The 115,474-nt window shown below is 38.7% G+C and overlaps 3 protein-coding genes across 3 annotated transcripts; 1 reads left to right on the forward strand and 2 right to left on the reverse strand.

Moving 5' to 3' along the window:
- Positions 1-14,460: 14,460 nt before the first annotated feature.
- On the reverse strand, positions 14,461-50,238 carry scfd1 (sec1 family domain containing 1). The gene is made up of 25 exons (XM_085256951.1): positions 50,122-50,238; positions 48,871-48,941; positions 48,188-48,276; positions 47,517-47,607; positions 46,368-46,490; positions 45,913-46,000; positions 42,397-42,486; positions 41,426-41,481; positions 40,365-40,450; positions 39,843-39,942; positions 37,353-37,489; positions 36,041-36,131; positions 35,586-35,659; positions 33,156-33,237; positions 32,340-32,436; positions 32,067-32,137; positions 22,431-22,510; positions 22,175-22,237; positions 21,137-21,212; positions 18,786-18,839; positions 16,712-16,764; positions 16,573-16,606; positions 15,836-15,901; positions 14,751-14,819; positions 14,461-14,651 (listed from the first exon to the last, which is right to left on the reverse strand). The coding sequence occupies exons 1-25, from the start codon at positions 50,150-50,152 to the stop codon at positions 14,628-14,630; spliced, it is 1,896 nt and encodes a 631-aa protein (XP_085113077.1). The 5' UTR covers positions 50,153-50,238; the 3' UTR covers positions 14,461-14,627.
- Positions 50,239-53,961: 3,723 nt separating this feature from the next.
- On the reverse strand, positions 53,962-67,997 carry g2e3 (G2/M-phase specific E3 ubiquitin protein ligase). The gene is made up of 17 exons (XM_085256306.1): positions 67,856-67,997; positions 66,264-66,338; positions 65,832-65,929; positions 65,303-65,404; positions 64,545-64,669; positions 62,378-62,546; positions 61,458-61,564; positions 61,219-61,335; positions 60,047-60,171; positions 59,770-59,863; positions 59,527-59,697; positions 59,284-59,438; positions 59,003-59,187; positions 58,734-58,906; positions 57,568-57,607; positions 57,151-57,322; positions 53,962-56,959 (listed from the first exon to the last, which is right to left on the reverse strand). Exons 2-17 carry the CDS (start codon positions 66,319-66,321, stop codon positions 56,661-56,663), a joined length of 2,190 nt encoding a protein of 729 aa, XP_085112432.1. The 5' UTR covers positions 66,322-66,338; positions 67,856-67,997; the 3' UTR covers positions 53,962-56,660.
- A 1,854-nt stretch (positions 67,998-69,851) lies between these two features.
- On the forward strand, positions 69,852-106,369 carry ehd4 (EH-domain containing 4). The gene is made up of 8 exons (XM_085256307.1): positions 69,852-70,324; positions 76,131-76,307; positions 79,346-79,443; positions 94,366-94,532; positions 94,626-94,759; positions 95,324-95,435; positions 99,638-99,802; positions 103,120-106,369. Exons 1-8 carry the CDS (start codon positions 70,095-70,097, stop codon positions 103,675-103,677), a joined length of 1,641 nt encoding a protein of 546 aa, XP_085112433.1. The 5' UTR covers positions 69,852-70,094; the 3' UTR covers positions 103,678-106,369.
- Positions 106,370-115,474: the final 9,105 nt, after the last annotated feature.

Genomic DNA, 115,474 nt, shown 5'->3' on the forward strand with positions numbered 1-115,474 from the left:
CTATTAAGTCTTTAACCTCTTGATACCCTTAAGTGGAATATAAGAACCAGTTTTCATTTTAACCAAAGACCAATGAAAGAAATACTGAAAGCAAAGCTAAGGTAACTTTAGAGCTAGCTGGAATGATTAGCTGCTTTCAGTTAGCAGGCTCCGTGTTACAGGGCAATATGCTTTCCTGTCAGGGTACCTGACCAGTGACCCTGGTTTTGGTTTTGTATGTTGTATTCTTTGACTTGGTGTTTCTGTGGTTTGGTTTCTATATTTCTTGCTCCCTAGGTTCTTTATTGTCTCCTGATTTCTATCTTGGGTTTTGTTTGTATGCCTTCCCTGTGTTTAGTGTATTGCCTTTTTTGTGTCTCTGTGTTAGGTTCACGTTGCTGTGTTATGTTTCCTGTTTTACTTTGAAGGTCAATGTCTTATGTGAGTGTGTCTGGTTTTGCGTCCCTAGTCTCATTAGCCCTGATTTCTCCCAGCTGTGTTTCCCTCCTGTCTCCCATTCTTCGATTGCTCCTGTGTGTATATATAAGCCCTGTGTTTCCTTTTGCTTGTTGCTGGTCCTTCTGTGTTGTCTCCCTGTGTTCCTCTATGCTGTCATTCTTCATGTACCTCCAATCTCAGTCTCCTTGTGTTCAGGTTTTTTGTTTAAAACAAAGCATTGCGAAGGCCCACGGTGGGTGTTGACGCGATGTGATTTCTGCCCAGTGGCGGGAGTAACTATGACTCTCTTAAGGTAGCCAAATGCCTCATCATCTAATTAGAGACACGCATGAATGGATGAACGAGATTCCCACTATCCCTAGCTGCTATCTAGCGAAACCAGAGCCAAGGAAACGGGCTTGGCAAAATCAGCAGGGAAAGAAGACCCTGTTGAGCTTGACTCTAGTCTGGCACTGTATTAACTCAATTGATATAAAATCAGACACAAAACATTAAAAAAAACATAACAAGTAAAAAAGGTTATATTTTTTACTGTAACAACCACAAACATGTTTATTGAATCATATTTCATAACTTTAAATGCAAATATAAATTGTCAATTTTAAAATCCTATGTACAAGTTTTGCAAACAAAGTTATTTGCAGCTGTTTACCTTTTTTTTTTTTAAATAACCATTTCAAACTATTTATATAACAATCAGCTGTTCTGCATTCAATAAGATGCCACACAAATTATTTGTGCCACTCCAAAAAAATAATTTCTGTCCACTATAAAGAAGAACATCACAGCCTGATACCTGCATGTCTGACAGCAGCAGGTGTATCACTCATCCTGTTTTCATTCAGCAGTCGCCTCATTGTTCTGACACAACACAAAACTATCCACAACACTACACACTAACTACACAAGACAACACATTAACTACACACTCCAAACACCTTAAACGTCACAAATCTCTCACTTCTCAAAACTCGCTCTCTCTCTTTTTCTGTTGTCTTTCTCTCTCTCTCTCGCCGTCACACCTAAAACTTCCCCGTCTTCCTAAACAACCAAATGTCATGTTGCCATATCTTTTTTTTTTTTTGATTGGCCGACATGGTGCATTTTTTCCACCAACACGAAAGGGCTGTTTTTGTTTTGTTTTTTAATTTTTTTTTGTCATAAGCAGAGAGTGGTTGCTAGCGCTGTCCTTAAATTCAGGAAAAAACAGGTGTATATACTGTTTATCATGACTGGTATATGTCACCTTGTTGCTTTGTCATCTTGAAGTGGTCATGTGATTGGCTTACCACGACTACTTTATTCTTCCTCAGTCAAACAGCAGCACACATGCAATTGTTTTGCCCCCTTAGCCCCAGGTGTTATGCCAAAAAGTGATCGTCTGCCAGAAAATGATTGCCGTCCGCGGGAGCACTTAGCTGCTTAAAGCTGTAGCGCCCGGATTACTTACGTAGACAGCTACTTCCGTGCAACTGATATAAGAAGCGATAAGCTGAAGATAGCTTCAACCGTTTGTTTGTTGAAAAATAGTAATGCGACCGCACCGCATTTTCTTGTTAGTAACGGTAACGGCATTGTAACCATAGGAATAGTAATTAGTTAGATTACTCGTTACTGAAAAAAGTAACGCCGTTAGTAACGCCGTTACTTGTTACGCCGTTATTCCCATCACTGGATATGAACAACCACAACCATTGACCTTTCCTAAATCCAGTAGGGCGGTGCCATCATTCTCTCTCTCTGCAGAGTATCACTTCCTGTTACAACACAAAGTGGCTTTGTGTAGCTTATCTGTATAGCTAATTTAAGCAAGATAACTTACTAAGTGTAATCTCCAAGTGCTTCATCCAAAGCACTCTTTGTTCATTCACTCCCTGTGTCTTTAGGAATTCGCTAGCTTAGCTTAGCTCATAACTGACTCACTAGCAGCATGATTAATGTAATAAATGTAGCCCATTTGCAGCTCTGGACGCCAGGATCACTGAATTGGTGTGTGCACATCAAAAAAATAGGCAGGCCCTTGTAGCTGGTGCAGTCGAAGCTAGACCCCGTTAGCTCTCCCCCGGCAGCCGAGCCAATCTCCAACCTTCCTTTTATCTCAAAAATTCCTGAAAGAGTAGTTGTCAAACAGTTGACAGATCATCTGCAGAGGAATGGCTTGAAGATTTTCAATCAGGTTTCAGAGCTCATTACAGCACAGAAACAGCTTTAGTGACGGTTACAAATGATCTTATGGCCTCTGACAGTGGACTCATGTCTGTGTTTGTCCTGCTAGACTTCAGTGCAGGGTTTAATACTGTTGACCATAATATTCTATTAGAGCGATTAGAGCATGCTGTAGGCTAGGTATTAATGGTACTGCGGTTCAGTGTTTTAAATCATATCCATCTAGACTGCAATTTGTTCATGTAAATGGAGAGTCTTCTTCACACCCTGAGGTTAATTATGGAGTTCCACAGGGTTCCTTTTCAGTCGATTCACTCAGTGTAACACATAAGTATGGGATATCATAGCATCCACAGTCATCCTTCAGTTCTTACACTCCTTACCTGAAAACTTATCTGCTGAGTTGGGCTAGCTACCTACAAACTTGAAGTTAGCTTAACTGCCAGTGGAGCGCTAATTTTTAGTTTTCTTGTGCAGTGTTTTGCTTTGCGTTTTGTAATGGATTTCTCTTTGCAAGACAAGCATGTCTACCTGAGGATTCTACATGCTAGCAGAGCGTTGACGGAGCCCAAAGCTTGTGCATTTTGTCGCCAGCTCCGAAAAGGCAGATGATGATTATGGAGAAAGTGCTGAGACGAACAGCTGTCGCATGGCATGACACTCTCCTCTCTGAGTCTGGGGCCTTGGCTTCATCCGAGTCCGAAGACGAGGAGAATCCCAGCTAATTAGCTGACCACATGTAATATGTTCATGGGTTAACCGAAGATAAGTCAGAACCATGTGGAAAGACAATGACGTGCTGGACATTGGTCTGGAGATCTGTACTTGGTTGGAGGATGAGGAGGAGAACCCATCGTCAGCCCATCATCAGCCTCCATGCTGTTTCACCGTACAGCTGAGAAGCTGCAGGTGGACTGGCCCTCTCTTCTGTCAGCTCAGAAGCTGTCATGGGTTGCAGGATTTTTCCTCCCACTGGAGCCCAGAACGACCAAAAATTGCCTTCCCATGTTCCCAGACTTTGTATCTGAGTTAACTGCATCATGGAGTAAACCACTGTCACTGTGCCCGGCTATGGACAACACATGGAGTTGGACAGCACCGAGGAGACTGGCTTAGCTAACCCACCCCTTATGGAGCCATCCCCGGCTGCTTGTCTGGTGTAGCAAGCTTGGTGTAACTTTCATTAAATTTTATTTGACCTCTGTCTACACTCGTGTTTTGGACTTTTCCATCCGATATAATTAAATATAATAAATAAGAACTTTTAGTGTATATGCTAAGATATAAATGGGTGCTGGAAGATAGTTCTGTTAAGTATAAAACAGGACTAATGCTTGCACTCTTCAGTTTTGATGTATTAGTTAAAACTGACTCGGCCCTGAAAATCTGAGAAATATGGTATCTAACCAGATTCTTACTCTGGATGGCATTACCTTGGCCTCCAGTAACGCTGTGAGGAACCTTGGAGTCATTTTTGACCAGGACATGTCCTTCAATATACATATTAAACAAATACGTAGGACCACTTTCTTCAATTTTAGAAAAATTAGAAATATCCTGTGTCAGAGTGATGCTGAAAAACTAGTTCATGCATTTATTACTTCTAGGCTGGACTACTACTACTACTACTGTAATTCATTATTATCAGGAAGTCCTAAAAACTCCCTGAAAAGCCTTCAGTTAATTCAAAAGGCTGCAGCAAGAGTCCTGACAGGGACTAGAAAGAGAGAACATATTTCTCCTGTATTGGCTTCCCTTCTGTTAAATCCAGAATTCAAAATCCTGCTCCTCACATACAAGGTCTTAAATAATCAGGCCCCATCTTATCTTAATGACCTTGTAGTACCATATCAGTCCATTAGAGCACTTCGCTCTCGCACTGCAGGCTTAGTTGTTGTTCCTAGAGTATTTAAAAGTAGAATGGGAGGGAGAGCCTTCAGTTTTCAGGCCCCTCTTCTGTTGAACCATCTTTCAATTTAGATTCAGGAGACAGACACTATCTCTACATTCACTTTTTATTTTCCTTTTTGCTAAAGCATATAGTTAGGGCTGAATCAGGTGACCCTCAATCCTCCCTTAGTTATGCTGCAATAGGTGCTGCTGGGGGATTCCCATGATGCATTGATCTTCTTCTTTAGTCACCTTTTTCACTCAGTATGTGTTCATACACCTCTCTGCATTAATTATATGCTATTATATATTCCTGTCTCTCTTGCATAGCATGTTTTTGTCCTGTCTTCATCTACTCAACCCCAACCTGTCCCAGCATTTGGCCGACCCCTCCCTGAGCCTGGTTCTGCTGGAGGTTTCATGTTAAAAGGGAGTTTTTCCTTCCCACTATCACCGCAGCACTTGCTCATAGAGGGTTATATGATTGTTGGGCTTTTCTGTTAATGTATTATTGTGGGGTCTACCTTGCAATATAAAGCACCTTGAGGTGACTGCTGTTGTGATTTGGCACTGTATAAATAAAATTGAATTGAATGACACTAAAAGCAGATGTAGTATGACCGTCTCAGACACACACCTCTGACTGTGAGCCCTGATGTTTCAATCTTTTGTTTGTGAGGCGGAAATAATCAGAAGAAAGGTGGTTTAAAGGAAAATAAGCAGCTTGTTTATGATGTGTGAATTTAAAGGCTGCACAAAGGGTCAATAAAGATGAGTTTGAAGTATTAGATACTCAAAGTTCAAGAATATAAACATGGAGGGGATCAGTAATAAAAGGTAAAAGGTTTGTTGTAGCAATGGGCCTTTAGCAACAGGGCAAAATTGCAAAATCACAGAATCCAGAATTTCTGTCATCATAATTTCTGTTTTCAATTAATGTCAGTCTCATTTATCATCTCTGTGGCTGTGGTTATTGTCATGGGGAAAGCAGAGTCCAGAATCATCTAGGTAACAAAAGAGCAGAACTGTGTGTCGGTATACTAGCAGACCAGACAGCAATAGTCAGGAATTCTGTTTGGTTAACTCCCAGCATGCACCTTGTAAAATGAGAAGGGCGAAGGGAGGAAGGTAACTGGAGCAAAGATGAACATTTTCTCGAACTCATGCCGGTTCAGATAGAAAAACAGAAGGGCAGAGAGGTAGCGTATAAAATGTAAAAATGACCACTCCTCTTGTCAAAGTCATCAGATCAGGTCTTTTAAAATATTTCTGATGGAAAATCAATTTCCTGGACTTCACTTTTCTTTTCTTTTTTTAGCTTTTGACTTATTAGTTCTTGTTCATTCACTTTGAGTAGGTTTGTTTTGCATCTCAGGGCCTCATGGGATGAAAGCTTCAGTCAAAACAGTCCTGTTGCCAGGCAGACTTTGAGCTATCAGCAGCATCGTTGTATGAAATCTCCACAGCCTGCCTGCAGCTCACAGGTGCTTTTGTAAAATGATATGAGGCGGTGGTTATTTCTGACAAGCAAGATTAACAGCAAGGCTGAAGTCTTTACCCAGAGTAGAAGAACATTTCATTTTCAAACTGCATGTGCTTTGAATGTCTGGTTTCAAGACTCCACTAACTTTTCTCAGTCAGGTCAAAAATATTTTCACATTGAAATCTGCAAAACAAACAATATTCCTACCAGCTTCAGCTACATTTTGTGTTACTTTTAAGTGAATAATAACATGTAAAATGATGATTGTTATAATGGTGAACATTGAATTGTAAGTGTATCATAAAAGTTTGTTTCTTTATTAGTCCTTCATTTATCCAGGTTAAAAATCTCCTTTCCAAGAGAGACCTAGCATCATGGCAACAAAAGTCAAAATACATGTACCACATAAGTATCTAACATTTTTTGCGCCCTTCCTGTTTTCCTTGTGGTATCCAACACATTTTAATATTAGAAAATGATAACCCGAGTAAATAAAAAATGCAGTTTTTAAATGATGATTTAATTGACCAACTTGACAAAAGAAAACAAAGGAAAGTGTGTGTCCTGTTGCATCTGTCATAAAACTAATACAGCATTTCAGAAAAGGAACATCGTGTCAACAGTAAAATATGTTGGTGGTAGTGTGATGGTCTGGGGCTGTTTTGCTTCCTCATGACCTTGAAGATTTCCTTTGGTAAATGGACCCATGAATTCTGCTGTCTACCAAAACAACCTGAAGGAGAATGTGCACTGAAATGCACTTGGGATCTGCAGCAAGACAATGATACAAAACACACCAGCGAGTCCACCTCCGAATGGCCAAAGTCCTGACCTAAATCCATTTGAGATGATGTGGTATGACCTTAAAAAGATGGTTCACGTCTGGAAACCCTCCAGTGTTGCTGAATTACAACAATTCAGCAAAGATGAGTGGGCCAAAATCCCTCCAAAGCTATAAAAGACTTGTTGCCAGTTATCAAAAATGCTTGATCAGGTTTAGGGGGGCAATCACTTTTCACACAGGGCCATGCAGGTTTGGATTTTTCTTCTTCTAATAATAAACTATTTCATTTAGAAACTGCATTTAGTGCTTACTTGTTTTTATTTTTGTCTAATATTTAAATTTGTTTGATGATCTGAAACATTTTCAGAAAATCAGAAAGTGTTCAAACACTTTTTCACATCATGTTTTGCTTTTGTCCAGTCAAATTTTATCCTCCTGTGAAATGTTCTTGTGCTCATTTTAGTGGATAATTTGATTGATTACACATCCCATCACTCAGTGCTCTCAGAAAGTAATCCCAATCCCTGCTCCAACACACCTGATTCAAACAAAAATAATTTCCTCAGAGATCATTAAAGTACTCTGATTCTGATGACCAACTGGGTATTATGTGCTGCAACTATCTGGTGGTTTTGAGTGGGGAAACTCCTTAAAACCTAAAACAAGAATATAGTCTTTCCTTTAAGACATTTCATCCGAGAAGCTTCTTCAGTTCCAAGAGCAACTGGTGGAGAGTCCCAGATTTTAAACCCTATGGGAGTGTCTCCAATAGGGCCTATTGATCTTCTACCTAATCACACGAGCTAAGGTGTGAAAACAGGTGTTGGTCACAATCAGCCAAGGTTTCGGGTGAACCCACTGTGAAACCTAGCCCCACCCTATCAATACTGCCAGTGACCAATCACAGTCCGTAAAGATGAGCTGCTTCCACAGTTTAATCCAGTACAAATGAAAAACCTCCTCAATACGGAAGCCATGGCTGCTGACTTATTTGAGATGTAGACAGACCTATTAGCTGTGGTTTAATGGGCGGGCATGATGTTATTAGCTTTATACCTGTTCCAGGCCTGGCAGAGTTCAAACAGATCTTAGTTTCTTTGTAAATCTTTTATCAGATGGGCTCCTTGAGAGGAATGTCTGGAGCAGGAATGAGATCTGTGTATATCATCTCCCATAGAGGTCTTGCCAAGCTTGAAGGGGAGGGCCAAAACATGACGAGAGAAAACATACTATGGGACCCTGGCATCACAGGAGATTAATACTGTTTTTCTTCAAGGTTCTTTATTTGTCACATGCATAGTCATACAAGTAGAAAACACAATGAAATGTGTCCTAACCTGTGCAGACATTATAAACAAGAAGTAAATTGAAATTAAAAATCTGGAAATTGAAATTAAAAATCTGGAAATTGAAATTAAAAATCTGAAAATGTGCATTTTGCGAGTGGAATGTTAAAGTGTTTTGTGCCATGTTAGCACAGCAATGCACTGAGAGAAGCTGACTTTAGAATATGCAACAAAACAATAAATAAAATAAAAAACTAAAAAAGAGCACAGTCTGGATGTGGCCGGGCCATCTTACTGCCACTGTCCACATAATTTAAAACTGTTGTAACAGAATAGTCTGGCAATGCAGCTAATCTGCACTTTACCCTACTTGCCTACTGGTGTTGGCCAGAGGGGCCGATGGCGCGATATGGCAGCCTCGCTTCTGTCAGTCTGCCCCAGGGCAGCTGTGGCTACAACTGTAGCTGCCTCCACCAGTGTGTGAATGTGAGAGTGAATGAATAGTGGAATTGTAAAGCGCTTTGAGGTTCTCGAAAAGCGCTATATAAATGCAATCCATTATTATTATTATTATTATTATTATTAATCTGCCAACAAGGAAAAATATCCACGTCCCCAAAGGCTACATGGAGGTTCTGGTGTAACGAGGACATCCAAATAGTAGATGAAAGATATCCAGTTCAAACTTACTGTTCTGTACAACATTCATCTTTTTATAAATTTGGCTAAGAAAAGGTTTTACAGTGATCTCAAATATTTAATAATAATAAATATACCTTAATAAATAAATAAAGTCTCTCCATGAATTTGCTTAATGGCATTCAACTCATATAATAACTGATGAGGACTACAGATGGAAAACAGAAACTTCTGGTCTGGTCTAATTTCTTCAAGTCTGTATACCACCACGAGTCTGCATACCACTAACTACTACTACTGACTAACCAATGCCATAGTTATTACAGACAGCAAACTAGTCACTGGCACTTAATACCATATCTGTTGAGTGAGAAAAGAAAAAGGCACATGTGCGTAACTGTCACAAAAAGAGGACAGGAACTCTGATGCACTTGTGATTTGTGCAGTTAAGAGGTTTTGCCGAGTGTGACTGAATATTTGTTGAGCAAAACTGACAGAAAAGGTAACAGAGATTGGGGACAAGTGTCCTTGAATGCACCACAAAGATTCAGATTTGTTAAAAGAAAATCTAAATGGCTACTTCTTTTCTTTTCTTCTGAAGAAAAGAAGCAAGCTGTCTGAAAGGAAGAAAATTAATCCGCAATCTGGCCAAGTGAAGCAGTTCTTTGTACACCTGGATCATTTTCCTCCTGGATTAGTGTAAGTGTTACACATAACTTCCCCCTTATTTAAAAGCACAGGTCTCCTTTCCATCTGAGAACCAACTATGAGGGAGTGGAAAAGTTGCAGACACCTGATCTATGTGTGTCAGTGTCCTCTGAGAACAAATAGCTCTTTGTATGAGTCTTCCATGTCTCTGTTGCCAAAAACCTTACGGGACCAATGTTACTGTAAGACATCAGATCAGGACGAGTTTGTCAAGTGTCAACATGATTCAAACAAAAGGTCTAATGGACAGCAGTTGCCAAAGCAGGAAGAAGATGGGAACTAATCAGATGCTTGAAAAAATGGATGGAGGTGATAAAAGATGAAAAAGACCACAAGCTGAATCCAAATACAATTTAGCAATTTGAATTTAAACACAACGCATCATTGGAAATACCATGCAAACACAACGAGCAGCAGAAAAATTATTGATTTGTCATAATCAAGACAGACTTTAGTCTGTAGGGGACACTGCTGAGGCTTTTAGTCCACTCTAATCCCAGAACATCCTTTTTACATAACAGTTAAACCCTAATTCAATGTGAGCTGTGGCTGTATTAAAGCATAATTAAAAAGTGCTTAAAGCGCTCTTGGTTGCTTTTGAGGTCCAACAGGCTGGAATAAGAACATTACCGTCGATGTGAGTGTTTCTGGACATTTCCTCATTGACAACAGGCTGCTGACTGTCACGAAGATAATTCCGATAACCGGATAATAAGAGATAACCAGTTCCAGAGCAATGTGATTATGATGAGTTTTTAGGGCCACAAGATGAAGTGCCAAATTATCTGCTAAGATCAGTTAGTCAACTTTGCCTTACCCGGGCTAATTAGTACAAATTAGTGTAAAGGAAATTAAAATGTACGAATTTATTTCACCAAAAGCCTAAAGCAAAATTTTCCACAGGGCAGGGAATATTATTTGTAAATATAAAAGGCTCCAGAAGACACCACAATCATAGTGGAGGGGTTCAGATTAGAAAGTCAAATCAGACAGACTTAAACTACAGATGCCTTTATTAGCACATCTGACTGAGACAAGAAAAAACAAAACAAAAAAACCCTCCACACTGCAGGCTGCAGATACATGAGCTGATATTTGTACACAGGGGAGTCTGCCTACATTTTCCTAGAGCACAACTATAACAACAGTTTTGCTGATTGTTAGTTTAAATCCACTGATAAGACAACACAAAGTTCAAGCGTGAACTTACTCACATTTGTTCTGAATTTGCAAAACAGTGTATATGATATAAGACAGTGACACTGTTAAGAACGAAGAACTTTCTAAACTGACTAGTTGATTTTTCCCTAAATAAAGCTATTATGTGTTGTCTGGGAACAAAATGTTAAAGATCAAGAGAAAAAAATCTGATAATATACAAGATGCAAAATTCTTTCTCTGAACCTCGTGAATTCCTTTTCTGTCTATTTCACGAAAACCTTATTTTCTGTTTCTCCCATTTTCTTTTATTATTCTTATTCTCTTATTCTCTAAGCACTTCTAACCTTTAGGTAGTGTGTGAGGGTGGAAGTCTGCAGCATAAAAAATTAAAACGGAAACGTGTTTTATGGTGTGGTCTGCTGGGGCGGCAGCATCTCTGCTGGGGACAGGAAGAGACTGAACAGGGTGATCCGAAGGGCCAGCTCTGTTCTAGGATGCCCTCTGGACCCAGTGGAGGTGGTGAGTGACAGGAGAACGGCGGCTAAGCTGTCATCCCTGATGGACAACATCTCCCACCCCATGCAGCAGACTGTGACAGCACTGAGCAGCTCCTTCAGTGGGAGACTGCGGCACCCACGGTGTGGGACGGAGAGATTTCGCAGGTCTTTCCTCCCCACTGCTGTCAGACTCCATAATAAAGACTTTAACTGATCAAGCACACACATCCATACATATGCAATAATACTAAGTGCAATAATCCTTTCTGTCATCGTTGTATTTTTACTCAGTTGTATATAGTATTTGTATTTGTATTCTATTTTTATCTTATTGTATATTTATTTTATTTTATTCTACTGTATATAGTATTTTATTTTATTCTATTCTGTACAGCTGTGTACTGTATTTATTCTTATTGTATTCTAATTTTTGCCTCATAACTTTTGCACTGTCCACTTCCTGCTGTGACAAAACAAATTTCCCACGTGTGGGACTAATAAAGGTTATCTTATCTTATCTTACACGATTTTGGTTCAAGCAAATTGGTGAACTATTTGACATACAACATGGGGATCTGTCACATTTCAATAAGGATTCACAGCAAATTTCTAACTGCAGAGTATGGATCAAGTGGTTATTTTGTTCTGGTCAAAAGGATGACAATGCTGTGGCAGAAAGTACTTAATTTCTAATATTATTATTATTTCTGTTATTTTTCATTTGTTTTAGAAGACGTCTCCTACAAAATGTAAACTCTGTTTAATGTTTCATAATTTGTCATTAAAAAGATTGCAGAACTGTGCTTAAACAGCAAAGGTGTTCACTTGTATCAGATATGTAAAAATCCATGACTTAATTTATTCTGTGGTACAAAGTCACTGAGCAGAGCACTTCACCAAAATCAAAACAAACTGCCATGAATAAATACATTAAAAGGAGGCAGTCTGTTGTCTCATTCAGCTGAACATCTGCCTTCATCATAAATTATTGAAATGTTTTAACAAGCTTAATAAATAAAAACACATCTGATAAAAAAAAAAAACCCTGAAAACAACAGTGCGTCTAAATAACAAATTTTTACCTCTGTAGCTTATAGTTGTTCATCTGGATGTAGCGTTTTCAGTGGGAGAAAGATAAGACAAACCTTTATTAGTCCCACACATGGGAAATTTTTTGGTCACGGCAGAAAGAACAAGTTGAAGAGAAGTAAAAGTTAAGAAAAACACATTAGAACAGGACAAGAAAAAAAAATAGAATAACATACTATACAACAAGAATAAAATACTTTATTATGGTAGGAAAAATTGCACTTGGTAATACTGCACATCAGGGAGACAGTTACAATTGTGTATGGGATGTGTGTGTGTGTGTGTGTGTGTCTGTCTGCACATGTGTGGTCATCTGCAAAGACCATGTTGTAGAGTTTGATAACAGTTGGAAGGAAAGACCGGAGACTCTCCGTCCCACATAGCGGGTGCCGCAGCCTGCCACTGAAGGAGCTGCTCAGTGCTGTGAGGGTCTCCTGCATGAGGTGGGAGATGTTGTCCAACAGGGATGACAGCTTGGCCACCATTCTCCTGTCACTCACCACCTCCAATGGGTCCAGAGGGCATCCTAGAACAGAGCTGGCCCTCTGCTGGGGACGGGAAGAGAATGAACAGGCTGATCCAGAGATGCTGCCGCCCAGCAGATCATACTGTAAAAGATGACCACGACAGAGTTCTAGAAGGTCTTCAGGACTGGGCCCTTCACTCCAAAAGATCTGAGTCTTTCCCCAACTCTCTGTGAATGGTACTTATGGCCATGTATCAATTGTCATTAATTAATTAAGTAATAACCTGGTGAGACTGAAGAAGTCACTTGGATAAGTGATGAAACGTTTCTCAAGACATTAAGACAAATAGTTTATAATTAGATACAAGATAATTACTAACTATTAGATATACTGTATGGCCATCTCAGAAATCGGGGGTGTTTTTAGTCATCCATGGAAATTAGAAGTGAAAGATGGAGGTGGAGGGAGTGGAAATATTGTTTGACAAAACCAAATGAAGGCACACTTATTGAAACAATCCCCAGCTCTCTTCGCAGGCCCATACAATAACCTGGTTCAGAAGCTTTCATCGACTTTGACCCCCTAATCCAATGTTGTAAATGTGTTCTTACATAGTTTCAGGAATACACAAACAGCCTCTGATGAAGATAATAATATTTGAAGCCCCCACAACACAAGTATATCTGAATATGACTGAAAGACATTACCTACAAGCAGAAATGAGATTTTAACTGTTTTAGTAAAATGAAGACAGAACATATCATCTTTGAGGTTGCAAAGTGTCCTTGTTTCTAAGCTCTAAAACAAACTGGTCCCCACCTAGCCAATTAAACGAGCACACACACACACACACACACGCAGATTAAAATGCCATGCTGACATAATCCTCAGTGTGAATTCTTTGTATTTGGTGCTGTTACTACATGGGAAAAAAGCCAAAGTAAGAAGTTAAAGTCCACTTTTAATAAATGTCTCCATTAGGGATTTTGGAAATCCCTTCAAAACAGTGGTTTTAAACACACATCTGGGTTTTTCCAACACCACTGGTTATTTTAAAGACACCGATATCACCTGTGACCAGAATCAGTTTAATCAGTGTGTACTTTTTGAGAGCCATCTTCACAAACGACAGAAAGAATCCAAATGCAAAAAATATAAAACAATGTGAGGTAAACACAGAGTAACACAAATAATAATTTTAAAAGAACAAATGAAAAAATAAAATCAGCAAGTGATGACTGTCTCTATTCCTGCAGTATAGATTTGAGGTCTGTTTCCGTTTCAATGCACAATAACTTTTATCACAGAACCAGTGTTACCAGCTTCAACTGAAGGAGACACGTGTAATTATAATTATATAATAAGTATAAAATACAAAAAAGCACTTTATGGGATAATAATGTGAAACGTTCTTAAAGGAAACATCTACATTTCACTTAGTGACGAGTTATAAAACAAATATTTTATGGTCTTCTGTCCACAAATTAACCAAATGTAAGAATTTTGTTTAAAATGCTGCATTTAAACATAATCAATTTCATTTTCATTAATTGCAAGAGGAATTGAAAGTAATGTATCTACTTCTAATTTTCCATATATTTAGCTTTAAAGTAGCTAATACCTTAAAGTATTAGCTACTGATAGTTACAATTGAAACTTAGTGGGGGTTTTAATGCACAAAACCTAAAAAGGAAATTTTTAGGTAGTTGCCCAAATTCACATAGCAGGAGGTTCTTTAAAGATGAGTTAAAGACACACTTGTCTAAAGACGATTTTGTAGTTTTATGTTTATGTATGCAGGAAGTAATGTTTAATGCTCTAAAATATGAAGAAATGCGTGACTCCAGAGACAGTGAGTTGGAACTGTTGAGCTTTATTAGTAGCGCTTAGTATGAGGAACAGAAATTACGGTGAAGACAGAAAATATTTAGTCCATTAACAGAACAGAGCAGATAAAACAAAGTGGAATAAAGATATCGGCAATGAGAGAGGGAGATTCACATGTTGTCAGTGTCCGTGTCACTTTTGGCCAAGTTGGGAGAGCTGTGAAAATGAAGACCACAACAGGTTTTTAAATAGACACAATGAAACGTCTATGGGCTTATTGGCTTATCCCCTCACTGGTGCTGTGTGGTTCCTCACCTGTTTGATGAACTGAGACGCATTGAAGAGCTCACTGCAGCCATAAACAATCTTCTTCCCCTGCTTAGACTGGAAATACAGAAAAATAAAATGACGTTTGCTACTGAACCTATTATTGCAGGGAGAAAGTAACACTTCCACACAAATACTGTTGTTTTTACCAATCTACATGTATTTAACACCTTTGGTGTTAGCTGGTTGTTCGGTGGTAATGTTGCCTCACAAGAATAGAGGTTTTTGGGTTCAAAGCACAGTAGGGCCCCTCTGTTTGGAATAGGTATATTCACCCTGTGCTTGCGTGGTTTTTCCGTGGGAGCTACGGTCTCTCCTACCATCAAAATCACTAGGTTAATGCTGCCTATATCAGGAGGTATTCAAAGCTTTCACTTACTGGTAAAAATAAAGCACTGAACTTTGCAAATAACAAAAATGATATAAAGAGTCTGCATGCCATTTTGTTATGTTAGTGTTAGTATGTGTTGTAAGTTTGGTCCAACAAACTTTGAATATTAGTATCGCAGTTATGACTTGCTCATGTTGGTCACTTTATTTCACACTGTAAACTGTAAAGCTGCTTCATTGGTCATTTTAAACCACTTCAAAGTCCCTTTAAATCTCAACTGTAAATTTTAGACTGTTATTAACCCTTTTTTACTCCAAAGTGTACATTTACTCCCCTTACCTCAGTCTCAAAGTATATATATATATATATATATATATATATATATATATATATATATATATATATATATATATATATGTGTTTATTCTTACTCTTCCTATATTTATTTTTGTTCTTTTGCACTGACTGGAACTGCAGCCTCGTCGTCTCGTCTCTCTATATACTGTACTGTATATAGCAGAAATGATAATAAAGTTTACTTTGACTTTGAGTACATTTTCCCGACTTCTATTTTATATAATGTGACAGTGTTTTCACTGAAGGACCTAAATTGTTTTAGTGTCATTAAACTTTAAGAGTTTTAGTTTGATATTTAACCCATCCCATGTGAAACTACATTGTATTCATCTAAAGAGACATCAGACTAAAATATGGAAAAGAACTTTGAAATGTACTACTGTACCTTGGTGTAGTCCACCAGATTCTGGTACTCGATATAGTTTCCTCCACCCACTACGAAGACGATGGCCTGAAACAGCAGGAGGTAAAAAAATCAAGCTTATATCAGAGGATATGTTGAAGGTGATGGACAGAAAGACTGCAAATGATTAAAAAAAGCTGCTGAAGTGATTTTACAGAATGAATTTCAAGTATAAACACTGCCAAAGACAAATGTTTTATGAACTGAAAGAGGTAGAGGCCTCTAATTGTATGCAGGAAATCAAGTTTTATTCCAATATTCAGGATTTGTAATTATTTACTTCATTACTATACTTATGTATGCATTTAATTTCAGATATGTTTTTACTTGTTCAAGAAATCAATTTTGTGATATTGTATCTTATTTTTTCACATCTATAATTACTTACTATAATAATAGTAATGTAATTACTAGTCCCACAGTTACTGTTTTATGATCTACCACAGACTTGCTCGCATAACTGTTGTTTTACATGTGATTGTGTGGTGACGGGATTAATAAAAGTCCAAATCAAATTCAATCTCATAAAAAAATTCCAGATTTGAAACTCTGCAACTTTCATCACAGCTAAGAAACAGTTAACTGTGCGTTATGAGAGAATCATGTGCGGCAACAGAAATTCCTGTCTGTCTTGTGTTTCCTTTCAACTTTTGTTTATCCTGGAAATAACCTGAACTGAATCTCATCAGTCAAACTTTGGTCCAGATACACAAATTCACCTCCTGAAACGGGTTCTTGTTCCTGGGGATGGAGCTGAAAGAGAAGGAAAGGATGATGAGACATCTTCGAGTGTATTTTACCCACCGAGAAGATGAGCTCTGCCAAGCTACAGATGAGATTTTGGATTTGTTTTCATACCTTTCACTGCCTCGCAGCATCTTTGGGTCAAAGTATCGATAATCATCTGTTTCCTTAAGGATCAGATAGAAAATTTTTTTTAGTCAGACGTACTACACATGACACACTTGTACTCAACAGCCACAAAAATAAACCCTAAATAATGTAGATGGTAGAGGGATATGTAGATTGGTTTGGCTTTTCTGATATTATTAGATGAAGAAGAGCCTCTGATTTGTAACTTAAAAAACAAAACAAAAAACCTGCTGGTGTCAAAATGTAAAACAACAACAACAACAACCAAACAAAAACAGAGTTAACCAAATTGAAAGCACGACAAAGGCAAAAGATTTATTTCACAGGTTGACCTGGTTGTGTTGTCTCTCAGCTCCAAGGACTAAACACAGACAGAATGACACAGCACTGTGTCTTTTGGCTTACTGTCACATGACCTAGATGCAGGTGGGTACAGGTTTAGTTCAAAGTAGTATTTGTACTGGAGAAGGATCGTTTTTGTCAGTGATGTAAAAGCCCAAGCAGACCATGAAAAACAAAGACGAGTCAGATTGATCATATTCATATTTTCCTCATTTTAATGACACAAAGCTCTGCAAATTGTACGTCTCCCACTCCATCCTAAATTAATTACAGGAAATCTCAGTTCTTATGCAGACACTCAAAAACAGCACAACCTATTTATTAGCTCAAACTTAAAAAGTATTTCCTTAACTGCTTTGAGCCGGTGTCTACAATGGCACCAGTAGTTTTTGAGGTCAAAATTAAAACTTGTGCCAGAGCACCTCACAAACGCAGAAAAACAAAGTTAAACTGTGATTTTCTAAAAGTCGTTGGAGACTTTAAAGGCTTTCAGTTTGTCCACATCAAGAGAAAATCGTACAAAAACCTCCACTGTGAACAGCAACATGGTTTTATTACGTGGCTTTATCTGATTAATGTTAGTATTAGTATTAATATTTTATCTAACTAAAAAATGAGTAATAACCTCTATAAACTTCTCCACCATTTTGCTATACTTTAACTAAAACATAACCTCGAAATGCAACAGTTTTACACTGAGGACAATCTGATAGAGGGAGAATGTGCTCCGTTTCTTTTATCTTCATCCCAGACTTCCATCCCCGCTCCACCCTTTCCCTTTTTATTCACAACAACAGGACCTTTGTTGGTAGTCTGTAACTCCAGACGCTGAGAAACCTGCAGGGGGTGTGTGTGTGTTCACTTGCAAGTCTGTCACTACAAGGACCGGTTTAAGCTTTGAGCAGAGACATTTGGGACTTAACTTCAAAAGGAATTTTTGAAAGTTCAGAGTTTGTTTTAGGGTTCACGTTAGATTCAGGTTTTGCTTTGCATGCATATTTGTGCGCATGGTCAAAATGAATACATGGGCTGAGAGTCAGAAACTGCACTTTCAGTTCAATGTGATAAAGTGTGTTTGCTAGTTCACGTGGGTTCAAACGTGAGTAATAGAATATGTACTTTCCTTCCTCTCACACATGGACCACAGCAGTTAATATGAAGCTAATGTAATTTGTGGCATGTGTGTTGGAGCTGTCAATCACAGCTGAAGTGACACAAAAACGTGTCTTTCTTCTGAGTTTCCTCTCACCAATTAAGTTATGTTGAGGCCTACAGATATGTAGGTCTTTCAGAGGAACCTTTCATATTTTCTTTAGCAGAGAAGTTCTACATGTAATATAGAGTACTCTGCAGTTTTGTATTCACACTATACGTACATGGTAAGCTGCTTTTATATCATGTGTCTTTCTGTCGGTCAACTTTACACTTATATTGTATATTAAAGTTCCATTTGAGTAACTTTTCTTTCACATCAAGAGAAAACAACTTAAAATGATTCACGTAAAAATGTGGCTTTTTGGAAAACTTTTCCCAATCTGTACCGCAGAAGTGGACACCAGAGACACATCAGTGGGACTAGAATCCCCCCCCTCTTAATACTCGTATTAAGTGTTTCTATAAAAGGGCTTGGGCTTTTCCCGCTTTTCACAACACTTCCTATATTTTTAACTAATATTGGAAATATGTTTTTTAAATCATGAACAAAAACAAAACTCACAGGATGAGACTTCATCTCCATCAGGTTGTCCAGGATACGGGTAACCGGAAGGTTCTGGAAAAAAAAGAAAAAGAAACAACTTTTAACCTCCTAGGACCTGGCGTCCACATATGTGAACATCACATTTTGGGTTATTTAGACTAAAATATTCAATTTTGCTCTACATGGGCCTGATATCCACTTACGAGGACATTATACTGCTACTGTTCTATCAAAATTTTAAACGAATATCCTCATATGTGGCTCTGATTTTTCTTAAAAAAAATAAAAAAAATAAGGTAAAAGAAAAAAAATCTGCTAATTCTTTGTTTTTACATTCATCGGGCCCCAATCAGCCCAAATATCAGAGAGAAATGAAAAACGCACGTTGTGGAAGAGTTCGGGTCTTAGGAGGTTAAACATAACAAAGAATAATGAATCTCTTACAATAAATTCATTTACTTTTTATGATATTTCATAAGAATCATGAGTTTGTGTTTAGGTTGGACTTTTTTTCTTTTTAGATATTTGGTAAGTAGCTATTTTGGAAAACTGGAGTTGCAAGTGAAGAAAAAAAAACAAAAAACAAGAATAACTTCAAATATCTTCCCTAACAGAGCATCAAAAGATGCATTCAAATCTACTCTCACTGTTAATAATGTTCTGGCAGCGAAGCAGAACAGGTGACTTCAGCGGGTCCAATTTCAGTATGAAGAAAACAGACGCCACCCTCCCAGTGTGTACGTGTGTGTGTGTGTGTGTGTGTGTGTGTGTGTGTGTGTGTGTGATGATTATAAATGACTTTCTTGTCTGTGCCAGTTTTAGTCTGAAACACCCTGTCATCGTCATCGTGCTCATCCATATTCCTGTTGTCTAGGAATGAGAACGTCGTCACATTGTGTGCACTTGATTTAATATTCTGCCAGATGCAAGCAGACGGAGGATGGTGCTTTTGTGCAAAGGCTGTTAAATGCAATGTGCAGATGCAGTTCAAAATTATCTCGTATATATAAATATATATATCTAAATATAAAAATGGGAATGCTGGAGAAGATGTGGATCAGAAGAGCCACATCATTATCATATCTTTTGGGACTGCCCTAACTTAAAAAATTACTGGATGGGAATTCATAAAACTTTGTGTGAGGTTTTTAAGATAAAATTTGACATCAATTTTGTAAATTTGTACTTGGGCTTGGTTGCTGGCTCGGTCCGGGGAGGGGACACAAAACTCTTACAAGCGCTATTAGCGGCCAGCAAAAAATCAATAACCAGAAAGTGGTTAAATCCAATCCGCCAACACTTGAGGAGTGGTTTAATGTGATTTTCTAAATATTTAAAATGGAAAAATTGACATTCTTTTTAAAAATTCTAAAAGACAAATTCTACAAAATATGGAATAAATGGATTAGCTTTGTGTCCCCCATCCGCCCTAAATTTAGGTAAGACCAGCCCTGAATTGGTGTATCTCCCATGTATCGTACAATGTCAGGTTGACCCTCAACTTCATAATATGTACCTAATGTAGTCTTTGTAAATAAGTTAAACATGCTGCATTATGTAACACACTGTCAAGCCAACGAGTTAATTTTATTTTTTTGCTATCAGAATGTAAAACAAAAGGACTAAGAAAAAGGTTTTTTCTTCTTTTTTTGACTAAATAAAGTCAATGCACTTTATTGTAACAAGTCCTTTTTTTTTCTTAAATAAAAATATAATTTAAAAAAAAGAAAATGATCTCGTTTTCAGGTGAAAACATATGCCAAGGAAGTTTCCCAAGTGTTACATGGACAAACATGAACAAAAATGTGAGAAAAGGAAAAAAACAGAAAAAGAAGGAAAAGTGCTGTTGATTACAGCCCTGTCCCTCCAACCTAGCACTTTATTAACTACAATTAAATAAAAAAAATCTTCAGATAATCTTCATATAAATGAGAAAAAATGTGATCTCTGTGACATTTGGGACTATTTTTAAACTAAAATGATTCTTCCTTTTCTTCTTACAAACGAATGCCATTTCTGAGGTGCTAAAAGGTCCTCAAAAACTCTGACACGTGTCACATGTATGAGCATGAGTGATGTAAAACAGCTTTCAAAGTTTCCATAAATACAGCACATTATAATAAATATGTGTAGCTCTGATGATGTAAATATGCAGCAGTTGTGTGGCAGGCTTTAAATGTAGTTTTATCACTTTAATTTGAAGGCTGTAAGGCATCTTTGGTCAGATAAGACTGGGTACTGTTCAGGTTGATGAACTGGACTTTAGACAAGTTCTTAATTACTTTTCTTGTGTTGATTTTGGTAAGAGTAGTTCATTGTTTCAGCTGGTTTTCTGGAATTGAAATGGTAACAGAAGGAGTTTTACTCACATGCTGTTTGAGCACCAGGTTTTTCACACCCTCCATGACAAACTGGGAGCCAGTATTCATCACTCTGGAGAACAGTCTGTGGGGATGGAGTTGGGGGGGTGGGGGTGGTAAGGAGAAATAGATGAAGAAAAGCCAGGACGGGAGGAGAGACAGGATGGAGGAAAGCAAGAGGCGGAGGGCAGGAGGACAGGGTTAGGCTGGTAGTCTAAGAAACTCTAAAGTAAAGGAGAGAGTGGGATGTCCCTGACTTTTTGATTCAAAAAGTCAGTTTACAAAAATAGAGTAATAAAAAACATGACCACAGCCTACACTCAGGAAAACAAACTTTCAGGATTTGTGTTACACTGTGATATCACAATTACACAGCCAAGCACCTAATTAGTCCCACCTGGATCCACCCCCTACTCTACCTCTACTATAGCAAAATCACAACTGCTGTCACACTATGGTACCAGTGTGCCTGCTATCACCATCAACCTTGGTTGTATGCCTACACACAGAGAACCACTTTCTTAGAGGGCTACGAATATAGACGTATATACACAGAGTGAAAAGGTATGACCCACTATTTTATTGTCTCATTTTTCACTAGTGTATCTAATGGCAGAGGCAGGAAAGGAACAGCTCACTACATGAATGAAGCACACACAGCAGCCATTCCTTTGGAGCTTAAATTTGGACATATTAGACTTCAATAACACACGGAAATAGGGTGTAATATGTGACTAACAATAACAGTAGGAGAGTAATCATAGTAGGCTCCAGTTATATTTCACAGCCATTGAGAGGCAATTAAGGCACAGTAATATGTGGTTATGTTGTTTCTAAACAGTTTCTAAAGCTGCTAAATCTCAGTGGAAAAACCTTACAAAATTAATACATAAAGCTGGTCCAGCTGTTTAATTCACTGCTGATTACTCAATGAAAAGAATGTTTAAATTGTCATATAACATCATTTTAGACTTGTCATCTCACTTATTAGTTCATAATTCTAAAACTATGTTAAAAAGGTACAAACTAATAATATTATTTACTTACCCCATAGGTTTGACTCCACTGTTGCCATAATTGGCTGGTGTGGCAGCCATTTTGGTAAAGGCCCTTGAAAGCATGAGAAGAAACCAGAAAGACTTAAGCATACTGACGAATTAGTCAATACCGTGTAAATTAAATGATTTTTAGATAAAGCCTTGATGGAAATTTTGAGTTCAGCATTTATTACAAAATCTGTTGACCATTGGAGGGTCAAAATATGTGGAGTTAAATGATGCTGCTGGGAAAAAACACAACTTACTTCCATTGTTTAATGTAGTTTAGAGGTGAAAGGTCACAGACTGCATCCAACAAAGCCTTCTTATACTGCTCCAAATCAGACTGAAACACAAAAACAAAATCCCACAGTCATCTAATGTTAACACATAAAGACGCCCAAGGCTAGAAAATAGGTGGAAAATAACAACAACAATAATAATAACAGAAAATAATAATAAAATGATAAAAGGTTAAATAATGGGGGGAAAAAAATCAATCGCACAAACCTTCCTCAGCATAAGAGATGTTTCCTAATAGTGCCACCAACATGTAATCAAGATGTTCTTACATCATTGAATAAGGAGTGACTGTTTATATTCAATAAAAAGCTAAACAGACACTGTGAGTATTTTGAAATAGGTGCAGTGTCAGCTTTGCGACTAAAAGGTACTGGCAAAAGTTCTGGGAGGAGAACATTTAAGGAAATAATATAATTATGATTTGAAGCACATAAGTTTGCAGCACACAAATTAACACAAATTGTTTTGAATATTGCAAAACGTACATCTTATTTGCACTTGATGTGATTGTGATAAGTGCTCTTGGGAGTGTTTATTTATTTAGAATTGAGAGGGAGATGCTGTCAAAACAAGTGTGTAACTGACACTGACAAAATGATCAAAGCTGTAGATCGCGTTCCAAAACTTGGCTGTGTCTTGTAACTCTTCATTGAGTCATCACCCTGAATGTTTAGAGTTGAGCACCAAATATATTTGGTCTACAGCAACACTTATATTCATGAAAGAGAGAACTTACATGAACAAGAAAGTCAAGACACTTTTTGCAGCGAATGACTGGTTTGTAGTGTTTTAGATTTTTAGTCCCATTTCTATACAAAAATCTCTGCGTCTTATCTCTCAGCAGTGTGCACACAGTGCTATTATATGCAATACAAGGCAATACTGTATACAAGGATTTCAGGTTTGTGTGCATAAACCCTATGTTCCACCTGACCTGTCAGATTTATTGAATGAACAGCTATCTCAACTATTCTACCGCACACAGTCCCAAACAATTTCTAGCAGAAAAGTTTGCAAATATACGAAAAACATTGATTCTCAATATATTAAAGATTGCTCTTACACTGTATTATGTATATAATGTTACTAACTCCCTTATCAGGTCTGTTCATTTTTGACCCCCAAATTTACTTTCAGCACATATTTGTGATTGCAACATCAAGCTAATTTTCACACACTTAGTAAATCTTACTGTACCGTGGCAGAATATTACACCAGCAGTGTCAAACATAGGTTTGCTGAACTGTGGCAATCCAACCCACTGGAGTTTGTTTTACACTATAAAAATGACAGAGGAACGAGGCATAATCTTTTGACTTTTACTTTATTTTGCACCAGAAACCAATACTTTTCACTTTAAGTGACCAACTGGTCATTATCGTAAGCCTTCTTCTAGAACTGTATGAACAAGTTTCTTTGACTTATGAGTGTGAATGTATAAAAAACTTTAACTGAAATAAATATTTTTCTTAGGACTTCTCAAAAGGTCCACCACCTGTTTCATTCATTAAATACAAAAGGTGTTTTCTTAGGTTATCCAACAGTCCAATCCATTCAAGATCAAATTGCAATGTATGTGGCCCATGAACTAAAATGAGTTTGTCAGCCAAGGCATATCATAATAGGAATGATTGAATTTTGTGCACCAATTTAATTTTGGATAAGCTGGTGCCATTCACAATAGAGCAGAGTAGGTTAATGGAAGAGGAGTGCTCTGTGATGTGTTTTTGTCTGAAAAAAGTCTTAGTTATTGTCAGTTATCACTGATGTACATGTGGGATTTATTTAGCCTGCACTCTTGACTGAAACAAAAATAAATGAAACATCACTTAAGCCACCCCATGTCAAATATTTCATTATGCATTAATCATAACACAGAATTTAGCTGTTCAGAGTCCTGCCAAGTAAAGTAAGACATTAGTGTATATAGTTCAGTTTACTTCAGTGTGAAAGAATATGATGCAGTGTGGATCGTCCACACATAGCTTACTCTGATGAGCAGCTCGTGGAAGCCACCCAGGCATTATTAAAGTGCCAAACCATGTTAGAGGGCGCACAAAAGTGTGCCTGATTGTTTTTGTAGCTATCTGATATTTATCTAATCCACACTAATGAAAATCCAGCAGCAGTTGCAGAAACCTTAAAGCAAATAGAAGAGAGTAAGGAAAAGGGTGAGAGCGAGGTCTGTGAGATATAAAACAGGAGGTAGAGGAAAGAGAGCAAGAGACAAAAAGACATGGACAGAAGGCCAAGAGTTGGTCACAGAGGGAGAGGGATGACCGGAGATGACAGGAAGGAAGAGGGGAAAGAGTGAAAGAGGGGGTGGAGGAGAGGGGGCTGAGAGGGTACTCCCAATGGGGAACATCTCTCAGCTGGATGAAAGATGAAAGCAAGAGTGAGGCTCACATTTTGGCAGAGGGGCGAGCAGTCACACCATCTCACAGCAGAGGAAATGGAGGATGACACTCTGAGAATCACAGAGCTCAAAGTGGAGATCTTAAACAACCATCAAACAGTCTCCTTTCTGTTGTTCACATTTGGGAAACTTTTCGCCGAAAAAGACGATTCAACAGACAACTCCAGACAACCCCTTCACAAACCTGACCAATCACTCCTTGAAATGGGAATGTCTTAGAATTATACTATACTGCATTATCCACAACATACTGGTACATATCATCTCAACAATAAGAATTATACTGGTCCAAACTACTAAAAATGCCAAGAATAACACAGTTTGAGAGACAATATACAGTATTTTTACACTAAAAAGTTTGAATCCCAATAAACTATACCATAGCTCAGCATGGTGTGCAGTGTGTCCTTAAGAAATACAAGTGCCAGGCCTAAAAAACTATCTAGAGCAGACGAACAGTATCTGAAAGTCATGTCTTTAAGAACTGAGACCTGACGGTCACATTTAGCGTCGTCAACAGCCTCATTAATTGCCACCCTTTCATCAGGTGGAATGGTCAGTTGGAAATGTTTACATATTGCCCAACGTTACTACACAAATGACAAAAAAAGACTGCCTGAGAGAATTCTGACTGTGTAAAGAATAAAGGTTTCTTCTCAAATATCGACTTTCAAGCAAAATACAAAGAAATGAAGGGTTGCTCAAGAGTTTTGCTTTATACTCTTCATAGCTGAATCAATGGGCTACTTTCAGTCATTGTGCAAAGGTACTGTTTATAAGGCTGGGGATACCTGCATTCAGCTGAGAGTGAAAAAGTCACTTGGATGAGTTCTCCCACTGAAAACGCTACGTCCAGATGAACAGAATCAAGCTTTTGGGATTTACTTACCTGGATGATTAAGCATGCATCAAGAAAGCCAAATCAGTAATGTGACCTCCCCCAGTGTACTTTAAACTTATCAGGCATTGCGGAAAATGGGATGCTTTCATAAAACAACATCCAAGGGTTGTAAGAAAAAGAAAAAAACATTTCTGTCATCTGGAAATGGTTGTGACGGACAAGATGTGAATCAAAGATCCATTCTTCAAGAATCCAGTGGAGGGAAAATAGGTGTGGATGAGAACAAACAGTGAAGAGAAAAACAAAACAAAACATAACTGAACTTACTCTTGATGCCACTTGAGGCTGGCTCTCCAAATATTCCTATCTTAAAATTGATTTTTGGCTAGGCTTAAAGTTAGGGGCAATGGGACGCTTCAATTGACAGGTAGCTCTTGGTGTCTTCTAATCTAACCAAGTCAGTTTTTTTCTGAGAGAAACTTTGGTTCAGCCATTTGTCAGTGGCTCATAATGAAATGATAAATACGGTACAGCCAAAAAGATGTTTCTCATACAGCACATCCAAAATGTGGCTATCGATCAATATCCTTTGGTTCTGAGAACACAAGAGCGCAACCTACTTCAAGCCATCTGCACAAACCATTTCTATTATTTGCCAAACCACAGCTGGTGTTGCAAGTCTCCTCTGTGCCATTTTTTTGAGCGATGATCTAGAGCACTGTCATCTAAGATGACAAATTAAATTCTGTTGGGTTCAGAAGTCTGAAACAAGATGCTGAGACTAGGCCGGGTTAGCTTCCACTTCAAAACATGGAAGAGACAGCGAGATCACTACGGAAGGAGTTTTATTTAATCAGTGAACTTATAATAGAGTGTTTAACTGAGAGAATAAATCTAGTTAATCTCTTGTTCAATCATAATTGTGATCCTATAAAATAACGCCTACCATTTTTAAAAGTGCCTTTTTGCATAATGAGTAGTCTTATAATTTTTTTTAGTATTTGCTAGCTTTGAATAGAATAGAATAGAATAGCCATAATGTGTACAACCCATAACAGAATATTATTTTGGCTTGTACACTGGCAAAAAGTCAAGAAAGTTGACTCGCTTCTTTGCGAAACAGTTACCCATTACAGAACATTCATTGGATTTTTGCAGTGGCAGTACCACACTACATTTCCTTATGAACAAACATGAAAATTTCGTTATGATCTCACGTGTTAAAAATACTTTGTAATGTCATGTTATTTGTATATGCTGCATTCTATTAACACATCTCTCTCAGAGAAAGGTATTAAGAGCTGAAGTCAAATAGTGGAAACCATCACAGAGAAATAAGCTACTATACCGGCTTTTGATATTCTTGTCTTTCTTTTTCCGAAGTGCAAATTTCACAGCCTCATCAACATTGTATTCCCAAAAGGGCAAAAACGTAAACATCTAGGCAAATTTTAAGGAGCCAGAAAAGATTCTTATTTCCATCTCGATTTTATTTAGGGGTTCTCCTACAGTATCAGTAAAGTACAGTTGGTATCGTTCACCATTTATCTCATAGTGGCACTTCTTGCAGTTCATTACGTGTTTATGAGAAGGTATTTTTAAAATTCCCAATTTCCTTTGCAGAAATATGCGTTTACAATTAAGGCTGCCACTCTGTTCTGAGACCTCCCTGCTCTTCCAAGTGCATATGGACAGCCAGATGTAGTGAGAGTAGCAAAAACAATATCTCTGCCTCTGACAAGTACAGATCAGACAGTGACAAATCAAGAAACAGCATTCAAGACAAATCTGGAATGTCTAGCAATTAGAGGGAAACCAAAACAATTTAAAAGAAGGATCATGTATGAGATTTGGATGTGTAGAAAAGTATAAGCTGATTTGTGCTAGCACTGAATTTGCTGGAATTTTGACTAATCTTGACTTTAATTTTATGTAAAATCTAGTAGATAGTTTAGAATAGCCCATTATTGTTATTGCACATGTACAGGGTGGGCCATTTATATGGATGCACCGTAATAGTACGTTAGTTTATGTGAGGGGGCAAAGGCCTCAAGATGGGTGGTGACAATGGTGGCCATTTAGAAGTCGGCCATCTTGGATACAACTTTTGTTTTTTTCAATAGGAAGAGGGCCATGTGACACATCAAACTTATTGGTAATGTCACAAGAAAAACAATGGTGTGCTTGGTTTCAACGTAACTTTATTCTTTCATGAGTTATTTACAAGTTTCTCTTTGTTCACAGCCATTGACATGTTGAAGAAGTTAACACGTGAGGAGCGGATTGAAATTGTGTTGATATCTGGTGAACGCAGTAACTGGGTCATTGCAGCAGATTTCAATGCAAGACACCCTACGAGACCACCCATCTCCCATGCTACAGTCAGCAACCTGCTTGCTAAGTTTCATGAAACTGGTTCAGTGTTTGATTTGCCAAAATGTGGACGAAGAAAACTGTCACTAATGAAGAAACACTTGTAATTAGCTTCATTCAGCAAGAGCCCACAGCGTAGCACTCGCCGCATGTCACTGGAGAGTGGCATTAGTCGAACATCCCTTCGGCGGATATTAGCTACTCACAAACGGCACCCTTACAAACTCCAGCTACTGCAGCATCTCAACGAGGATGACCCAGATCGGCGCACAGAATTTGCAGAATGGGCAAAACAAAAATTGGAACAGGACCCTCAGTTCACGCAGAAGATTTTGTTCAGTGATGAGGCAAACTTTTATGTGAATGGTGAAGTTAACAAACAAAACCACCACTATTGGTCTGACACTAACCCACATTGGATGGATCCCTCCAAGACTGTTGGACCAACAAAAGTGATGGTTTGGTGTGGTATATGGGGTACAACGATAGTGGGTCCATTCTTCATCAATGGAAACCTCAAGGCCACTGGATATTTGAAATTGCTACATGATGATGTGTTTCCCTCTTTATGCACTGAAGCTGGCACGTTCCCTGAGTTTTTCCAGCAAGATGGTGCACCACCACATTATGGGTGCCAGGTCCGAGCATTCCTAGATGAACAGTTTCCTGGAAAGTGGATTGGTCATCGTGGGCCAGTTGAATGGCCCCCAAGGTCTCCCGATCTGACCCCCTTAGACTTTTATCTTTGGGGTCATCTGAAGGCAATTGTCTATGGTGTGAAGATACGAGATGTGCAGTACCTGAAACTACGGATACTGGATGCCTGTGCTGGCATTTCTCCTGTGGCGTTGCTATCAGAGTGTGAAGAGTGGGAGAAGAGGGTTGCATTGACAATCCAACACAATGAACACATTTTATAAGTGGTCAGAAATTTGTAAATAACTCATGAAAGAATAAAGTTACGTTGAAACCAAGCACACCATTGTTTTTCTTGTGACATTACCAATAAGTTTGATGTGTCACATGGCCCTCTTCCTATTGAAAAAACAAAAGTTGTATCCAAGATGGCCGACTTCTAAATGGCCACCATGGTCACCACCCATCTTGAGGAGTTTGCCCCCTCACATATACTAACGTGCCAGAAACAGGACTTTAACATCACCAACCATTCCAATTTTATTATGGTGTATCCATATAAATGGCCCACCCTGTAGAACAAAATTTTAGGTGCTCTACACTAAATATGCCTGAAAAAAACAAAGAAACAGGAAGAATATATACAAAATAAGAGAGAGGCACACAATAGGAAAGGATCTGTAACAATGGTATGAAGGCTCCAAAAGCCAACTGTAAATCTAGTAAGAAAGAGAATTTCTTCACTTAAAACTGTGTTGAAGACTGAAAATATTTCTCAAATTAACTCAAACAATTTTTGATTTCCTTGCTCAGTTTATTTCTGCATATTTTGGACTTTTAGCATTAAATACTCTTTTTGAGTTTACTCCAGCCTTTTGTGTCTCTGCAACAGCAACAATACAGCACATTATGCCTGTTAAATATTCTGCTCATTACCTGCTTACTGTTGGTAACAATGGTATAAATCACAAGCTAGATATAAACATATTTCTATATATGCTCAATTAATGTGTGTTCATGTTTGAAATATGCTGAAATAGTTCAAAATTGAAGGCACACTGAACCAGCATGGCTACCACAGCATCCTGCAGCATCTTGCCATCCGAACCGGTTTGTGTTTAGTTGGAACATCATTTATTTTTCAACAGGACAATGACAGCAAACACACCGCCAGGCTTTGTAAAGGCTATTTGACCAAGAAGGAGAGTGATGAGCGCTGCAACAGTTGGCCTGGCCTCCACAGTCACCTGACCTAAACCCAATGGAGATGGTTTGGGATGAGATGGACCGCAGAATAAGATGCTCACCATCTCTGGAAAATCCTTCAAGACTTTTGGAAAACCATTTCAGGTGACTACCTCATGAAGCTCATCGAGAGAATGCCAAGAGTGTGCAAAGCAAAGGATGGCTATTTTGAAGAATCTAAAATATAAAACCTGTTTTGAGTTATTCCACACTTTTTTGTTTACTACATAATTCCGCATGTGTTCGTTCATATTTTTGATGCCTTCCGTGAGAATCTACACTGTAAAAGTAAAGGAAAATGAAATGGGAAGGTGTGTCCAAACCTTTGACTGATAGCGTATAAATTGTGTCAATAAATATATTTAAATAAATCTTCTTTATAAATCTTTTTATTATTATTATTATTATCATCATCTATGATCTTAACGAAATCTTAAATAAAGGCAATCATACCATACTGTCGCCAAAGTGTATCCAGTGTTTTCTTTGTTTTCTTTGTATTGTTTTAGGCTCTTTACCTTAAAATATAAAGTGCCTGCAGGCAACTGTTGCTGTGATTTGGCTCTATATAAATAAAACTGATTTGAATGATCCTGATCTAGTCAAGCATTAAGCATTTGCATCTGAACTGAATTCTCTTCTACAGCTGCATCAGGAAAGTTAAGGTTAACGCTTCTGTAAAGCGAGCACTTTTTCCACACCAAACAGATGGATGAATAGCCAACCCTGAGTGTGTTCTTCTGTTGCTGTAGGCTCATCCCTGCTGAGATGTTTATGTTCCTGTTGCCAACTCGGTTATCTTAATAAACCACTACAAGAATAATTGAGATGTTTTGCAGGAAAGATTTGGGGACTTCATGTTGATCATGACTTTGGAACCTTCAAAATGGTCTGTTGACATTTACCAGAATAGAAGTTTGGATTTCTGTTCTGGTAAAAGTTTGGATGGTTTTTGGTGAATAAAAAATAGACCAGAGTAGGGCTGGAGAGAAAAACGTTTTAGACATTGGAAAATATTTAGACTCTGGAAACCAGAGGCCGTTTTTCTCATTGACACTATTAGTTAGACTTGGTGTGCTGGCAAAAAACAAAAACACATTTGCCAATTCACTGAATGTTCCTACAATAAATATGGAAGGAGCTTTTCTAAATCATTTTTCACCTTTAAGATGTTCAAAATACGTATGAGAAAAGTTGGTGTTTGATGACACTTGATTTTCTACCTCACAACATTTAAGCTGCTTTCAAACATGAACTGCAGCTGTTTTCTAGTTATTGCCTGACTGGAGGTTCATGTCAGAGCACAAATGTCAGATAAAGTTGTTTCAGACAAACAGTCTTTAAACTTCTAACCCCTGAGCACAAAGTCCTTGGGAGGCCTACTGACATACTTGTGAGAATAAAGGAGGTGATTACGTGGCGAGTGTGTCGCTGTTGTGCGCGGTCTCCTGAATAAACGATCCTCACTTAAACCACTCAAACGATTTCCAGAAATGAGAATACATCTGTCTGTTCCCACTCTGCATCAATCAAGTTCTTGTAATTCTCTCCGTGTTCAGTCTTGTAATGGCAATTGAAATTGTAATCCTTACAGAAGTCTGCTCGCCACAGTTTATGCATGTGGCTTTACCTCTTCCTTCAGTAAATAAATATTTGGGCGTCTATGTATGTTAATGACTCTATATTCATCTTTCAGTCCTATCAAATTCATATCATCTAATTGACGTTATAACACATTTATAACAAAGCTGCTTCACTTGCACACAAGTACGTATGCAAATAAAAACAAAAAGAAATACCAGTCACCTTTAAAATGAAAGAACACACACTGAAATGGGACAAGCTGCATGACGTTACACCTGAAGCCTAATTTTCCGCTAACCTCATTCAGGCAAGAACAAATAGGCCAGACGTGGCCCACAGGCCACACAACACTCAGGTCTAATCTACTTTAAATAACTTGGTTTTCTGACCTTTACAGCGGCACGTTTTACACACACACCCCCCCCCCCCCCCCTTCCCAACCTTTTAATACTACTAAAGTGTTTACCCTGACATTTTATGAATTAGTGTCGGTGGGTGTGTTACCTCTGAAGGAGCCTGCTGTGCAGTGATGTAGTAGATGAGGAAAAGTCTCATTTTGTCTTCTGGAGTGCCAGCTGACAAACACACACGTTTACACACAGCTTATTCAGTTTATTCTGTCTCTGTAATACATGCTTGCTGAATATAAACAAATACAATTAAAACAACATTTAAAATAACCCTGCAGTTACAGATTTTGCACTTATCCCAGTATGGTATATGATAATTAAGTACCTGCATGTGAGTGTGTTTATGTGTGTGTGTTTGTGTGTGTACCATCTGGGTCACTGATGATGTCCAAAAGGGATTTGTCTAAAGTTGACTTGCTCATCAGTTTCTCTTCAAATTCAAAGTAAACATCCAATTTCCGACTCTGAGGACACAAAGAGCATAAAATCAGTACAACAAACACTATATTCACACTCTGTATTGTATTTTCAGTGCACTGGTACTGCTGTAAACCATCCAGTAAACACTTCTTATCTTTATACATATTAGTGCACTGTTTTGTAATGGTAACATGTTTCCAATGCTAGCAGGCCTAGCCTGTAAAGTGAAGTAACTGTAATTTGAGGAGAAACTTCAGTGATACTGGGTCCACCTAACAAGCAACCCGTATTACAAAGGGTGGATGACTTTTAGCAAAGGTATGATGTCACTGTGCTTTATGTTTGACTTTTAATGGAGAATAGGTTATGTTCAAGATAACAAGAAACACAAATACTCCACCTTCTGACTATTCACCATTCCTATATGATCCAGCAGAGGTTCTCAAATTTCTAGAGCCCTTTGTTTTTAAATATTATCTAAAAGAACATTTTTCCTTGCTTCATTATATTCTTGCTAGTAACTAACTTGCTAGTGATTGGTTAGCTCCAGTAATTGACCCAGCCACGTCTGCAATCTGTCATCTGGTGACAACAGTGCTCCCATTTGTTTAAACAAGCCAAGCAATCAGTTTTTCAACTCAACTGAACTGTCAACCTTCAAGTCCAATGTAATATTAGAGTTTTATAAACTCATTTTATAGTACATAGTCTTTGGGTGTGTGGCACTTCAATTGAATCTCAGTTTCTGGAAACTACTGTATACCTTGATGTGGTCAAGCACTGCTGTGGCAACATTGGTGTGCAGATCAATCAGTCTTTTCTTTTCCAACAGCTCTGGCAGAGAGCTGCAGAAGGTACAAAAAATGTCAAAAACAAGACAAATAAAACTCAGTCTGCATTTTATTACCTATCATATGGTCAAAACTCTTATTGTACCCAAGTCTGTAAAGAATTTGCAACTACAAGGCTGTTTTAGACAGTGTGACACACACACACACACACACACACACACGCACACGCACACACACACACACACACACAGAGCTTTATTTTATGGAAATCTCACAAACCAAAACTTAAATCAGATGTTCCCTGCATCAGTACTCATCTGTCCTCTTAAGTTCATGGAAATAATTTCTTTGTTGTTGAGAAACAGACTGACGCAAAACCAAAGACATTCAGTGAAAGGGGTTAAATAAAAAGCTCTGTGTTCACTTTTGAACCATTTAACCATAATTTCACCTCATTCACTGAGTGCATGACTCAGGGACAACCTGCACTGTGGTGTAAACTTTTCTTCCACTCAGAACTATGGAGCCAGTATGACGATGATTTTTTTTTTAGGCCATAAAATATCAGCCTGTCTGTCTGAGCAATAAAACACTGGGACACCTTAAACCCAAAGAACCATTGTAAATACAAATATTTTTTGTTTCGTTTTTATGATGAGGAACGTCATTCATGTAAGGTTTATATTTGAAAGGGCTGATTTTAAAATGACCTATGCTTGTTTTGATGCAGTTCAGAGGGAGAGTCGTTTTGCATACATTGTGTATATACAGTGGGGCAAAAAAGTATTTAGTCAGCCACCGATTGTGCAAGTTCCCCCACTTAAAATGATGACAGAGGTCAGTAATTTGCACCAGAGGTACACTTCAACTGTGAGAGACAGAATGTGAAAAAAAAAATCCATGAATCCACATGGTAGGATTTGTAAAGAATTTATTCGTAAATCAGGGTGTAAAATAAGTATTTGGTCACCTCAAACAAGGAAAATCTCTGGCTCTCACAGACCTGTAACGTCTTCTGTAAGAAGCTTTTCTGTCTCCCACTCGTTACCTGTATGAATGGCACCTGTTTGAACTCATCATCTGTATAAAAGACACCTGTCCACAGCCTCAAACAGTCAGACTCCAAACTCCGCCATGGCCAAGACCAAAGAGCTTTCGAAGGACACCAGGAAAAGTATTGTAGACCTGCACCAGACTGGGAAGAGTGAATCTACAATAGGCAAGCAGCTTGGTGTGAAAAAATCAACTGTGGGAGCAATCATCAGAAAATGGAAGACATACAAGACCACTGATAATCTCCCTCGATCTGGGGCTCCACGCAAGATCTCATCCCGTGGGGTCGAAATGATCATGAGAACGGTGAGCAAAGATCCCAGAACCACACGGGGGGACCTGGTGAATGACCTGCAGAGAGCTGGGACCAAAGTAACAAAGGTCACCATCAGTAACACACTACAACGGCAGGGAATCAAATCCCGCAGTGCCAGACGTGTTCCGCTGCTGAAGCCAGTGCATGTCCAGGCCCGTCTGAAGTTTGCCAGAGAGCACATGGATGATACAGCAGAGGATTGGGAGAATGTCATGTGGTCAGATGAAACCAAAGTAGAACTTTTTGGTATAAACTCAACTCGTCGTGTTTGGAGGAAGAAGAATACTGAGTTGCATCCCAAGAACACCATACCTACTGTGAAGCATGGGGGTGGAAACATCATGCTATGGAGCTGTTTTTCTGCCAAGGGGACAGGACGACTGATCCGTGTTAAGGACAGAATGAATGGGGCCATGTATCGTGAGATTTTGAGCCAAAACCTCCTTCCATCAGTGAGAACTTTGAAGATGAAACGAGGCTGGGTCTTCCAACATGACAATGATCCAAAACACACCACCCGGGCAACAAAGGAGTGGCTCCGTAAGAAGCATTTGAAAGTCCTGGAGTGGCCTAGCCAGTCTCCAGACCTCAACCCCATAGAAAATCTGTGGCGGGAGTTGAAAGTCCGTGTTGCTCGGCGACAGCCCCAAAACATCACTGCTCTCGAGAAGATCTGCATGGAGGAATGGGCCAAAATACCAGCTACTGTGTGTGCAAACCTGGTAAAGACCTATAGTAAACGTTTGACCTCTGTTATTGCCAACAAAGGTTATGTTACAAAGTATTGAGTTGTATTTTTGTTATTGACCAAATACTTATTTTCCACCCTGATTTACGAATAAATTCTTTACAAATCCTACCATGTGGATTCATGGATTTTTTTTTCACATTCTGTCTCTCACAGTTGAAGTGTACCTCTGGTGCAAATTACTGACCTCTGTCATCATTTTAAGTGGGGGAACTTGCACAATCGGTGGCTGACTAAATACTTTTTTGCCCCACTGTATTTAAATTACCCTGTGTTGTTCATTACCTGACAGCAGAGGTTAGCTTCGCTGTGTTGTCTGAAAGCATGCTGATGGCTCCTTCATCTTCCCCCTCTAAGCCCTGCAGTCAGAACAGACATCACAAGAAGTAGCATGCAAAATCATGCTGTAGTGTTTACAACCGCCTTAAATAGGACTGCATCAGGACTAATCTGCCATATAGTCTTCATGTAAGGTATTGTGATTATAACCTTGATTGCCATGCAATATCATCTTAAATTTCTTGAAGTACAACAGCAGATGGTTAGACATGGGATCTGGAAATTCTCTTGAAAACTTGGGACATAAACTTGGACATATCACCTTAGACTTGAAACTCAAAACTGATGTGACTGACCTCTGAATATGACTTAACTTTGTGACTCAGACAAAGCCTCAAACACTGTGAAACTGGAGCTGGATTGTACCATACTGAGTCTCATGCTGTATATGTGAGTCTTACCATGATACTTTTCAACCGTTTGACTTCATCCTCCTGCGCTCTATACGTGTCCAGCTCCTCCTGAACTGACTCTGCAACCTCTGGGAATGGACTGTAACAAACAACCAATTATAATAACCATATTATAATGATATTCAGTATAATAAAAAGAAAAGAAAAAGGCACTAAAGAAGATGAAGTGTTAGTCAGATAAACTCAGACATCATCAGCATAGAGACCAATGTTATAATGTTCTGATACACACACATCCATACACCCTATTACTGTTTGGCACCTAATAAAGCACTTCCTCAATACAAATTTAAATAGCAAAATGTTTGAACATTGTTGTAGTTATTCCAGTGTGACTCCAGAAATAGTAACACAAAGGTTTTTGCTGTCGTCTGTTTAAATTAAATACAGATTTTAGAAAAGTAAAAATGGGACATAAAGCGTTGGGAATATTAACCTTCCCAACGCTACTGAAAATTTATCAACTTTCCTTAAAAGTCATGTCTGTACTGGAAAACCAGGAGATTAAAATGAACACTATCAATACGGTCAAGAAGTGTGGCATCCTGGCCTTAAACATGTCAGGAATGGTATGCCTAGTCCAAATAATATTTAGCCCCAAATCCCACATTTCTGTGCCAAGTTAAGATCAATTGTAGGGCTGTTAATGTTAACTCGCATTAATCCGTCACCTTAAAATTTTTTATGCAATAAACCAATCAGGTGTGCAGAATGACTCAAAATCCTTGAAATGTCTCTGTCAATGCATTTCGGGCAGTTTGTCTATTCTGCGCTCCAGATGGGTTAATTGCGTTAAAAACTTAAAGCGTGTTAATCGTGATGGTGGATTAGCACACGTTAACGCAGTCATCTGTCCATTCAATATTTGGTCAATGCCCTAGCTTTTATTGTTCAGTAAAAAGCACTTTCAGCGGTTACTGAGCTTTAATACCAGGACTATAAGGATGCATTCAATTATATCTTACACATATTAGTTGCACTTAAACTTGCAAAATCTGAAAAGAGGCTTTCACATGTTCACAGATGAATGAACAACTAATATATGGGAAACAACATGTAATTTAATTCTATGATTATTCTGCTGATTATTCTGTTAAAAGATTTCAAAACAGGTGCCAGAAAACAGCCAAAAAGATTTTCTAAAATAAAAATGTCATAAAAGTCAAAGATATTTCATTTAACATCATACAAAACAAAGAAGTCCTCTTAAGAATGAAGTTTAATTTAGAGTTGTTAGCATTTTTACTCTAAATGATGATGATCTAGACTGAAACAAAACACCACCTCTTTGGGAACTGACCTGCCCTTGTGTTTCTGCCAGAACTTGTCAGCGGCAGTCAAGTCATAGGTCTTCCTGCTCTTCTTCTTTGGTCTAGCACCAGCTGATGGCTCTGCCCCCATACCCTCCTCCATCACCACCCTGTTCAGATGGAAGTCCTGGTGGACACAGGAAAACATTTTTTTTTTTAAGTATTGTTGGCTAATATTTTGTCCAAGTGCTATGATTATTGCTGTTAGTCGGTTATTTTGGTATGTTAGAGCTCATCACAGAACTAAAACTAATCCAGTTTTCTGGAATATATTTTTTTATTATAAAACCTGATCAAGAATCCAGGAAAGCTATTCCGAGAAGAAGTATTGGTGTGCTAAAGAAAATTGGAATGAGCTACAGAGCAAAGACAATCTTTCCTACAGCACATCGTTGCTAATTCCAGTACACTAAATGGCGCCAAACGCTGAGAAGAACCATAATATTATTGTTACCATGAAAACAGAGGAGGCATAGTAACAAACACTTGGTGTTACAATCCAGTCTCCTGTTGGGGGGGCGTGGTCACGTTTACAGGAAATAGAGACGGAGATGTGGAGTCGGCAATGCTGCCATCTGGACTGATGCAGCACTTACTGGCAAAACAAGGCCACAAACAGAAATCCATCCTAAAGCAGGCTGACACTTTTTCTTTTTATCTTCCAACAAAAAATCAGTATGTTCAAAAGTTATAGTAAAGTGTCTGATTCAGACTTCTTTCAAGATGCTAATTTCAAAATAACTCCCACACAAACTAAGCTAAAATTGACTAATAACATCCATAAGTCAGGCAGGCTAGATGAGATAACTTCTGACGCTACTTTTATCATTTATATACACTTTTTATTTGTATTGTCTAGCAGCTTTCATAGACGCCTACACTATCCAGCAATGAGGTCTGCCTTACCCATATTAATCAGATCAGATCTAGAAGTTTATTTGTGCTATATTAACCAGATATGTAAAAATCTGACTTTCTAAAAATCTTAACACACTTTCTGAAGAGAAAGTGATAAAGAATAAATATGAGACCAAATGACTCCTTAAGAGTGATGGTTTATGGGCTTTATTAGCAAAAGCTGAACTTTTATGAGAGCAAGCACATTTGTGTGTGTGTGTGTTGATTACATAATACATCATTCACCTCTACATTCCAGTGCTGTCAGTATTAACCTCAACACCTCACTAGTTGACAGCACTCTGGCAAGAATTAGTGTGAGAATTTGTGTGCATTGTGGGAACATGGGGATATGTGTTTCTGACAGTCATATAAATGTGACTATGATTCAGTAAGCCCCCATAATGTGCGTACAGTCATCTGAAAAACAAAATACACCCTCCTTCAGTTCTAAGGTTTTATATATTAGGACATTAATAAAAACATCCAGTCCTTAGCAGTTCTTAAAATCAGCTAAATACAGCCACTGAAAAATACAACACACTACACCTGTTTATTATTTAACAAAAATTAAGCCAAGATGCCAAAGTAGTATATTAGAAATTAGGTACACCGTTTCTGCTTCCATAGAAATTAAAGGGGTAAATAATAGTCAGGGGCAGATAATCAAGTGCACTTAATATGAAAAAAATGAAATGTTTTTTTAATGCTAATCTTTTTTCTTTTTTTTTTTTAACAGTTTCAATTTTTTTCGGCTACAAATTAGATTTTTGTCAGTTTCAGACTTTGTGTTGTGGGCTTGTATCAAGGAGGAGGGACAGAGCATAGGAAAAATGATGGTAGGTCGCTAACCCATGGGAGCTATGAGCGCAGTAGAGAAATCTAAGAATCGTCCATTCATTTCTCCGTACTATATGGAAATTAGAATTCCCAAACTTAACACAACTTTAATCTTCTTTTGTAACAGAATCTTTTGACATGCTGCACTGAGTAGCATCAAAACTCAAATGACCATTGAGAACTGAAAGCAAAACGGCTCCATTTTTATTTTCCCTAATTGTGAAGCATTTGTCAGAGACCAAGCAGAGACTGAAAAATGAGGCCAGTGACATGCTAAAAGTTACTGTTTCTCTAAAAGTCAATTGAGTTTGACTCCAGAAGCGATTTAATCCCCACAGACCCCAATCCCCATCTTAAAATGTCCAAATTTAGGACAAAAAACAGAATGTTTTCAGCCCAGTACTTGTTAAAGGTTTTGGTCTCTATAGATAGTTTCCCACTTAAAAATTGAATAATGGATAACTGCTTTCTTTTTTAAAAAACTCATCCAATGGAATATTGGAAAGTTTAAAGTTATGGCAGTGGCTTCTTTGATTGACAGGTGTGCTAACAAAAGAGGCTGTAGCTGTTTGTAGTCTGCTAGGAATCGCCTTCACTGAATCCAGCCAATGAAATGGACTCTACTGTGTTTGTGATGGTGATGGCACCATGAAATTTGTTGTGTACCACATGGTTTTGCAGCTTCAAAGACAAAAGGAAAAGCAGAAGTATTTCTGGTCATTCTCAGACAGGTGACTTCTTACCAGCACATCATGAATCAGCGCCTGGTAGGTCCAGGTGTGATGGAGGGGCGTGGCCATGTCCACATTACGATCTACCAGGACAAACAGGGGTCTCTGAAAGCTAGAGGGGAGAGTATAATACTGCTGAGCGTGGTTAAACACAGGGCCAATATTTAAACTGGCAGAGAAAAAATATTGCATGATGGGAGATAGAGTCTCACATGGACTCAAAAACTAAAGTAAACCATACTGATTACCTTTTATTCAGTGGATATCTAAAGCAATATTGTCAATGTTAACATTAATGTTAACATGTTGAAAGTCGATCTAGATCTTCCTCTAATATAAATACATACAGTATATACTGTGTGTTTTTCTACCATTTAACTCCTCATGCTAATGCTAGTTGAGCAACACTACAGAATGAGAATGGTACAGACTAAAATAATAACTGAAACAAAGAAGAAAAAATGGCATCACCTGATTTATATTCCCAATATTTATAATTTTGCAGAAACTAACATATTCGTTAAGAATGCTGACCTGAACTGTCCAGCAGTCATGCTGTCTCCTGTGAACAGACTGTTTCTGGCATCACGCAGGTTCTCACGGAGCTTTTTGTCCAGTTTCTACACAAACAAGTACACAATTCAACACAAAGCATTCCTATTTCCACAAAATTATAATGACTAAAGTGAATGCCTTTAATATTTTTCTGTCCAATGTGTTATTTTTGTTGGAAATCTTGGATGCTTGTATTCATAGGGATGATTTTTTTTAAAACAAACTATTCACCTAAATGTTGTTCCAGTTCACAAAAACAACAAAACAAAACAACCAGATTTGGGTTTCTGAGCAACCTCTTGTTGGAGCTAGGCCCAGGGGGATCAACGTGCATATAGTGATTGGGTGTTAGCCCTTGGGGCCTGGAAGGGCTCAGCCTAAATAAGCCATATGGGCCACCCCTTCTATGGACCCACCACCTGTAGAAGGGGTAATAGAGATCCAGTGGAATGTGGATTTGGTAACATTTGAAGCCAGAGACCATGGTCCGATCCCCAGTTGCTGAAACTCTGCTTTGGGTAACTGGAATAGGTAGCTAGTGGAGGAGGAGTCTGGGCTAGTACTTGAGGCCACTGAATCTGAGTGGAACATGTTCTGTACTTCCATTGCTGACATGGCTGTACGGAGCAGCGGCTGCAAGGGGGATGGTGCCTGTTGTGGTGGTAACTCCCAAACCAGATGGTAGACACTGGAGGTGAAGAGAGCTTTCAAGCTAAAGGAGTCGTCCTATTAAACATGGTTAACTTGAGGGACTCCGGAGGATACTGACAGGTACCGGCAAGCTAAGCGGAGCGCAGCCAAGGCAGCAGCCAAGGCAAAAACTGGGGTGTGGGAAGAGTTCGTTGAGGTCACAGAGCAAGACTTTTGGTCGGCCTTGAAATGTTTCTGGCAAACGACTCAGGAGAGGAAGAGCAGGTTCCCATCAACATGCAATATAGTGGGGATGGGACTCTGCTAGTCTCAACTGAGGTCATAGGTGGGCAGTGGAAGGAATACTTTGAGATACAATGAGCAGTTTTTACATGTTAGAGTGGACTCACCACAGCAACCATTTCTGCTGCGTTTCCTCTAGGACAGCGGATGATCGGAACCGCACCTGGTCAACAACAATACACTTTAATGAAGTCTCATTAAACTTAACAACAACAAAAAAAATAATAATGCCAATTGCCAAAGAGATACACATCTTTATCAACAGAATCCCTAAATTAGAAGGTTAAAATGGTTTACAGACAAATAGAATTCAGAGAGATGTTTTCTTCCAATGAAGCATCACTACTTGGTTCAATGTTGAGCCACTATTTAATAAGAATGATGTGCAAATAGTGAGTTACAGGTAACTTAAGGTTGTCAAAAAAACCTTCAAATACTATACTGACTATTGTGGTCTAAAAATGTTGAGACCAGTTTTACAAAGAAAAATTGACTCTAAAAGGTCAGTTTTACTGACAGAGTCAGAGAGTTAGTCTAACTTTCTAACTGAACTTTCAGATCGACCCAGTGAATAGCTGTCCCAACCTACAGACCAACACACAATCCCCAGAAAATTCTGACAAAAGAGTTCACCATTACATGAAAAGCTTATTCATTCTTCTTTGGCTGGTTTTCACTGATCTAAATTGCCATGTGTGAAACAATATTACTGTATATACTACATTAGTGAAGAGGACTGATTGCATTTGTGATTATAAATCGTTAACAGAAAACTAAGAGATTTCCACTCCCATCTACATACTTTGGCCACTGTGGTATTGTGCCAATTTGTCCTTACTGTAAACTAGCAAAGCTACTGTGGTTTTGACAGAGTCGAGGGAGTTTGACAAGTTGAGGAGTTTTTACCCCGATAATAAAAAAAGATTGTATTACCATCTAGTGGACTGTAACAGTAACACACCCAACTGAAAAAAAAATGCTTCAGCTAAAAAAATAAACATTGTGAAATCCAGGTGAATTTGTAAGCACACAGATATCAGATATTTGCCTTGGCTGTCATTCTATGAGCCACACTCACCAAGAGTGACGAAGAAACAGAAAAGACTGTCTACAATGGTGTCCATGATGGCCTCCATGTCTGTGTCCTGGATGTCTGCCCTGTTGATGGCTGCACAGGAGTGAAAAAACAGGCAAAGCAGAAACACTTACTCTGTGTTTATTTAAGTAGAAAAGGTGGCAGCTAAAACAACATGTCTCTTCTAGTCATTATATTACGTCTAGTATAGGAAGCTATGCTCACTATATATATAAGTGTGTTTGTGTTGGTCATTCAAGTTTCAGTGACTAAAGCTGTCTGTATGTCATACTATTTCCTTTGAATTTAATAAATGTCAGTACACATGTCAGACAAACTGTCAGTACAGTTTGTCTGAGATTAAAGTTATAGTTTTTACACAGCTGAATAAACGTCAAGCAGACAACTGATTATCAGAAGTGTGAGATGCTCCAGAATATACTCCAGTGTCCTGTTATATTTTAGATGGCAAGGAGTTTATTAAACTTCACTGAAACAATCTGCAAATTTCATTAAAATTTAATAAACTATCATCTTGTCTTTATTTTTAGTTAGCACAGACCTTAAACACTTAAAGCTGTAAGCTAATGATAGTTATATAAGAGCAGATGCTGCTGGTGCAATAAGCTGTAGTTTTACGTCTAATGGATGATGATCTGATTAGTCGACTAATCGCAAAAATAATCGGTGACTAGTCGACTATCAAAATAATCGTTTGTGGCAGCCCTAGTGCCAAGCAGGTGATGTATATGCCATGAAGTGAACACAGCGGTCCAGGTTCTAATGTGCTCCGGGTTATTTGTAGTATTTGCCCTTACCCTGCTCTGTTCTACTTTGCTGTCATCTCCTGGCTGCTTTTATCATAATAACTCAAAAAAACAAGACCCACAAAAATGATGACCAAAAAAAGGTCCTGTCAGAATTTCCTAAAGCAACACGTTGTGTTTTGTACTTTAATTCCATGTATTTCCATACATATGTTTCCGCTTGAGAGGGCAAAAGATTTTAGAAGAACAGTATAAATGAATCGCACAAACCCAATTTACTAAGGTTTGCGGTCTGCAATTTGCTGCAAACTGTGCTGGAGAAAAAGCAATTGCTGTGGCTGTGACATCTGCTACTGACAGTGCTCACTGGTTTGGAAAGGGAGGGGAAAAATTATGTTGTCAAAACATCTTGTCCTCAGGCTGTGGGTGCTGTACTGGAGCTCTCTGGTTTCTGTAAATGTATATTTGGATGAAATAATGCCACCACGTGGGGGGTGAGGAGCATTAAATTGTTCATTAAAACACAGGTAAGTGCTACATAGCTAGATTAAACAAACTGCCACACGTAAATCTTACATTTTGTTGATTTGGACTTTCAGAAAAAAAGTTCCTATAGTATTCATTTATCTCATAAATGCTGTGTCATAACAGTAAAGCTGAGTGAGTATTTTTCCAGGTCAGGTAAACCCGTAGGAAAGGGTTAGGAGATGTATGCTCACATGTTGGTGCCATACTCTACGCCCCTCTGACAGTTATAAATACATAGTGAGTAGTGCATTCAATAGCACAGTAACTATCTGGCATTTTTAAACTCAAAGATATTCAAAGGAGGGCTGGAGAATAAAGAACTGCTGAACTGTTTTGCCCACCAAGTCTGGCATGACAACTATGGATTGCCAAGTACTTTTGAAGGACTTCTTCGTGTATGTACATCACTATCATATACTTTTATCTCTTATATTGTCACTTGATTTTCTGATCTTCCTATTTAGCTTCTTCCGTGAAGCACTTTGAAACGTGACTCAATAAAATGTTTCAAATAAATTATTTTATTAGAAAACAATAATATACATCTAAAAACCTCACAACATCAAAATGCTGTTTGAAGCTTCAGATTTGGTTTTAAGCTTCAACTTACAGTTGTGGTCAAAAGTTTACATGCACTTGTAAAGAACATAATATCAAGGCTCTCTTGAGTTTCCTGTTATTTCTACAACTCTGATTTTCCTCTGATAGAGTGATTGGAACAGATACTTCTTTATCACAAAAAACATTCATGAAGTTTGGTTCTCTTATGACTTTATTATGGGTTAACAGAAAAAAGTGATCACATCTGCTGGGTCAAAAATATACATACAGCAGTGCTAATGTTTGGTTACATGTCCCTTAGCCATTTTCACTTCAATTAGGTGCTTTTGGTAGCCATCCACAAGCTTCTGGTTGAATATTTGACCACTCCTCTTGACAGAATTGGTGCAGTTCAGTTAAATTTGATGGCTTTCTGACATGGACTTGTTTCTTCAGCATTGTCCCCATGTTTTTAATGAGCTTTAAGTCAGGACTTTGGGAAGGCCATTCTAAAACCCTTATTCTAGCCTGATTTAGCCATCCCTTTACCACTTCTGATGTGTTTGGGGTCACTGTCCTGTTGGAACACCCAACTGCGCCCAAGACCCAACCTTCGGGCTGATGATTTTAGGTTATGTTGAAGAATTTGAAGGTAATCCTCCTTCTTCATTATCCCATTTACTCTCTGTAAAGCACCAGTTCCATTGGCAGCAAAACAGCCCCACAGGATCAAACTACCACCACCATGCTTGATTGTAGGCATGGTGTTCTTGGGGTTAAAGGCCTCACCTTTTCTCCTCCAAACATATTGCTGGGCATTGTGGCCAAAAAGCTAGATTTTTGTTTCGTCTGACCATAGAACTTTCCTCCAGAAGGTCTTACCTTTGTCCATGTGATCAGCAGCAAACTTCAGTCGAGCCTTAAGGTGCTGCTTTTGGAGCAAGGGCTTCCTTCTTGCACGGCAGCCTCTCAGTCCATGGAGATGCAAAACACGTTTGACTGTGGACAATGACACCTGTGTTCCAGCAGCTTCTAATTCTTGGCAGATATGCTTTTTGGTGATTCTCGGTTGACTCTTCACCCTCCAGACCATTTTTCCCTCAGCAGCAGATGACAGCTTGCGTTTTTTTTCTGATCGTGGCAGTGACAAAACAGTGCCATGCACTTTATACTTACAAACAATTGTTTGCACTGTTGCTTTTGGGACCTGCAGCTGCTTTGAAATGGCCCCAAGTGACTTTCCTGACTTGTTCAAGTCAATAATTTGCTTTTTCAGGTCCATGCTGAGCTCCTTTGACTGTCCCCATTGTAGCGTTTGTATCCAATGAGCCCTATTTAACTGGCCTCAGAGAAGTCACCAGCTGTAGTCACTCATAATCACTCACAAGAAGTTAAGAGGCTATGCTATGAAGCTCATTTCACTGACAACTTTCTAAGTCACCAAAATTGTTAATTCATGTTGCTGTATGTATATTTTTGACCCAGCAGATGTGATCACTTTTTTCTGTTAACCCATAATAAAGTCATAAGAGAACCAAACTTCATGAATGTTTTTTGTGACAAAAGAGTATCTGTTCCAATCACTCTGTCAGAGGAAAATCAGAGTTGTAGAAATAACGGGAAACTGTAGATTTAGATCACAAAGACAGAAAGGTGTGTGTGTGTGTGTGTGTCTTTGTTTTACCATGGTAGGAAATGAGCTCCTTATTTTGATGGCAGAGGATGAACATATCATCTTCCAAAGTGATAAAGTTTAGATACTGATCAAACACCTGAAACACAAACAGATATCAGCCTGATTAATTAGTGCTGGACACAATAATGTTACACCTGCTCGGTGAATCTATTACAAAACCTGTGTTACTGAGCTGATATAAATTATCCCGCAAGGTTGCAAAGAGAAGGAAGCAAAAATAATGACCACAATCTAGCAATAATAATAATAATAATGATAGTAATAAAAGCAAAAGTAAAAAAATCAAATAAACCTTTTAATATTTACATTTGTCAAATGTTGCTAATTTTTTTGTTATTTAATAAATTGTCATTGCCTTATTGAAATATTTTTGCATTTTAAACATTTATTTAGTTGTCACTGCACCAAAAAGGAGTGCTTCATAAACACAGAAAGAACGTAACCTTGGTGACTTGGGTAACAGCGTTAGCAGCCAATGCGGCACTGGCAATGTCCTCCAATTTACTTCTACTGATGGCAGAGATGAAGTTCAGATAGTATGACTCATACAGCTGGTTCCTCAAGTCCTACACACACACACACACACACACACACACACACACACACACACACACACACACACACACACACACACACACACACACACACACACACACAATGATGAGATTGCGAATATGATGAACACTGCATTTCTAAAAATTAGTGCGTAGTAGGCCAAAATATCTCAGTCTGACAAGTACTGATTATTGGATCGTTAAATAATCAACAAAAATGTTTCCAGAGCTCAAGATCATCCCTAAGTGTCCACACTATATGTGCCACAATTTTAAAAAAATGACATGACACAACAGAACCAAGACATCCTTTAAGAATCGGGATCAATTCATCAAGTTCTGTTTTCCCTCCACACCAAGCAGCAGTACTTGGTTCTTTATTGCAAGCAAGTTCTGTATTAGAGTATTCTGACAACAAAAATCCAGAAAATATTCCAGTGTGGGATGCTGAGTATCATCAGTTGCTAAAAGATGATAAATGATAATAACAATATTTTGCTGCTGCATTTTTAACCTCTAAGAACCTGTCGTCCACATATGTGGACATCACATTTTGGGATGTCTAGACCACAATATTAAATTTTGCACAATCAACCCAAATAGCAAAGAGAAATTAAAGATTCATGCAATTAAAGAGTTCAAGAGTTAAAGAGGCATTAGGAGGTTAATGAACTCATCAAATCACAAAAACACAGAAACTTGGGCTTAAATTTAAGAAGGAAAGCCGTGAGCTTTCCTCACAGATGACACAAACACAGAAAAATGATAAATCATTTCTCAATAAAAAGGAAAGGTCAAGCTCCAGAAAGGCGGACGAATAAACGAATAAAGCTGGGATTGTCAATGTTTTTACCAAACTTTAATGACAGATGAAAATTAAACGGGATAACTGAAAAATGATTTGAGCTTTTAGCGTCTTTTAGCTCATGGTTTTGGTCCTGCAACTTCTGAAAGGAACTCTTCTGTAATTCCCAGAGTAGATAAACGCACTCAGGCAAAGAGCTGAGTGCAGCTTAATGAGTTACTGTGTGCGATCACCTGACAAATCCTGTCGATGTTCTCCTCTGTGGGCATGACGAAATAAATAGCAGGAACATCTGGAATAGGATCTCTGTCTGAATGAAGCAGCCTGAACACACACACACGCACACACGCACACACACACACACACACACACGCACACACACACACACACAAACAAACACAAAATTTTTTCTCTGTTAAAAACTGCAAAACGAAACAAAAGTAAAATTTGGGAAACAGCTGCCCCATAATCAACTGCTACAATGTTGTGCAAAACTCTTGTTTCTTTATATTTTGCTAGGAAAATGAAACATTTTTAGCAATTATTATTTTCACAGATTCAACTGAAGAAATGTATTAATTCATTCATATTTTGAATCTATTTATGAATTTCTATAATGATTATATAACAGCAAGTTTTTTGTTATACACAACTGATTTCAGAAAAAGTGTGTGAAAGTTTTGGTGCCAAAACCACAGCATATTTAAACCGAGGTAAACAGCTGAGGTGACTCTCCAGTGCCTTCTCTGAGAGGAGCATGTGACCAGCTGGCTTTGTGGTGATTACCGATGATTATGATTATTTTTGATTATGTAATATTTTGTTTTGCTGTTCTCTTAAAACAGCTCTGTGTGTGTGTGTGTGTGTGTGTGTGTGTGTGTGTGTGTGTGTGTGTGTGTCCTACAGATGCAGAGTGATGCCCATGTCTCGGAGCTCTTTGACAGACAGCAGTGGGGAGATGATGTCTTGGCCAAACCGGTCATATATTAACACCTGCAGAAAAGGCAGAGATCAAAAGACTTTTTCTGACCCAGGCAGAAATCACAAATACAAAGTCTTACTGATAAACCACACAACACTTATTTATGCGACTGCTTTCACTGTGTGAAAAGTCTGGCATGTGAAAGCAGTGATTGCTAGTGGAATGCAGATCTGAGGGTGAACTACTGATACATACATACACTGATTAACAGCATGAAAGATTGAGTTGGGGATGTGGGCTGGCACTGACATCAGCTGATTTGCCAGCATTGTGGCTTAGGTTGACTACATGGCCTATGTGAACTATAGAATTATTATGTATTTATTTATTAAACTTTGAGTTCACCTTGAAAAGCATGACATTCTTCATTACACAGTAAGCACGTACACTGTCCCTTCAACTCCTCTTAGAAACACAGGATGTGGATTTTAAGAGGCTGAGTTAATCCTAAATAAGATTTAACACACAATGCAGCACACTGCATTTTCTGAAGACATTGAGCATTTATGCACGGCGAGTATGAGTCTCAGTATTTAAGTCATGATTTCAGGCTGGATGTTTTTCCTTGACGCCTGTTGAGTTACTGCACTGTCAAAGTGACTTACCTTCCATACTGGCTCAGCTGCAGTGTTCTTCAGAGGAGGTGCATTGAAGTTCAACATTCGCTTCAAAGCGACTGCAGAAATGCAACACAGAAACTTTTATGTTAGGGCACACACAACCAGATCAGTATCCACATGGCTAATAAATACTGCTCCATTAATACTAGCTTAACTGAGAAGCAGTTGTTTCTGTAATCAAAATGTTGTTTTAGACATCTCAACAAATACTCTTCTGAAATATGTCAAGGGTTTAACATGCTTTTTTTTTTAATAGTGAAACGAGCCTGGGGATATGGCATGCCATATGACAAAATAAAGCCTAAAATCTTTGCATTTTAGGCTTTATTTGTCACATTTGTTTCTTAAAAATATCAATAATGACTATCTGCTATGATAATCATAATTGATTAACTGTTGCACTTTTGACTAAAAACGAAATTCTGTAGGATGTGATTTTAGTGTGTGGAAACATTTCTCTGAGCATTTCATAGAGAAAATATTTATTAACTTGAAACTAGACTACTGATGCAGTCCTCTGGGACTGCAGTAAACAGCTAGCTTTATTTTTTGCCAGCTATCGATTTGATAATCCCACTAATCACTGCAGCTCTAGATCACACATTGATAAATCTCTTTATTCACTGACCAGACTGCCCACAAAAATATTCAATAAATGTACTTGAATAAAAAAAAGTATATGCAAGAATAAGACATCCACATTCTCCTGTCCATCCAATATTTAATATTAATAAATAATATTAAAAAGCAATACAACAATAAACTGATCCAAACAACAAAGCTTACTGAAACCATAAGAGTATAATCACATGATGACGAGAGGATTCATCCAGTGTATATGAAGCTAGAAACTAGAAATAGCTTAAGGCTTTCTTCACAGTTAGCAGGAGGCTAGCTATCCGTAGCTATTTCTACCGTAGTAGAGCTAGCAGCACTGATAGCTGACAGGACGACGGGTTAACTTTGGGTAAATAATTTAACAGTGTGGTTGACAAGTTAACGTGTCTGTAAATATAGGAAAAATGAACGAGTTCCGCTATAAATGGTGAAACAGGAACATTAATGAAGTAGCTCAGCCCCTGTTAGTTTAGCGCGTAGTTTAGTTTGTCAGCTATTTAAGAGGGGGAATGGTATCTCAGTCAGACTTCGGGTTGGTGGACCTCTCCACAGACCGTCAGCGCTGCTGTCTTTCGCCTGATATAATGCTAACGAAGGAAAGAAAACATTTTAACAAACCTGTCTGCTTCTCCCGGACAGACGCCGCCATGTTTGATGTTGTTAGTTACGGAGTGACTGATGACGTGGCACCAGCTCGACGTCAGCTCACACGTCAGAGAAGAGTAGAAAGTGAAGAGGTCTCACTCTGGTGCTGTTTAACAGAGAATACAAGAAAGAACGCAGATCATCAAAGTAAAGTTCCGTTTTCCAGTAGACCAATAATGAAATTTTTAACAGCTGTTTTTCAGAGTTATGTGGTCCTCACAAAACAGCCACTACAGGCACTGATTTAATAGAATATGAGGAATTGATTAGGAGTATGAAATATTTGAAATGAGCTCAGCCTTAATTCAATTCAATTCAATTTTATTTATATAGCGCCAAATCACAACAAAAGTCGCCTTCATAGATACAGAGAAAAACCCAACAATCATATGACCCCCTATGAGCAAGCACTTTGGTGACAGTGGGAAGGAAAAACTCCCTTTTAACAGGAAGAAACCTCCGGCAGAACCAGGCTCAGGGAGGGGCGGGGCCATCTGCTGCGACCGGTTGGGGTGAGAGAAGGAAGACAGGATAAAAGACATGCTGTGGAAGAGAGACAGAGGTTAATAACAGATATGATTCAATGCAGAGAGGTCTATTAACACATAGTGAGTGAGAAAGGTGACTGGAAAGGAAAAACTCAATGCATCATGGGAATCCCCCGGCAGCCTACGTCTATTCCAGCATAACTAAGGGAGGATTCAGGGTCACCTGGTCCAGCCCTAACTATATGCTTTAGCAAAAAGGAAAGTTTGAAGCCTAATCTTGAAAGTAGAGATAGTGTCTGTCTCCTGAATCCAAACTGGAAGCTGGTTCCACAGAAGAGGGGCCTGAAAACTGAAGGCTCTCCCTCCCATTCTACTTTTAAATACTCTAGGAACAACAAGTAGGCCTGCAGAGCGAGAGCGAAGTGCTCTAATAGGGTGATATGGTACTACAAGGTCATTAAGATATGATGGGGCCTGATTATTTAAGACCTTGTATGTGAGGAGCAGGATTTTGAATTCAATTCTGGATTTAACAGGAAGCCAATGAAGGGAAGCCAAAACAGGAGAAATATGCTCTCTCTTTCTAGTCCCTTAAGCATCTATAGTAGCAATATCAATCCATATAGCACTAATAGTGAACATTCTTCTCCAGGGGCAGATCTAGAGAAATTTTCTTAGGCTGGTATGAGGGTGGCATGGAAATCGAATGTGGTAGCAAAATCAAAGGCTTTTACACACATGCAGGTGTTACATTCTGTAATATGCATTATATATCGTCAAAATACATCAAATGCAGTAAGTATACACATGGTTCATATAAATATACTCTATAACTTTCTTATTTTCTTTAGCCCATATAATTAAACATTTCAGTTATATAAAACATGCAAATTTGGATTTTATGTACTGTATAGCCTATATAGTAAATAAGTATGTAGTCCAATAAGTATAAAATCCAGAAAGCTACACAACATAGGGTGGTTCATTTAAAAACACAAGTCTAACTTAATTTCAAGACTCAAGACTCAAGAAGTTTATTGTCATTTCGTATGGTGTTACTCAGCCTGAAATGAAATACTGTTTCTCACCTGCCTCTACAGCCTCTACAAGAATAAATACAGTTTTAAAAAAAATAAATACAGTTTAAAAAGAATAAGTTTTTTAAAAAAAGCAACAAAAAAGGCATAAATAGCATGAAAGCATGATTTCAAACTCTTTTTTGTATTAAAAATAACCAAATCGTTACATGCTTAAACTTACACAAAATGAGTGAAATCTGCACTGTCATGAACACATTTTTCACCAACAGCTCAAAAACTATTAAAGATGTGAGTGAGTGAATGGAATAACTGCTATATTAAATAGTTTAAAAGTAATGTTTGAAAAGCGCATGCCAACTGAAAGTGTAAAGAAAAATAACCTTAAATAAATACCGCATTCTTAATGGATTTTAATTTAGTACAAGCAATCACTGCCAGTATGATTGTTTGTGTTATTATGTAATCTGTGTGTTAATGTGTTTTATCATCTGTTACAGGTTTCTTATTCATTTTCAGTTATATTAAATACATAAATTAAAAAACACAGTGAAACAATAAAACTGGTGTTTCTGACATTATTCATCTTTGCTGAGGGTCCACATAACCGGACTGGACCACAGTCCATCTCTTATTGCCCACTTTTTCATGCCAATCTTTGTTACAGTCTCCATTTATATTTCCCCCCCTTCCCTGACCAACATAAAATGAAAACCTCATATGAACAATTTAAAAGTCTGCTAAAATATATTCAGACATCATTTCCGAAGACCATTAGTAGTTCAATGTGTGGATCCAAAATATTCCAGTTGTGTTGATAGTCTGGGACAAAAACCCTTGTCCAAGGGTTTCAAGGGTACACTAAACAGTCTTTCAGTGCTCCCCTGTTTTCTTGAAATCTCTTGTCTGAACTCTTCATTCAAACAGTTCAAACTAGATCTTTTGTTGAGAGACAGTTTCCATCCAGTTCCATCACAATTTTTTGTAAAACCTCAAATGTGTACCTAGGCTTTGTGGGGTAGCTCAAGACCAATGAGTAAATGAGGCTAAATAAAATGGCGAATGCATTTGCAATGTTATGTGGTCATGAAGCACTTTAACACCTTCATGATTCTTCCAACATCTTTAAGGTCATCTGTAGGTTCTGCCCCTTCCTTATTAATGGTGAAGATTCCCAGGGTTACCCACATAGTAAGCAGGTCTGGCCCAGATCTGGTATTAAGCCGGCACTGCTGGCTGACTCTTGGCATGATAAGACGTATGTCATCCAGATATAGGCCAGGCCTGGCATAGATAGCACTCTTTATGTGATGGCATGCCATATCTGGACTGATTGTGGTTTGGTCCATCTGGCCCAAACTCATAGAAAACGGGTATGACCCGGATCTGGCACCAAGCTGGCACTTCTGACTGACTGGTGTCATGGCAGGGTGTATGTCAACCAGATGTGGGCCAGGTCTGGCAATGATGGCACTATTTATATTCCTATTTTCTTTAGAAGACCCAAATGCCATGTTTCAATACTATACTCCTATGGTAGCCAGCGTTTCAAATGCAGGTTTGACAGGTTTGTGAGTGTACACTTTATCCGAAACCTAGTGAGGGTTTACTCATGTTCAACACTGGGTGGCTGTAGCTCAGGAGGTAGAGCAGGGCATCTACTGATCGGAAGGTTAGTGGTTTGACCCCTCTCTCCTCTAGTCAGCGTGTGGAGACTTCAAATGTAGTTAGGAAGCACTCAGTTTAGAAAAAGTGTGTGAATGTGGCATGTTGTATAGAGCACTTTGAGTAATATGTGAGGGTAGAGAAGTGCTATATGAGAATCAGTCCATTCACTGTCTGAACAGAGTTTTGTCATGGTATTTTTGCACTATTATGTATGTTCCAGCACATGTTGTTATTACATGGCTTGATTAAGGACATCTGGGGCCAGAGCTGAAACTGTTCTGGGCCAGCACAGGGCCAGCAGTGTGTCTGCAACTGGCCTTGTGCTGGCCCATGTGTGGGCCACCTCTGGCAAACCAGATCTGGGCCACCAAAGGGCCGTCATTCTTCGCGGTAGGTGGGCCATGTGTAAGCATATTGTGTGGGCCAGATCCGGGCCATACCAATTTTTCTTTGTGGGTATCTGCCACATTACCTCCTGGTGGAGATTCATTACATATCAAACTCAGGACCTGGTGTGGGTCTGACCGCCATCACAGTATTTATTTGCAGACTGGTGAAAGAGTATATGAGTTGAAAAGTTTCATGGAGACTGCAGATTTAGTCACCTTTGTTCACTCGTGTCCGGTTTATTTAAGAAGGCCCTGGTCATACAAGTAGATGTAAGAATGATACACAAGTGCCATTTCTTTTCACCTTGTAATGCTTTTAAACCCTTAAAACCGTATTCCAAAACACGATGCTGTGGGCAGCAATCAGCACTTCAATCAAAATAAACACCCTGAATGATTGCATATGAAAGCAGTTAAAAAATACCTGAAATTTCTAAAACTAACAATAATTCAAAAACTAATATTACTAGTCCAAAACTGCCTTAGAATATTACTGTTGTTCATGCTATGGAAGAATGGCTGCCTAACACCAGTTTAAACTTCAAATGACATTAGCAGCATAAGGACCCAGTTTGAATTTACAGACACAAAAATACGATATCATCAGAATGAATCAACAACAGTTTTTTGAACTCTACAAACAGAAACTGCAGTTTGCCCTCAGCATGACAAACATTTGCCTATACACAAACACTTAAACCAAATGAAATTAACACATTTTACACATCTAAACTATAGCTTACATATTTATGAACTGCCTTGATAAACGAGCAAGTCTTAATCTAACTGTGCGCTGCTTCACCCTCCACAGCAAGTGGAAAACCAAATTTGCTATAAGGACGGCACAATTTATTTCATCACAAAATGCACTGCTGTTGTTGGGTTCGTTTTGAGAAAAACCCAATGTGTTAAGAAGTTGAAGTAAAAAAAATAAATAAAAAAATGCTGCCCTATCACAAAGAGCACCACAACCAGACAGTAAATGCTTTTTATTATGTGTGATAAACAGGACACTAAGGTAAAAAGTTGCAGGAAAGCCACAGTTCTCCTTATTTGGCAAAGCTCCAGCTAACATTTCTTCTTCTGCAGCTTTCTGGGCATCTTATTTAAATGAAAATTAGCTTTTTTTGAAGCTATAGGCCAAAATTATGAATGAAATTGAAATGACAATGTAGTTTCAATTTAATGAGCGTAAAAGTTTGTACATTTCTACTTTCTTCTACAAGTCCTGTTGTAAAGTTACAGCAGTGCAAAATATGCCACTGACAAATGTATTCAGATTCTCATACAGAAATGAAATGTTAAGTGTTATGCTTGATCCTAATCTGCTGCCAACTCTGTTTACATTGCTAGCTTAATAGCTGACACAACACAGAAAAAAAAAAATCTGTTTATCACTGAGAATATTAAATCAGTAAAGTTAATTTCACTTCCGAAACATCATTTGATGTCAACACATAGACCCCTTGTTTGTTTACATTTGGATAAAATATAATGATTACAGAGTTTTTTTTTTATCTTTATATCTGCAAATATGAACAAAGTACAAGGAAAGCAAGGACAGCTCGTTAAAAGAGGTTTTTGAAAAATATGTACAGTAAAGTATGACTGAACTAAAAGTCAAGGTTACAAAATCAGCACCGTATCACAAAAGATGTTGAGATTACATAACAGAAAGTGACGACGGTTGAAGACCTTTTAATGCTAAATGGATTCCAAGGACAATTCCAGGATGAGGGGCTACGTTTTGGCCATCAATGTTTTCTGTCTCTAAAATGCCCCCCTCCCCCCCAAAAAAAATCTCCCCACACTTCCAAACCCAGAAAAACAACACATGAGGCAGGATTAATCATTAGGCAACTACAAACAATATGTACAAAATCCTCAATCACCATAAGCATAAATGTATTTAAGATATACTGGGATACAATCAAAAGAGAGACAAGCTCTATGGAGAGACAAGCATTAAAAATGAACTGAAGCCTATTTGGTCAAATGTGTTATTGTAAAAGAAACATAGATAAAAACAAACAAACAACAACAATAATGCACCACTCTCATGACTCAGAATGTGTTTGCAAGGTTGTAATAACAGAGATACGATAGTAGCTTCACTTCAGGTAACTACAGCCTTCAAGAAGTGTTTTAATATTGAAGTCTAGCTTTTTCGAAAGGACAAAATTTCAATGTACCCAAACACCCGTCGCTGACAGCTTCAAGTCAGGACTGATCCACGGATGCTGCCGTCAAGATCAAACTATTTGTGAGGCGTTTAACAGCTTGGATCCTCAGCAGGAACCTTTGAGCTTGGAGCAGAGCGCCACAAGAAGGAAAGGGTTTGTGGTTCAATTCATATTCCGTGCTTGTTTAAGCAGTTAAGTAAATAGATAAAAGGATGGATATTTGCATCTAGATTTACATCTTCAAAAGAACATACAGAACATTCTTTCTTCTTATCAGCCAACTCCAAGAAGCCTATTGACAGGAATCGCCTAGTGCTTGTGAGTTTGCACTCTTCCGAGCTTGTGAAGGCATGCTGCGCTAGCATTCTACTAAAGAATATTATACATATGTCAGAAAAAAGAAGAGTATTACGTAACACTGTCGGTCCTCTAGGTATACAACACCAGCTAACTCAGTATAAATGATATAGAAAACACTAAGGTCTACACATTAATACCGTGTCATGGTATCTGTAAACAATACCACTCAACCAGCTACGATACTGAAAGTTTTTCTTGCTGAAGCAAATAGTGATTTCTTTAACAAAACATCAAAAAACCTTGTTCATTATGTTTTAAATGCGTACATTGCCCAAATTTCTCTCTGTCAATCACAAAGAAACCCCTTGGAAAAAAACAAAAAAACAATCAGAGTTTATCTTCAAACACAGATCCCAAACCAGACCAGAGCCAACCCCACCTACTTCTTTAACCATCTGAGGGGAGAAGGTGCACATGGTGGCTGATGGCCTGCTCCATGGAGCTTTTAAAAGCCTGGTAGGAGGAAGTGATGGGTAGGAGGAGGTGTTTGGACTCAGGCTCACTCTGAGGGAAGAGTCCCTCATCCCTCCAGTCCACACCTCTCCCTTCTTTGAATCCTAATGGGGAGGGTGTGAGAGGATGGAGGAAGGAGATGGAGGGAGAAGAGACGGCACTGACAGCTTGTTGCTTGGCACTTCCTGTGGCAAAGCGAAGGAGGTCCTGAAGGGAGATGGAGCTCCTTCCAACTGAGGAAAAACAGAAAGGGAGTATAAACATTTTAGAGCATAAATATTATCATCATCATTTCTGTGGGACACTTTGGGAAAACGTATCAACACATAAAACAGAGAGTTAGAAAAGGACCCACTACCACTTTTATCCATCCTAATGCAATATTTTTTATTTATAATAATAAAAAATAGGATTAACATTTCACCTTCACACTCAAGCAGGAAGTGCCTCCAGAAGGTGACAACGGGCGTCTCTTGTTTCAATTTTTCCTCCTGCTCAGAGAAGTTGATGGTGAAGAGCTGACCAATCTTCTGAGCTGTGAGATGATCACCAGCTTCGCAGAAAACTCCACAGAAGACAGATGGGAAGAGCTGAACCTGATCATAGTACAATGTAATTAGAGTTTTTAGCTTCACTTTTCTTCATTTCAACTTCTGAATACTTTATCTTGATGTTTAATAACATTAATTGCTGCTTTTTATATTAATCAGTCCAGTTTAAGTCACTTAGTCTTTGTTTTCCCATCAAATATTCCCATTTGTGTTAACAGGGTTACAAACAGCTCTGAGACATTTTTGAACTGATTTAGAAAAGGGTAAATTTCTTTTCAAACTTCAGTCACCTGATCAAAGACACCCAAAGTCTGTAGACCTTCCCGAAACCTGAGGATGAAAATAAGCAAAGTAAACACTGAAAATACAAGAAAGACCAAGGAAAACAGGAGAGTTATCACCACAATCATTACAATGGAAAAAGCATATCTTAAAAAATACAAAATAAGACACCTAAAGAAGAGAAGCAGGTGCTGTTATAAGGAAGTGTTGTTTAATTTGGTTTCTTTTACTATTAGGACTACAATTAGTAACTAGGATGCACCAATCCAGGCTTTTCCCGTTCTAATATGCTACGATGTCTTGGTTTTATGCATCTGCTGATACCAAGTACTGATCTCATAACTGTGTTAAATTAATAACTGGATTTTCCACTGTGAGGATGAGACTAGTAATCTTTGTGTGTACGGCAACATCAGTTTCCACTTAAGCATTGCTTCCCCAACTCATTTAGTATTTATTCATAAAATAACAAATGACTAAGATCAATAACACTCAGGACCTTCTTGCCTGTGAGTAAAAGTGTGAACTATTGCACCACCATCTGCCCAGAGTTGTATGTAACAAAGTTTAATATATAAATGGAAAATAATATTTGTGTGTTACTGTAGAGATGGATGGATTAGGATTCTCCTTAATGAGAGTAGGTCTGATTGAGGTCACATTCAAAGAATAGGTTTAATTACATTTAATGACTTAAAGCAGTACACCTCTGATGACCATAGTGGTAATATTTTTGTAAATTAGAAAAGGAGAATTATATTTTGACAAGCTTTTGTTGTTTTCTTTGTTTTCTTTATTTATATTCAGTGATGGAGTTTTAGCTGTCCATAAAGAAAACCGGGGTCATTTTATACTCTGCGTCTTATATTCAGAACAACGGTCTAAATAACATAAGCACCAGTTCAAGCCACAGCAGCCCTTTCTCCTCTAGGATAAAGCACACGGGGTCCTGGCATGCTTACGCTGACTTTGCTGGAGAATTACCTTCACTTTTCTTACACGGGAGCGATTAAACATCACACGGGCCATGCACTAGGGTGCTGCTATAACTATTTAAGACTGATTTCATACACATTTATGGGCACCTCTATTAGGTGACATTCAGAAAAGATCAGGACTGCAGTGCATGCAGGAAAACAGCCATCTACTGTACTTCCATGTTTATTTATCTTACCTCTGCAGTGGCAGCTGCATCCTGGTGATTATGGTGAAGCTCACCAAATCCTCCACCAGAGCCTCTCTCTCCTTCAGGCTGCTGATTGGTCGATTACAGCCAGCTAGTTCCAGGTACTCCCAGCTGACTGCCATGACTTCTTTTAGCTCTTCTAAAGACTCTGCCTCTGTGATCTGAAATGATTCGATCTCTATTTTAAAACTACCTATAATTTTATTTTATACGTTTTTAGCCACTGTGCCTTCCATGAAAGTTTGTCTTGTTCTTACCTTGGTGACCTGGTGGGTGAAGTGTGTGTCAGGGGTCATATGTGTGACATTGAGGGGACGGTTGGCTGGGTAGTTGAATAGACACTGATAGAGAGCACGCGAGAAGAAGCCAACAGGTGGACCACCATGGACCAGAGAGAGGGCCAGCAGGCAGCCGACATCAAAATAAAGGTCCTCACGCAGAGCTGAATAACATACACAGTCAGTGTCTTTGTTCAAATTTTTCATTTACATACAACTGCATAATGGCTTTATAACACAAAAATAAGCTTTGGAAGTACCCTCTGAGTCCAGCGCCAAGTTTTTGGATCCATCTGGGCCCTCGAACACTACACACTCCTGTATCTGCTGCATCAGCAGCTTCAGGAAGTACTCCTTGGCTGTGTCACTGTCCCAGAGGTTGTTGGGAAGGGGAGTCTGATCTATGTCTTTGAACCTGGACAAATAACATCCCACAGTAAAGAAGACAAATAGCAAAAAGTCTAAACAACAAGCACAACTCAGGAAAGCTTTTCGCCACTGACCTGACAGACAGGGTTTGTGTGGGGTCAAAATCAGCCCTCCTGACTAAGTCGAGACCAGCTGAAAGAGCCTGGTCCCCGATCACCTCCACCTGGACACTTGGGGGATGAAGCTGAGGGACCAAAGACTGCAGGAGCTCTTCAGGCGATCCAGATCTTTCGGGTAAAGATGGTCTAAGAGACAGAGAGTGACAATTAAGAACAAATCCTGCATCCTCGATGAGGTACTGGCAGGTTAACTTGTACCTTTTACAGCTGATGGAGGAGTGAACTGAAGGCCTGTGGCGTTTGGACAGCAGACTTCTCCTCGGACCTCCCTGAGGAGACCTAACAAGGGAGGCTGGAGAACAAGGTAACACGGTTCAGAGTGTTTAGTCATCTCTCCATCAATTTATAAAGCAAAGAGGAGGCAGAGCTGAGTGACATGTTGTCTCAGACGTTGTCAAATATGAAAAAAAATGGAAAAGGTAGGATTAGCCAGTGTTTTACAAACATGGAACCAGCCATCATTAACCACCCATACCTTTCCCATCTGTCGCTTGTGTGCAGTCAGTGCAGGCCCAGTCTTTAGTGTCCAACTTTAGTCCCGAACATTTCCTGTGAGTCCCTCTAGAGCCACACAGTCGGCAGCGGATCACCTCAAACCATCTGAGAAACACAAAAACAGAATTATAAAGTGATTCCCATAATATTTCCTAATCTCTAGATGACGAAAGCCAGAGAAATATCACTAATGATTATGCTTCACACAGCTGAGGAAACTAAGATCTGCTCCGCTGAGACAACAGCACTGAATTTTTTTATTCCACTCATTTTATTGCTACACTTTGCCAGTCTTGATGCCTTACATAATGTAAAGCACAGCATTAGCACACAAACAGCTGCCCCTGTGCTAATGTGGTTCTGTTGTTTAAAGGATTTTAAGTTTTTTTTTTTAACAGTAACTAATGTCTTTATTTGATAAACAGCAGTTATAAATATAGATCCTTAGACGCAACTTTACTTCTTGACTATTTTTCCTGTTGGCTCTAAACAATTTTACAACATTTTTAATGTTCTATAAGAAATAACGTATGACCTTAAAACAAATACTTTTTTGTACTTAGTTTTTATTCTTTTCTTGTTTCTTAATCTCAGACTGTTAAACACCACTTAAAGGAGCAAATCTGAAACTGTCTCCAATAAGTCTGAACATTAATTGAATGGAAAAACTATTGAAATCTGATGGATTTCAATAGTTTCTCCACTTATGTACTGATATTAACCTTAAGAAACTCTGCTAACTTAAGAGTCTGTATTTCTTTAATTCAAATAGGCCAAACTTTATTAATGTAATAACGCTTGCTGAACAGTGACATTCATAGACACCTCACCCTCATCTACCGGAACTTCAACACTATACAGTCCATTACATACAGTCCATTCATATTGCTATTCCTTTTGCACATTATTCAAACTGCTGACCGCTGTATATTTGACATATATGTATAAACACGCACACACACACACACACACACACACACACACACACACACACACACACACACACACACACACACACACATATATATTTGGAATACATATTAGTAATGTGCATACATTACTAATATACAGAAAATGTTGTTTTTACAAGCATCCTTAGATACGAAAGATACAAATCTGTAAACTAATGAAAGAAAAATATAAATGCCATACCCGCTCTTGGCAGAGTGTGTACAACCATTGTTGCAGAGGCAGGTGAGAGCGTCACAGCGTTTGTAAACCTCCAACAGTTCTGCATATGCATTTGCCTCCAACTCCCACGAGGCATCTCTGCAGGAAGCCCAGACAAAGGGTTCAGGTGGGGGGGCAAAAAACAAAAACAAACCAAAGCAAATAACAGTTTTTCCTGGACAAACAAGTGCTGAAACGCTGCAGATATAATTTAAGGTTACCTCTCTGGGATGTATATTCCCATTCTGAGCATTTCCTCCTGGAAGTTTTCCTTGTTGTTACACAGGGTACATCTAAAGAAGAACAGGCCTGCACTGTGGGCCTGACGCTAACACACAGACACACGCCAATAAAAATACACAGAAATACAAAAAGTTACACATGCATTGTACTTTTTATATACAGTGGTCCCTTGCTATAACGCGGTTCACCTTTCGGGGCCTTGCTGTTTCGCAGATTTTTTTTGAGCAATTTTCCATACAGCGCATTGTGTTCTGCATCCTGATTGGCTGTAGAACATTGTCAATCAATCTTGTGCAGTGTCTCCTGTACAGTACAGAATGCATTCAGCTTGTCAAATTTACACGTCGACGAAACATTTTACACTGTCCAAGGCAGCCGCGGGTGCCTTTGGTTTCATTCTATAATACTGGACTTATTTTTCTACGAGGTTTGAACTTTGAGAGTGTTTAAACAAAAGATACAAGTATGAAAATGTTCATGCCTGTCTGAGAAAAATGTATAAAGCGTGTAGTGAGGGATTTTACAGCCTTAAAACATCTATAATAATTGTAAAAAATTAAGTTTGCTACTTCGTGGATTTCACATTTTTGGAATGTAACTCCCACAATAAACAAGGGACCACTGTAATATGGAGTGTAAAAAATGAATTTAATCTTCTCAAACTGAATGGACACAGTTTGGTGGTAGAACTGCAGATAATCAATTCAGCAGAGTCCAGTATGCAGGACAGCCATATAAACCATTAAAAAAAATGCAGGACCACATATTCAGGGAATATTTCAAAACATTCAGCTCCCATGAAAGCAAAGTCGAGCTGCATTTCCTGTAAACCTTTCTAAATAGTACTAAATAGCCAACCCAACATATAAAATCAGGGCTCTCTGCACACTCATGGTACCTGCACACAGTCTCTGTGGAACCAGCTGGTATGGCAGGATGGACACTTGAGGATGGAGTAAGACAAAACGGGATCAATAGAGTCCAGACAGATGGAGCAGGATCGAGGCAGACTGATGTCTAACCCAGTACACAGAGACTGGGAGGGACTATGATCTGGACAGTAAGATCTGGACACACAGACAGAGGGGCAGTTACTATCTTTTATATTTACAGTATTATAGTTTAGCAGTTTTATGCAGCTGCAGCTTGGAAGAGTTTTGCAATTTCTCTGCAATTTGGTGCATATACTTTTTAAAAGGAACCAACACTATTGAAGCTGAACTTTGACAGCATTTTACAGCAGTTTATTTAAGTTTTAAGAATTTAAGTTTTAAATTCTATGATAGTTTGGACATTTTTGTAATTCAGTTTTCAGTAGAATTAGATTCTTTTTGTGGCAGAAACAGTTTTTTATGGGTTCACAAAGAAGAGGTACATCTACTTCTTAATTTTTTCTTTACAGATACATCACTCCCAAAGTACTTGGTGATAAATGAATAACAGTTTCACCTGCCTCTCTGACAGACTCCACTCTTAAATCACATCTGTGGATCTGCTGCAGCAACAGAGTAAGGATTACCACTTCTAGATGCAGACTGAGATGGTGTAGCTGGAGTAGGTCTAACCATAGAACTGATGAGGCAACAAAGTAATAGGCCAAGAAAATAAATGGTGTGTTCTCCAAAGAAAGATCCACGATGTACTATCAGCTTCAAAGAAATAATAGCACAGGAGGAGACCCACCGAGAGCTGAAACTAAGCAATACTGGAAGAACATTTTGGAGAAAGAGCCAAGTGCCTGGTGGAACTCAGAGCAGACCATAGCTTTCTAGAACAAGAGCCAGTCAACAGCCAGTCAAAGACAGACATCCAACAATGAGTCTCTGGAATGAAGAGCTGTACACCATGAAGACCTGACACGAGCCATGCCTACTGGCTGAAGAAGCTAAATGCACTCCATGACCACCTTGCAACAAAAATAAATGGGCTGCTAACAGCAAATACTCATTCATCCAGCCTCTCCACATCATGACAAGATGAGTAGGCACTGGAAATAACACCAGAAGACATTCCCAGTGTGGTCAAATGGTTTCATAGAGGCGAGGTGATTCGAACTAAAGGGATGGAGCCACCAGAAGTCAGACTAAAAGATATACTGGACAACCAAAGTACCTAGGTGTCCCACAGGGTAAAGGAAAAATGATAAAGATGCCTGAATGTCAACAAGTCAAATACCTTCAGAAGGTAAGACAGGTGCTCCATCATTGAGGCTCTGTGAGCAATGGAAAGAGGAAGGGCAGAGATTAGTGAGTGTCAGACCCACAATCTAAGAAGATGACCCCCGAAGATGAGCTGAGATCAGTAATCAGGAGCATTAAATGGCCTAAATGACCTGTATTTATATAGCGCTTTACTAGTCCCTATGGACCCCAAAGCGCTTTACATTTCCAGTCATCCACCCATTCACACACACATTCACACACTGGTGATGGCAAGCTACATTGTAGCCACAGCCACCCTGGGGCGCACTGACAGAGGCGAGGCTGCCGGACACTGGCGCCACCGGGCCCTCTGACCACCACCATTAGCAGCTATAACCCCAAAACTGGAAGAGTGGCTCCTGCAGATTCCCAGCACAACATCAGATGATTCTGTCCAGAAGAGAGCAGTCCTACAAAATGCTAAGTTACTGCCCAGAACCCTATATGTACCTTAGCACACAAAGTAACTTGCTTTTGGTCAGTTGTTTCTTTGCTGTAACAATGTTTGTTGGCAATAAATTTTATACCACTGGAAAGTCTGTTTATTTTCTCTTAAATGTTGCCACATTTGTAAGCAAAATGCATTTGTGGATTAAGCAGTAGAGATGAGAATGTGGGTTGCATCCATGACAAATCTTAGTATGTTGCCCTAGTACGTTTGTCATACTAGGGCGACATAGAAAGAAACTAACACCCATGCATGTAAAGCCTATGTGTGGCAAACACTGAAAAATCAGCTTGTGTATATCTTTTATGACTACCGTTTGGCCACAGCAGGAGTATTTCATGTTAGCAAACAGTGCTTTATGCCTTTAACCAACCTACAAATACAATTAAAGAATTTAATGTGTTGTCAGCACTCACGGGAAGAGTCCAGTGAACTGGGAGACAAACATTTGCTTCCTCCCACAGGGGAAGTGAACCATCTTCCTACAGCTCCTGACATTACAGCCGACACATGCTCCCTTCTTCTTACAGCCAAAACATGTCTGAGACACATATACAGCACACAAGGAAACAGTAAATACAAACAGGCCCGCACACTTCAATCACAAATCACACCTAGAGGATTTGCTGTTGACCAAATGTAGAAGGGTGTTGGGATCTTATTTGTTGTATTTGCTCTACAGTATCTCACAAATTTTTCAAGGGACAACACTGAAGATATGACACTTTGATATAATATAACAGTATAAATTTGATGTCTAAACTGCTGGCAACAAAGACGAGTACGCCCTTAAATGAAAATGTCCAAATTGTGTCCAACGTGTCAATATTTTTTGTGGCCACCATTTTTTCCCCTGTGCCGGCAGCCCCAAACCGTGACATTCCCACCACCATGCTTGACTGTAGGCAAGACACATCTGTCTTTGTGCTCCTCACCTGGTTGCCACCACACATGCTTAATATCATCTGAACCAAATAAGTTCATCTTGGTCTCATCACACCACAGGACGTAATTCCAGTAGTCCATGTCTTTAGTCTGCTTGTCTTTAGCAAACTGTTTGTGGGCTTTCTTGTGCCATGCAGACCCATTGTATGCAGTGTGAGGGGTGTACTCACTTTTGTGAGATACTGTAGAGCTCTTAATATATGCAAGGTAATAATATTGAACTGCTCACCAGTCGAGCTGACCGGCGGGCCTCCTGTTTGATGTCCTCCACCAGGAAACCGAAGATGCCTTCGTCTTCCTCTCCTCGCTGATAAACTCCACAAGATGTTAGCTGAGACAAACACATGCTTACAATATTATTAAGACACACTCTTAACAAACAGACCCTTTTAAAGCATTTTTAATCTAAGAAAATACATCATTGTCACTTTATTTGTGGGACAGAAAAATACAAACCATGAGCCCTCTTGTTCTGTGGTGACTGTGCTCCCTCCTCTAATATTTACCACCAAATAAATTCACTTAAATCATAATGAGGTCATAGAATAAATCATTTCCTTCTTTGTTTGCTTGTTTTATTTATTTATTTTTATATTCGATTGATTGTGACTTGGTTTGTACAAGTCTTTCAGAAAGAATATTTTTAATGCTATAACTGTTGGTCAGGCACTTGTAAAGCAAGTCTCAATAAAATATGCTTGAAGGCTGAAAAATACATATTCCTGTGAAAACAGAAATACTTGCAGGCGTTGTCTTACCAAGCAGAAGTAGTGGACAGAGAGTTTATGTTCTTTGAGTGTGACTTTCTCCCCAAACATGGCTGGGTCATCATCACTGCACCTACACAAAGCACAGCCTGCAGATACACACAAAATATGCAAACCTTCATTCAACTAAAAAAGCTTTCTCAAGGCCCCAAAAGACATCATCATAAACACTCATTAAGGTTTTAACGTATGTAAGGAGAAATGTGAAGATATAGCTTTAGTTGCTGATTTTCTTTTTTTAACAGTAAGAGCACTATATCTAAAACCACAGCGACAACACAACAGAGCTGAAAAGTCAAGCCTAACACACAACACACAATGGCTGGAATTAGCAGTCAAAAGGTGGTTTAAATACACATTTGTCAACAAAAAAAAACAGCAGCAGGAGATATTGACTTCCAACTGTGTGTGAAAGTCACTCACACTCCTCCTGGACACTGTTTGTGTGTGTCTCCTGCGACCTCCTTGCCTTTTTCTTCATGTTTGTGTGAATCAACCCTGCAGGAAAATGAAAGACCACATTTACTGAGCTTTTACAAACACTGTCATCACAACATGCTCACTACACAACGCAGTGGGTTATTGAACAAATGCTTCCAACCTGACCATATTTGACTTCCCTGAAAAGAATTCCAGGTTGACGATAAACTCCTAAGCTTTCCCATTTTTACTAGTTTTTTCATAAAAATGATTTGGAATGAATCTAGAGACATATTCTAGCCCCAAATACCTGTCACTGTACGGTCATTAAACTGAAAGTGAAGCTAAAGTTCAACATAAAATTTAGAGCTCAAATTTGTTTAAGCTCTAAGAGTAAGGCCTGCACCACTTGCACATATGCAGATATTTCAAGCAAAGTCATTATGATATTACAAAAATTACATTATATAACAAGAACAATTTGACTCATCACAAAATATATTTTTTTAATTAAACAAATAAGAGTAGAAAGTTAAAAGAAAACTCCCCCTCAGCGTAAACTTTAACAATAAAATACATTTAGAATGTCTGAGGATTGAAGAGACAACACTATTTATTTTAACGTAATGTATCCTTTAGCATTCATGGTGCCTTTACGGATGTAATAGCTTAAAAAACAAACAAGCCTCCTTTCAGGTGCTTTCGTGCTCTTTCTTTGTTACCTGGGAGGACATGCCTACAGTTGCTCCTACATTTCCAAAAAATATGTCACGTTTTTATTAGTCAGGCAAAAGGACTGTTTTATCCATTTCACTTCAGCAACCATCCTGGTGTCAACTCCAGGCAATTATTTAGGCAGAAACAATGCTCTTAAATTATTTAGGCAGCCTTTCAGATTAATCTGCATTTTTCATTTTTTATTCAGCCTGTTTGAAGCTTCTTTTTTTTTTTTAAATACATATGGTTAAAATACTAATTGAATTGAACAAGCGTATATTTTTTAGCAAAAATAATATTTTCTTTTGATTTTATTTACATTTTACAAAGAGGTCTCACTTTATTAGAAACAAAGTTGTATACCGGAAGTCACTGACGGCCTCTCATAAGGTTAATCGAGCCTGAAAGTCTTACAGTGATGTCTCGTTTTGTTTTGTTACACACACACACCGAAAAAAAACAAAAACACATAATAATATCAGCTAAATAAAAATAAAAAACAACAACAATAAAAAAGTAATCTTTATGCCTGGAAAGATTCTTCTTTTGATATTTCCTTAACTACAACTAATATTAGCATTTAACTATAAAAGCATTCAAATTATTTTCTGTGGCAGCTCTAAAAGCTTCCGTTGTGCTAAGATCGACAGCTCTCTCTGTTAGACCTACAGTCGACCAAATGTTCCTAACATGATGCCTAACATTGCGTTATAGCTACTCCATTATACTCCTATCTGTAAACATTTAGTCGGAAAAATACATTAAGAGCAAGAAGGAAAATAGGAGTTTGAACACGTTCAGCTGAGACGCTGACATCAAAGAAAGGCTCGGTTTCAAACGCAACCTAAACACTACAAAATGTTTCTCCGGTGACCTACTTTACATTCAGGGGCGAAGAGTGTTAGTTTGCGTCCATTTTCCTGTCGTTTTTTGAAGGCTTACTCCCAATGCTTTTGTTTATTTCCGACTAACACCGTCGAGTTTTTAAATTTCCCTCTTTCAAAACAAAAGAACCTTATTTCCGCTTCCGCCTCTTCTTCGTTTGCTTTAGAGGATTTTTCGCACTAGGTTCTCATTTGCCTACATGCGCGCCCCCTGATGGTTGGTGTTGATAATGCTCTCAATAATATTAAATATCTCAACAGATGGTGAAAAACTAAGATATGTGGAGGAAATAAATCCTGATTAAAAACAGTGTCTCCATAATATATACACAAACTACATTTTTAAGGTAGGTAAAGTTTTCAGAATTTTATTAAAATGAAACTTTGGTAATCATGATACACACTTGGTATTTCAAAATTAACATGAGTTAAAGGTTATGACTTTGACACAGGATCTCATTATTTGGACTTTTGAATAACAACAACAACAACAACAACAACAACAACAACAACAACAATAATAATAATATGGTTCTTAGCAGGCCTTAAAATTAGGTAAATGCAGCCTCAGATGAACTACAAAACATGACATAATACACAGTGTTATTATTTATTAATAAACACTAAGCAAATATGCAGAAACAGTTTGTGAAAAAGCAAGTAAGTTAATAAGATTCAGTAACTTAAGGAACCACCTCTGCCAGTAATAAGTCACTTGAAGGTTGAAGATTTTTTGTCCAATTTTCTCCCACATCACTTGTGGGGGAATTTTAGTCAACTTTTCTTTAAAAAAATGTTGCTTCAATTCATTGATGTTTACAGATATTCCTTTATGAATAGCTCTCTTAATAACTCACTACAGTATTTCAGTCTGGTTGATGTCTGGACTTTCACTGGCTGCAACACCGTGATATTTTTTTCTTTTTAGATTTGCTACTGTGCTTGGTCTAACTTTGCTACTGCATGATCCACTGAAAGGAAAGGTGTACACCCTTTTAAACTATACAATACCAGGAGCATCCAAAAAATAAATATCTCTAAAATGACAATTTCTGTTTTGGCCCTTGGCTATTTTAACTTCCAGCAATTTAATCCTTATAGAACACATATGCTGCGGTGGTTTTTCAATAATAGTGGGTGCTACAGGACAACATCTCCCTATAACAACAGCTCTATTTTCACATTATCATTCAAAAACTGTATTTACACAGTTTATCTTTGTTTATTACCATTATTATTAATAGTAGTAATAGTAGAAGTAATTTATGATCTGAAACATTTAAATGCGACAAATATTTTTAAAAAACTAACAAATCAAGAAGTAGGCAAATATTTTTTCATGGCACTATTTAACATATATTGTTGCACTTGTCTCACTTTCTTCGCTGTCCTAAGTTACTTTCCACCACTAAAGGACAGTTTAGTGGTGGAAAGTAACTTAGTATATTTACTTGATTACTGTCCTTTGAGTTTTTTTACTTCACAATAGTTTGATTGAAGTAACCGTATGTTGGCTTTTGCTACTTATCATTATACTTCTACTAATATATGTTACTGCATTATTACAGATTAAGCTTAAATTCATTAGAACCATCTCCTGTTGCTTTACTAAAGGAATAGAAACATTAATGAATCAGTATTATGATCTAATCGCTACTCTCATTTATATAAGTCTGCATAATGAGCACTTTTAGTTCAAGTTAAACCTTCCGTACTATTCCATCCGTGGCTTAATTAGGCTACAGTTAGTTTTTACTTACTTTCATGTCATACATCTGTATGAGGGCCTAAAAAACTATCCATGTGTTTAATGTCTGCACCGGATTTGTTTGTGAGCAAATATTCAGTTTTGCCGCTAGATGTGGCGAAAGCACTCCCGTGCTGTTGCTGAGCCTCCCGTGGTACCCTGTCAGAACATTCTTGAAACGTCCCCGTATGTGCGTTGTGTGTGTGTGTGTGTGTGTGTGTGTGTGTGAGAGAGAGTCTGTGTCGTCACGGGGCGAAGGGCGGTGCCCCCAGGTAAGCACATCAGCACCCTCCACATCACAAACACACGCCCAGAGCAGCACACAGAGGAGGCACAGTACTGAGAGTAGCCGAGACTCCCTGGAGCCAGACACACACTTCCCTCCGCTCAGGCTAAGGACGGAGCTCACAGAGAAGGAGGCAAAAACAGCCGCAATATTTGGAAACATCGAAACAAGGAAGTTGGATACAGAACACAGCGGGAAGCATGTTCAGCTGGGTCAAACAGGAGCAGGGTGGCAGCAACAAAGAAGGAGAGATGTACCAGACCGTTACGGAGGGACTGCAGACTCTTTACACCAAGAAGCTGCTGCCGCTGGAAGAGACCTATCTCTTCCATGACTTCCACTCCCCGGCCCTAGAGCCTGCTGACTTCCAGAGTAAACCCATGGTACTGCTGGTCGGCCAGTACTCCACTGGGAAAACCACCTTCATCAGGTACTGACCTACAACTGACTAGTGTTCTTGTCTGTGAAGAGGCTGGAAGGGCCGGAAATTGTACTAGATGTAGGGGGAAAAGCCCACCTCTATTTTTGTTTCATCACTTGAATGTTATTTGTTGGGACCTCGTGTCATATCTCGTTAAAATATCACAGTTGAAGACGCGTTTGATTTAATCTCAACTCGAAATATAATTGAAAGACAAACTCCGTGGGGATCCCAAATTTGTGCCGAAGTGACTTTTACTATCCTTTCTTTCTATACTGTGAAAAATATGTGGCATGCTATTGAAAACAACACATCTTAAGGCTCATGGGCATTGGGAGTGAGCTGTGGCATTATGAATGACAGGAAGCACACAAGTTAAATTCACAGCCGTGACTTATGCAAACAGAGTGAGATTTCAACACTACCGTGCCTTCATCAGAGTCAGAGTGGACAAACACACAAGGAAAACACAGCCAACCCTTTGAATCTATTAGATAATGAATCGAAGTTTAAATTATTCTGTTCCACTATTTCAGAAACAGAGAAAAAAAAAATGACATGACCACCTCAGTTAAGTGCGATAGGCCAAAGTAAACATAATTGCTATGTAAGTGGGGTGACATCATATCAGGAACAGAACCAAAAATACAGTCTGCTTTTAAAGGTCATCAGGGTACAAAAATAATCACCAAACAAACCAAAAACCACATATAAGCATGTGTCATGGGCAAAACCTGCAGGAAACATGACAAGTCACCTTTTCATGTGCTATGTCACTGTGTTCAAAGTGAAAAGTCAATATTTCTGTCAGTGGTGCCATGAACTGCACTGCACTGCTGCTAGGAGATGATGGCATTTTTGGATTATCCCTTACCTCTCACTGGTAAAATGAAACAAACAGCAAGAGAAAAAAAAGTGTGCCTCTAAAAGATTTTAGGGAAGGGGAGAAACTAAGTCACCCTTAGAATTCAATTTCAAAATTAGATTTTGATATTTTTTTTTAAACCCTGAAACGATCTGAAATTTGATTTAAAGGTTCATGCAGCTGAGTAGGTAAATACAGGTAATTACACTGCCATCATGTTTATGTTTTGACACTGTGTGTGAATTCTATAACCTGCAATCATGGAATAAGGTAAAAGTTAACTGGAACAGTTCAGGATCCCTGTCAGTTTAGGTTCCTCCTTCAATATTGGACAATTGCTCAATAAATAATTTAGCTGCAAAAGAAATAATATGTAAGGGCCAGATTAAAAGTCTGTAGTTCTTTTCTTTATGGGCAAACTGACAGTAGAATTGTCCTGTTGCATAAACCTTAATAATACATTTTCAGTTTTCTGGTTAAACTTCCAGATGATTAGGTGTGAATAAAAAGGCAGCTTGGAGACCACGTGCTGATGGAGTGATTTTTATTACACTGGAAGGACTTCATGTGAAATTATGTCAATTTAAAGCCCTTCCATGTTCATGAAAAAGGCATGAACATGTATCATAGCAAATTGTAACATGTCAAACAAGTGAATGCAGTCTCAGAGTAAATTCTGGTCACATAAAATCCAATCCAACTAGCAGGTCTATAGTTACAGGTTTAAAAAACATTTAAAAAATGTCTTTACTAAAAGAAGACTACAGTGAGCGCAATTAATATTTATTTTCAGTTAAAGATGCAGGTCAACATTATCAGTGGAGTTTTCACTTCATACAAAGTTTTAATGGCTTTTGGAATTAAACCAAACTTCCTTCTGTGTGTCTTACCTGCTGCACCCCTGATAGCACTAGCTTAAACTAGCCATAGAGGGCCTTATGTGTGAGCTTGCTTTTAATCTTACCATGCCATTAATAAGAGTAGTTTAGTATTGAGCTGTGTGGGGACAATATTCCTTAAAAAAGCTCAGGAACCTGTTCTCTCTGTATGACCCAAGCTTTGCTGAGAATCAGAAACAGTTTCCAAAAGTAGCAGAGTCTCATTTTCCCATAATAGAAATGAATGTTGCAATTACCAAATAGATTGGCCAATTTTCCAAAGGAATTTTGCATTACTTCTTCTCTTTAAGGTTTTGACATATTTAATCTTAATGAGTTAATCACTAAGGTTGTAACAGTCTAACCACCTCTCGGATAAGCTGTTAGATTAGTTTCCATGAATTTGCAGCCGGGCTTCCTGCAGAAGAATTGAAAGTCCAACATGCACCTGCAGATTTTGTCACTGAAGGTCTCATGTGTGAATGTGTCTGAGCCTTTTTCAGAACGTCATTGATGTAATGTAAACAAATAAGGCACATTCATAACTCTGAATAAGTAAGGAGTGAATGATGAGTGAAAACAGTTGTTTTGGCAACAAGGCAGACCAGCAGATTTGACCTGCAATCCCTTCAAGTCTTACACAAGCTGCAGAGAAACTTTGGCAGTTAGTAATGTGTGTGTGTGTGTGTCTGTGGGGTAGGGGGTGGTGAGGGCACAACCGAAGCTCCACCTTGCGCCGGAATGCTCTGAATCATGGGAACATGTTGCCAGTAAATTGCCGAGTCAACATATTTTCTTCTTCTTCTTGTCTCACAAGGGTGAACTGAAACCCTGGCGTAAGCTGTGGCCCAGTGGGCGGCTCGATAGACACGAACAGGTCTTAGTGCATTCTGTTTGGACAGTAGTAGTAATCTGACCAAACCTGCATCTATGTTAATTGATGATAACTATTAGCATATTTTCTATAATGTATAATCCCACTAAAACTCACAATTTCCTAACTGAACACAAATGACCAAACAGTGTAACTGTTACACAGCTATAAGGAAATGCTTGGAGAAATGGGAAGATTATGGGTGGAAGCTCCAAAATCTCTGCATGAATGACAGAAGTAATTATTTCATAGGAAACTAAAGCCTAACAAAATAAGATTATAAACATCTCCAGGTGTCTTTGTGTGAAGAGTTGGGAATGCATTAATATCCATGAATGTTCAACCACTGCTGTAATATATTTGTCCACCTGTCCTTACAAATTAGTGAAGCAGCAGGCAACAATTACTTTTAGCCAAAATATGTCAGCGGTGTGCTAACGTTGGTCCTCGGCATTTTACCTGCCAAGTTTGAAGAACACTGTATGAGCGGTTGTCAAGAAAGGAGAAGAAAAGATATTTCTCACATTTTTCATAAGTTGCACAAAGATAAAAATGCACATAAACAACTACAATCAGAGTGGATCTTCCACAATTTTTCAAACTGCAGCTAGAGGTGGAAATTCTTGTGGATCAGCAGCTGAATGAAAACATGAGGGAAGATTATGACTAAACTGTAAGGCCACGTGACATGTAACATTAAAGGGGCTGTCGTTTCTGACATTTCAGTATAGGGGCATGCACGGTAGTTTTCCATCCTTGGGTCTTGCACACTCTTTGAAGTGTGCACTGTCCACAAAGACAGGAGATGACGAGAAAGAGCCATCTTCCCTCTCTTCCTTCCTTTCTCACTTTTCTTTTATAAGGAAAAGCAAGTGGAAAAGTAGACAAGGTCAGTGTTGAGATGAAAGGAAAGGAAAAAGATTTATTTTCAAAGTCTGTGCAAACACAGCTGTTCCATTACAGAGATCAGAGCCCTGTGTGACTGAACCTCAGAAACTGGCCAATGGCCTGCTTTTGTGACAATAGATCTGGGATTTCCCTTGGCATCAAATTAAAAGTCAAACTGCTGTTTAAGTAATTAAGAATAGCTTTAACGATCAACTTAGCCCTTTTAGTCTCTTTTTTTTAAAGACTAAAAAGGTTAAAATGTGCTGTTTCAGAATCATAAATGTGTGATTATCTATTTCTTGTCTGTAACAAACCTGATCATAAACTGAATATTTTTCTTCTTAAACACCCAGTCAGTGATAATGGGTGAACAGTTTTGGGACAAATTTACATAGTGGTATTGATGTCTGACCGATGTGAAGCTGATTTTCAATAGTTCATAATTAAATGTATCAAACATTGGGTTTCTCCCTGTTAGCCAGTAAACTCTGGCTTATTAATTAACCCAAGACCTAACAGTTTGAAAGCCTGACTATTAGCCTTGGAAAAGTCAAAAAACAGTTTTAGTTGTTACGTTGTTTGTTTTAGCACTTAGTTTCTATCTGATTTCATAGACTTTTCATATGATTTTGTGCTTACAAAGTAATTATTGTAGGTGATTTTAACATGCAGATGTTGAAAATGACAGTCTCATTAGATTCAAGTGGTTGATGAGGTTTAGAAGTATCACTATTATTTTCTACCATGTGCAAACGCAATGCAGAGCAGCTACCTAAACTTTACTCCCACAGAGGTAAATTATTTGATTATTGTGTTACGTCATCACTATATATGACCCTGAATTCTGTGGTTTCTTAAAAAGGAAGGCAACAAGTAAGACATGCTTGACTCCCTGCTATAACTCACAAATGTGCAGCTTAAAGCAGTCATCGTTCAAGGAAAACAGTAACAATCCAGCTTTCTTCTCAGGACTGTAGCCCGACTGACACACAGTCAGAGCTCTGTTGGGCCAACCGTACTTTAACTTTAACTTTCACAAATAAAATGTTAACCATTAAAACAATTTTTTGTCATAGGGTAAACACAGATGTATCATTATATACAGCGACGTCAGTAGCTGCTGATATTTACTTAGACTCTTCTTTCTAGCAATCATTGAGTTCATGGCAAAAAAGTCTTTCTCTAAAACATCATTGTGTCTTTTGGTCTAAAGTCTTGTAGGAATGGGGTCTCCATTCCTACAAGACTGCTAAAAGAAGTCTCATTAATTATTAATGTTTTTATTTAAGGTTGTGGTAATAAACCATTACTTAAAACACCCTTATTTGAGCTGTCAGCTGTCTGAGCTAATTGTAGACTCATTTTTAACCTTTGTTTTATTTAAAAAAGTCTTGTGTTATGCAATCTTTTGGAAGGTGATATTATTGTGTGAACCACATGAGTTGTGTGTTCAACCACATAAAGTTTATGTTAGCCAACATATGCAGGATCTAACATGTGCATTCCATTCTCTTGCCCATGCTTTAGTTTCGGCCTGCACCACCCTAATCTTGCTCAATCCTGTTTTTTATTTTCAGTATAGTTACCTGTTGTATTTAAAAGCAAATTAAGCACTTTTTACATTATTACTCATTAAGAGCAGGATAATGTGCTGTGTTAATGTTACTGTTGTGACATAACATCCATAAAAGTCCAGGTCCCTTGTATCCTAATGTACTATCCAATTGTTAATTAACGATGGAACAACCTTTTTTCTGGGTCGAAGTTTTCAACTTTTTAATTCTTCCTTGTTTTTTAAGCCTCCAAAAACTTTTAGAGCCTTGATGTTTATAGATAAATACCTTTATTTTAATGTTTGAAAACTTAACAGAAACACCTCAGTGTACTCAATAAAACTTCAGAAAGTATTTCAGTTTGGACATTAGGCATGGTTTTGGCAAGGCACTGCTGACCCTAGTAGAATATTCTTATTGTAACACTGCTTTCTATTCACCCTTTTTTATGAAGCCTAAAACGGTGGGGGTACCCAGACTCTACTGAATGAAGGTGTCAAACAGAGCACGTCCAAGAAAAGTAAACCATTTGTGTGACTTGTGTATTTCATTTATTTTTCCATCTTATTGGACCTGTTTTTGGACCTGGATTTTCAACAATGATTTGACCGAGACATTCTAACAGATGTAGAACTTGATTGCAAATTTCTGGACTACACTAAAACAAAGTTTTTTTCGAACACTCTTATTGTTGTAAGTATAGTAAGATCCTGAAAGTCGTTAAAGTTGAACTACATATATTCTGTCTTTGGCTCAGGTATCTACTGGAACAAGATTTCCCTGGGATGCGGATCGGTCCTGAGCCAACCACTGATGGCTTTATAGCAGTGATGCATGGTGAAAATGAGGGGGTTGTCCCAGGCAATGCTCTAGTCGTCGACCCCAAGAAACCCTTCAGGAAACTCAACGCGTTTGGAAACTCCTTCCTCAACAGGTAAAGGCATGCGCACATTAAAGAAGGAAAAACACAGCTTAAACAACCCTCAGTGTCCATCTAGATATGTTTATAAACCTGGAATTCAAAGAGGGTTTTAATATTTGATGTACAGTATTTTATGAGAAAATCGGGTTCCCTCAGATATAATTTTTATTTACCCCTCAGAGATCCAAGTCATTAAGGGCGGCAACCCAAACCTTAACCCTACCCTAAGACTAGGCCAGAACAGAACTATTATGTCAAGATGTGAATAGTTTTTTATGTGTGTTTTGTTGTTTTCAAACTGTTTAAGCAAAACACCAACTATATATTCTGATTGCCTAGGGTTAGATTTAGGTTTGGGGTCATGATAGAGTAGACCTCAGAGGATTAAAAATCTCCATTTTTGGTGTCAGACCACAGACTGCGCAATATTACCCCATAAAACCAAAACACAGTGTACAAAAAACAGACTTTCGACATCCTACCTTACTATAAAATGATAAAAATGTAAGTTTTTAAGAAAACAAAATAAAACGTCGATGCACCCTTGCTGGTAAAGACTAGCTAGTTGGATCGTTAGCCAAGGCCATTTTTTTGTTTCTTTTCAATTTTGAAATTCTGTTTTGGTTCTCTGTTTGAGTGAAATTTGTTACAATAATTAAAAGCAAAATTTAATCATGAGAAAATTATGATTTATTTATTAAAGAGAATATGATGGAGAAACCCTTGTTGGCAAGCGGTGCGGTAAGCCCTTTAGTTTAGTTGGTCACCAGGTTTGTTCATATTTCAGGAGGGATTTTGGACCACTCCTCTTCTTGGTCTGATGGAGACCAAAACAAAGAATCAAGCAAAGCCAATCAAATAAAATGTAACTCAGACTGACTGATCTATAATAGCAACACACAAATCGACCAGTGGATCAGTCCATATACTGAAGAGCTCTCAGGATGTTTGCCTGCTGATCTCCAGAACCATTAATCATTTTAATTGCTGGTCATTAGACTTAATTCCTTTTTTCATCATGCAGCTGAGGTCATCGATGAAATACAGTACAACTGAGAAAACTGGTGATTTCTCCTGATGGAGAGAGACTGAGGAGTATGGAACAACAGATCTATAGACTTCTTAGATGTGCTGTGATTTATTTGTTGCTTTTTCTGTATAGATTATATTCATGCAGACAGAATGCAGAGAGGTTGGATAAATAAGATGGGTGCAGACTGATGTGACATTAGAGACCCGGTCCTCAAAGAGATCAACAAGATCTTAGAGAATAATTCCATGTAATTGAGGGTTTGGTCTTATTTTCTGCCTTTGTAGATTGTTGTCACTTTGTTTCACTACTTTTCACACAGACAGACACACCCAAGAACCAAAGTAGCTAAATCCAGAAGAAACTTTTGAATAGGCTATTTATCATACTCATGGGATTACTTTACATATACTATTCCAATGACGTCAATGTGTAAGTCTGTACATATGTTTACAGCAGATAGCTCTCATTCACGTGTAATACACATTTTGAATATGGGCTTTTTTTTTTTCTTTCTTTTCTTTTTTTCGACGCTCTTATGACCTTGCTCCCACTTTGGCAAACACCACTCCATGAACACAAAGAAATGCTGGCACTTCCTCCCACTTCTGTCACTGCTTTCCTCAAAACATTTACAACGTGGGAAGTGACCTCTGTCCCCCCACACTGACATATAAACACTATTAGCTGTCAGATTCCAGAGTTTGTATCAGGCATTTAAATTTAGCTAAAGCCACTCCTGTTCAAAAGTATTTCCTCTGTCCAGAAATATGTCTAAGAGCAGGAGAGAGGAAGTGGACACAGTCCACCCTCCGAATGTCTGTTTGTAAATATACACCTGAAACATTCCTTAAACTTGAAATCCCGTCTTGTCCCGTTGAGACCCTCCAAAATAAGTTATTGTTTCCAAGGGGAAGTGTGTGTGTGCGTCACCATGTGTCAATATGGTGGCTTTGTTTTTTCCCGCTGCCAGCCTGCTGCATCCCTGACAAGTCAAGGCAATTTATAGCTCCTGTAGCCTCTCGACTAAATTTAGGTGACAGGGAGATTAGAAGTACAGTGACCAGAACCTGGAACATAAGAGAGAACAATGATAACAACCAAGGTCAAGGTCAAGGTCAAGGTCAGATTTATTTATATAGCACATTTCCAACAGCCGATGCTGCACAAAGTGCTTAACAATAACAATAAAATTAAAAACTACAGTGTAATACAATAATAACAATAGAAACAATAGAATAGAAGAACCAAGGTGTAATAATAAACTAGTAAAGCAAGTCTAGCAAGTCAAGCAAATCTACATGGTAATGTATAGCCTATAAAAGACGGATGCAACCAACGTAGCATCCCCCACTGGTTTCTGTATTTTGCAGGCTCAGCATTATGTTGTAGTTGCGAACGTAATGGTTCTTTTGGAGCCAAGAAACTGTATTTGCACGATAGTGTGCAGTCCAAAATTATCAGCTAATGCAAACAATCGTAGTTAGAAAGTGGGTGTATCCAAATGTCACAACTATAGACGAGGTCCAGATTATTGACTTAAATATATGCAGCTGCATCAAAGAGCAAACCGATATGCCACATTATCCACAGAAGAAGTTTTTTTTCTTTATCATTTTTGACTCTTTTTGAACATTCTTTGACCTTTGACCCCACCTTTTGTTTTAACCCCAATCACGGTGACAGCAGCAACACCGTAACCTTTGCATCCTGCTGCATGTCACAGATAACCCACACCCCCCCTGAATTTTCACCCTGAGGAAATATTTCTTGTACACTGACAATGTGACTGTTTTTACACACTAGCTTAAACTACTTTTTGTAAAGTTCATCTTACTAGAGTTCTTCTTAGAGATTTGCTGTAGTACGATAACCTTAAGGGTAAAGTACGTGGTTGGGTGGATGGGGCTGTGGAAATGTTACTTTCTTGAACTATCTGACCAGCTGACAGTTCGTTAGCCTGAGATAAAAGTGTTGCTGCCTTGAAAACATGAATTCTCACTCAATTCTCACTGTTCAGGTTTATCTGCTCCCAGATGCCCAATCAGGTTCTTCAGAGCATCAGCATCATTGATACTCCTGGTATCCTGTCTGGAGAGAAACAACGAATCAGCAGGGGTAGGATATCTGTGTGTGTGTCTGTGTGTGTGTGTTGGCTGCCTAAAGGAGGCACCCTACTCTCAGTTTGTTGTGTTGTTGCATAATAGCCCTTGACATTCCTTCACTTCCTCATATTGTATTAAGTCAGTGAGCAGCTGACCTCCACAGTTTAATCTTAAGGCAGTTTGTCAATTAGTCTTCTGTTAAAGGAAAAGTCTTTTTTCCCCGTTTTTTTTTCTTTGTTTTGACTAAGTCGAGTAAAAATGTATTAGCTTCATGCAACATGAATTTTCTTTTCTTTTCTAGACTGAACGATTAGTCAGTTTTTCTTAAAAAGATTTTGATAAATACTGGCCAGAGTTTTGCACAACCTCAAGACAAACAAGTCTAAATCTCCATCAAACGTTGAGGTCCAGTGTTTTAGAGTAAAATTCCTTTAGAACTTATGGATCTTACCTGCTGATCAATCCTCTAGACAGAGTAACTGCGCTAACATTTAACCTAAAAGGTTCTTGTGAAATACTGTATCTCTCTTTTCTGTCTCACTTCCTTTTTTGTCTCACAGTCTGTTTCCTCTAGTGAATCAGTGCTGCTGATGTGTGTTTATAAATGCAGATCTGAAACCAAAGACACTGATTCGTAGGAAATGAATTCACGGGAGCAGTTACACATCTGAAAAATCTTGACCTGACTCGATATATTTGGTGCCAGGGCTCAAGTGATTGTCAAAAAATATTTTAAGAAATTTCTATTTTTTTTCCTCATTAAAAATGTCTGTTTTCTGTCCTGAATGACAAAAATCATATTATCTATTGGAGAAAATGTGTGACAAGAACCACGTACCAATGACCCTAACAGTGGGAATTTAGTATTAGTTGTAATGGTTATAATTAGTTCAATTTGTTTTATAACCATGTCAAAAGTGCTTCGCAGGACCAAGCATAAAGCATATTCATACATTTTCTATATATCTCTTAAAGCTCTGTTTATTAAGTACTGACTGAGTAGGAGTTACCGGTAGTACTGTTTTCTGTTTTGGTTACTTCTAGTTTAGTTTCCCAGGACTAGGTTAGGGGAGAAACCTGAATCCAGGGGCCTGCCGCTGGTTATGGTCTTCTTCCTCTTTTGGTTGTTTTAGCCGGGGCTCCCATTTCTTTTTTTGCTATTTATTCTTTTGTGAGTAACTACACACCCTTTATTAAACGCTTGATAAATTACAACAACATTCTGTATTTATGGACGGTAACAGTAAACTGAATGCAAGGTTTGCACTTGTGTAACTGGGTGACTTTATATGCCAGAATTACTAACGTACTGCTTACCATGTATAATATAAAAATGTATTCCATAAGGTAACAATCTGTATTGATTTTAGTGCATGCTGTTGGGTCAAAAATGTGGGAAAATGTGGCTCCCACAGTTGTTTTTAAACCAGCACATAACATTATCTGAAGTTGGTACTGTAGTGGTCTAACCAGATAAAAAGAGCCACCTTTGTGAAACTGAAGACTCTGGTTTTGTGCTCAGCATACCTCACTAACCCATTACACTTTGTTATGGTTAATTCTGTCGGCTTTCACAACACAAAATCAAAATGAAAGAAAATGGAACAATGTGAATTTCCATTTAACTTCCTTATTTTTAGTTTCAGCAGCGTAAGCAGTCATATTTCAAAATGGACCAACATTGGTCTTCATCTTTTTAAACTGTAAGAAACTGTGTTAACCCCATGTCTTATCGTCTATCTGATACTTTGTTCTTCAACACTCTGGCTTTATTTAGTCTTCTCACAGACCATATGCCTAATCCTGTCTTCACCTGTTTTCATCTCTTTTCTCATGCTCTGTGGATTAAAGGGATGCTATCTACACTTGCCAACAACATCTAACAAAATCTCCTTTGACAGCCAGCCTTTAGATAAATGTTGGTGAAGTTGGCATCAAAAATGACACTCCTTGCTGGAATCATTACCAAATCAACCCTCAATGAACAGATTAAAAAGATTCAGTGTGGCATACAACGGCTTGTAATATCAAACACCTTGTGATGTGAAGACATTCCACCAGCTGATCTAAACATGTTCACTGGGGAGCTCGATATATGATAATGTATTCATTCATTTAAAAAATAAAAAGCAAATCAAATGTGCTGCATTATTCACTACAGGGAAAAAGAAATAAGTACCCAAACCCAACACTGGTCACTGGTACACTGCCAAATAATGGCTAACATGTACAGTCTATGGGAACAATGATATAACAAAAACAGGAGGGTGTTATTGTATAGATATGTATAAAGTTTGCTAGAAATTTGTCCAAACGAAGAACTAAAGATGCAGCCTTCCACAGAATACATGGAGGTTCTTTAATATAAATAATGAATATAATATTTCATTATGCATGTCCTTGATCCCGTCTTCCTTCTCTCTCCTCAACCTGTTGCAGCAGATGGCTCCGCCCCTCCCTGAGTCTGGTTCTGCCGCCGGTTTCTTCCTGATAAAAGGGAGTTTTTCCTTCCCACTGTTGCCAAAGTGCTTGCTCATAGGGTCTCATATGATTGTTGAGTTTTTCTCTGTATGTATTATTGTAGGGTCTACCTTACAATATAAAGCGCTTTGAGTCAACTGTTGTTGTGATATGGCGCTATATAAATAAAACTGAATTGAATAGAATAGAATATTTCATTATATTGAGAAAATATCTGAACTGAGTACTAATATCTATAACAATCATCTAAATTTCTGTGAGCAAAATAATGACAACATGCAATGATTTGTAATAATGAAAAACTTTAAAATTAGTCTGTCATTGGTAAAAAGTACAAAATTGCTTTTATGCTATTAAGTATATCATTCTGCTTTAAGGAAATGAAAGGGTGTCTCTTTTCTGAGTAGATGCTTGTGCTGTACTAAGCTCTACATTTTACATCCCACGGGTATCTTTGCTGAAAGTTTTATATAATAGCAGTGGTATGTTGGGTGGAGAGCCAGAAAGTCACATAGACTCAGACCATATACTGAGCTTTCTAATGCTGTCGTGCTTATAGCACAGGACTGTATGATTCAGTGGGAAACACACCTGCTAATGTTCATAAACGGTCACAAAGGAGTTCCCCAGGGAACCAGCAGGGAGTCCTTTTAAATTGTATGTCCTCAAAGTAGCCCTTTACTTCACAGTTGTATGTATTGTGGCATGCTACATTGTCAGAAATGCCGATGCTAAAGTTGTCCAAAGTACTTGGAGCTCCCAGAGGGAAACCTAGAGGAAGATCCATCTGGTATAAATGAGACATTTTTACAAATCTGGCAAATGAAAGTCAGCAGAGAACAGGAAGGATATGTGATTCTGATTACAGCTGCACTTAAGTTTTGTTGTGGAAGATCATCTGTCAGAATCGAGTGGTTAGAGAGACAGTGAGAGTCAACAACAGTGCGTCCAGATATCAAAAATGTTAAGGAGGTGTGCAAGCCTGAATTACCAAACTTGCAAATAAGGCACCAACTCGACTTTGGAGGCAACAAAAGTTGACATTTAATGTTGTGGGTAGGTAGTCTTTAGTTAGATTGCTTGAATATTTTAACCACTGAAGTGCAACATTGTTAAAACAAAGACACACATTAGGGCAACTACATTCTCCTGCTCAGCTGTATATAGTCAGGAATGGTTTATCATAAAATCAGCTTTATGAAAACAGTTTTATTAGATGATGGCGTAGATCCACCACTTAACATGTAGTGGATCTAGTAATAGGGATTGCAGCATATAGCAAAAATCTACCAATCTAACTTCGGTGCATTAACTAGACTATGTGTTAATTTTTTATTATCTATATTAGAATATTTTTGTAGAAACAAGTTTCTCCTTTTATTGCAGAATTCCCGATTCCCTTACATTGAGTCAACCTTATGAATGACACCATTACTTGAACAGCTCAGCTGGGCAAATGGAAGGATGGATTCAGCAATGGAGGGATGGTGGATTAAAGGGAGGGAATGAGGGCCACAGGAAGCAGTGGTGGGGCTTTCCCTCCATCTGGAAGCATTTAGGGCTGCTCAGCTGAGCCTGAATTCCTCTTGAAGACTTTTGACGGGCCAACTGTGACTCAACATGAACGCACATAGAGACAGCATCAGCAATAGATTAAACTTCACTGCGCACATGCTGATGGCAAACTGTCATGCCGCTGCTACTGCTCAGGAATGTTTCATCTGATTAAGTTACTTTGAGCAGTTTAAAATGACTGAACAGCTCTGTGTGTGTGTGTGTGTGTGTGTGTGTGTGTGTGTGCTGCAGCTGCCTTCCAGCACATTGAACATGTTTTGACCCACTTCAGACCTCCTGCTGTGTAGACATGTGGCCTTTATGTTTTTTTAGTCGGGCTTCATTTAAGATTTGTTTCGGCAACTAAAGCACCTGTATATTAGACATGTATCATATAGATATTTCGTATTTGTATACATATTTTATCTTTTCTGAGTTCAACACTTTGTATCAATAATGCAATTTTTGCTCTGGGTATAAAATAGAAAGTTCCTTTGCTGCACCTAAAAACCAAAAAACTGTAATTGATTCAAGAAAGTCCCCTGTGCATCTCTGTGTCACTAGCAGGGCTTCAGAGGATTACTCTGTGTCAATCTCATTTGACAACTTGAATGTGTGCATATGCATGGATATCAAACTTGTGCAGGTAGCAGCCTTTAATTTGTCAAGCATCATCACTGCTAATGAAAGGTGACTTTCATATTGTGAGGCCTAATTAACATTAATGAAGTTCTGCAGTTTGACTGAGTGCATTTTTATAAAATAACAATGGGTAATAGGATTAGTAAGGAGGAAGAAAGGGCAGGTATGAAGAGAGCGAAGAGTGGAAGGGAATCACTCCACCTGTGGAGGTATAGAGTTGTCTTGAAGAGAGAGCAGATTGGGAAAACTATGGGAAAGAGTTGTAGAAGCTTGGTTGAGGAGAGAAGTTATGATTAGTGAGGACTAGTATGGCTTCATGCTGAGAAAGAGCACTACATATGTGATGTTTTCTTTGGCAGTGTTTATGGAGAAATACAGAGAAGGTTAGAAACAGCTCTGCTGTGGTGCATGTGATGCTGGTGCCAAGAGAGGAAGTGTGGTACTGCAAGAGGAAGTCAGAAGTGGCAGAGAAGTATGTGACAGTAGTGTAGGGCATCTATAAGGAAAATGTGTGGTAGGAGTGACAGATGGATTCAAGGTAGGGGGTGGGATTAAATCAGGGCTTCTTTATTGGAATGGTGATTGAAAAGCTACCAGATGAGGTCAGGCAGGAGTCTCCAAGGACTATAAAGTTTTCAGATGACATTCTGATCTGCAGTGAGAGTAGGGAGCAGGTGGAGTAGAGCTTGGAAAGGTACAGATATTCTGTGAAGAGAAGAAGAATGAAAGTAGGTAGAAGCATCTGTGATTGAAAGTGAGGATAGATAAGTTTAAATACATGGAGATACGTCCAAAGCAATGGAGAATGCACAAGAGAGGTGAAGAAGAGAGTGCAGGCAGGGTGGAGTGGGTGGAGAGTGTCAGGGGTGATTTGTGACAGTAGAATGCCAGCAAGAGTGTAAGGGAAGGTTTACTAGATACTTGTGAGGCCTGCTATAATGTATTGTTTGGAAAGGGTGGTATTGAAAAAAGACCGGAGTCAGAGCTGCAGGTGGCAGAGCTCACGATGTTAAGATTTTTTATTTTGTGTGACCAGGATGGACAAAATTAGAAATGACTAGAGCGGAGGACAGTGTGCAGAATTCCTCATTTTGTCAGTGAGATTCACCCATCGTTGTCATCTCAAGTTTCGAAACAGCAAGATGGCAATGGGTTAAAAGCTCAGCTGAAAGCTTTATATTGGAAATCTGCTAACTAATGGGTGTCTACTACCTACCACCATGTGCCCCATTCACCCTGATTCTATTCTCTGTGCTTCCTCATGTCCAAAATAATGGATTTGACGTATGATTTGCAAATATAAACTTTCAAATGATTGAGGGAGTGATTTAGTTAAAGGAGGAGAGCTGGGGGACACTTAAAACAGGAATACGTCGACTGTGAAGGGGTTGGCAGTCAGTGGTATGGCTTTTGCTTTTGAGTTTTTGCAGTGGTAAAATTTTCCGATCTCAAATATACTTCCATGCAAATGTTTGTGGGAGTTATCTGTCTGTGATGTCATAGAGTGGATAGTTATTGGAAGGAAAAACAATAGTTATATCTGCCATCCTTTCCATTTTATAACAAAAGTCTGCTCTGCCTGTCTAGTGTTTCCCTGAGCACAGAGCATGTTTTATGGACACATTACAGCTGCATGTTTGGCAGAGACGCTGGCTTGTGGATTGTCTACAGGGTGGAGTTGATGTTTGCCCACAGGGCTCTGGTCCCATGTGTTGATCTCCTGCCAGTCTGTCATCAGTGGGTGGAGTCTGATTGGAGTAACAGAGTTCTAATAGGAGCATTAGAACCTCTTTGTAGCATTCACACACACACACTGCCTTTAATCAGTGGATGGACGTTGCTCAATCATCATTGAGGTGAATGCTATAGTGTGACATCGACATGCCCCAAGAGTGAGAATTGACTTGGAGCCTGACTGTCTCTTGCTGAGCTGCTAGCATGTGTGCAGGTAGCGGTTGGCACTCTGGCCAAGATCATATGACTGAATCATGATTAATGACTGAAATCTTGATTTCCCTCCTATGATCCATGGTCTATGCTTCTTTGTATGTTGGACTCCTCCCAGTATCAGGGTGCTTGTATCTTTCTGTCCTCTCTCAAAGATGTGTGTATGGGTTGTGTGTGTGTGGGGATAAATGGTTAGTAGATTGATTCATATATAGCACCTTTTTTACTCTACTTGAGCACTCATAGCACTTTATATAACATCATCCACCCACCCTTTTTTCTCAGCAAGGAGCAATTTGGGGTTCATTATCGTGCCCAAGGATACTTGGCATGGAGGGATTGAACCACCCCAACCTTCTGTAAGTAGATGACCTGCTCTACCTCCTCAGCCACACAGCTAAAGCCAGCCCATTAAAAATTGCTGTTGAGCCAGGTGGAGGCTGCGGCTTGGCTGTTGTAAATAAGTTTCTGAGTGCAGACTGGATAACTGCATGGACAGCAGCATCTTGACCTCCTGCTGACAGCCACCTCGTCCCTTTGCATGCCTCTTCTGCAGCCTAAAAATAGCCAATCAGCTGCTTGTAAAGTTGTTTGTGTGAGAACCATAAACTGAACTGCATTAGTTTATTGTGTGAGCTGAATTGTATTTCTCATATCTCTATTACCACAAATTAGGGCTGCTCAATTAATCGAATTTTAATCACGATTACGATCTGGGCTTTCAACGATCATTAAAAATGACTGAGCCGATTATTAGCCCCTCCCTCATTTATCCGCGACACCTTAAAGGCCGGTCCGTGAAAATATTGTCGGGCATAAACCGGTCCGTGGCGCAAAAAAGGTTGGAGACCGCTGATTAAGAGGACCCGAGGGAAGCTCGGAAAGCTAAGCAGAAGTTATTTGGAGAGGAGAGTGACTGCTGTTGGTTGAAAAGAGAGGTTAAAAAAAACTTCAGTGGTGTTGCACACTATTTTATATTATTTTTTAAAGTCATTGTTAACCCTTTAAATCCGGTCAGAGCAGCACGCTCCGTTTTGTGTAACTATTTTTAAATCCCTGTAGAACCTGAACCGTGTAAGCTAGCGCAATAATTTGTTTTGTATATGAAACCGGAGGAGCTGTACTTACATCTTATGCCATCAGCTTGTCCTCGGTCACGGTTTCCTTCCACATACAGCTTTGCAAAAATTGCATAAAAAGCGCTTGCAGGAACAAAAACATAATATTCCAGAAACATGCTTTGCCGATCCGATCAGCTGTTCGTAACACTTCCCACAGTGAAACAGATGTCAGCGCGAACTATCACATGTCCGCCATTTCCTGGCCGAAACCGGAAGTGACGTCATTTTCGCGGAAATGTAGTTTTTTACTTGTAGGCCTTAAAAACCTATACTGGTCATGTTTGACTTTTCTGAATAGTTTCTGGGATGCTTAGAACTCAAATTGCACTGCTGGAAATAGTTTATTTTGATGCACATGCTGTTTTCTTTGCAAATTTGCATCATATGATTGTTTTTTCGTTTTTCCTGCAGTATATATAAAAATTTGTGTATCTCCAAAATAAAACTATGAAGACACTCAAAATAAATTTCCTGTTGTTGTAAACTATTTTTTGCAACTTTTTTGTATTTAAAGTTTTGAGGGATAAGCCTCTTAAATTTCTCCAAGTAGAAATATATGTAAAAAAAAAAAAAAAAACTATTTTCAATTTTTTTGTAGTTTATTGCACTTTTTTGCAATTAATGTAGTTACTATGGACTTAATGCATACATATTATTAAAATATAACAGTTGTATAGCAACTTGAAATGCTCCCACAAATGGCACTACAACATGTAAAAAAATAATATAAGCTCTGGCGGACTTGGTTCTATGGTAGGTCTTAAAGGGTTACATAAATATCGTCAAATAATCGAGATCTCAATTTCAGTGAAAATAATCGTGATTATCATTTTTGCCATAATCGAGCTGTTCTTTTTAATTAGGAGATCAGGTTAGATAATTGTCGTTAGGTTATGCCTAGGGTAACCCTCGACCAGGGACGTATCATCACTCCTAGTTGAACTTGTGAACTTGTGATAATTACTTGCGGTTAGTTAGATATTAAATCTGTTACTTCCTCCCAAAGCTAAACTTTAAACTATAAATGCTGAATTTTGTGGCCACAACTCTCAGAATGTTTAGTCTTGCAACTTTTGTAACATCATGAAATTCTCATTACAAAAAATGTTAAACCTTCATGATGTGTTGTCCTTTGAATGGGTGTAATTCTAACTGTGTCACAGTCAATCACCCTTTTGATTTGCTAATGTAGGGTAAGTAAACCTGGACAGCTCTTGGGTGTATGTGTTTAATTATGTGATCATTACAGTCATTCTGAAAATTAAGATTCTTCATAATATGAGATCATCAGATTGGTCTCTTCCAGCTGTAGACTTTAAGTCTTTCTATCTAAACAACAGCTTAATTGAAAAAACTTACCTGCAGTTCTTCAGCAGATGTCTTCTTTTATCTAAGAGTCACCAAAACACTCATAATTAATCCAATGTTGGATTTTTTTCATTGGACAATGCTCCTCAGGGTTGACAGTAGTCAGAGTGAATTTTAATAGCTTGACATTCAAGGTTGTATTTAGCTTGTTTTCCTTTAAATCCTAATAATTACTATTTCCTCATTGTTTTTGGTGCCATTCCCTCATGTAATGCACACTTGTGACATTGCCAACATGTACACAAAGGCAACATCCACGCTTGCACCTCTGCACTGTGGAATAAGTAATAATTCACTATGTTCCAGCAGTGCAGGGGAAGTAGACATTTAAGGAGAAGGCATTTCCGTTTTTAAATGAATTGGAGCATGTGAAATAATCAGTTGTCCTGTAATAGAACCAGAATGGTGAATGTGAATGGTGATGACAGGAGGTGGAAACAGACTTGCAGGGCTCAGGAGACCTGCACAGAAGCCATGGGGAGAGTGACAAAGCAGTGGCCCTTTTTGGTTCTCTTGGCAGCTAGTGGGGCCTCCATAAGTTGGGCTAGTGCCAGCACATCTGGTAGATGCTTGATCACATTGGGGTCTTGGAAATTTGGACACCAGACCAACCTGTTGGGCTTTTAATTGACTTTAATAATTTGGTCAGGTTGAACAGAAAGATTGGTGTGTAATAGCTTTTAATGTTAACTAAAGCCATTGCAGTGTTCTAGGTTTTGGAATTTACACATTAGAAATGCTGATGGTAGTCCTCATTAACCTTCATAATATGCATCATCAGCAATTGTACATGTGTTGTGTCCACAAACAGTCAGATGTTTGTTGCCCCGAAGTGATGTTGTGAATGTAGGCAAAGTGGGATGCTCCACTGTTGTGTTTAATTTGTGAAATTCAGCTGATAGGCTGGTATCCAACCTCTAGATCGTTTTTACCTCCGCCAAGGAGGTTGTGTTTTTAAACACGATAGCTTGAAAAGTGTTGAATGAAATGTGATTAAACTTTGTAGGGGCGTACACTGGGGTCATGTTAACAACCCATTGGCCTTGGTCGACCGAGGTCTTCAAGGCAAACTTGATGATTTATATGCTGAAATTTTGTTTGTTGAAAAATACCCCGGTGTATTGTCAATATGTAGAGAGTACCATATAAATGTTTAACCTCTGATATCATCTTTAGGGTCGATAGTTTGATCTGAAGGTCAAAGTGATACAAGTGCTATATAGAGCTATTTAAAACTATGTTTCTTAATGCCATTGTTTGTATTGGCAACATTTAGGTCTATAGGAAATGGTATGTCTTGCTCTTCCTCAAGTTCGAAAAAGATTCAACTTTCATAAAATATTGTTTATTTTTCAAACTATTTTTAAAATGCTACTGTTATTGTTTGTATTGGCATTTAGGAAATGATACTGGTAAACTTCTAAATATCACAATATAATTTTATCTAAATGTCATGTCACACTTGACCTCTGATCTCATTTTTAGTCTTCTGCCTTTCTTTCAAGTTGACCCCAAGATGGGTTACATATTTAAGGAAGTCAAGAGAAAGAGAATTAATCCATAAATAAAAAAATAATAAAAAGTATTTATACTTAAAATTATGTCAGGTGCATTAAAATGTTTCAACAGGGCAAATAACGAAGGTTTGCCCTTGCTTTTAATACACTAAAAGCATGTTTAAAGGAAACAAGGAAAACAAAATAAATATATTCAAAATACAATACTGTTCCCTTAAAATTAAATACTGCCCAGAGATGGAGCTGCCGTGGTGGTTTGCACTCTCAAGTACTTCTTTTTATTTTATTACATTTAATTTATTACTCTACATTTTATTATTATGTACATTTTTACTAGGCAGTACATTTTTGCTTATTTGCTTCTTATTGTATTTCAAAAACTTTCCAAATGTCTGTTATCCATTAGACCTAAGGTTGATGAAGTGGCAAACACATTTAGAAGAAAAGTATGAATGTTTGCTGAAGGTGTTTGTACTACCCATGTGTTCGGGTACACTGGCTGTGGTCGATGGTGCTCTATGCACACTCAGCCAGCTCTGGAAGCCATGTGTTCAGTGTAAACTGTGCACTTTAGCTCTACCTGTTAAGACCTGGACAAATAAATATGTTTCCCAGCAACCTCAAAGTGAGCAGGAGGACAGTGAATTACGGAGAGCTTCTGAGAACCTTTTTATGCCTGATTTATTGTGCAAATCTTAAAAGCACTGCATGGAAAAATATAACAAACTAACTGGAATCTCCCTTTCCCTTCTTCATACAATTCACAGGCCTTCTTATACAGTCCTATGATAAATAGTATAAATACGTTTTTACCTCCTTTACTCGTCTTCTAAAATCCTAAAATGACACATCCTTAATAAGTGGCTGTACTGTCTGAAGCTTACCAACATCAGCTAAAATAAGGTAGGTAAGGTGGAAAGGAAAGGTCCTAAACTAATATTTAGTGAGACACAAGATGGCAAGTTACTGTTAGAACATCTGGCTAACATCGGAATTGAGGACACAGCACTCAAGTGGTTTACAGCCTACCTGTCTGACTGGAAACAATTTATTCAAGGCAAGATTATCCGACTTCTCGCGTCAGTCAAACATGTTGTCCCTCAGGGAACAGTGCTGCGGCCTTTATAATTTATCTTCATCCTCTTGGAAATATCGTTCACAATTTTGGTATGCAATTCATTTTTCATGCAGATGACACACAATAGTATTATTCTACAGAACCCAGAAATTCTCTTCCCCCTCCTGTCCTCATATCCTGCCTACAGGCCTAACCCTTTGTTGTATCTATTGTCAGGTCCACGCTTTCCATAGTGTCAAAGGTTTTGGAATCATCTTGGACAAACCCCTCTCCTTTACCGCCCACATCAGTCATGTCTCACGTTCCACCTTCATTACATTTCTAGGCTTCACCCTTTTCTTTTTTTAATTCAGCACTCAACTCCGGGTTCATACTCTGGTCACCTCTCATCTGGACTACTGTAATGCCATTCTCTCTTCTGTCGGGTGTAGATGGTGCAGAACTCTGCAGCAAGAGTCCTCCTTATGTTTCAGACCTCCTTCACCCTTACACTCCTTCATATACCTTCTGCTCAGCTTCAGCTGCTCCTCAATGATTATTATTATTATTATTATAATTATTATTGTTACCATTAGGGCATTTTACTTTTTTATACTTGGTGATTTGAGGCATCACTGCGCAGAAATGATTGACAAGCAAGGCAGGACAAAGAGAAGATCAAAATTACTTTTTGTCCCTTCAACTGAGGGTAACTATTTTAACCCCAATGCATCTATCTGTAGATACAAAGTAACTCAAGTTAAAATGCTGTATAAATATCTTTGTGAAGGGTTTATATGGTTTCTAGTGCAGAAGCACTGAGTACACAGCAAAAGGAGAGAAGTGCTGGATACCAGCCCATTTACCCAGTAAAGACAAGTAGAATTTAGTCAGATATGTAAGCAGGAGTAGAAACATTTCCTTCTGCTGCAGCAATCTTCCTGTTTGAGTATAAAAGCTCTTGAGTTTTCAAAAGTGAGGTCAGTGTCACCCAGTTTCAGATGAACCACACCCAAATTGCTATATATCACTTTACACACACACACACACACACACACACACACACACACACACACACACACACACACACACACACAGAGAGAGAGAGAGCCAGAGAGAAACAGAACTGTTTTGTGGCTGTTAAATTCACTATGAATATACCTACATCGGGACTACTGTATGCTAAAGTGAGGGAAATAATTATTTGATCTCGTGCTGAATTTGTAAGTTTTAGAAGGAAATTTAGAAAGAAATTAGTACTCTCTAAATTTTATGGTGGTTTCATTTAAATTGACAGAGACAGAATATCAACCCAAAATTCAGAAAAAATACATTACATAAAAGTTTTACACTAAGTTGCATGTCATTGAGTGAAATAATATTAGATCCCCAAGCAAAACATGACTTAGTAGGCAACTTGGTGGAGAAACCCTTGTTTGTAATCGCAACAGTAAGAAGTTTCTTGTACTTAGTCACTAGACTTGAAGAAATCTCAGGCAGGATTTTTGCCCACTCTTTACAGAAACTCTCTAAATCCTTCAGGTTTCTTGGCTATTGTTTGGCAACTTGAAGAGCGCCGTCCACAGATTTTCTTTAGGACTGACTAGGCCATTCCATAACCATAATTAGGGATGGGTATCGTTTAGGTTTTATCCGATACCGGTGCCAAACCGGTACTTTTGAAACGGTGCCGGTGCTCAAGCGGTGCTCAAACCGGTGCTTAAAGAATGGAGAACACAAAATTGGTCCAAAAACCTCTCATATTCAGCTGTTTTTTGTAAAAAGATAACAATGTTAGCCTTTTCTGCAGCTATAGGGCATATATGGTATCATTCTTGGCTGGAAGCAGTGCTTAAACAATGGAAAAAACACAAACTTTGTCCAAAAACCTCTCATGTTTAACTGTTTTCGATTTTTTTCTTTGGTCATTTTAGCCTTTTTGGCCAGGGTGAAGGGAGTATCTGCCATCAAACAAGAAGACAGCCGCATGTAACAACGACGGTGTTTGCTAGTTCACCTTACATGCATTAATGTAATAACGTGGTTAGCCTACTCAACGTAAATTACACACGAACAACATTAAGCTACTGACGCAGAGAAGAATGGCTGCTGCTGCATCATCATCCTCATCATTTCTGCTACACTGGCAGGGCTAGGGGCCAGGACTCTCCTCTTCGTGTTTTTGGGGGATGTTGCTAACTCCGGGTCCGATAACAGGCACCACACCCGCAGTAGATGTGCTCGGTGTGAGGTCTCGCAGCAAGCTATCAAATACGGCGCATTTCTCGGCTTTTAAAAAAACGCTATGCGTCGCCAGGTTTTTCTTCGGATTTGAGGTGTTACCTCCTTTGACAGTATCACAGTATCAGCTTAAAGCACTTGTTGCAGGCTGCTGAGTTTGCATATTTTGCTGTGAAGCACAGCCAGACTTTTGACCGCTTCGCCTTGGGCATTTTTAATCTGTAGCTCTGCTCTAAAAGAACGTACGTACCTGGACCCGCCTACTATCCTCGGAAACGTAAAATGATTGGCTAGAATTCAAAGTGTATGACATCTCAGGAAAAAAAAGCACCGAAATGTGCGCTGCTTTTCGGTCTGGTTACTACCGTTTATGTCAGAACCGATACCGGTACCCATCCCTAACCATAATGTACATCTGCTTTGTTGTCTTGTCAGTATTTTTTTGGGTCATGGTCATGCTGGAAGCCCCATTCATGACCCATCTTTAGGACCCATCTTCTGTCTGAGATTTTACGGTGCACGACCCCATCCATTGGTACGTCAGTGTGGTGGAGTCATCTCTGTAGCCTTAGTAGAAAAACAGCCCCAAAGCATATTGTTTCCACTTGAAACATGCTTGACTGTGGGGATGGTGTCCTTTGTGTCATACTCTGCCTCATTTGATGGCAAAGAGCTTGGTTTTGGTTTCATCTGACCACAGTGCTTTCTCCCAAGCATAGTCTTGTGGTTCAGGGTCGGGAGTATCAGATTGACTGATTGATTGATTATTTCATTCATTCATTGACTGGTTGATTCTAATCTCTGTAAACCAGAATTATTGCTGGGTTGTAGGGGATCAAATTCCTGTTCCACTCAATAGTGGTGCACAAATTACACCTCAAGCCAAATGTAATTTTCTTTCTCATCAGTCAAAATTATTAGACTTTGTTATGCTAAGTGTTCATTTTCCAGAAATGATCTAGAAATGGGAACTAGACTGATCCTTTTGTTTGTCTCCCTGTTGCAAGGTTATGACTTTGCTGAGGTCCTGCGTTGGTTTGGAGAGCGAGTGGACCGGATCATTCTCCTCTTTGATGCACACAAGCTGGACATCTCAGATGAGTTTTCAGAGGCCATCAAAGCTTTCAAGGGTCAAGACGACAAGATCCGAGTCGTCCTCAACAAGGCAGACCAGGTAGGAGAAGCTGAACAAATCTAACATGAAATTAAACTCTGCTTACCTGTGTCAGTCTAACCTTAAGCTCCTCCTCCTCACCTGTTCGATTAGGTGGACACCCAGCAGCTCATGCGGGTGTATGGCGCCCTCATGTGGTCACTGGGGAAGGTGATCAACACTCCAGAGGTGGTGAGAGTTTATCTCGGCTCCTTCTGGGCCAAACCGCTGCAAAACACAGAGAACAGGTGAGATACGTTACTTTGTCTGTTTGTTCGCAGGGAATGATGCTTTTTTAATGAAGTTAGACATGAGAACCTCTTATCTATGATTCATAATTCCAAACCAACCCATCAATTTCATCCTCTGACTGAAGCAATTTGTTTTAGTTCCCACCCCCCATTTGTCTAAAGACAAATTTTGGATGGAATTGAAAAACTAAGCTTGGAGCTACACAGCATGTACACAGTTCATGTGTTTACACATTAAAACATGTAGAACAGGTGCTGCAATTAAAATTGATTATTGCTTTCTCAAAAGAATTGATTGCACAAGTGGAATTGAATGAAAAAATAAATATACTATAAAAATATAATATGATAGATGGTTGTAAGAATGAAGAAAACTGTTATTCATATGTTCATAAAATAATCTAATTTAGTTATTTAACCTTTCTCCATGATGTATGTATTGTTTCATCCATCCATCCATTTGTTCGTGTGTTTACTCATTTGCTTGTTAGAGTAGGATTTCTTTCTCCATATACGTGTCTTACTTCATTCATTCATTGATTCATTCCTGGTACTTGTCAGGCGTCTGTTCGAGGCAGAGTCTCAGGACCTGTTCCGGGACATCCAGAGTCTTCCCAGGAATGCTGCTCTCCGTAAACTCAACGACTTGATCAAGAGGGCAAGGTTGGCCAAGGTGAGACAGGAAGTCACACGTTGTGGTTGGAGTTAACTTTCAGGAATTCTAGACTTTGAGGAATTCTAGGAATACTGTGGAATATTTGACTGAGGATCACTGGGATAGTGTTTCCAACTGGCTAAATCTATGTTTAATGGAGGTGTCCTTGTGAGAAAATGGTTTCTAATGATGTCAGCTGTTGTTTCAGCCTTTCAAATGAAGAATCGAAACATAGATGTTTTTTATTCTGGGGAAACAGGAAACAGAAGTGGTATTTAATTTTAACACTGATGTGGAAATAAAGCCTGAATCAGACCCTAATCCTGAAACCAAGCTTACAACAACCACATGAATTCAATTTAGAAGAGTTTTTAATATATTTTAAAGAACTAAATGAGATAGAAAACATGCGTCACACATATCATGCAGGGCTTATATTTTGCCATCACTGTGCTGGTGTGGGTCTTTTTTTAGATATAATTTAATTTTATATTCTTGCTAATAAGAACATGGTTGTATTTATGTATACAGCCAGAGGGGTCCTATAATTTTCAAAGTAGTCCTACGTTAAGTAAATAAAGAAAGGAAAACTGTAATTCAGCTCAATAATTGATGTAACAACAATGTAACTGCAGTTAATTTGTTACTTGGTGTGTTTTAATGTTTCAGACTTATAATTTGATATGAGCAGGTCTGACTAATAAATAAATAAAATGAGCTTTAAAAAAATTAAATCAGGGCCTTATTGTTTATTTGGTTATAATAATGTAGAGCTATCAAACAGTTAACGGTTTAACTTTAACTTTAACCGAGCTGCATTTTTGCTTATGGTCACCATAGTGGGGGATACAGGGCATATGCTCAGCTCAGTATTTGGAACACTTGTCCAGCCTGGTAGAAGCATATAAGAAACAAAGGGCTTTTATTTTGTAAAAAGCCTTCTAGCGTACACCACATAGAACGAAGTTTGAGAGCATGTAAAATGTTATTATATTTGAAGTAGAGATGGCACGATACCACTTTTTTTATGTCCGATACCGATACCGATATCATAAATTTGGATATCTGCCGATACCGATATGAATCCGATATAGTGTTTTTTAATCAACAAAACTGTTTTTTAAAATATCTTGCTGCATTTTGCAAGTCTGCAAGTTCATACTCAAGTTTAAAACAACAACTACACTAAAGCTATTCTGTTATACCTGTATACAAAAAAAATATTTCATAGTTCAGCAATACTGATCAATCTAATAAACTTAGACCTACACCATCCTCCCTATTCTGGTATTTTAAAGAGTACTTAGCGTAAATATTAAGCAACCTAACTAATAGGGTTCCAACTCCCAGCAACAACAAAAATAAATAAATAAAAAATAGGGAACCACCCCTCACGCTCCACCTCATGATGCTTAATCGACGTAATCAACCTTAATTTGATGCAGTGTGAAAAAAAATGCACAGAAATCAATTATTTTTCAAGAAATATTAAATAGATTCAACATCTTTCTTCAACAAAATTGCAGACTGCACAGATGGTACCTTCCCAAAGTAAAAAGTACTATAGCTTACTAGGGTATATATTAGACTTAATAGTCACTATATACAGTAATTGACTTCTATTCATTTTACATCAAATTAAAACTTTGGGTGTCAGATAATTATTTATTAAAAGCTCGACATTTTAAATGAGAATAAGAAAGAAAAGTATGTCTTTGTGCCCCCTTTTCCCTGTTCATGCCCTATCGGCCCCCCTGGCTAAACTTTGCTAGATCCGCCCCTGCACAGTTACCAGCGTCAGCTACGTAGAAAAAGATCCTGGTGTAGAAAGTAATATTAAATAAATTGTAACAACAGCTTATCAAGCTTAAACGTTCTGCTGTTGTTCAGCCGCTGGTTTCCTCTTTCTGGTGCAAAGTGGGCCAAAAACAAACAAGAGAGACGGACTCGCGACAGAAAAGCCGATCAGCTGATCATTTAAGCAGTTTCACGATTGAAGTAGCAGCCGGAGAGCGAGAGGCAGTCGCTTGTTAAGCTTAACGTGGGAATGCTTTACAAACATTCAGAGATGGACTTACACACTTGCTTTACTTCTCTCGGGGATAACTTTGTCGGAGATGAAATGCCGGGTTGCTAGCGAAGCTCCACATGCTATCCAGACCACCGACAGGTCCGGCATGCCACAGCTGCTCTATCACGTGATGCATACTGCTCGACTGCTAACGTTCTGAGGTGAGTTACGGCGTGTTGCAAGTTTTGCGAGGTGCTTTCGTGATATTTAATGGATCGATTACATTTTTTATTTTTCTCCGATATCCGATCCAGTAATTTAGGTCAGTATCGGACCGATACCGATACGTAATATCGGATCGGTCCATCTCTAATTTGAAGTATAACAAAGATCAAGTACTTCAGGTACCACTATATTTTTGAGCAAGCAAAGAGAAGCAGGTTAATAACATCAATCATATTAATATTAATAATCTCTGTAATGTTTCGTAATGTTGTACAATGACGCTCAAGTTGATTTGATCGTCTATCATCTCAGGAGATTCAGTGTGAAGTCACAGCCTCTTCCTCCGTGGTTGCTTCTTTTTTCATAAGGTATTTATGTGGGAAATTGCGAAGGCTGCTGTGAAAACTTAATAGTGAGGCACATCCAGCAGCTGTATCAGGTCTGTTGTGTTGTTATACAATGAGCTGGAATCTGTCCTGAGTGAGCGATCCACACCAAGCACAGATGTGTGTTTAGCTGCAAAAGTTCTTGAAATGACACAATCCTGTGAGGTTTAGCAACTTTGTTATGGTGCATATTTCAATTATCAGCTAAACAAAGGATTTGGCTGCTCTCTACTAACATATGACAAGTGCTTTCTAGTGGAAACACTGCGATGTGATGTTTGTGGTGTGATAACGTTAAGCCACTGATGCAAAGGAAATAATGGGATTTGTAGATGTTTTTGTTACAGTTACAAATGACAGTTTTGTGTTTGGGTTTTTTTTTGTACATTTGAAAATGAAATGAATCTAAGCTGTTTTCTCACACATGTAGTTATGTTCAGCACCCAGAAACATGCCAAGGAGTCTTTTTAGTTTTGTTTTTCCTTCCTCTGTAACTTTTAATAAATGGCACTCATGTACTCTGGCACTTTGCCCTCAGAAATCCCATGACCTCATTCCCTCACTGTGTTACTCCTCCCTTCCTTCCACCATCATTATGCCTTTGCCTGTGTAACCGATGATCCTCCTGCACTCCTACATTCCTCCTTTCTCCTCCTGTTTCTTCTCCTCTTCTAATCCATCAGTCACCATAAGTTCCCCTCTGACCCAGCATCTCATAGTTTCCTGTTTCTCTCTCATCCAAAGTCTCAACACCCAGACTTCAAGCTATATTTTTATTCCAGCAAGAGGAAACAGCCTGAGATTTCTGCATTATCCATTTCATTCCATAATAAAATCATATTTAAAGATTTAAACAAAGAATATTTTGTGAAATATTCTTTGTTTTTATGTTGACAAAATGTCGACGTTGTGGTTGTTCCATGTAAAGATTATTTGTTTTTCTTTACTTAAATACAAATGATTAAAGTTAAATTTGTGAGATGTCATCTCACAATTTCTGATTGTTTGAATTTTCAAATCTCATTTTATTAACCTAAACACATGAGAGTATGAGCTTCCTTGACCTCCATGGTAACCTGTAGCCCAGATAGCAGACTTCCTGTGTTGGTGGTGTGATTAAGGAAACTCTGTGTAAACAGTGCTGTTATTGAACGGAGCTCTGGCAGCGGGAGGGCTGTGACCTTTTCCTTTTGAGGATCTATCAGGGTAGTGTCTTCTGTGCCGTGCTGTGTGTTACACTGGTAACACAGAAGAGTTAAAGGGGATCAGTCATAAATAACTTCGGTTTTGTCTCAGTTAAGCGTTGCCATGTACTCAGACTTCTTCTCTGTTTGCTTCCTCACTTGTCCTGAATTTTGGCTTTTTTTAAGATTTAATGAGCTGAATGAACTTTTGTGATCAGTTTCAATCAGCTTTCTGATGCAACACTTTTAGTTTCATTCCTCTTCTTTCAATGCAATCTCAAATGTCTCAAAGGAAAAAAGCTGCCAAAGCTGCCATTAAAAGAAACTTTAAGTTTTAAGGCACAGAATTTAGATCTGTGTCCCCTCCACGGCATTTTAAAATGCTTATGATCTCCATTGCTTTCCTGCTTGCAGGTGCATGCCTACATTATCAGCTACCTGAAGAAAGAGATGCCATCTCTGTTTGGACGGGAAAAGAAGAAGGATGAACTGATCCAGAGACTCCCGGAGATCTACACCGTCCTACAGAGAGAGCACCACATCAGCCCTGGAGACTTCCCCAATGTCACTAAGATGCAGGTACGTAAAAGCCAACACAGTAGCCAGCAGTTCCCAAAGACCTCTGTGCAATTAGACAGGAGTCATCTCCTGCTGGTTATTAAAAAACACACACACACACACACACACACACACACACACACACACACACACACACACACACACACACATTTTGGACCTGGATATCCTGAGAATATTTTTACTCAACCCAGATAAAGTCTGTTAATCACTTTTAACACAACAAAAAGAGACAATGTAACTGTAACTGCCAATTTTAGAATAGTTTTTTGTATCACAGTCATATCACAGTAACAGTTTCTTGAAACAGAAGCCGCTCGTACCGTACGGGAAATGATTTAATTCCCTGTTGAATTTGACAGTTTGCTCACTTCCAAAGAAATGAGCAGTCTTCTAATTTTTTATAGCAGTTTTATTTTAAAGGAGAGAGACAGAATGGCAAATATACAGAAAAGAAAAGCGCATTACTTAAAAGTCATGAATTGGTTTGCATGTCACTGAGTGAAATAAGTATTTGATTCTGAAGCAAAACATGACTCCTTATACTTCTTTGTAAGTGAACAAATTTAAAAATTCAGTAGTGGATCAAATAATTATTCTTCCCTGACTCTAGAAAATTGTGTTTTAATTTGACAAATAGGAAGCATCACATAGGAATAGTAGTGCTATACTTCTTGCCCACTCGGTGGAATTGTCATTCTGAAGTGTATGTCTCCTTTAGAGTGGCAGAGTTTGCAAATGCACTCTTGGACACTGGCTGATAGACCTGGAGCACTGGGTTTAATATAATCCCTGTCCCTGTTTATGCAAATACAGGAAAATCGTTGTTTAGTAAAAGAAAACCTGAATTTAAATGATAAACAAATGATTATAGCATTGCATCATGTCATCATGCGGAACAACGTGTGATCTGAAGAAGAAGAACTGTTTTCCTGACGTCAGGGAAGGTTTTAGCTGCTGGGACAGAATGAACTGAACTGCAGCTGCTCTGCTGGGCCGATAGAGAGATGCTGCACAGCAAGTGTGTGTGTGTGTTTCCCTCAGCGAAACTTTGTTTTTATTGGATTATTGTCAGAGAAAATGTTTGAGATTTTTCACTTCCCTGGTGAGATGTCCTGAAAAAGAGCCTGTAGTTATTTTACAAATAGTTTTCTTTAAGCAGCGACACCAGTAATTAAAATGAAGGCATAATATGGTACTAGTAATTAGAATTCCAGAAAAATATCCTATTATGTTAAGTGAAACTTTTACATGTCATTCAAAAATGTGTAAAATTCATAGATTTTTGTACAGAAAATTGCTAAAACACACTTACCTCTCTGAAAATCCAACCAATGTGCAATCGTGCTGTCAGCGTGTTAGTAAGGCCCATTTAGGCCTTTTTATTGGGCTGTGGTTATTTTGCTTCTGAATAAAATATATATCATTAGTGAGGCTTGGATCTCATTAAAATGTAAAAGGACTGTGAATGGCTCTGGCTCAGGGGGGTAGAGCAGGCCCTCTACTAATCAGAAGGTTGGTGGTTTGATCCTGGCCAAAGTTGCTGTGAGTGCTCAAGAGTAGTATAGAAAAGCATTAAATAAGAATCAATCCATTACTCATATGGTAGTTACTTACCAACCATAAGTGAAGCACGACCCTGTAACTAGGAGATCAGGTGACCCCTGCTGGCCAGTAAAACAAATTCAGGTTTAAGGTTCGTCTGCTTTACTTCACTGTGAGAATCTCTGACCATTTTTATGTATAGTCAACAACAGGTGTAATGCTCAAAACAAAAGGAATCCCAGTGTTTTGGGTGGTGATTTAAAATAAACTACATTGATGACAGCAAACTCACTAAGTCAAGGAATAAGCACACAAAACAAGAAAGGTAAACAACATCTAAACCTCAGTTTGAACCCAAATTTCAAAACCATAATGCCACTTTCTAAAAAGCACACCCATTTCCCTGAACTATAAACACTATGCCCCTGCTTTACCATATGAGTCAGATGTGGTGGACTGTTACTGCAAAACTCTACACACAAATCCCTACATTTGTCAGTGCTGACACCATGTGGTCACTTCCGGTGTGTTCACACCGAACGCGATAGACGCCCCAAGAAAGCAGTCAATAATGTTAACTCACATAAGCACAGCTTTAGCTCAATCAGCACACAGTTAACAAAGTGGAAACACTAGGAGTCAAAATGCATCACACACCAATCAGAAACTTTGATGGATAGTCAAAAGGGCCAAAGTCAGCTCACTCAGGTTTGAAACAATGGATCCAAAGACATGCATAGGAAGAGGTCAAGGAGGAGGAGAAGGAGGTCTAGGACACCAGCAAGGAGGAGGTGGAGGAACATAATTGGCTATCGGGCTATTGTAAATGTCCCTGGTCAGCATGGAGGGAATGTCACTCTGTGCGCAGCCATCAGCCAACGAGGGATACTCCACCGGCATGCCATTCTAGGACCCTATAACACTATAGCTCCTTGCTTTTCTTGATGGTCTGAGACAACATATGTTCCAGCTGCACTACAGGGAACCTGACCCTGGCCTGACCCAGACCACAGACAGGATGCTGAGGTGGACTAATGTTTTTGGTGTGTGTTGTACTGTATGGTACATGAATAAAAATGTGCCACTGTATATACATTGGTTGCATTTTTTTGTGTTCATCATGTGAAAAGGTTTTTGAGGGGAAGAACCACAAGCAACATAACTTACCAGTTTTGGGAATATTGTTTTACATTTATTGCACCAATGTGTACGACTATGTTGTTGTGTGTGTGTTTTTGAGGCCTTGTGTGTGCTGTCTGTGGGCAAAGTTTGATTTTTCAGCAAGAGTGAATGGTTTTGAGTGTAGATTGTTCAATATTGTACAATACTATGTTTGGGAAATTGAGTGAGATGATTTGTGTTTACTGTTTTGGCAATGTGAGATATAATTTCAGAAATTTGTGTTTAAGCAATCGATAAAATCTGGAATAAATGGCAGACTGGCGGGGGAGGGGGTCAAAAGTTTAGTGACTAACATTAATCCCACATGCAAATATCAGTTTGCTGTAATCTTGTGTTGAGGTTTGTGGCAAAAAAAGAAAATGTGCATAGTAAAGCCTTGCAGAAAAGAGTCCAGCTTGCATTCCTTTTGAAAGCTGTAAGCTGGAGCAGAAAGAGCAAGCCACCATGTTATGATAATGTGTTCAAGTACCTCATCCAAAAATATACCACAATTTTAAAGGCTTCATTATCTGTCATCGTTGTAGTTGTTTCTCTGAGTGTGAGCTGTAAAAGTAGTTAGCAGACGTTAACCTGTGTCTCTTCTTCTCCTCCAGGACATGCTGCAGCACTATGACTTCAGTAAGTTCCCATCTCTGAAGGTGAAGCTGATTGAGAAGGTGGATAAAATGTTAGCCTCAAAGATTGCTGTTCTTATGGCGATGATCCGGGAGGAGGAGGCCAAGCAGCCTCCTGCCATGGTGTCAGGTGGTGCCTTTGAGGGCTCCCAGGATGGGCCCTTTGGTCAGGGCTACGGTGAGGGGATCAGTGCTGGGGCTGACGCTGAAGATTGGATTGTCAGCCGGGACAAGCACCGTTACGATGAGATCTTCTACACTCTGATGCCTATCAACGGCAAGATAACTGGCGTCAATGCCAAGAAAGAGATGATGAACTCTCGGCTGCCCAACACTGTGCTAGGGAAGATCTGGAAGCTGGCCGACTGCGACCAGGATGGCATGCTGGACGACGAGGAGTTTGCCCTCGCTCAGCATCTCATCAAGATCAAACTGGAGGGCTACGAGCTGCCCACTGAGCTCCCCAACCACCTGGTGCCCCCATCCCACCGCAAAAACCCTACTGCAGATGCCTTGTACAATCATATTGAGGACTAGAGTGCTCACAGGACGCCAAGCAAGCTGCTGAAGAGAGACTGAGCAGAGAAGAGGTGTAAAAATGTAAAGAACCATCACAGGTGAACGTGTCTGCTGCTGCTCGTTGAACAAACAGGAGAACAAATGGGCCACCTAATGCTACACAAGGTCAAAGGGTAAGGTTTTGTTGGATACATTCACTAAGACGATGCATTAGAGCCCAATAATGCTTGACATTTTCAGGCAGCAGTCAAACAAAGCACTTTTATTTTGATAATATTTTACATAATGAGCATTTCAGCTGATTTAATTGCATTAAAGAAGAAAAGTGACAAAGTTCTTGTATAATATAGCCACATTTGCCTAATTCTGGTTTCACCATTCACTTTAATTTCTGAAGGACGGCAAGTTCATATTCATATATTCATGTTTAACCTTGAAAACCGACTATCCGAAGGTAACAGTTAGTGCTAGGGTGCAGTTTATTCATTTTACTGCAACATATTTCAAAGGACATCACTTGCACAAAACTTTAGATGCAAGTTTAAATGCATACTTGCTGGTGTTCATAATATCTTTCTGGATTTTTCCCCATCCTTTAAGCTGTTCCGGCTTTATCCTAAAAGGTCTTCACAGTTACACAACAATGACAGTTATTCTCCTTCACAGAAAAACACTGCTAAACTGACTGAAACACCTGGCAGTCCAGGCTGTAGCAAATCTCTATTCTGTTAAAAACATTTGTAGCACTATGGAAACTTCGTCTTTAAACGCTTTTAGATAAAAAATACCAAAGATGTGTCTTGATGATGACATTATGCAAAAAATAAATAAATAAATAAAATAAGTTAATGAAATAAAAATTAATAAAATCTAACATTTTACACAATCGCAATGGCTCCAGCAGCATCACAACAAACTAAAGCTGGGGAGTAAAAGCTGACATAGTATGTATTGCAATCAGAAGCTGTAACATAACTTTATTCCCACTCCATGTAGGCCTCACAGTGAGGTCAGAGGTCATAGTCTGCAGCTCAGTGCTAATTTGCTCACAGGGATAGACAGTGTCCTGAAATGCAGTTGTCAGTATGTGCTCAATTGATTCTGTTTCCTGACATTGTAAAATGAAAAGGACAGGAGGAGAGCCATGACCTCTGATCTTATAATAGCAAGACTGAAAACTTCAGCATCTGGTCTTAACATCACCATTCAAAGAAAAATTTTAAACAGGAAACAGAGTTTGCAGGAAATAGGTTCGTTGTCTTGTTATTTCTTTCTTCTTTTCTTTTTTTAAATGTCAAATTTCAAATGAGATTACATCAGAACAAAATAAGATATCGCAACACATTTTTGCATCCCACCTGAGACATAAAACACTCAACAACATAACCCAAACCTAAAAACCCAGCAACAAAATTAGCAGTGACTTCCAACTATTGGTTTGAAAAACAATTAGATAAAATTATAGAGGATTTTTAACAGATAAGATAAGTGGGAGAAGGTAACTCATGCGGTTTTTATGGTTAAATAAATGTCTGAAATTGTACTTTCTGATATATATAAATGAATTATACCTTTAAAACCACAGCAGATGTAAAGGGAAGACGTTCCATATCAGTGCCTTTTCATTTCAAAGGCTTTTAGTTTGTCAGAATATATTCTTTTAATTTGACATTGTCACCATGTTGCTGTTTTTAAGTTGTGTTTAAAGGCCTCTGTTCCTATGACAGGACTGTGGTTATCCTTGAGGTTTTTACAGGAGGTCTGCTGCACATCAGTGCTTTTAACATGCAACTGTCAGTGCATTTAATTTCCAAGCCCGTCTACAATAAATTATATTCATATGTTACTAATACTGTTTTTAACATCCATTTTCATCTGCTTATCTAATTCAGGGTTATCATATAATGTAAGTTAAGTGTAAGGTTCAGTGCCCTTAAAAGGAGGAGGAGGTGGGGTGGAAGGAGTTGTCACAATAGGCAAAAAAGTTCTTTAGTTAAAGTTTGAGGAAGATGACGGTTTCCTTAGATGTGACTTAAACTACTGTGGAGATTTTCTGTAGTTTTTTTAAAATGTAGACATCCGATTTCTTTCCCAAAACTGAACCATGTTATTTCAGTAATAATAGGAATAAATAATTTAAAAAATGTAGATATTTTTCTAAAAAGTCAAACCTTAATGCCCTTAATTCCATCTCTCCACCAAGTTTCATGAAGTTCAACTTGTTTTTTTTTTCTGCAAACCTTCTTTTGTGCAGATGAACAAACAGCAACAGGTTCCACCTACTTAATGAGGGTAATAATAATTCCTGCATAGCACAGCTTTTGTCTTTTCTGTCTGTTATTGGGGCAAAGACTGGTGGAATTGCTAGATTAATAAGTGTCATGTACTGTTTTTGCTCAGCAGCCACACAAAGGCTTTCAATCTTCCAAGCAAAAGGGCACATCTGCAGTCACTCTCTGTCCCTGTCTATAAAAGTGAAACATGTATGAATCATGTTATGTTTTCTGTAGGATTTTATCCGTCCAGCTGTACATGTAGTGAAAAGGTCAAACTTCCATTTACCTGAATGTAAAAGTTTTTTTTTTTCTTTTTCAGCCGGATGTATTTTGTAATAATGTTGTTCCAGTGTTGTTCTAATGCATTTCCACCTCTCATCCTGTTAGCAGAGCTGGAAATGAATAAAATTAATAAAGTTTATTCAGTACATGTACTCAAGGTTCCAGTGTTTTGTTTTTTGGGACTTTATTATAACCACATTTCTCAGACAGTTATTTTTTCTGTTTGGAGTTTGTTTGTCTATATAATAGAGATGGCACGATACCACTTTTTTTATGTCCGATACTGATACCGATATCATAAATTTGGATATCTGCCGATACCGATATGAATCCGATATAATGTTTTTTAATCAACAAAACTGTTTTTTTTTAAATATCTTGCTGCATTTTGTATAAGTTCATACTCAAGTTTAAAACAACAACTACACTAAAGCTATTCTGTTATACCTGTATGCAAAAAAAAAAAAAAAATTTCATAGTTCAGCAATACTGATCAATCTAATAAACTTAAACCTACACCATCCTCCCTATTCTGGTATTTTAAAGAGTACTTAGCGTAAATATTAAGCAACCTAACTAATAGGGTTCCAACTCCCAGCAACAACAAAAAGAAATAAATAAAAAATAGGGAACCACCCCTCACGCTCCACCTCATGATGCTTAATCAACGTAATCAACCTTAATTTGATGCAGTGTGAAAAAAAATGCACAGAAATCAATTATTTTTCAAGAAATATTAAATAGATTCAACATCTTTCTTCAACAAAATTGCAGACTGCACAGATGGTACCTTCCCAAAGGAAAAAGTACTATAGCTTACTAGGGTATATATATTAGACTTAATAGTCACTGTATACAGTAATTGACTTCTATTCATTTTACATCAAATTAAAACTTTGGGTGTAAGATTCGGATAATTATTTATTAAAAGCTAGACATTTTAAATGAGAATAAGAAAGAAAAGTATGTCTTTGTGCCCCCTTTTCCCTGTTAATGCCCTATCGGCCCCCCTGGCTAAACTTTGCTAGATCCGCCCCTGCACAGTTACCAGCCGTCAGCTACATAGAAAAAGATCCTGGAGTAGAAAGTAATATTAAATACATTCTAACAACAGCTGATCAAGCTTAAATGTGCTGCTGTTGTTCAGCCGATGGTTTCCTCTTTCTGGTGCAAAGTGGGCCAAAAGCAAACTAGAGAGACGGACTCGCGACAGAAAAGCCGATCAGCTGATCGTTAAGCAGTTTCATGATTGAAGTAGCAGCGAGAAGAGGCAGAAGAAGAGGCATATATCGTTTGGTAAGCTTAACGCAGGAATGCTTTACAAACATTCAGAGATGGACTTACACACTTGCTTTACTTCTCTCGGGGATAACTTTGTCGGAGATGAAATGCCGGGTTGCTAGCGAAGCTCCACATGCTATCCAGACCAGGACAGGTCCCGCATGCCACAGCCGCTCTATCACCGCGGTAAAGTGAGCCGTCATTTGTGAGCCGCCATTTGTGAGCCGCGGTCAAGCCAGCCGCCTCCTATCCGCCGCATAAATTTCCTTGCGCTTTTACACCAGTCTTTACGGTAGCGCCTTTTCGCTTTATATCCTGATTGAAAGCCTAGACTCGCGCACACGTGCACACACAAATTACAATGGAACAGCCCAATACAGCCATCGTGACAGTCTGGTTGCATATTCAAAAATTCATTAAAAATCATTCTTAAAAGTTGATGCCAAGCTTTCAACACAATCCTCTTCTCGGACACCTACTTTACCTCTGGGCCAGGTTTTACCCAGATTTACTGTAATATTACTCAGAAATCACAGTAAACTCATATTCAGTGCAATACAGTCAATACACTACAATTATGTTTATTTCAAAAATTCATTAAAAGTCATCCTGAGTAGTTGATGTCCAACTTTCAACACATCCCTCCTCTGGGACACCTACTGTACCTGTGTGCCAAGTTTCAGCCAGATTCACTGTAGAATTCCTCAGAAATTAAAGGGTACTTGTATCCACTGCAGTCAGCCAATACAATATAATTATGTCAATTTTCAAAAATTCATGAAAAATCATCCTGAGTAGTTGAGGTCCAATTTTCAACACATTCCTCCTCTGGGACACCTACTGTACCTGTGTGCCAAGTTTCATCCAGATTCACTGTAGAATTCCTCAGAAATTAAAGGAAACTTATATTCAACGCAATCAGCCAATGCAATAGAATTATGTCAATTTTCAAAAATTCATTAAAAATCATCCTGAGTAGATGAGGTAAAACTTTCAACACATCCCTCCTCTGGGACACCTACTGTACCTGTGTGCCAAGTTTCATCCAGATTTACTGTAGAATTCCTCAGAAATTAATGGAAACGTCTATTCAATCCAATACAGTCAATACACTACAATTATGTCAATTTTCAAAAATTCATTAAAAATCATCCTGAGTAGTTGAGGTCCAACTTTCACCACATCCCTCCTCTGGGACACCTACTGTACCTGTGTGCCAAGTTTCATCCAGATTCACTGTAAAATTACTCAGAAATTAAAGGACATTTATATGCAATACAATACAGCCAATACACTACAATTATGGAAATTTCAGAAATTCATTAAAAATCATCCATAATAGTTGAGGTCCAACTTTCAACACATCCCTCCTCTGGGAAACCTGCTGTACGTCTGGGCCAAGTTTCAGCCAGATTTACTGTAATATTCTTCAGAAATTGCAGGGAACTTATGTTCAGTTCAAGAAAGGCTGAAAGACGACCACCACTGAACAAGACACACAAGCTAAAACATCAAGACTGGGCCAAGAAATATTTCAAGACTGGTTTTTCTAAGGTTTTATGGACTGATGAAAGGAGAGTGAGTCTTGATGGGCCAGATGGATGGGCCCGTGGCTGGATTGGTAAAGGGCAGAGAGCTCCAGTCTGACTCAAACGCCAGCAAGGTGGAGTACTGGTTTGGGCTGGTATCATCAAAGATGAGCTTGTGGGGCCTTTTTGGGTGGAGGATGGAGTCAAGCTCAACTCCCAGTCCCACTGCCAGTTTCTGGAAGATACCTTCTTCAAGCAGTGGTACAGGAAGAAGTCTGCATCCTTCAAGAAAAACTTGATTTTCATGCAGGACAATGCTCCATCACACGCGTCCAAGTACTCCACAGCGTGGCTGGCAAGAAAGGGTATAAAAGAAGAAAAACTAATGACATGGCCACCTTGTTCACCTGATCTGAACCCCATTGAGAACCTGTGGTCCATCATCAAATGTGAGATTTACAAGGAGGGAAAACAGTACACCTCTCTGAACAGTGTCTGGGAGGCTGTGGTTGCTGCTGCACGCAATGTTGATGGTGAACAGATCAAAACACTGACAGAATCCATGGATGGCAGGCTTTTGAGTGTCCTTGCAAAGAAAGGTGGCTATATTGGTCGCTGATTTGTTTTTGTTTTGTTTTTGAATGTCAGAAATGTATATTTGTGAATGTGGAGATGTTATATTGGTGTCACTGGTAAAAATAAATAATTGAAATGGGTATATATTTGTTTTTTGTTAAGTTTCCTAATAATTATGCACAGTAGTAGTCACCTGCACACACAGATATCCCCCTAAAATAGCTAAAACTAAAAACTACTTCCAAAAACATTCAGCTTTGATATTAATGAGTTTTTTGGGTTCATTGAGAACATGGTTGTTGTTCAATAATAACATTATTCCTCAAAAATACAACTTGCCTAATAATTCTGCACTCCCTGTAGGTCTGTTGACAGAGCTCTGTACAGGTCTGCTCGAGCTGACCTGAAAAGTGGTCCCACCTGTCCAGCAACAACACATGGCATGGAATAATAGACATCATAAACCACAGAGGCAGAACTGTGAAAACAGAAAACCTGAGTGTGCAGCTAGCAGAGGAAATAAACAGCTTCTTCGCCCGCTTTGAAACACCACAACAGCAGCATTCATCTGCCTCAGCCCTGCTCCCATCCTCATCCTCACTTGGTTCCTGCACCGCTCCATTCACTGTAACGGAGCACGATGTCAGATGTGTCTTCCTAGCAGTGAACCCCAGGAAGGCGGCCGGTCCAGACGGAATACGTGGTAAAGTGCTAAGACCATGTGCCCACCAGCTCACCCTCATCTCCACCAGAATCTTCAACCTCTCACTGGATGAAGCAGCCATCCCATCCTGTCTAAATCAGCCACAATCATCCCAGTACCAAAGAAGTCTCCCATCACCAGCCTGAACTATTATTGCCCTGTGGCCCTCACACACAAATCATGAAATGCTTTGAGAGACTAGTCCTTCAGCACACCAAGGATTACCTCCCCCCAGAATTCGACCCCCACCAGTTTGCATACCGTGCAAACAGATTCACAGAAGATGCCATCACCCTCCACTCGGTGCTGAGTCACCTAGAACAGCGGCAGAGCTACGCCAGAATGCTCTTTGTGGACTACAGCTCACCCTTCCACCACTCGCCCATTGAGAGCCTACTAACTTACTGCATCACAGTATGGTACAGCAGTTGCACTAAGGCGGATAGAGCCACCCTCCCAGCATGTTTGCAATGAGTAGGAGATGCTCTGTATCTCACTGTACAACTGTATAGTGACAAAGGTATTGGGTTCTTTTCTAAAAATTGCTATAAACAGAGGAACCCAATCTGATGAAAAGTGGCGAATATTTTTTTTCAAATGACTATTTTTAGTGGATGTTTGATATGGAGGCAGAATGACAGAATGTTAAAAGAAGTTACTTTTAGTCACTCTAAGCTGGGCATTGCGTTCTCTGGCTGTTCAAAGCCATGGAACTTTAGACTTTCCAAGCAAATAATGATGGCCATACTGATGTTCTTTTCAGTACATTTTACTTTATGTTCATTTTCATTTTTATGATGTTTCTATTTTTACATAATTCCTCCCACATAGCAAAATTGGTATGGCCTGGATCTGTCCTACACAATGTGCTTACACATGGCCTGCGTACCGCAAAGAATGACGGCCCTATGGTGGCCCAGATCTGGTTTACCAGAGGTGGCCCACACATGAGCCAGCACAAGGCCAGTTGCAGACACACTGCTGGCCCTGTGCTGGCCCAGAACAGTTTCAGCTCTGGCCCCAGATGTCAGCCTAATGTGTACCTTAGCCATGTAAGCCATGTAATAACAACATGTGCTGGAACATAATAGTGCAAAAGTAACATGACGAAACTCTGTTCAGACAGTGAATGGACTGATTCTTATACAGCACTTTTTTACTCACCCATATTACTTAAAGTGCTCTATACAACATGTCACATTCACCCAATCAGGCCAAATGTTGGCATGCCATCACATAAACAGTGCCATCTTACCATGCCAGAAGTCATCCAGCAGTGCCGGCTTGACACCAGATCCAGGCAAGACCCGTCTGCTTTGTGGGATGACTTGTTCTTTTGGCGTTTTAGTTGTGGATTATGTTTGGGCTGTGTCTCTTGCCCTTTCAGTATTGTTTCCTTGTGCTTCTAAGTGTCCCTTTGTTTCTTTTTAGGTTATGTAGTATGGGTTAGAGATATTTTGTATGTTGTTTTTGTTTAATAAATCCGCCTTTTGGATTATTCCCTGATGTGCCTGAGTTCTGTTATTTAGTGTCACTTTGAAAGGACACACATCCAGCATTGACATATAATTGTTCTTTCAATTTTTGATAAAGATTACAGTGAATTGAGATGTAACTTGGCCCAGAGGTACGGTAGGACGCCCAGAGTAAGAAAGTGTTGAAAGTTGGACCTCAACTATTATGGATGATTTTTAATGAATTTTTGAAATTTCCATAATTGTAGTGTATTGGCTGTATTGAATTGCATATAAATGTCCTTTAATTTCTGAGTAATTTTACAGTAAATCTGGATGAAACTTGGCACACAGGTACAGTACGTGTCCCAGAGGAGGGATGTGTTGAAAGTTGGACCTCAACTACTCAGGATGATTTTTAATGAATTTTTGAAAATTGACATAATTGTAGTGTATTGACTGTATTGGATTGAATAGACGTTTCCATTAATTTCTGAGGAATTCTACAGTAAATCTGGATGAAACTTGGCACACAGGTACAGTAGGTGTCCCAGAGAAGGAATCTGTTGAAAGTTGGACCTCAACTACTCAGGATGATTTTTAATGAATTTTTGAAAATTGACATAATTCTATTGTATTGGCTGTTTTAGATTGAATAAATGTTTCCTTTAATTTCTGAGGAATTCTACAGTAAATCTTGATGAAACTTGGCACACAGGTACAGTAGGTGTCCCAGAGGAGGGATGTGTTGAAAGTTGGACCTCAACTACTCAGGGTGATTTTTAATGAATTTTTGAAAATTGACATAATTCTATTGTATTGACTGTATTGAATTGAATATAAGTTTCCTTTAATTTCTGAGGAATTCTACAGTAAATCTGGATGAAACTTGGCACACAGGTACAGTAGGTGTCCCAGAGGAGGGATGTGTTGAAAGTTGGACATCAACTACTCAGGATGATTTTTAATGAATTTTTGAAAATTGACATAATTCTATTGTATTGGCTGTATTAGATTGAATAAATGTTTCCTTTAATTTCTGAGGAATTCTACAGTAAATCTTGATGAAACTTGGCACACAGGTACAGTAGGTGTCCCAGAGGAGGGATGTGTTGAAAGTTGGACCTCAACTACTCAGGATGATTTTTAATGAATTTTTGAATATTGAGAGAATCCAATTGTATTGACTGTATTAGATTGGATACAAGTACACTTTAATTTCTGAGGAATTCTACAGTAAATCTGGCTGAAACTTGGCACACAGGTACAGTAGGTGTCCCAGAGGAGGAATCTGTTGAAAGTTGGACCTCAACTACTCAGGATGATTTTTAATGAATTTTTGAAAATTGACATAATTCTATTGTATTGACTGTATTGAATTGAATATGTTTCCTTTAATTTCTGAGGAATTCTACAGTAAATCTGGGTAAAACCTGGCACACAGGTACAGTAGGTGTCCCGGAGGAGGAATGTGTTGAAAGTTGGACCTCAACTACTCAGGATGATTTTTAATGAATTTCTGACATTTCCATAATTGTATTGACTGTATCGGGCTGTTTCATTGTAATTTGTGTGCGCGCATGTGCGTGCGACTGTTCGCGCGCGCATGTGTGCGCGGGTATAGGCTTTCAATCGGCACATAAAGCGAAAAGGCGCTACCGTAAAGACTGGTGTAAAAGCGCAAGGAAATTTATGCGGCGGATAAGAGGCGGCTGGCTTGACCGCGGCTCACAAATGACGGCTCACTTTACCGCGGTGCTCTATCACGTGATGCATACTGCTCCGACGTGCTAACGTTCTGAGGTGAGTTACAGCGTGTTGTAAGTTTTGTGAGGTGCTTTCGTGATATTTAATGGATCGGATTACATTTTTTATTTTTCTCCGATATCCGATCCAGTAATTTAGGTCAGTATCGGACCGATACCGATACGTAATATCGGATCGGTCCATCTCTACTATATAATGCCCAAGAGAAAAGACATTAGCAGTGATCTTAGGGAAGCAATTGTTCCTGTCCAACAGTCTGGGAATGTCCTCTTCCAAATAATTTGAAGTTCATTCTTCTACAGTGAAAGATTTAGGACTCATTTAGCATCTTAAATGTTAAAGGTCATAACAGTGTAATTATAAGACTGAACAAGTATGGCCTGCTTGGAATAGTTGCCAGAGGAAAACCTCTTCTTGCTAAACAGAATATGGCACTAAGGCTAAGGTTTCCAAAGTTGCATCTTGAAAAAACCACAAGTCTTCTAAGAGAAAGGAATCAAGCTTATGCCCATACCACCCTTAGCACACCAGCTGTCAGAAGGTAAGTCGAGTCAAGTCTGGTTAATACTGGGATGGAGGACTACCTGGGAATACCAAGTGCTGTACTGTTTGCTTAGGATTTAGATTGCACTATAGCACAGAAAAAGGACTAGGGCAGATTCTTATGCAGTGGACGTCCCTTTGTGCTCGTCCTGCTAAATGTTAGTGCAGCATATAATACTGTTGACTAAAACAGTACAGAGATTAGAGCACACATTTGGTATATCTATCTGATTGATTTCAATTAGTGCATATAAATAGAAAAGGTTTCACACATAAAAGTTCACAGAGTTCAACAGGGTTCAACAGGGTTCTGTGCTGGGACCAATTCGTTTTACATATAGGATTAGATAGAAAACACTGTCATTCCTATACTTTCTTCAAATCAACTGTTAAACTGCAGACATATTTGAAAGACTTGAAAGCCTGGATGACCTCTAATTTCTCACTTCTAAATTCAGACATAGTTCATTGCACATTACCTTGTAACACTGTAATTCATTTTTGACCAGTATATGTCTTTCAATACACACATTAAACAAATATGTCTAGGACTACTTTCTTGCATTTGCACAAATAAAACTAAAATGATAGAAACATCCTGTCTCAGAATGATGCTGAAAAGTCTTCAGTTAATGCAGAATGCTGCAGCAGAAGTACTAAATAGGACTGTGCTTTCTCATAGGGACAGAGGAATTCCCATAAGCTACCTTATGAATAACATAGGAGAGACCACAGTCACTGCTTTCCTAGTGGGAATGTGCAGTTATGAAACTGTTTGAAACTTTGAGGCTGTATTTAAAGACACACCCTATGCTTAAATTAATTGGTCTTGCTACTGGAAAGGACCTTTAGGAAGACATTCAAACCCTCTCCAGTGAAAAATGGTAATTATTACATAATGTTTCCTTGCAGAGCTGCAGTCAGGTGGTTTTGGCAGGATGAGGGACGGTTATGCATTATTAATTATAATCCAGGAAACACACACTGTACAGTTTACTTTTACTGGATATTGAACTGTCTCCTCTCTTATCTTTTCCTCTCCAGGTTTTTTTTTTTTTATACCAAAAGGTTTCAGATTAGGACTCAGTGTGCATTTTGTTAAACTGGATCTTAATCCTGGTTCTTCTTCAGGACACTTGCATTTGGGTGCATCATTTATTTACATTGTAGCTTTTATACATGAATATATGCTGGAAAGATTTAGAAAGAAAGATAATGCATTCGAAGCGTGTCTGTGCGTTTGTGTTTTGAGTTACTGTCACGTTGAACTTTGACTCTTTTGCTGTCAGGTGAGTGGATCTGCTCAAGCCGTAAATCCAATGGTTCCAAAGTTCACACACACACACACACACACACACACACACACACACACACACACACACACACACACACACACACACACAC

Source organism: Mchenga conophoros, linkage group LG19 (genome assembly GCF_057382185.1).
Source record: "Mchenga conophoros isolate Kocher_MC1m ecotype Shallow Benthic linkage group LG19, M_conophoros_male_GT1.1, whole genome shotgun sequence".
NCBI classification, from domain to species: domain Eukaryota; kingdom Metazoa; phylum Chordata; class Actinopteri; order Cichliformes; family Cichlidae; genus Mchenga; species Mchenga conophoros.

What these genes read in the sequence shown, in the direction of transcription:
- scfd1 (XM_085256951.1), bottom strand. Translation starts at nt 50,152, where the DNA reads ATGGCGGCGTCTGTCCGGGAGAAGCAGACAG. An exon ending in ACATCGACAGGATTTGTCAG is followed by an intron (nt 46,491 to 47,516) that starts GTGATCGCACAC and finishes GTGTGTGTGTAG; the next exon opens with GACTTGAGGAACCAGCTGTA. An exon ending in CATCATCAGTGACCCAGATG is followed by an intron (nt 32,138 to 32,339) that starts GTACACACACAA and finishes TGTGTTTGTCAG; the next exon opens with CTGGCACTCCAGAAGACAAA.
- g2e3 (XM_085256306.1), bottom strand. Translation starts at nt 66,321, where the DNA reads ATGAAGAAAAAGGCAAGGAGGTCGCAGGAGACACACACAAACAGTGTC. An exon ending in AAACAGTGTCCAGGAGGAGT is followed by an intron (nt 65,930 to 66,263) that starts GTGAGTGACTTT and finishes GTGTATCTGCAG; the next exon opens with GCTGTGCTTTGTGTAGGTGC. An exon ending in ACACACTCTGCCAAGAGCGG is followed by an intron (nt 60,172 to 61,218) that starts GTATGGCATTTA and finishes TGTGTTTCTCAG; the next exon opens with ATGGTTTGAGGTGATCCGCT.
- ehd4 (XM_085256307.1), top strand. Translation starts at nt 70,095, where the DNA reads ATGTTCAGCTGGGTCAAACAGGAGCAGGGTGGCAGCAACAAAGAAGGA. An exon ending in GAAACAACGAATCAGCAGGG is followed by an intron (nt 79,444 to 94,365) that starts GTAGGATATCTG and finishes CCCTGTTGCAAG; the next exon opens with GTTATGACTTTGCTGAGGTC. An exon ending in CCAATGTCACTAAGATGCAG is followed by an intron (nt 99,803 to 103,119) that starts GTACGTAAAAGC and finishes CTTCTCCTCCAG; the next exon opens with GACATGCTGCAGCACTATGA.